A 140,690-nucleotide genomic window follows, 5' to 3' on the forward strand; every position below is an offset into this window, starting at 1 on the left:
ATAATATTATTATGCCATTTTATTTTATCAATTTATATCTCTAATATTAACAAACTAATATGATAAACTATTAAAATAAAAAGGAACAGTTTTAATTACTTGAAGATTCTTATATTCCTTTTCATTAAAACAGTTAATAAAATTCTGCATATAACTATATTATATAGATATACTAGATATAAGCCCGTTGCGTTGCAACGGGATTTTTGATGTTTTAATTTAATAAAGAACATAAAGTAATAATAATTTTATAAATTTTATGATTGATTTGCATATGTTGTGTGAGATTTATTTTATAATTAAAAGTTTTACATAAGTTCAAGTTAAAATTTTATTTTATAATCATGATACATAGATGAATTTTATTTATTTATTTAATAGATAGTTTTTTATTCATGATTTTTTATTAAATAATATTATATTGTTGAAATTATAATTTAGTTTTGTTTAATAAATATTTTTAAGTTTCTTGGTTCTTCAAAGTTGATAATTAATATGATGGCAATTATCTATTTAAAAATGTTACTTGTTCTAGTATATCTCATAATTAAAAGAATATATACTAAGATAATAACCACAATTTTTTTTTAGAAATTAATTATTAATATTATTTAATAGTAATTTTCCATTCTGAAACCCTACCAAAATATAAAAGATTATTTGATAATATTTGTTTTCTATATTTTTGATGAAATTTCATATTTATTGTCAAAGATTTCAAAAGAAAGGACTACAAAGATGATTGTAAAGTATAACGAAACGAAATCAGAATAGAGAAGATTTAAGGTGAAACTTCAAACCATGGTGTGAGGAGCCCTCTGAGCTGTAATATTGTGACATGTCAAATATGTAATGATTAAAAATATATGTACCATGAAAAAAATAAACGAAGTTTGAAACAACTAATTTTTAAAAATTATTTAATGTTAAAAAAACAATTTTAAAATTATTTAATAGAACTTGAAGAAATTTTCCTTTTTCAATTAACAGAAAAAACAGATTTGAAAAATAATTTATTTAATACTAATTTTATTTTTCTAAAATTTCAATGAAATTTTATCATAAAATACTATATTGAGCCTGTTTTTTTCAAAATTAATAGGTAACATGATTGTGACACATGACAATTATATATTTGAAAATGTGATATGAGTTAAACTATCTCATAAATAAGTAAATATATACTAAGATATATTTACTAAGATAAAAATATATATTATATATATATATATATACTAAGATAACAAAATGCTTTCTGTTAATAATTTATCATAAATATTATTTAATAGTAATTTCTGTTTTTAAAATTTTAAACAAAATATAATTGCAAAATAATATTTGATGATATTTTTATTTTAAATATTGTGAATTTTTTCAGAATATTTTATGATTAAAAATATATATACTACGAACCTATAAATTAATTTCTAAAAAATATTTAAAATTATTAAATATTATATTTAAATTTTAAATATTTAGTAGTAATTTTAAGATAAATTCTATTTTAACAAATACTTTAGAAAAATATCTTTAAAATATTTTATTTACTAATAAATTATTTTCTTAATTAAAATATTACTTTCTATTTACTATAGTTTTAATGCACATTTTTATCCTAAATTTTGTTAGAGAAATATCATTTACTAAATTATCTTTTTCTCTATCTTCTTTTATTTCGTAATTTTCATCTCTTTTGAACACATTTTTTCTATTACATGTTATTAACATAAAACTAAAACTATCAAATATTCATGTTGTTGATATAAGATTTTTATAGAGCAGTGAATACATCATAATGTAAGGTTTCCAGTTTCTAAAGTAAATAAAAAATTGTCAAAATACTACATTCATATTATTACTTTTCATGTTTACACTAACAACTATTATATTTTCACTTTTAAAAAGAAAAAAAACATTTATAATCCTAGAATTAACATCGAAAAAAAAATTAAGGTTTACTAATCTAAACTTAGGATTTAGAGTTGAGAGATGGGGTAATGTTAAGGGTTTATGTTTAATATTTTTACATATATAAAATTATATATGAAGTCTTTAAGATAATAATAATTATTTTAAGAAACAACATTTGCATTAATAAACAAATATTTTTATAGAGTGATAAGTATTACTGTACAAATGCCTAATCATTACTGTGGCAATAATTTAATAGGCAGCATGACAATAATGACAAAAGAAATCAACATGAGTTTGTAAGAAGAAAAGAATATGCGAAGATAAGATATAGAACCGTACTTTGTATTTTTCTTGAATTAATAATTATACTTGGTGATCAAATATGAGGGATTTTAGTTCTATATATAAGATGTGAATAATTGTAATTCTTTTTGGTTTATGATCTTTTTAATTAGAATTTGAAATAAAAATTAACATTATATAGTCTTTCACATTTTTTGGTCTAAGATTTTTTAAAAAGGATAACTACTATCAAATATTTCTTGACAGTTTTTTTATTTCTTTAAAATTATCATTTTTTCATGATTTGAATAAAGGAAAATTAACATTAAGCAATATTTTTGGTTTCAGATTTTTAAAAAGGATAACTACGATTAAATATTTTTTACATTTATTTTTTCTTTATGATTTTAGAAAAGGAAAATTAGTGTTAAATATTGTACAAACTGATTTTAGTTTAAAACATATATCACAATCTTAAACTTTTAATTGTCATGTGTCGCGATCATGTTAATTAATAACTTTGGAAAACAAAGTTTCATTGGTCTAAGATTTTTTCAAGTAATATAATTACTATCAAATATTTATTGACCGTGTGTTTTAAACAAAAATCAGTTTGTACAATATTATCTTTTGTTTAGAATTTTAAAAATGGAAAACTACTATTAATAATATTTATAATAAGGTTTTTAATTATGAGATAGATTAACACATGTCACAATCTTAAAGAAAGAAAAATTCTGAAAAATAATATTAAATAAGTTTTAACTATTAAAATATATTTACAATTAGATTATTCAAAATTTGTTTTTATTATATAAGTACATCTATTTTTAATCATTATATATGAAAGACATGTAAAAATATTAGAAGGAAAATTACTATTAAATAATCTTTTACAATTATCTTTTGTTTAGAATTTTAAAAATGGAAAATTACTATTGATAATATTTATAATAAGGTTTTTAATTATGAGATAGATTAACACATGTCACAATCTTAAATCTTTTGTTTAGAATTTAAAAAATGGAAAGTTACTATTAATAATATTTATAATAAGATTTTTAATTATGAGATATTTAAATACATGTCGCAATCTTAAAAAATTTAATGACACATGTCGCGATCGTATTAATTAGTAACTTTAAAGAACCAAGCTTTATATAATAAGATATATATATATATATATATATATATATCACTAAAACAATTAACATTTTTAAAACAGTTAATAAAATGCTGCATATAACTACAAATATATAAAATCATATTAAACATTAAAAAATATTGGTAAGAATAAAAAATATATACCAATACTATATATGAAATTTTTTTTAACAGTATAAAATTTTAAAGTCAACACCGGTGCAGACGCACAGTCAGTATCTAGTTTATTCCTTTAAATGTATAAATGTAATAAAAAATCATGCAATAAAAATTAGTAATACCAATGGTATTGTATGCAATAAATCCAGTATATAAAGGATAGCTATATATGAAAACTGAGAAAGCATGTGAGAATGACAAGTATGCATAATGGCAACATTATAATATATTTACTCTTTTAAGATTATTCTTTTTTCGCTTTTTGATTAATAATAAGGGGATAGTTCGTTTGGACCCAATCACATTATGGGCTGAAATTATGGTGAGTTTTTTATTTTAGCGTCGTTTTTCTTATTAAGCCACATGGGCAGAAAGTCCCAGAGTATTACAACACTATAAATTGTAATCACCACACTATAAAATTATATAAAGGAAATTTGCTAAAATAAACAAAATCATCTAGTATTGTTTAAATGCAGAGAGAATATGATAACCTCTCTTGTTTACATTACAAGTACGGAAACATGTTTTGTTGCTTTACTCGTGCTGTTGAGACATGTTTTTTTGTTATATTGTTGTTTAGAAACCGTGAGACCATTGTGTCAATATAAATTGTGCCAATATAAGAACCATAAAACCACTCGTATGAGTTCATCACGTGCACGACAATTCTGCAAATATGCTAATAGCTTTCTTTTGAGTACTTTGCGTACTAAATTTTACAAAGATGTTATAACTGTTTCGTTTAAACATAGATGTGCATCTTGTTATGGTAGATAGACAATAGACAAAGAACTACGAAAAGAATGAAAAGATCCATGATTTTGGCAACAAAGTTAAAAAGGAAGGGGATTTTTTTTGGTCAAGAAAAAAGAAAGGGAATATCTTCTTACTGTTTTACCTAGATTTTCGGATATCAGTTACATATATAGTAGAAATCACATTCTACAATAGTTAGAAAATAATTGAAAAAAGTAGAAAAAGTATAGTACAGAATTAGATGAAAAACCTTCGAGAAGAATATATATGTTCTGTAAGAAAAATATGTTTGATATTTAAATATTATCATCTTCTCAAAATGTAGAACACTGACGGAATGGAAGATTGGTTATCCTGCCTTTGTATACGGCTATGCATTTGGTATATTACATATTTTATGTCCGTCAGATGATTGTCTTCGGTGGCCAATTCTAAGTCGATGTAGATGGTAGATCGTATTTACTAACATTTTAGTCCATTTTTGAAATTAGTATTTCACAAATATTTCCAAAACAAAAATATTTTTCATAAATGCGTATAATTGTTAATATCATGTTTTATACTTTTTGTTATTTATTTGCATTGTAAATATATTTATATGAATTTTTAAATACAAAATGGGCACTTGGTATCTAGAAATGACAAAAGTTGATTTTGTTCTAAGGGGACAATATAATTTTGTTCCTTTTTGGCAAATTTCTCATTATATATATATGTATTATATTTCAGTAGTTAACCACCACCATACACACATAATTACATATATAGAATTATAGGTAAGAAACATAAAATAAGGTAAAAGAAGAGGATAATGTTTTTAATCAAAATCCTCCATCACAGCGTCGTCTTTAATATTAGAATTCATAACTTTAATGTAACTTGATATTTATAATTATACCGAAAGACACATAGGTCATATAACAATTAATATTCTTAGACTTTGAACCTGTTCACTTGTCCAACGTGTCCATTGGTCGACCAAGGGTCGGGTGAAACCGGGGTGATCAGCTTTCAAGTGATTCTTAAGCTGAGAATATGTCCCTGAGAAGTTGCAATTCTCAAAAGCGCAAGACCTCGATTTAGCATTTAGAGCTCTCCTTCCACCCGAGTGCAACTTCATCGCCTCATAAACCTCTCCTCTGCAGTAAGGACAGTTCATGACCTTCGTTACGCGGTTCATGTTATTCTTGCAGTACTGCTTGAAACAGTTGGAGTGACGAACACTTGTGTCACACATGTAAGCACGGCATCCATTAGTGGATGAAAAGCACCGCAAGAGGATGGCATTGTGTGGCGCTTCCTGACAGATTACACACTGGACATCCTCCCATTGGCTTGGGCCTTGTGCCTCAATAGGTTCTTTCTGAGTCCTTGTAGAGCGAAGCGGGTATGGTGACACTCTTGTCCTGTTGCTTGGCACCGGTATCTCCTTCGGCATTTCTCCTGGTGAAATGATGTCAACATTTACCAGAAATATTTCCATGTCAACAGAAACAACACTCAATCATGAAAATCAAATTCAAAATATTTTCTTAGTCTAAATCTCAAGGCTCAAATCAGTTTTCCACACAACACTAAAGATTGTTTTATATTAGAGAGGTAACAGACACTACTATTACAAAAGAAAGAAAAAGTGCATAGAGATCCATAAAACAAATATCATAAGCAAGAGAACAAACTGCATGACACATGGACGACAGATGATCAAAAATCCAAAATGGTTGGTGAATTAAATTAAAGTATACACCACATATCAAAAACAATTAGATAATTTTGATGATAATCTCTCATTAAAGATTTTACTCGGATCTCTCATCATGGTTCAAAACGAGAGTTCTAGCCAATATGGATTACAGTCTAATGAAAGAAACTGAAAAAAACAGACACGAGTGGGAAAGGTAGATTACCTTCTCGTTTTTCAGTTTGGTTTGAAGAGGTGAAGATGGGATTATGCCTCTTTGTGTCAAGTCTTGTGGCCTTTATAAGCTATTTTTATGTCTATTTTACCATTGTACCACTCTCTTTGTAGAATGAAAGGGAAATTATATTTTCTTTTTACATTTATAGATTTTCCCTTCAATGACATAAAAAAGTCAAATAAATCACATTTCCATTGTTTGTAAGGAACTTAAAAGGTATGTATTTCCAGAAATCTTATATCATGCAGACTGACAAAAGAAAATGAACTATTAAAATCTCATTTTTGTAACAAAAAAATGAGATTTAAATACTGTAGACGTCTATAATAGTTTCTTTTAACATCTGATTAATTATACTGTAAACATGAATTCTCATAAGATGGTAGAATTGTCGGCTATAAAATCTTCTATGTGATATTCTTATCTTGTAATAGTTATTTATGTTTTAATTGAAAGTTTTTAGTCAAAAAAAATACACGAATAATACAAACTATGATAAGGCCTGCACATTGCACATGATGTAACATTGAGAAAAATATTTACTTTTATTTGGATGAAAAACATAATTTACAGAATATCAGTTTGTTTAAACATAATCACTTTAATTTTTAATATAAGTTCAGACTTTTGTATAAATTTATTTTAATTGAATGACCAATCAATAGAAGAAAAGGGAATCATAGTTAAATTTTGTATATATAAGTACAGGCTATAACTTCATTTATACTTATATGTACATAAATTTTAAGTTTTCCTTAGTTTTGAACATATACCCTCATCGTTAAATATGAATCAATGAATGAAGAGACGAAAATATAAATGAATTTACACTCATTAATTTCTATAGTTGATGATAATACGGTGTATAAAAGGTAAATATCTTTTGATATGGTTCACATAATATACACTTTGATTTGCTTCTATAGTTGAGGATATTAGATAAATGTGTTGCAATGAATAAAAAATTGCGAGAAATAGTTTTGGAAAAATAACTTGAAATAAAATAAGTTTCTTCGAATTTAAATAGAATGTATAAAAACATATATTTCTCATTTAATACCCTTCTAGAGGTAATTTTAAGAACTTGATAATAATATTTTTTTCTATGACAGGAAATAAAACAACATGTTACCGCTAGAATTTTACCAAAAAACGTTACCAACCTGGAAAATGGAATGAAAACAAAGCCGCCAAAAAGTAATATTCATGAATTAATATATCATATGTTGTTAACACTATGTTGGGTTTATGTAATATAATCTGTTGCATAATAATACATTATATATTGTAGATTTATTTGATTAAAACATGTAATTCATACAATAAGTTTTCAATAGGTTTAATAATCTAAAATATATTCTTTATAAACCCATTTTAAACTATTACAATCTGGGCTTCAATCATGTTGCATGTTAAGATAAACAAAAATAAGAAGTAAAGAGCTCACATTATAAATGAATCATTATATTAAGTTTTTTTTTTCACTGTTCCAAACAAAAAGAGCAAACACAGTTTCGAGATATTTCGATATTTCCGAACAAACAAACTCGAAAGGGGATTATGGTTAAAGGAATCGTATAACTGACTAAATCAAAATCTTCATTTGTCAATTAACCGATGCCAGGCAAATAATCTTCTTCCTTTATTTGTTTTCTTTGGTTTATGATTTTTACAGAGGAAGGACACATTATATTCCTCTTCTATTTCGAATTTCTTCAATCGTTTATTTATAAGCTTTTGCTCTTGCTCTATTTTTTTGGTTAGATTATCATTGTAAGAGTTCAAGAAGGAATTGAGTACATTTAACAAAAAAAAGAGGAGAAATAATCGAAGGAAGTCAAGGATTGAAGTACAAAGCAATAATGCAGGTTAGACATTCGATATGCTTGCAATCCAGACTCAGAAATATTACTTTTGTATTCAAAGTTTTCTTCAACCTGTAACTATGGTTTTGTGGATTTTTTTAAGTATTGGCTAGATATGAAGTTTCTATAGATAATTCCACAAAAATGTATGAAGAGAGAGGAGTTATTATAAGTTGACTATGGTGGTCTGTGAGTCTGTGAGATGAGATCTCTGTAATTCACGGTTGTAGATCCCAACTGGCAGAATCTGGTCACCAACCTCTTCAAGCACTTGTTTCATAGGTAATAATGCAACTTACACACAAATCATATGTACTTGAATCATCATCCAAATATAGTTAGTTAATCGCTCTAGTAAAAATAACTATTGGCAGGTACAATAATAAGAATACATTTAAGATAAATATCACATTTTTCTTTATAAAATATAATACTAGAAAGACAAATAAATGAGTGAAAAAAAATTCTAATAATATTCAAGAATAAGCTAAGGGTAAACAAAGTCGTTTGCAAGATAATATTAAACTATTTTGTTTCTTAATTAAAGAGTAAACATTTGCAAGATAATATTAAAGGCAATTATTTTGGATATAAATTGCATCTTAAATATAAAATTTTCATATTTGCCTTTCTTTTCTACCTCAAAGTAATTATATTGGATATATAAGCATAGAGTATTAGTTAATAGTATTAAATTCTTTATTTTAAAAAAGAAATTATCATTTATACGCAACTTTTGATATGCCCAGCGAATATAGTCTCGAATTTTTTATATATTATTTGAAAAGCATTTTTTAAGTTGTAACACTTGTATCAATGATGATGTGTCAACACCACAACCTTTCTCACCTTACATATTTGATGATTTTTTGGTTACTAGAAAAATTACAAAATATGTAATTCATTAATCTTGGTCCGACGTGCATTAAATAATCTTTGTATTACAAAAGCTTCTACTTATACTTAAAATAACAAACTCTCTCAATATGATTCTCCCCCATGTCGCAAACGATTCACGATAGTTACAAGAAATATATTATCAACATTTACACAGATCAAACTCATTTTTGATTCAGATAGTAAAGTTTTTTTTTGCTAAAAGACTCAGATAGTCAAGTTTAACCCAATATTTTATTGTCTGGATGAAATGAAGAAAATCACTTATGGTCGAGTGTTGTCTCACGAGAATGAGATTGAATAGACACCTACAAAAAGAAAACAATTAGATCAAATGAAGATGATATATTGCCTAGCTATGATCAAATACCAAAAAAATTTGATCTACGAATCACGATGATACAAAACAAAATATATTACCTATGGAACCTTTTCTATTAGAATTGCTTTTGAAAGTTACATGATTTCAAAAGCATTACAAAAGTTGAATTAGAAAAAAAAGTAAATCAAATTTACAAAAACTCGATTTAAATTGGTAAAGCTTGAACCAAAATTTTATTGACAAAATCAAATTCCAATTGACCTTCATCATAAGACGTTACAATGATTAAATTTCTTTTTTTGACATGCTATACAAGTTTGTTTCCTTATAAATGAACTAGATTCTTTGTCTATGCTACGCGCGGATAGTATATTTTAACCATGTTTAAATCATAAATTTTCATGTTATAATTTTATAATAAATAATAAATATTTATGATATTGATATGATTTATCAGAGTTTAACCACTTTTAAGATATAATTTGTTTCTTCTTTTTATTTAATTGTAAGAAAATCTCTTAAATGTTCTTTTTTTTAGGTTTTCTTTAAGTAGTCTCAAAATTTTAAATTGACCAAAATAAGTTTCAATAAAAGATAATATGACAACTATAATGTCAAGTATAATTTAAATTAATTATTTAAAATATATAAAACGATAATATTAAAAATGGAAAATAATAAAAGCAAAAGAAATCACAAAAAATTGTCAAATTTTTATTTATTTTTCAAAATTTTGAAAGCCAAAAATTCAACAAAAAAATAATTAGGAAATATTTCTGGAATACCTTCCTCAACATGAATTTGTAAAAAAAAATGTGGATTCATAAATGTCTTCACAAATGTGTAAATACACTTCTTGAATGTATTTATATGTATATTTATTTTTTCTTAAATGTGTATATTATTTGAAAACTTGCGAAGATGATTTTAAATTTACATATCAAATTCAGGATAGTCTTTTGAAAACTTTAGGAATATGTTATACATATTCAAGAGCATCTTACTTAATATACGTACTAGGTGATTTTCCCGTGCTCATGCACGGATATAAATATTTACAAAACAAATATATTATTAGAAATAGTTAATATGTATTTTAATTTTTAATTATTATGTAATTTGTATGTATGATTATTTATAAATAATAATATGTTACTTTAATTAGGCATGTGATTTTGGATATATAATATTTAATCAGGTTGATAATTATTTAGGTATATTATATTGAATATAATTTTCTAAAATCAACAATAACCTTTTTATTTTTATCAGAATAAAATTTTGATTAATTTAATTAGTTGCATCTAGTTGATTAATTTTTAGATTTCGAAATATATTTTAATAAGTTTATGTAAATTCATATAAGAAAACAGCTTAATATACAAGACAATATTTTTATTAGTTTTAAAATATATATAATATGTCTCATATTTCTGCTTATGTAATAAATTGTATTTTCTTGTGTTGTATACGATTCTTTAACTCTATTTGTACTTCAGTATATCAATAAAACTTGTTCAAACAATACATATGTATATAAAATTATTTAAGAATATTTTTAAAGTAAATATATAATTTTGATATCAACATTTTTTTTGGGAACTTTTATTTTAAATTATAATATGTATATTATATATTTTTGTTTATAAAATTTATCATTGTTCATTCAATTAATATTTCATTTCATGGTACATATATGTTAGTTAGAAATAATATAGAAACGAAACAAAAATTAAAAACAATTAAAAAAATTTGATAGTAAGAGTTAGATATAATATTTTAATTTATTAAGTTTATCTATGTAATTAATCATCATAAAAATTAAAATAAGGGATACACGTAGAAAAATGACTTCTATAATATACACTTCAAATTATTGTTCCAAACTAATTTATATTAAATATATGTTAGTTTCTTATAGATAGTTTTATCTATGTGATTTAAAAAATATATAAAGAAAGTCTAAATCAAATTTAAAATTAAAAAAAAAATATTTTGAAAATATAAATAAAAAATCTCTGTACTATTAATTCTAAAATATTTTTAGCTCATTAAAAATAGGGCAATTCTCTCAAAAGCACTTTTAAAGTTTTCACAAAATAGCAATCAAAAAATAAAATAACCAAAATAGCATATTTTTGTTTTGAAAAATTTAATATTTACTTTTTGTTTTTAAATATTTCAACACATTCCTAAAACTCAACCCCTTAACTTTAAACCCTAAGTCTTAGATTAATTAACCCAAGAGTTATAAATACATATTTACCCTTCAATAAAACTTCATTTGGTCATTTTACTTTTTGTGATGCTATTTTGTGATAAAACTTGGTTTGGTGCTATCTTGATCTTTTAATCATATGAGAAAATAGGTTGATAAAGAAAATAATTATATAACTTAATATACATATTATGTTATTTAAGATTATATTTTAAAAGAAAGAAATTATTTTTAATCCAATATTATTTTTTTGGGAAATTTTCCATTTTATGAATACATAATATTAATTTTCGTTTCTAAAATAATAAATGTTTCTTTGATAAATATTTTCTTTTATTATATGTTTTTGGAAATAATATTAAAAAAATAGAAAAGTTGATAATGGAAATTGGATTTAATATTTTTAATTCATTAATGGTATCTATGTAATTATCCATAGTGAGAGTTAACGTGAACGCTACACACAGAAAAACTAATTTCTCAAATAACATTATAGAGATTTTATAACAAAAATTTATTAGTACTGTAGATTTTATTTTTTAACCATTATTTAAAAATAAATTTGATTTAATTAAATATAAAATTAAGAGATAAAAACAATTTTTTAAAATCATATTTAAAATACATGTATATATTTAAAATTATAATATTAGATAAATTTTAATCTATTTATTTGGTTAAATATATTAAATCAACTTATATATAATTAATAAAATTGATATAAAATTAATAATTATAAAAATTAAAACTAAACAATATTTATAAAATTTGTAGAAATATAAGAAACTAATAGTTTTATATTTAAGTTTTTATAATTTTTTAAAAATTGTAGAAAAATTATGAAATTTTAGATAATAAAAAATTTATAGTTATAAAATATAATTAAATAAGATTTCGAAATTAGTAATTTTCATGTTTTATATATTTATTTTAATGAGGATCTATGCGTTATTACCATACTCTAAAAGTTTACCAAAAATATAAATCAACATAAATGTAATGTATGAGTTATTATTATATTCTAAAAAATTTACCAAAATGTAAATTAATATTAAATGTAGTTGTCCATGTCATATTTTACCATATGCCATGTCATCAAATTTAGTAGCCATGTCACAATTTTTTGGTGAAATTGAATCTGAAGAAGACATGTGGCAAAATCACTTCTCAAATATAGACTAGGGGATATTTCGAATTCATTAAGGTATTCATAAATAATTTTTCATGAATATCTCTTTTAATACACAATAAAGAATGTATTTTTAAATATATATTTATGATGTTTTCTTAAATTTTATAACATATATATCAATATCTTCATAAATTTTAGGAATATGTTATACTTATTTAAAAATCTCATTCTAAATTAAAAACATAAAAATATCATACACATTGGGGAAAAGAATTCGTAAAGATTGATAATTGTTTTTTTTTGTTTTTTTGTGCGTTTCCATTAGGTATAGCCTATAAATAATATATTTTCGTTTGATATTAGTTCTTTTTTACATCAATTTTGTGAATTTCGTTGAAAATTGTGAGTCCCTTAATAAACTTTCTAGTCTCTTTCCAAATATCCATTACATAGAACTTGCCCTCAAGAATTTTATATCGGCTGATGCAACCTGTACCATCCAAAATTAAATTATATCACCAAATCAAAATGTTGATCATATGAATTGCAAAAATACTAATGTCTGAGACAGAATTAACTATATATACATCATGAGTGCTAACTTAGCATGGGATGTTTGTGAATCCCCAAGCCTCTCCATTACTCGTGTGATACTTTCTTCTGTTGATAAAATACTTGGTCATATGTTAACACAAAATATCCCTAAAATGTGCATTTCAGATGCTTGTTGTGGACAGACAATGGCAATGTGAGGTAAAGTAAATTTGAGAATAATAATAATGTATTACATGAGTAGCTTTTTTACGTGGTCTCTTATCTTTGCTGAGTTTAGATGTTGCTAATACTCCTGATGCAGTAAGCGTTTTCAACAAAGATGGGTCAGTGTGAAGCTGAAAGCCTGATCCAGACCCAACAACATAATCCGTAAAGACGCAAGCCAACTTTATTGTAACGAAAAATTCTGAGACTTCTTTCAATCTACTGAGACGTACTTGCAGTGAACAAATAACTGTTCTTTTAGCAGAGGTTTCAGCAATGGCAGTTGCGGGTCATCTTCTTCCTTTGGTTAACCAGTCTATACCGAATTTGCTGTTTTGGATATATGAAACAACATTCAAACTTGCTGTTAGCCACAAAATACTTCCTTAGATGTCTTACTGAAATGGAAAATAATAGTCTCAACTCAAGTCTCTTAGATTATTACCTACTAAAATTGAGGATGATAGTGTCTTCCTCAAATCTCCTTAGATTCGATACCAAAAGCACAACATGAAAGCAAGTGTGCGTCATCTGCATCGTGAAGGTCGTTCTTGTTCATGAACAGCTCCAATGACATCAAATTCCCTCTCTAGCTCAAGCATCTCCTCGAATTATATCTTCTTCTACCTCTCCCCCCTCCCTCTTCTCCATAAACGTTTTCATCTCTTTCTCTTGAAACTCTATGAAGCTAGAGAACTCCTAAGCCCTGAAGAATTTACTTCCTTTGCGTTTCTTTTCTCGTGTATGGCTTTGTAAAACCTGTCATGTGATCCATCATCAAACCACTAACGGTTTTTTGTCAAAATTAAGAAAGTTTATCAGTAGACAGTTTAATACATATTGTGTATTTTTCCAGACAAAAAACGCACCTCTTATTTGGCGTGCTTGTTCTGTTTTGACAGCTTCTTTCTAAACAGCGTGTATAGCTACCGATCATCATCAGTGATTTCCCTCAGCTCCTTCACTTCCTGGTACAATTTCACCCAGCACTGCATTTGCCTAACGAATCATACAAAAATATATGAAATACATTCACACGGACTACCAAAACTCTAAATCAAAAACTTTAAATATCACAGAAAGTTGACAAAAAAAAAACATATATAATCGAATTGTAAAGGAGAGACAATGTTGATTGAAGCATGAAGAAGGTATATATAGAGTGCTGTGATGTGATGAGGGAAAAGCAACAGTTTCAAAGCTTTGGATTGAGGCAGTAATATTGGAGATTAAAGATAATTAAAAGTGGGAGACTGACGTTATACATGATGAGCAGAGGAGGTGAAATTGCCAAGATGAATTATTAGCAGGCCACACAAAAGGCCCAATATTTTTTTTCAGCCGACATAAGAAAGTGTGACATGGCAGAATAGAAGGCTGTGATAAGTAGATTATTTTAATGATGACGTGGACACTTTCCCCTTTTGAAGATTAAGGGCTTTTAGTATAGTACTGATATTCCTTATAAGGTGCAATAAAGATATGAATATCTTTAAACTTATATTTCAGAATCATATTCATAACATTGCAATCAAGCATATAACGATACAACACATACGGGTGGGCAAAAAAGAAAGAAAAACAAACCGAACCAACCAAACTAAAACCGATCTAAACCAAACCAAAGTCTATTATCAAATAGTTTGGTTTAAGATTTTTCCAATCCAAACCAATCGAATCGAAACCAATCCAAATCATACCGAGCTAAATATAAATCAATGTATTTTTATTATTATTTGAATTAAATATACTATCAATATACAATATACTAAAATCATAAGACTAAAATCACTGTTAAAGGTGTTGGTTTTTTTAATTTTCTATTTACTTTAGTTAATTTTAGTTTGATGTGTTCTTATAAACTTTTTGTGGTTTTTTAAGGTTTTTGTTTTAGTTTTATATTTGATTTAACTTACATAGTCTATCTTTAAGAGATATTATTCACGATGTTTTTCTTAATTTTCTATTTATTTTAATTAACTTTGATTTGATTGTGTTCTTATAAACTTTTTTTAATGTTTATATTTCAGTTTCATATTTAATTTACTTTACATAATTTTTTGCATAGTCAGCAACATGATGATTTTATGATCGTTCGTTTATGTTTAAAAACATTATTTTCGTAAAAAAACTAAACTAGAGGAACCTGATTGAATTGAACCGACACACAAATCAAGCCGAATTAACCAAACTGATTATGGTTTATTTCAGTTAGAAAAATTCTAGAACCGAATTAACCAAACTGAACCGATAAAATAATTTAAGTACCCATCCCTTAACATGAAATAATTTATAACACCATATAATTAGATTATGAAAAGATAAATTATATTAGCATAATATGATTTTTCAAAAATTTATAATACAAAATTTACATATATATATTCACTCCGTGCATGTGTGCGGATCCCAACCTAGTTTAGTTTATTAATATATACTTCTTATCATATACTTTTATGTTTGAGTTAATACAAGTTTCTTTGATTTTGGACTTACACATTATTAAATTGTTAGTTATGTTGCCATGTAAGATCAATTGACATTCTAACTAAATGACACCTAAGTAAGACTCATTTTTAATTAATACAAACTTAAAGTTACAATTTTTAAATGTTTCTCAGTTAATATATTGGGGATACGTATGTTTATTTTGCCTACAACACCCGGCTGGTGAAAAAAAAGCTTGAGATTAATATTTAGGGCCTAACTGGTCTTCCCGCTACCAGCCGCAAACGAAAAAACTGAGTTTGCGGCTGGTAGCGGTTACAAATCATTTCAAACCGCTCTGAACCACTTAAAATCAAAAGCTGGTTCCAGTTAGCGTTTGTGGTTGCGGACGATTACAGGTGGATAAAAAGATATACAATTATTTTTAAAAAATATTTTAAAATAAAAAGTTGAAAATGTAAATATTATAAATAAAAATGTATACACAGTTTATATATTAGTTTAAATTCACAAACAATATAATAATTTGTTTTATAAAAACTTTTAATTAGCTAGTCATTGGAATTTTTTAAAAAATGTATATAAAGATATACACATATATAAAATGAAACAAAATATTCTTTTAAGAGTTTTAATATAAATCTTCAAAAAAATAAAATTATAATTTTCAACTAATTAAAAATAATAAATAAATAAACATATATTATTATTAATCATACTATATGAATAATGATTACATTTTATCACAATAGTATGTTTTTTTATATTTTTATATGTTATAATATGTTTATATTGATAATTTATTGTTATACCGCTGCAATATCTCATAATCAACTAGTTACAAATATTTCGTTAACGCAACAATTTTTAAACGTTATACTAGTCATACAAAACGCTTGAAACCGCAACCATCTGCTTTGCATGCAAACCCCCGGATCCGCAACCGGAACCGATGCATTTGAACAAGTCATGCCTATAATTTATATTTTAAAACAAAATAATCTTATAGCTAATCCAATAGATATCACAATGAATCACTCTAAAGAAATGAATGATGATGATGTCAAACTTCCTAACAAAATTTAATACCGTAGGATATATTACCCACAGAAAGGTATCTAATATACGATTTATTTCCTCAAAACAAATCATATACCTTCTATGTATAGGAAAGAAGCAATTGGTGTAAACGTATACCATTTTGGTGCAACCATGCTCTCTTGTTGATTACGTGTCTATCCTTTGCAACGAAAAACCGATTCAAACTTCAATCTCGTTATCTCTAATCCTCTTCGCTAAGCCTCAAGTTTTCGAAAACACTCTCTTCTAATCCATTATATAATCTACCTTATCCTACAAATCTTTCTTCACGGCTCAACAACGTTTCTCTTAGATTTCTCCTCTTGGTCATTGTATCCCAATCTTCAGTTCATACCCGTTTGTGTGTGTAGCTGTGACCTGAGTGACACCACTAAACAGAAAATAATCAGAAACAGCGAATTTTAGAGCGAACATGGCTTTTTGCTTGTGTTTCGGACTGAGACCAAAACGTACTAATAAGGTGGTTCAGAAACCGAAGATGAAACCCGTTTCTGTTCAGGAACCCATATGTGACCAACCATCATCGTCTTCTGGTTACATCTCACTTCCTATGTTCCTTTTTCATTCGTTGTTATTCACAAACCTAGTTACAGTCTTACGTCACAAACTCACATCTGAATGATATTATAAACATCGAACCAGAGTTGTGTTTCTAGGTCAAAACATTGTTTATTTGGTTTTATCGAAGTGTCTTTAATTCACTTGTTCCTAATGTAACATGTGATACATACTCTTATCATGTGCGTGTGTAGCCAATCCAGCAATGGTCTCATCAGATCCTGAAGCACTGCTACCTCCAAATCGGGCAATCGAAAATTTCAAATACCTACAACTCGCCAACGCAACAAACAACTTCAGCCTGGATTCTAGGATAGGACAAGGTGGATTCGGCGATGTATACAAAGGGAAGTTAGAGATTAACGGACAGGTAACTGTAAAAATATGTAGTCTTTGGATCAATCAAATTAAAAACAATCTCTTGATGCTCTTGTTGTTGTGAAAAAAACTATACGATGTTTCTAATGAGCGGATAATCTTTTTGTGTGTGGCTGTGTTGTTGGTATAAAGTTAAAGGATGTGGCTATTAAGATGCTTGATCCGAGTGGTAAACAAGGAACCAAAGAGTTCCTTGCGGAAGTCCTAATGCTCTCGATTTTTCGCAACAAAAACCTCGTGAAACTGTGTGGTTATTGCTGTCAAGGAGATCAAAGAAGCATCGTCTATGAATATATGCCTCTTGGATCTGTTGAAGATCAAATCCACAGTAAAAAACAAAACTATACTTCATTTTGATTAACTTATAAAACTGTCAAATATTTAATACAGTTTTTTTTGTTTTTCAGATTTCAAATCTGTACAAGAGGCTTTAGATTTGAGCACAAGGATGAAGATAGCTTTAGGAACAGCTAAAGGGTTAGCGTATCTTCACGATGAAGCACAAGTGATCTATAGAGATATGAAAACTGCAAACATATTGCTAGACCATGAGTTTGAACCGAAGCTCTCTGACTTTGGGCTTGCAAAGCTTGGTCCCGGGGAAGGCATGTCTCATGTCACTACTAGAGTTATGGGAACTCTTGGGTATTGTGCACCCGAGTACGCGGCTACTGGGAAACTGACGATGAAGTCTGATATTTATAGCTTTGGAGTTGTGCTGTTGGAGCTTATCACTGGACGCAAACCTTTTGGGGACTCAACCATGGGTGCACAACGTTTACTTGTGCAATGGGTAATGCTCTAACTATGATTTTACCTAAGAAAATACTAACCCTAAACTCCGAAGAAAGATATGGTTATGACTAGGACCGGTTGTGGGCATAGCCATGTGAAACATTAATTTTAAATTCTCAAAATTTTAAGATTCAATATATATATATATATATTTTTTTTTTTGAAAAAGGTCTATATATGTAAACATAGCTAGCCTACAACTTTTTTTTAGAAAAGCTTTTTATGAAAGTTATTGTCTATGGTCCTTAAAATTTTAGGACCGGTGCCGGTTTTGATCAAGAACGTTTTATCGATGTTGCTTCTTTCATACACAGCCAAATGATCTTATGATGACTCTTTGCTGGTCCTTGACAGGCACTGCCATATTATAGGAACCTAAACATAAGGCAGATTACAGATCCAAAGTTATTAATACAAGGTCATCCGTACTTGGAAGAAGCTGCGAGAAGAGCCGTTCAGTTAGCCTATATGTGTCTAAGAGAAAACGCAAAAGCTAGGCCAACAATAAGAGAAGTAGTCAAGGCTCTAGAGGTCATAGTTGGGGACATAGTGAGGAAACATAAAGGCAAGAACATTCAATATAAGCGAGGAGTAGATAAAGGGAAGAAAATTGAAGGGTCAACTGTTAGTGAAGAGGATGAAGATTTAGAGAGACAAAGAGATCTTGCTGATGCTAAGAGATGGGCTAAGGGTTTAAGAAATGAAAAGAGAAAAAGAGCAACGAGCTACCAAACCTGACTCGTTAAAAGGTTTTGACAATGAACAAATGTTTTTAATTATGTATTTCCTTGCTTAGCTTTTTTTTTGTTTGTTTGTAAACTGCTATATATATATATACTTATACCGAATTTTGGTTGGTACAAATGTTATTTTTTTCTTGGCTTACCAATATGTAAAAACTCAATGCTTATTAACACTTTGGTTCTTTGATTATTTGAAAACTGGGAATCGGCTTGATTAGTTTTGTTGATGATGATAATTGTTGGTGTTTGACAATAACAACAAGAAACACTGCTTGTCCATTATTTTGTAACATTTCAAACTTAGCAAAAATGAAAAACTGACTTTTTCTAGTATTTATAGTTGCGGATAGTTAAATAACTTTTTCTGAAGATATTAAAAAGAAACTTCATTACAAATAAAAAATAAAGATTTTATAAAATTCAAAAGATATTATATATTCCTCAAACGCATATTTTTAATTACAGCTGCTGTATTTGAACTTTGAACCTATGAGTCTAAGAAATTGAATACTTGTGTCTTTTATACCAACGATGTTTTTGAAAACTCAAAACGATGAGCTATTTTAGTATTTGAACTTTTTTTTTACCAAAAGTAAATTTACAAATGTCATCGAAGTCCAATGCCCAAAATGGTGTATAAACTATAAAATGAAGCTTAGAAAAGGAAAGATATCGACAAAAAATCTTTTCAAAAAAAAAAAAAGATATCGACAAAATCACGTAAAACCCTATAAGTACTTCAACGGTGTTTATGGAAAATAGGCTAATCGATAATCTCTGCTGGTTGGAAGCATCATATCTTTGAATTCCACTTCGATTACTCCTAGTGGCGGACATAGTAAGAGCCGTACAGGGACACATGCCCCCATCTAATTTTTCAATTTCACTGAGTAATTAAGCTTAATCAATGCCAGTGCCCATTACTAAATTATAAAATATAGTGAAAATGTTATGCGCCCCGATTAAATCCAGTTCTGGATTTTCCCCTCATTACTTCTTTCTCTCTCAAATTACATGTACATTTGTATTATTGACACTCCTATTTATATATCGTCAAACAGTAAAATATAGTGGATGATTGGTTGGGCGGTAACAAGTGATTTTATCTTTACTATTTATTTACAATCATAAAAATCACCGATCATGATTTATGTAGTTTTTAAATCTAAAACTAAAATTTTTTAAAAAATGATGTAGAAGCCTTATTTTCTAAAACAAAAATTTATTGATGTAAAAATCTCTTCCTTTTTAAAAATCTCTTCCTTTTTTATTTTTTTCTCACTAGATTTATACAGGTAACATCGGAAAATTATACAAATTAAATTCTACAATAAAATTTCAGTCACAGTCAAGAGTCCAACAAATCATCTTTAGTTTTGTATGTTTTATTTATTTTTTTAAATACTAGTAAGTTTAAATTTTATAATGGACATAGTGTTAGGCCCACTTGGGGGAGTATAATTCAGATTTCAAAGCTCAAACAAATTGTTAATGTTTGTGAAGAAGGTGAGTCCATCATAACCAATACGCATATGCATAGGTTGGCTGTCATCATTTTTACATTTTCCACTTTTTTTCTCTCGAGATTTTCAAAGTAAAAAAAAACTTTTTCTTTTTTTTTTCACTTAATATAGTAATATATCTTATTATCAAATCGAACAAAAGTAATTTTTTTTCGTAAAAAAAGTGTTCCCGGACTTTTTCGCTACTGGCCCCCACATAACCGTATTATTATAAATCGACAACCCAATGATATAATGACACTTAAGTTTGTAGTATATATATATTATTTTATTTTCTTAGACAAGTATATTTATAAATAAAAACAAAAAAAAAAGAAATAAAAAAAAAGTGTGGGGGAGAGGGGAAGGGAAAGGAACCCACCATTAGACTTGGAGGAGGAGGAGGAGCCCAAAAAGGAGCTTCTTTTATCGCTGGCTTACTCGTGACTCTTGTCGGCTTGACTTCGCCGGGAATCTAAAGAATCAATTCGCCGGAGACAACCTTCCTTCCTTTCCCCTCTTTTGTTATTACTAGAGATAAAATTGAGAAGAGAGAGAGAGAGAGATGTATGTAGTGCCGCCGCCTCCTCGATCCGATTCGGGATCCAACTCTGATTTACGGGTTTACCAAACCTGGAAAGGCTCCAATGTTAGTCACAAACTCCTTTTCATTCTTCTTCTTAAGCCTTTTTTGGATTTTTTTATTTTTATTTTTTGTCATTTCGTAGTTTGATAATTCTATCTGTTACTACTGGGACTCGGATTTAGCTATGTGCCCTAGTATCAACCTAACAATCAAATTTGGAACTTGGTTTTATTATTCGTGTTGTTTGTTACTCTTTAAAGGGTGGATTCAAACAAGTGTTTTTCATCCTAGGTTTCGATGTCTCGTTTTCTTTTGGTGGCGATAAGCCTTAGGAGCTTTTGTTTTGTGATTACCCTTCGAATGGTTTTTAAAGCTAACGCTAAAATGCCAAAAGTCAACACATTTTTGAGTTGTAACACTAAGAAAAGTTTGAAGCTTTTTGATGTAATAGCCATTTTTAGCTTAATTTGATTAGTGTTATCTTCACTGTTTGGAAATTTGTGAGATTATATAGCTGATGTCTATTTATAGCAATCTCACTGAAATCACTTTCTCTTTTTGCTGCTTCACTGAATGCCTTGAGTCTTTGACAACCTTATTTCATTTTCTATATCAGAAACATACCAAACACTTGTTATCCATCCCTGCCTTCTTCTTTTGTTATTATAGATAGTAAACACTACCTCTAGTTGTTATTGGGAGATAGCTCTCACTGGGGCATGCTTCCTCCAGTATTGGTTGAACTTTTACATTTTGTTTTTCTTTCAGAAATTCTTTCTTCAGGGGAGATTTGTATTTGGACCAGACGTAAGATCACTAGCGCTGACAATATGCCTCATCGCTGTCCCTGTCACAATCTTCTGCATCTTTGTCGCAAGGAAGCTAATGGATGACTTCTCTGATAACTGGGGAGTATCTATAGTCTATGTCGCCGTCGTCTTCACCGTTTATGTAAGTATTCACTTCTCCTCTTTCCACTGCAAGTAGATGTTTCTAATGATAAAACATCTTTTTTTCCTTCAGGATTTAATTCTTCTGCTGCTTACATCCGGAAGAGATCCAGGAATCATCCCTAGAAACGCTCATCCCCCTGAGCCTGAACCCCTCGACAGCAACGTGGATGCAGGAGGAGCTGGCCAGACTCCTCAGCTGAGACTGCCTCGCATTAAGGAAGTAGAGGTTAATGGGATTACGTTTAAGGTCAAGTACTGTGACACTTGCATGCTCTATAGGCCTCCTCGCTGTTCTCACTGCTCCATCTGCAACAACTGCGTTGAAAAGTTTGACCATCACTGCCCTTGGGTTGGCCAATGTATTGGGAGGGTAAGTAATTCACAATCCAAACTTAAAAACTATTCTCATAAAAAAAACTATATAAATGTTTCTGGTGGGTGGTTTGTTGCAGAGGAACTACAGATTCTTCTTCATGTTTGTCTTCTCAACGACCCTTCTCTGTATATATGTGTTTGCCTTCTGCTGGGTCTATATAAGGAAGATCACTGAATCAGAGCATACAACCATTTGGAAAGCAATGCTCAAAACTCCTGCCTCTATTGTTCTTATAATCTACACATTCATATCCATGTGGTTTGTTGGTGGCTTAACAGCTTTCCATCTCTATCTCATCAGCACAAACCAGGTAACATTGCTCTACCAAATTCAATCCTCTTGTTATAGATCACTGAGTCGTTGTAACCTTTTTGTCCTTGCAGACTACGTATGAGAATTTCAGATACAGATATGATCGGAGAAGCAACCCACACAACAAGGGAGTGGTTAACAACTTCAAAGAAACGTTTTGCTCTGCAATCCCTCCTTCAAAGAACGACTTCAGAGCCATGGTCCATCGTGAACCTCCGTTGCCTCCTAGGTCTGTGGCAGGGGGTTTCATGAGTCCAAACATGGGTAAAGCCAGTGATGACATCGAGATAGGGAGGAAGGCTGTTTGGGCTGACATGGGCTCAGCAATGTCAGAACATGGTGATGGCAAACATGGTAACAACGAGAGGTTACATGTTAAGGACGGTGAGTTAGGAGAGCTTTCACCAGACGTCAGGACGACGGTTGACGAACAGAGTGATAGGCCGAGTGTGCACCCGAGACGCTCAAGCTGGGGAAGGAAAAGCGGGAGCTGGGATATGTCGCCAGAAGTTATGGCCTTAGCAGCTAGAGTGGGAGGAGAACAAAACCAGAACGGTGGTGGAAGCAGCAGTGGAACTGGTTTAGTGACTGAGAACAGGCCTACGTAAGTCAGCTAACACGATTTAGCACGTACGGAAGGAAGACAGAACAGAGCTGAGCATTTATTCAGCTTAAAATCAGTTTACGCAGGCTTGTGGTTTGTTTGAGGCAAAAGAACTAGCAATGTTCTTAATGTGGAAAGTGTTTTTTTTGTGTTTGCTTTGTTGTCTTAAGCAAAGAGGTTGAATTGGTGTGTTTGTGTTACTTGTGTGTATGAGTGAGAGCTTCTTGTGGATTGTTCAGACTGTTCTTATTTTAGCTGTGTTTATACATTTAACCAGAGACAAATGTTTTACGGTAAAACTTTACGAACAAAACCAGTTTCTCTCTTATCTTATAATCAAGAAGCTGCAACTGAATTATCAAGACATGTGGACCAGAAGACAGACCATTTCTATAGTTCATTTGAAGCATAGCTCTGCAATTAATGCTTGAGAACCCTAATGCAGTAATGCTCCTCCTAACTATAAGGTTACAGAAGAAGAGTGTGTTAAAGGTCTCTGCTGACTGCTGAGTCAAAGATAGTCAAGAAAAAGTCCAAATCGATACTAATTAAACCCTTGAATCATGGAGATTTAACTAACTTCATGAAAATGAAAAAAATCTAAGCTTTTACAGGTATATCAGATCATAAATGCAGGATCTTTCAAGAGAGTCAATAAGATTTTCCTCAGTATTACACACAGAGACATATATGTACCATATACATATAAAATAACATGGACCATAGTTCTACTGAAATGTCACTATTATCATTTAGTAGCCTCTGCTCCTCTTTATTATGAGCCTTACTAACCACCATGTGACCGTGACGCAGACTCTAAAACCTCTGAAACGATTCTTTAAATTTTTTTAAAAATCTCTCTGTCCTCTAAATTCTACTTTAAACATCAGAGGCGTTAAAGCTTTTTCTCATTCAAACACTCATCAAACCATAAAACCTCCAATGGCAATTTAACAAGTTTGTTCATTTACAAACTCTTCTCAGCAACCTCTCAGTGCAATATGTACAAGAATCAGTTGCAAGAGCTAGCACAGAGAAGCTGTTTCAGCCTCCCATCATATACTTGCACAAGAGAAGGACCAGATCATGCTCCAAGATTCAAAGCTTCTGTGAACTTCAACGGCGAAATATTTGAAAGCCCAACTTATTGTTCCACTCTCAGACAAGCTGAGCATTCAGCTGCCGAAGTTGCTCTCAGTGCTCTCTCTTCAAAGGGTCCTTCTAAGTCTCTAACTGCTAGAGTTCTTGTAAGCCTTTCCTCACTTCACCATCTTTTTTTTTTTTTTTTTTTTTTGCAAAGTCTCATGATGTTTTTGGTTTGTTCTCAAAGGATGAGACTGGGATCTACAAGAATCTGCTTCAAGAGACAGCACATAGAGCTGGTCTTGACCTACCGGTTTATACAAGTGTGAGATCAGGACCTGGTCACATCCCAACGTTCTCTTGCACTGTGGAGCTTGCTGGATTAAGATTTAGTGGAGAATCAGCAAAGACTAAGAAGCAAGCTGAGAAGAATGCTGCTATTTCAGCTTGGTTCTCCTTGAGAAAAAGTGAGCTAATATTACCTCTCAATTTTTTTTTAACTTTTTAAATCCATTTGATAACACTTGTTAATATATACACTTTTGTTACACAGTGCCAACAAGCTTGGACTCTCAAAGAGGTGAAGAGAAAGAACGAGAAGTAGTTGCAAGAGTCCTCTCAAGATTTAGACCCAAAGAAGTGAGAAGAAGAGAACAACATCACTCAAGAAGAAGAGCAATCCGACAAGACACAACAACCACAAGAGATTTCTTGTGTGAAAAGCTCAGGTTGATTAGTCCATATACCGAAGAAGCTTCATCATCATCATCATCAGCAAAACACAACCAAACACTACCACCGAGATTCTGGTCTTCAACAACAGATCTCCAACAACAACAAGAATGCAAAGTCAAATCATTGCTAGAGAAGTCTAAAGAACATGCAGGGCTAAAACAGAGGAGCCCAGATGATGATGCAAAGCCAGAGATGATAGTAAAGTCGTTTCCTTTGTCTTTTAATCCACCATCGTCGTCATCAATGGAGAGAAGAAGCTGTTACAGTAAACTTCTTCCTTTTCCGGAGATGTTTGCTGGAGGTTTAGGGTTAAACCATCAGAAACTCGCTCCAGCTGTTCATATGAGATCAGTGATTCCAGTTTGTTCAGCTCCTCCACCTAAACCACCATCGATGCAGTTCAATGAACCCAACACATCTTCTTGTTCTGCTCCAAGCTCGTTGGGAATCAAAGGGCAAGAGAAGAAGTCTCTGAGATGGGAGATGATCGAATCAAAAATCAGTTCCAACCCATGATTAAAGGTTGTGTCTTTAGATAAACCCATGTTAGGGATTTGATCATAAATTAGTTATGGGTTTTGTGTATGTTCGTCGTGTTCCTTTGACTTTTTTTTGAAATATTTACGGCCTGACATGAATTCAATGCTCTGGATTGTATTGCACGTAGAACAAAAGGAAAGAGATTTTCAAAAAAATAAAAACAAAAAGAAAGAGAGGGTCAGAGAGGAGCAATAAATGTAGGAGAAGATGAAAGAAGAAAACAATTAATGGCATTTTGTTTTCGCCATTAATGCGCCGATTGCTCTGCTTCTCCTTCCTCTCTCTCTCTCTCTCTCTCTCTCTGACTCTCTCATTCATGCCTCTGTTTTAACTTGGTTTGTTTTTGTCTTTTTAAAAATACTGTTAAACGGCTACGTAGCCGTAACTATAGTAATAACTTTTTTTTGTTGACTGGTTTGGTTCTTCATTATACTTCCCGGTTTATACCAAGATGTACTACTGCTCCTGCTTTTTTTTTTGTCGATCATCTTTTAAAATCAAATGGTAATCGGTTTTGAGTCGTTCCGAGGAAATGCTCTGTTCGGTTGGGTCTAATCTATGTGGGAAAACATAACTTCACTACTCCTCGCCTCTTTAGCGAGAGAATCTGCATGCGAGTTTCTATTCCTCGATATATGAGCAATACTGAAATCCGAAAAATCATCTTATATAAGTTAGAAGGAGACTAGCTCAGGGTTAAAAGCCGCTCAGTCACTAGAGTTAACAATCATGTCCACGAGATCGGAATAGTCCGTCTCCATATGAATCACTGTCTCCATATGAATCACGTTGCAGGATAACTCTTTTAAACAAGACATCGTTCATATAAACCCTTCCATCTCTGCATAAAGAGAAGATAAGCCTTTGCGGCATCTTTTTACTGCTCTGTTTTTAATTATCTGAATCATTTGATTCAATTAGCTGCTTTATATATTAATTATCCGAATCAGACTTTTTAGTAAGCCTCAGACTTAATATCTGAAATCTATTATTCGATCAGGATTCACTCTGATTTGATCAAAAATGCTGTAAGGTTTAAATCCAGATCCGAATAATGATTTTATGAATCCGGCAGATCAAGAGATGGATCTAGATAGAAAATTTCCAAATTCGGAACCTATTATATATATATATATATATATATTATATATATATATATATATTTTAAAAAATATAAGTATATGTATATATGTATACTATATATAATTTTAATAGCATATAACTAAAATTTCAGTTTTATTAAATTTCAATAATTTTTTAATTTTAAAAAATCTATTCTTAAATAACTATTTAGATGGTTAATTAGCTAGTTTTGAATTTAATTTTAAATTTTAATTTTTTTTTAAAATAAAAATCGGATCCAGACATCCACGATCTGGATATTCGGATTGGATTTTATTTTTGGATATCCTAACCTCAGATATTCGGAAAATCCGAATTAATATCTGAATAGCAATTTTATGGATTATGCGAATCCGGATATCCTAAAATACCTCGGAGATCCGAGCCGTCCTACTTCTACTTTTTAGGAATTTGGAGTAGCAAAAAATGATGATATATGTTAATTTTAATCTAAAATAAAATAACAATGTTTTGATAATTAACAAATGTTTATTGTTAATTAACTTTGAATTTAGGATGTTTTGTTCTAGCATTTAAGAGATGAGTTTATCTTTCCTTGTTTCATAATACGAATGAAAATATCATAAATATTCCCAATACGAAACCTTTCAAGAGGATATAAACAACATCTATGTTACGTGGAAACGAAATCGGGTATGTGGAAGCGGAAGCGTATGGAAACGCAGAAACGAGATTTAAAAAAAAAATTAGGAAACAAGTACAAGTTGGAAGGGTATATCTATACTTACATATATATATATATATTCATTTATTCATTAATAATAATTTTGAAATGGTTTCATATTAAAACTGTGAAAATACACATAAATTAAGTTTAAAAATAGTTATATTAATTATTTTTAATATTTCATAAACAATTGACAAAATCTATTTGAATATATGTTATATCTTTAATAAAAATCTCAATGCATAAAGATAATTTATAATATTATTTTAAATATTTGTATACTTCTATTCTCTTTGTTTCATTACTATAAAAATTAGGATTTTTTATAAATTAAAAACTACGATTTATATTTTTATTGATTTATGACATTGTTTTTTTTTTTAAAACGGAACCGATCTCAAGGAATTTAGTCATTCCCTAGCTCTTTGATAGGGAATGACTAAATTCCTTGAGATCTCGAATCCTGATGTAGTATAGAAGATGAAGAATTGACGGCCATGCATGAACTTTAGAGAATCTTCAACCCTATTTTAATTTTTATTTCAAACTTCATTCTTGAGTGAATTTTTTTCCGATTATATTTCATTTTAGAGTTGAATTTTTTATTTATGAAATTGTTCTTATCTTAAATATTTTTATTTTATATTTAAATGATAGAAAATAAAAAAAATACACAAAAATTATCGAATAATTTTACATAAAAGATACACAAATTCATAAAATCAAAACTAAACATAAATAATTTAAAATAAATATAATATAAAATTGATTTAATAATTCGATAAATTAATTTCGGAATTACCAGGATACGTTAAGTAATTTTCAAACTGAATAGATGAGTTTGTTTATCTTGTGGGTCAACATTTCAATTCGATAACATTTGTAACTTGATATATGCACAAAAATTTGGGTTATGTACGAACTTCAAATTACAAAACAAAATTTTGTTTTTATTGTATTTTTAATAATAGATATAATTTAAATAAAATATATCTATGGAAGTTTTGTAAGTATAAAATAGTTGGTTTAGTTGTTAAGTTTTTATAAGTTGAAAGTATTACTAACAACTATTTACTAAATAAAGGAAATCATTTGAGAATATTTTATTTTTGAATAAAATTAAAATAATAAATTCGAATAATACCCAACTTCATTTTTGAATTTCACCATTTTGAAATAAGAAATAGAATAATACATTAGAGATGTTCTTAGAAACAAGTATAGGATTTCTAAGGTGAAAAATCTAAAATTCTTCAGTTCGATATTATATAGCCTCAGTTTTGAATCCAGTTTTTTTTTAACCATCTCTTTTTTTTCCCTTTTTTGAACACATTTAATCATCACTTACATTTAAATTAGAAACCAATACTCTAGAACCACCATCTCCAGTTAGCTCAATAAGAAGACCAAGAGAATAAGGAGACCAAATTCCGGCAGTCATGCCACAATAAATCTCACATAGAACAAATGGTCTTGCCACTGACCTAAGTTTACAAAAAAAAAAAAATTCAAATCCAACTTCCAGGAGTACTTTAGAGTCCAAAAATTCTTAACTCCTGATGGAATCACCACTGAAACCCAAAAAAAAAAACAGATGTCGTGAAGAGTAACCAAATAAGTTTAGGTCCAAGCACTTTGTTCCAGGGACTGAGTCAGATCAAGTCCTCCACACTCAGGGGCGAATCTAGACGAAATATTTAGTGGGTGCATTATTGGAATAAAAACTAAAAATGTATGAAAAGGATTTGAACTCAAGATATTATGGGTGCATAGACTGAATTTAACCATCTGATTCACCAAATTTTCAATGCAATTTTCAATGCTTTTGCCTATAAAATTGTGAATATCAATATAATTATGGGTGCACATGCCACCACTTACCATAAGGTGGCTTCGCCCCTGTCCACACTCCTTAGAAGTGCAAACTAAATCCCATGAGACTTTAGCTCCCTTGGCACTCATAAGAAAATAGGAATTCAATACATATTTGCTCCAGTTTCGTCAGACATCTGTTCGGCAGTAGAAAGATGAAGCCCATAATAGGAATTCGATACACATTTGCTCCAGTCTCGTCAAACAAGGCAAGTGGCAGATTCACTGATATGGATACGTAATTGTCGGAATTGTTGGAGGAGATAGCTCTCTGTGCGAACGATAAAAATGTTGTAGAGAAAAATATTAAGTGGAGGAAGCTATGGATCAACAAAATATATTGTATAATGTTTATTAACAGAGACTATATAGTCTCTATAAAAACAAAAACAAAAACAGAGATTATAGCTGGCTGGTTGCATGAACGGGTGAGGAAGAAAACATAAACGTGTTGGTTTAATATTGGGTTTGATTTCATTTAATATTTTTTTGGTCTAGCTGGTTAATATTATTTGATTATTAATAAACCAGTTAAAACCATGATTTATAGGTAATTAAGTTTCAAACTATCGATTCAGGAAAAAATAAGATTATATCTTTAAGTTCGAGGAGATTTTGAATAAGGTTATAGTTCGGTGGATATCTAGTGCTATATGATAATTTTTGTGGGGAAATATGACGTCCACCTTTTTGCGTTCAGTCTATGAATTTAACTGGCTGTTAAGTACTTTCCTGAATTAAGATGAATTTTTTGTGTTCTGGCCAACAGTTTTTATGTAGAGTTTAATAAACTCGGGATATTTAATAATCCAATTAGATACTACTACTTCCTAGTCTGATTCAAAAAAGACAAATAATAATTACTTGTCAAAAAAAGACAATAGATGTTTGACCCATCCACTGGCAGTCAAACCCAAATAATGAAAATCCCTTTCTTTCCCTGTCATCAATCTTTGACTTTTGACTCTTTCTTCCCACTACCTCTTTTTATCCGTTACGATCTCGCCACGTGTCGTTCCCTCTCTCTCATACAACTTCACAACGAGAGATATCCGCCGTTGGATCCTTCACTTTTGCTGTTATCTGGGTTTCGTCTCTTCTCTCCTTCGATCTGTTTCTCTTTTTTTCTTCGATTAAACTGAAGATAAATTTCGAAAATTAGTTTTAGAGCTCAAGTGTGTGGGTGGTGGTGTGATACGATGAAAGCTTCGATTGGGATGTTGAGGAGATTAACGTCGCACAAAGTCGACGCGAAGGAGAAAGGAGAGGTCGTCGCTACAGCCCAGATTGACGAACTCGATCGCGCCGGGAAGGTATAATAATAATAATAACAATCTCCCGCCGCTTTTATAGTTTCGCAATCTACGGTGAAGATTTTAGTAGGGTTTAATGGTAGTTAATTATTCGATCCCGAGTAGTATCTGATGTTAGATTCTGGTTTTAAAAGTGAAGAGAGCAGATCTAGGAAGAATCTGATCAATTAGGTTAGATTTGGGGGTTTTACAAACCCTAATATTATGTAACAATTGAATATAACACTGTTTATAGCTGATTGGTTAAATGTTTCAGGATATGCAAGACATGAGAGAGTGCTATGATAGACTACTCGCTGCAGCTGCTGCCACGGCCAATAGTGCTTATGGTAATAAAGAAAGAAAGATCATATGTTTCTGATCAACAATGGGAATGATCTTTATACACACTCTTGTGGTTTATTCTTTTTTTCAGAGTTCTCTGAGTCATTGGGAGAGATGGGTTCTTGTTTGGAGCAAATCGCGCCTCATAACGACGAAGAAAGCAGTAAGCTTTTTATATATAGTTTTATTACTTGCCTTTTTGTACTATAGGATAAAGCTGTAATGTGTGTAACATTTGTTTTTTTTTTTTCTGTAGGTAGGATCTTGTTTATGTGCGGTAAAGTTCAGTTTGAGATTCAAAAACTTCTTGACACATATGTAAGTAGAGAGTTGTTTGGTGGAAACACGAAGGATGCAAAACAAAAGAGAAAACTTAACTTTGAAACTGTTTTCTTTTACTTTGCAGCGTAGTCATATATTCAAGACCATTACGTCCCCATCAGAAGCGCTTCTCAAGGACCTTAGAACTGTTGAGGTATATATACCATTATTTGCTACTCATGTATTGAAGATACTCTCTTCTCCTTCTTCTTTTTTAACTCTTCTTTCTCTTTACAATTGAGCAGGATATGAAGCAACAATGCGACGAGAAGAGGTATGCTTATTTCCAATAGTATGAAGTTTTAGTTTGGTAAACTCTTTGTCTTTTAAACTACCTAACTTGTAATACACATCTCAGGAATGTGTTTGAGATGGCGCTTGTGAAAGATAAAGGAAGGTCTAAAGGCGGTAAAGGAGAGAGACATATTCCTCATGACTCTCGACCTGCTTACAATGAGTTTCATGAAGAAGCAACCATGTGCATTTTTCGATTGAAGTCTCTCAAGGAAGGACAAGCTCGTAGTCTCCTCACACAAGCAGTACGTCACCACACTGCTCAGGTAAAAGATTACACTCACTTACTAGTTATAATGATTCATTTCTTATGGAAATTTTGTGTTCTCTTATGCGTTCTTGACTTTTTTTTTTGTCTTATGATTTTCTTAGATGCGTCTGTTTTACACTGGAATGAAATCGCTTGAGGCAGTAGAGCGTCATGTAAGAGTTACTTCGGAGAAACAACATATTGACTGTGATCTCTCTGTTCATGAGAATGAAGTGGAAGCTAGTGAGGAGGATGATGATGATGACGATGGCGGTGGCCAAGACATTAATAGAGAAGGAGAACTCGGTTTTGCTTACAGAGCAAATGAGCAGAGGGTAGAAGCTGCTTCTCTCTCAACCCGTGATCACAGAACGACCAGCCATTCAGCTCCCTTGTTCCCGGAGAAGAAACCTGATTTATCAGAAAGGCTGAGACAGACGAACCCATCTTCCAACGCTTACGTCTTACCGACACCAAGCGATTTAAGGCACTCAAAACAAGCTTCAAACCCGAAGCCAGCAAACCAAAGCGCTGGAAACATATGGCACTCATCTCCTTTAGAACAACCCATAAAAAGCGGGAAAGACGCGGAAAACAACAGCCTCTACTCCCGTCTCCCTCGCCCTTCTACAACAGACACGCATCAGCATCATCAGCAGCAAGCAAGACATGCATTTTCTGGACCGATCAAAGCCTCCTCCTCGTCAAAACCAGTCACCATCACCGTCACCGACGTTTCCTCAGGCGTGTTTCGTACTCTACCAACTCCTCCTCCATTACCCCAACCTCATCTTCATATACCAGTCTCCCCTACCTCTTCGCCTCCTCCTGCTTATTCTTCTTCTTCCCCGAGGCCTAACGAGCTTCACGAGCTCCCGAGACCACCAGGCCACTTTGCACCACCGCCAAGACGAGCCAAATCCCCTAGTCTCGTTGGTCACTCGGCGCCTCTAACCGGATGGAATCAAGAAAGACACAGCACTGTTAACTTTACTCCTCCGTCATCAGCCACAAACATTGTGGCCTCGCCTCTTCCGGTTCCTCCATTGGTCGTTCCTCGAAGCTACTCTATACCTTCGAGAAACCATATAACCGTTACTCAACGAGCTGTCGATGCATCCCCACCGTTAACACCATCGAGCCTCTCTCGGCCACTCGAGTCCAGGGGAGTTGCTCAGACCAGTCAAATTAGAGGTAAAACGATTGTTTAAACCGCCAATTATGTGTTTTCATGAAAATATATATTTTTTAAAGTTTACATTGTTTGAACTGAATAAATTGATATTTCATAAGTGTAGAGTACCTTGCTGGGGGATTTATTGAGACCACTATAGGTTATTAAATTATCTTATTGCAGGAGTAGGAGAGCTGATCGAACGGTGAAGCTGCCGCAACGCCGGTTGTAGAGAATCAGAGATCGCCATAAGTGAATACCGTAGAGTCAGTATATGCAATTATTCTTTAGTTGCTTACTCTTGTTATCTTTCTTTCTTTCCATTGTAAATCTGAAGAATTTTATCCCCGTTTTCATTTCTAATCCCTTCAATTTTTCTCTTTAATTGGCAACAATGATACCATAAAAAAGTATAATTAAGAAACTAACCTTGAAAACCTAATGGCTACAGTATAGTGTGCATGTAGGTTTTTTTTTTTTTTTGAATAAATGTAAAATTTTATTCATCCAAAAAAAACGTTTGTACATCAAGTGTAACAGGAAGCTTAATGAAAAATAAAAACTACAACGTAAATTTTATCTAGTTCCAAACCACACTTGTAATCCCTTCTCCATTTTCTTGTCTCCTTGACGCTGAATAGTAGACAGTCTATTTCTCACATTCTTGTCAATCACTTTAGCCAACAGCATATGCGGAATCTGTTTATCACCATGTCTTCTATAATTCCTCTCTCGCCAGATCGAATGAATTGCTGCCTGAAATGCATATCTTATCAGGAAAAGCTTAACCCGGTCCTGTCTAAGATCAAGCATTATCTCAATAATATCCTCCCAACGCTCCGTGTATCTTGTACCAAGCAACCCTCCAATCAACTTCTGCCATATGTAACTTGAATAAGCACAAGAGAAGAACAAGTAGTTTCTTGTCTCCCCTTCCTGCTTGCACAAGACGCATATAGGATCAATGGCTTGATTCCACTTCAGCATACGATCACATGTTGATAGTCTATCAAGCATCGCTGTCCAGGCATGAAAAGAATACTTAGGCGTGGCATGCTTAAACCAAACACACTTACTCCATCGTTGCAATATGTGTTCCTTTCAAACAAGCAGCCAAGTACTCTTTGATGAGAAATTTGGTTTGTATCTCTCTTCTCTGTTTTTCCATACTGCAACATCCATACACTTCAACCTTCTAGATTTCAGTTTCTCAATTTCTTCCTCCACTAAATTCAAAATTACCACACGATGCCTTCTCCTCCTATGCTTCTGTATTACTTCTGCTACTGTCCAAGTTTCTGGTATACCCATATCAATATAACTTCTTTCTCCCAACAAGTCTTTTAAGCGCCCCATTGTACACCAATGATCATACCAGAAGGAGGTAGACTCTCCATTTTTAACTTCTACACGATGAAACTCCTTAGCAGCATCTCTTGTCTTAAGTATTTTCTTCCACATCCAAGAACCTATTGTTGAGTTCTCCTTAACAGACCAGAAAGAACCTTTGCGGATCAAATTCTTCTGAATCCATTGCACCCATAATGAATTCTGTCCAGATAGAATTCTCCATATCAATTTGAGACAGGATACTTCATTTACTTCCTTCAAATCCCTTAACCCCAAACCACCTTCTTCCTTCTTCTTACATACTTCCTTCCAGCTAACTTTAGATTTTCTCGTATTCAACTCAGGCCCTGACCATAAGAATGCTGCACATAATTTCTCAATCCCATTTATGCATTGCCGAGGAAGTCTAAACGCTGAAAACCAGAAATTCGCCAAACTCATGATGACAGATTTAAGAAGTTGGAGTCTCCCTGCGTATGACAAAAATCTCCCATTCCAATTACACATCCTGGTCTTGATCTTCTCCATCAATGGTAAGTAATCTGAGACTGTCATTTTCCTTGTGAGAAGTGGCAAACCCAGATAGCGGACCGGCAATTGACCTGCTTCAAAAGGGAAGTTCTCAAGAATAGCACTCTGGTTCTCAACAGAAATCCCAGCCATATACAGAGTCGATTTCTCCAAACTGATCTTGAGACCCGAAAGCTTTTCAAAGTCATTAAAAACCTGGAGAATTCCTTCTACTGACCTCTTCTGCCCATCTGTGAAAACCATAATATCATCCGCAAAGCAAAGATGTGTCAAGAGAGCATTCTTGCATCTTGGATGATATCCCACCAGTCTATCAACAGCCGCTTTATCCAACAACTTTGACAGAACATTCATACATATTACGAATAGTGAAGGGGATAGAGCACAACCTTGACGAAGCCCTCTAGCACTATTAAAATAGCCCGCAAGCTCCCCATTCACTTGCACCGAAAAAGACGCTGTTGATATACATAATCTGATCCAGTGTATGTACTTAGCAGGAAACCCCAAAGCTTCTAATGTGGCGAGGAGAAATGGCCACTGGACTGAATCAAACGCTTTAGATATGTCTATCTTCATGGCGCATCTCGGAGATATCTCACTCTTGTGATAGTCTTTAACTAATTCAGTAGCTAACAATAGATTCTCCATCAACAACGGGACATCATCTCCTATACCCACCCAGCTATATCTCTAATCTCCGTAAGACATGAAAACAAAACAAAAATGAAAAGTTAAATAAAAAGCCGAAAATTACATTTAACCCTAGAAAATTTGAAGTATTTACCGGTTGTACCTACCTTAACCGAAGGAATAACCGAATTGAGTTGGACCACGAACCAATCCCTAATTTCGATCCGAAATTAAAACCTAACCGTCCAAAAACCGAATTGTACCAATTTCCTTTCTCCATTTCCCAAACCATCCCCCCGATTCTCCCCCATTTTCCCTTTTCTTCCATTTTCCCTTCGGCGACACAACCGAGGGAGACCACCAGCGACGGCCAATCCCACCAAAGAGGAGACCAGCGACGGCCAATCCCACCGATAGCGACACAACTGAAAGTATGTCTTACTCGTCGGTTCTGTTTCTCCATCGATCAAGTTTACCTCGGATGGAGAAAACGTCATCTTTGTTTAAGGTTGCTTATGGTTTTTTAGATGGCAATCCCATGGCAACACCACCAAATGGTTAATTAAGTAGCTTAGGGTTTTTTAGATTCGGTCCATCGATGGAGTGACGGCTTTGCTTAGCGTATTTGATTGATTGAGTTCATGAATTAGCTCTGTTGATCGAGTTCATGATGCTAGTTTTGGTTATATCGAGTTCATGATGCTTGATTGAGAATTTTATGCTAGCTCAGTCAATGGAGTTCATGATGCTTGATTGAGTTCATTTGGTAGTTTTCGGTTATAGCAAATGGTCAAATAAAACTGAAAATTGAGAATTTTATGCTAGCTCAGTCGATGGAGTTCATGATGCTTGATTGAGTTCATTTGCTAGTTCTCGGTTATAGCAAATGGTCAAATAAAACTGAAAATTGAGAATTTTATGGTAGCTCAGTCGATGGAGTTCATGATGCTTGATTGAGTTCATTTGCTAGTTTTCGGTTATAGCAAATGGTCAAATTAAACTGAAAATTGAGAATTTTATGGTAGCTCATTCGATGGAGTTCATGATGCTTGATTGAGTTCATTTGCTAGTTTTCTTTTATAGCAAATGGTCGAATTAAACTGAAAATGATATAGATTTGGTCTGTGACTTTAGCAAGTTCCTTGACATGCAAAATGATTTGTCTAACTTTGTCTAGCTTTTGTTTCTTGATTGATTTGGTCCGTGATTTGTCTAACTTAGTTGATTTGTCTAACTTTTGTTTCTTGTTTGCAGATGGCGCAACCGCAAGAACTTCATTTCTTCCAACCTTTGCTTCCTGGATTCCAGACTTACTTGGTAAACACACTTTCTCTATTGCCTTTTCTTGATTGCAAGAACCTGATTTCTTCCTTGTTTGTGTAACTTACCTCAAATCTTGATTGCAGACAATACCCATTGTATTTTTTTCTCCAAGCACATCCAAGGGAAGACGAATGGGAACACATGGACACTAACATCCGACGCTACGGATCAAACATGGCAAGTGATACAAGAAGAGAGGCGACTCACCCGAGGTTGGAAGGAGTTCGCTGAGGCACATGACCTTCGAATAGGAGACATTGTCATCTTCAAACTCGAAGGTTCCATGGTCTTTCACGTCACTCCCTTTGGTCCGAGCTGCTGTGACATCCAGTACACATCTATGTTGGTTGTGACTTGATCTTAAGAGCACAATGTCTTGTGCTTTGAACTTATTTTGTGTGTCTTTTATATGTTTGCTTTTGGTACTTTGAACTTGTTATTTTGATTTGATGGTACTTTGAACTTGTTATTTTGGTTTGATGTTGCAAACTTTTAGTTAATCATTTTCATGTCAATTAGTTTCGACTTTAGCAAGTTCGTATATAGAGTTTCGAATTTTAATTAATCAATTTCACGTCCTGAATCATGATATAGATTTGGTCTGTGACTTTTAGTTAATCATTTTCGACTTTTAGTTAATCATTTTCTTGATTTTGGTTTGATGTTGCAAACTTGTTATTTTCGTATAATGTCACAAGACACACGCATAGAGAAGTAAACCACAAAACACATAAACATTAGATAGATAGTTTAGGTCATAAGACACACACATAGAGAAAGAAAGTAGCAACATAGATCAAAGTACCATCATACGACGTAGAACAACAACAACAACATCCCCAAGAACAACTTAGAACAACAACAACTTAGAGCAACAAGATGGGATCATGGACGGTGAAGTTGGTAAAGCTGAGACTTGAGGCGATCAATCTCCTCAGCCATCTCTTCGACACGGTGTACTAACTTTGTAACTTCGTCCTGAATCGCGAACACCCACGGCGTACGAAAGTGGAGACCATTATTCTGCACAAGTTTTATCACAAGTTATACAAGTTTCTCAGGTTTTCCAGTTTAACAAGTTTTACAAGTTTTACCAGTTTTCCAGTTTTCCAGTTTTCCAGTTTTCCAGTTTTCCAGTTTTCCAGTTTTCCAGTTTTCCAGTTTTCCAGTTTTCCTAGTTTTCCTAGTTTTCCTAGTTATACAAGCTTTACCAGTTTTGCACGACATGAAAATTACCTCAAAGTTTTTGCAGGTGAAGTACCTCCTTCCAGGTTGCGTATCAAAATCATTGGGAAACTTGTTACAGGGAGATACCTCAGGAATGATACCTCCACCACACGGGCACTTGGTCGGGACGCCGTACTCCGCATCAGCCACGAAACCAAGCATGTCGTTGTGTCTCTTCAAGGCCTTCATGTGACTGTACTCCTCTTCGGGATGAGTCATGCTTCAGTTCTTACTGTCAGAGAGAAATGGGAGAAACCGAAAGAGATCGAGAGAGAGGAATGAGGGATGGAGTGGGGGAGTGGAGAGAGAGAGATGGATCGATGGGATCAATAAAGAGATGGAGTGGAGACAGAGAGATGGGACGTGACATAGAGAAAAATAATGAAAATAGTTAAAATAATTAAAATAATTATTTTCCCTCATATGTTTTGGCGCCAATGTAATTTCATTTCCCTCCCCGAAATTTGTTCTTAGTTTTACATAAGATACTAGTTTTACGAGATTTGCTCATAGTTGTACTTTCTGTGGTTTATAATTTATTCAGTGTTACCAATGCTTTCAGTTTGGTTTTCTTGTTTTACTTTCGATTTTAGTACTTGAACATGATATTTATCTTGTTTACTGCACAAATATTTGGGAAACAAACATTATCTGATAATCTCTTTTGTGACATGTTCTTCATTCACAAAGTGTGAGTGAAACTATAAGGCTTATTATGGAGATAGTAAGAGTTTTCATAATTTTTGAAAAACGTTTTGAAAAAAATATGTTTAATTGAATTATTAGTTAGACTAGAGTAATCATAATAGTAAATGTCATAATAATAATAATGTCACACTCGAAACACAATGCAGTTTTACAAAGAAGATAAAATAGTTTTCCAGAGTTTTCCAAAAACATACAAATAACCATTTCCAAATAACAGCCAATTGAAACCAATCGTGGTTAGGCCGTGTTCTGCTCTGAAGTGCTTGAACCATTTCCAAATAACAGCCAATTGAAACCAAAATTTTGCCTAGGCCGCTTTTTGTTTTGTGTCCTCCTACGGCGTTCTCCACCAGATGGAAGTCTATTAACTCTTTTCCTTCCCTTACGCTTGATAGGATCCGGAGGTATGATCTTCAGCTCCCTGATGTGATCCGGGACTTCCCATACAGACATGTCTGGCACAGCATAAATTGTCCTCCAATACGCCAATGACCACAGTTCCGTCCAATAGTATTTTGAGCACAACTCATGATATACTATGTTGATATCACGGCTCCTACCACCCCCACTATCCACCTGATTAGTGTAATAGATGTAAGCAGCCAGTCCGTGCAGACAAGGAATCTTTTCATAATCCCACACCTTGCAAGTACAAGTTTTGGCAATCAAGTTCGTCAAAAACATCTTCCCATTACTATCCTTTACCTCGTACTCTAGCTCATAACTATTAAGCTCCCGCACAGGTAGCGTTCGCGCAAGAACCCATAGATCGTGCAAGTAGTTCTCAACCAGAGGCACTAGCTTGGTACCCAATGATTGTGAAACAGCATCCTTCCGACGTTGATTAAACCAATCAGAGAATGTCCTAATGATACAATCCAGCATTGGTATCAAGGCCCACCTCCTTGCCTCTCTAAACACTTTGTTCATTGATTCCACGCTGTTGCTTGTGTCCAAGTTGTACCTGTCACGGGGGAAAAAAACCCTTGCCCATTTGTCTTTTTCAGTTTTCTCCTCCACATACGTGTAAGCTGAAGGGAACCTTAGCTTAAATTTTTCGTAAGCAGCATTGAAATCAGCCATTGTATACATCTTTCCCAGCTCCATGAATCTATGCCCGACTACATCTTTGTTGACGTTAGAAGCATGCCCTTTAACATTTTCCTTCAAATGCCATAAACAATGACCATGGTGAGCCTGAGGGTACACGTTTGCTATGGCAAATATCAGACTTGCATTTCTATCACTCATGAAAACCAGTTCAGAAGAGTCTGGTATAACGCTTCTAAGCATCTCAAAAAACCAGGTCCAACTAGCATGATTCTCTCCATCAAGTACAGCAAACGCAAGTGGATAGCAATGACGGTTAGGATCTTGAGCTTTGGCAAAAATTAGAACACCCCCATATCCGTTCTTCAGCCATGTTGCATCGACAACAATCACTTTTCTCATAACTGCAAACCCTTCAATGCAAGCTCCCAACGCTATGAAGAGGTACTTGAATTTACCTGAGTCATCCAATTTCACACTAGTTTTTGTTCCCGTGTTCATTTGCTCTAACATGTACAAATAGCTATACATCATCCTGTAGCTATCTTCCGGACTACCACGTGTATCACAAGAAGCCAAATTCTTTCCACGCAATGCTGTGGAGTAGGATATCATGACACCAAGTTTGGACTTAACCAGAGCCTTAATATCTTTTGGAGTTGGAGTTTGCACATCTCCTGGGAATTCCTCATTCAAAAAACTTGCCACTACTTCTGCTGACGCTCTTCTCTTGTCGTTGCTGTCACTTTGTTGTGTCCGCGAGCATGTATGCATCTTCGTGTAGCTTTTTATTGAGAAAATTTCCGTCCCACCAATCCCTGAAGCTCGTATTACCCATTTGCAGTCAGCTTGCGAACATGTTATCACCAATCGATTTCGATCAGACTTTTTAGTGACATAACGATAACATTCACTATATGCAGCTCTATCCACCATCTCCTGAATTGCCTTCTTACTTGGAAATTCGTCATGTTTATTGAGACTCAAACCATCGGCCCATTCCTCTATACAACTACTCCGTACTATTGCAGGTGGCTCTTCAACATACTTATCGGCGGTTGGATGTACGGTTTCATTCTCCGCAGCCGTATCAGTCTCCGCAGCCGTATCAGTCTCCGCAGCCGTTTCATTCTCCGCAGCCGTATCAGTCTCCGCAGCCGTATCAGTCTCCGCAGCCGTATCAGTCTCCGCAGCCGTTTCATTCTCTGCAGCCGTATCATTCTCCATACCAGTATCAGTCTCCGCAGCCGTATTAGTCTCCATACCAGTGTCAGTCTCCTTACCAGTACCAGTCTCCATAGCACGCACCTCGTTATTCTCTTGGTTCTCACCAACGTACAATGTAATTGCATTAGGTCCAACTTCATGTTCCAATAGCTGCAAATCGTTGTAGTTCATACCAACAGAACGTTTACCCGCTATCGAAAGTCTATCTTGTGGTCTCGGTCCCGACCTTTCACTACTCTCCACAACCAAAAGACATCTTTGGTTCTCTTTATCGACACTTCCGAGGTAAACATAAAGATCGTCATCATCAGCAATAGTTACAGCTTTCTGGCAACGTCTCACCATCGGAATGTAGCTCAATTTCAGTTTTTCCTTACTTTCATCCAACCCAAGCTTCTTATACATCTTTTCTTGTAACATTGACAACGTCACATCCTCCACTGATGCCTTCACAGATATACCATACATGCAGTCTTCATATGTAAAATGTACGAATACGTTATTGGTCATTGTATCCTGCCAAAAATATCGCACAAGATCAACACAGTTATACCAGTTGTTCGAGTTTTCCTAGTTATTCCACTTTTCCCAGTTTTCCAACAATAATCCAAAACACTAAGGTTTCGAATCGCATCTATCAACGTTTAATTCAACCACATTAATGCATTTTATACCAAATCGCTATACTAATTGACCCATCAACTAAACAATGCCGTTGTGCATTGCTCCTAGCTCGATTCCAAATACATGCATTTCTCAAGAGAAGTTGGGGGTCCTGAGTTTACCTGCAATACCCAACTCTATTTGCGCCGATGGAATGCTAGACCTCCGGAAACACTTTGAAAATGGAGGAGGAGGAGAGAAACTGCGGCGACAGAGCCGGATGGAGCCCCGATGGGGGAGCTGCGGGGAGGTAGAGGAGACGGGAGACCCACCACGGAGCTTCGGTTTTTTTTTAATTTAGCTTTTCTCAATTAATTTTTTTTTTTATAAAACCATTAACCAAACTTCCCAAACCAACGATTTCCAATCACAAACCCAACCCAATCACATTACAATTTTCGGTTTTCATTCAACAAACCAAGGTCAGTTTAGTCTTTCCACAATTCATTAAAGAGGTATGGGTATAGATGATTTTAGTGGGTATAGGAGATTGAGTGATGAGGAAGATGGGCAAAGGAGATGATGTCCCATCAACAACCTATCCTTAACGAAAGCTGACTGATTTGAAGAGATGAACTTAGGCATAATCCCTTTGAGGCGATTGGCTAACAGCTTTGATATTATCTTGTATAGCACATTGCAACAAGATATTGGCCTATAGTCTTTCATTTCCTTAGCTATTTTCTTCTTAGGTATCAAAGCTAAGATAGTAGAGTTGATACCTTTAGGAAGAAAACCTTTAATAAAGAATGACTGCACTGCTACCACCACATCATTCCCAAGTATTGGCCAAGCTGCTTTAAAAAATTCTGTAGTATAGCCATCAGGTCCCGGGGATTTATTCGATGGCATCTTGAATACAACTTCTTTTATTTCCTCCGCTGTGACTTCCTTAATAAGATTCTCTTGCTCTACTTCACTACAGCGGAATCCAAGAATCTCCTGAAGATACTCCACCTTAGGCATCTCATAATCATTTGGTTTAAAGGTAAGTAGCTCTGTAAAGAACCGCTCAGCTTCTCTTTTAATATCTTCCTCCTTTGTGGCAATACTCCCATCTGGACAAAGCACCTCTCGAATAGCATTTATCACTTCTCTTATCTTTGCAGCATTATGAAAGAATCTGTTGTTTCCATCCCCCACCTCTAACCAATGCATTTTCGACTTCTGCTTATATACTTCCTCCTCTATATCAGCTAACTTCTGCCACTTCTCCAACGCTTCACATTCCCTTCTCACTGCCTCTGTGGATGGATTTGACAATGTTTCTTTCTGTCTTTCACAAAGACTCTCCAATGAATCCTTTGTCTTCTTATGAAGATGTCCCAACTTATCCTTACTCAAAGACCGCATCACCGGTTTGAGATCTTTAAGTTTCTTCCCAAGTCTGTACATAGCTGAGGTTGAGTGAAAAAGTTTATCAGTCTCTCTCCAGTATCCCTCAACTGTCGGCAGGAACTCCTTCATCGTAGCTATCACATTTGTAAATTTAAAAGGCCTTCTCTTCTTCTGTATCTCTTCATTATCGAATTGGATCCTGCATCTGAGGTGATCAGAGCAACCTCCTGATTCAAATACACTGTATGCTCTTCCCAACCCATGCAGAGCAACATCATTCATCAATACTCGATCCAGCTTTTTACAAATTAATCCATCCTCCCTCTTGTTACACCATGTGAAAACAGGGCCATGAGCTCCCATGTCTGTTAATGAACAATATCTCACAAGCTCCTGAAAATCTCTCATCCCTGCTGTCACAACCGGGTTATTTTCAGACCTTGAGTGCTCCCCTACATCAAGAGTTTCATTAAAATCTCCACAAATCAACCATTTCTTATTTCTGAACATTGAGGAATCTTTATGACTTCTCAAATCTTCCCATAGTATCCTCCTCTCTTCCATAGTATTCAACGCATATACAAAGGTGCAAAAAATTTCCTCTTCTTTCCCTTCCTGAAGAACTGCACAAGTAATCAACTGACTACTCTTAAAAACCGGTGTTACCCGAACTGATGGACCCCAAACCACCCAAATGCGGCCCAGACGGTGATGCTCATAATTACTCATATATGACCAATTCTGAAAAACTGAACGCATAATATCTCCTGCTTTATTTTCTTTAACTCTGGTTTCTATCAAACTCCCAAACTGTAATGACTGACTTCTTATCCAATCGCGGACTACTTGATGTTTAGTGATTTTATTGAAGCCGCGCATGTTCCAGAAGAACCCTGTCATTTGGCATTGCGAGGTTTCTTCTTCTTATTCAGATCACTCGGGCCATCGTCCCTTGCTCTCTGAACAGTCACATCTGAAAGAAACCTGTGGTTATTTTTTGATCCTCTCGGCAAATATCTTCTTAAAGTGATCCCATCTTCATCATCTACAATTGTTGTCTCCTTCTCCAAATCTTCATTATCATCCTCCTTTTCCAATTCATTTCCTCTTTTTTCCTCTTTATTAACTTCTACCACTTCTTCTTTATTTTTCATAATTTCCCCTTCTTCCTCATCTTGGCTCAAGACTGAGAATCTTGAGTTAGACAGAATTGAAACTTGACCAGATTCAAGCTTCTTATTTGTCTGAGGTGTACGACTGACCTTCCCCGGTGAAACTTCCCTCCAGATTTCCTCTCCTGCTTCTTTTATTGTATTCTTAGCACTCTTATTACTCCCCACCGATTTCTCTAGAATATCCATAATATCTTCCTTCTTATTCTCTGTTGTATCTACTGACCCAGTCTCCACTTCTTTAATTTTTTCCTTAGAACCTCCCTCTTCTACACTTCGAACTACTTCTCCACTCTTAGTCTCCAATACTACTTCCTTCTCTTCGTTTCTCCTTCTACAAGCATGCACCAGATGCCCCCATTTGCCACAATGAGTACACTTTGGCGGAAGCCATGGGTAAGTGTACTCCACTAGTGTTTTCTTCCCTTGAGAGGTGAAATTCATTGTTTTTGGTAACTCCTTTGACAAATCAGCCTTCACAAAAACCTTTGCAATCTTCAGATTCACACACTGCTCAGTTTCTGGATGTAGTCTCTCTGGCACCCCAACTGAACTTGTTATGAAGCTTAATCCCTTCCAAGAAAACATATCCATTGGCACATTTTTGAGATGCACCCACAGTGGTATCGAGTGTGTTTCTTGCTCAATGTCTTCAGTCAAAGGGGACCATTTCGCCATCACAACTGGTATCTCTGCTATATTCCACATCGCCCTACGTACAATCCTGTTTCTCGTTGCTGCATTTGTAACTCTGAACTTCATTGTTGTTGAGTTAATCACATATACATCAATCATCTGTGATTTATCACTCAACGCCCAAATCTTGTTAACAATCGCGTGTACCTTCCCAATATGTGGCGCTTTATCCAGAAAACGGCCAATGAGAAAATCTTCCCACAAAGGAGCAGCATCCTTGAAAACTTCATCAGGGACACTCACAGATCCAACACCATCTTCGATTTGAATATCCATCTCATATTTCGTCAACTTTTTCTTCCCTTGAACTGCGTTAACCCACTCTCCCGTTTTCAGATCAGACTTGATCAGATTAGACTGATTATCTTCCAACGCTTCCGTCGAGGTCTCCAATTGTTGTTTCTTCAAACCAGATCCAGAATCCGAAGATCCCCCTTCACCAACCATCGATGTTTTTAGAACTTCTATCACCGTCGAACCATGAATCCCCTCCGTCAGAGGCAGTAGATGATCCGGATCCCCCATCGGAGATCGAGATCCTGCCGTGGAAACTTTGAGAACCGTCGTACCCGAAATCGCCTTTTCTATCGCCAAATCGCCTTCTCTACTAAACGGTTGTGCATGTAGGTTACATATCTCTTTATTTCAATTTTTTTTCTTTCATCTTCCTCTTTAACTTCTACATAGCCATTTTTTTTTTATTCTTACACGTCTATTTTCATGGTTTCTTCTTCTCCCCGAACAATACCATAGCATAGAGAAGTGGCACACAGAGGCAGACTTTGCACCCATTACAGTCTTTCGCAAAGTAGCTTCTTCGTCTGCTGCGCCAAGTTGCAGTCTTTCGCAAAGTCTGCCTCTGTGTGCCACTTCTCATTATTCAGAAAGTGATGGAGGCATCTCCTCTTCCATTGCAGAATTTGATAGAAAACATCATTGGAGCCTCTAGAGTTCACTGATGATCCCCGTACCTTCCATGGCACTCATGGATCCACTAGCTATGCTGCTGATAAGGTTAGCTCGAGTCTAGCTGGAGCTAGAAGGATAGTTGGTTTTGCATCAAGCGAAACTAGCTCACTGGACAACAAACAAACCATTGTTGCTGCTGCTGATCACACTTTATCATCCACTTTTGGTGTTACAGGAGTAGATACTGGTGGAGCTTTGATCAGAAAAAGAGTACTCTCCCCACTGAATACACTCTTCCCTGTAAAATTCAGAGGTGACCTGCTTGATATCAGCTATGGTAACCACCAACGAATCAGTTATTCTGGTCTTTCTAATGCATTCCGTGATTCTCTCGCACAAGATCACAAAAAGTTTAACCTCGCTGGTAGGTTGCATCTCTCTACCACCTCCGCTTCAAGCAGTAGCAGACTCTCTTCAATGGTCTACACTGATGGTCCTTTGCTCGACTCTGTAGACCTCCACCGACCCACAAAAGGTGATGTTGACTTCTGCTGTCTCTTCTTTTGTACAGAAGATTGATGGTTTTCTTGCCGTTCTTAGTATTGCTGGGGAAAGCATATCTCCAAAATCACAGAAGCTTTCATTCTCAGTAACCAGTGCTGGTGATGATTGCTTATTGCTATATTATTCCTCCATAGATCTTACTGGAGGATCTAAATCTAATAAAATCTGGAGCCAGAAATTGAGAACAAGTCCAATCATCAGCTTAGATGGTCAGAGCTCCAAGAACCAACTGCGGATCCCCATGAAGGCTCGGATTCAACTGGTACCTTCTTTCTCTTTGTTTTGCTCTATTATTCTAGTATAGAGATACTATTGGTCTATAAAGGTGTGAAGAGGTTTAACAGCTGCAGCTCTCCCTGTATTCTAAAAAACAAGCTCTGAATGTTCGCTCTGATATGAACTGCTTGGATATAGAGTTTGAAAAGCTCTGATATGAACTGCTCTTGTGCAGGTTCTTAGTAATCCTGAGAAAACACCTCTTCACACCTTCCTCTGTAATTATGACTTAACTGATATGCCAGCCGGAACAAAGGTAACATAGAACATAAAAGATTACAAAAAAAAAAAAGAAGATCACACATTTTAGCTTAGCCTTTCAAAGCAAGCACTACGTTCTTTTTTCAGTTTCAGATAAGAAGTGTTTGTTTGTGTTGAAGAAAAAAAAATCATTAGGAATTGAGATAATGTCCTTGCTATAGCCAGAAGAGTAATAGTATAGCTTCCCTTCTAGGAAAGCATAAGGCCTTTTGAACTCATAGTTGCATGTTTGTGTTGTATCAAGACGTTGAAGTTTAACCATTAGTATTCTTTTGTTGAACAGACTTTCTTGCGCCAAAAGGTTACTCTGGGATCATCTAATTCAACTAATGAAGCAACGTAAGAGAAGACCAGAGAGCCAAAGGAAGTGAAAAGGAGAAGTCTACTAAACATGGGAAGAAACAAAAAAAAACTGAAGGATCTGATTTTGTAAATTCAGTGGAAGGAGAAAGTGGGGGGGAAGCTGTATAAAACCTTCCAAAGAATGCAACGGAGGTTCTGGGGCTCTACGGTACGCTCTTCATCTGAGGTTTATTTAGTCGCTTAGCTCACTTAAGAATGAAGAGCGTCCTAAAGAGTTCCATGGTTCATGAACAAAACAAAAAAAAAAAATCTTAAATAAATACCATTATTGGAACCTGTAATAATGTCTCCACAGTATAATGTAATTATGTAAATAATGGAATCGATAATCATTTCAGAGATCAAACGTGGGAATTTCAGAAGAGAAACCATGGGAGGCCTGATACATCATCCTTGGCAACAAGTGTCTGTAAGGATCACTCTCTCTTTTCATCTTCAAATAGGCAATGCATTGTTCAACCTCAGACTTGACTTTCAAGTAAAACTCTTGAGCCTTGTCTTTGTCTTTTAGCTCTTGCTCGTTGCCTGCCACACGAACATAAAGTGTTCAGATCAGTGATGATCTGAAGTAGAGATCAACGTCTAGAGTAATAAAGCATATATGAACCTGCTGTTTCAATTGGTTTCCCAAAGTAGAAGTAGAACCGCCCAGGAATCTTAGGTATAACTCCTGGGAGATAGCATATCTGGTTTCCAAGTTCGGTCTCATCTCCTTCCCTAACAGTTTTCTCGTTCAAAATCAGTTTTCATTAACTTGAATAGTATATAGAATGAGAAAACATAAAATGAAGAACCTTAAGTTTCCAGCTTGCTTTGTTGCCTCTTCCATGAAATCCCTTAGGATTGGGATGTTCCTTTGATCATCGGAATCGAGGACAAGCTGAGAATATTCATCCATTGTACCAAACCAAGTTAAAAGTAGAGTTTCCCAGAGCAGAGAGAGAGAGAGAGAGACGTTAATGCTAACACGTTAAACGAACATATCTAAAAAAATCGTTACATGACAGATGTCGTCTTCTCCAACAACACCAAATGGGACAATCTTGGCTCCAAACTTAGATGCAACCCTCACGAACTCTTGTTGCTCTGGCCAGAACAACTTGTATTCTTCACCCTGCAAACTCTCTTTCTACATGTTTAGACAAGTCTAGGAACTCTAACGTTTTTTTTTTTTTTTTAACTCCAAGAGAGGGAAAGAAAAGCACCTTTCTATGGAAAGATTCACGGATACCACCAGGATACAAAAGCGCATGAGACTTTGATTGCAGTAGTTTGTAGATACTGAAGTTGGAGACAGGAACCGCACCAATTAACTTATATTTGTCCAACATCTGTGGGTCCCCTAACCTATCATCTTGGATGTTCCACAAAAGCATTGGATGTGCCAAACCGCGCATGTGAATGTTTCTCTCTTTCAAGAATTGAGTTATCATTGGAACTATCTCTAGTCCCAATAACACGTGATAGCCAACGTATAGTACAGGCCCTTCTGAAGGTATACCTTCAAGGCCCCTCACAAGTTTACCGTTTGCTAATGTTGATAGATATACAGGTGAAGTAGCATCTAGTAAGAGTCTGCACAACAGAGAAAAAAATAGGCATCAGTGTTCGCTATAACCCTGTACACTTGATAGAGTAGTTTGTTTTGTATAGCATTTTTTACTTCTGGTCGTTTAGTAGTTGCTTTAACTCATATTTGGTAAGCTTAATGTAATCTGAAAGGTAATCATGAGACTTCCCACTGCGGTAGAAACTAGTGCATTTGATGATAGTAACCAGGTCTACATTGTCCTCCTAACATGATATATACTTGTGGTTAGTATCAATATTTTGACTCAAAGGATCATCTTCATCTTCCTTTATGTATTGAATGAAGAGAGATATCACTTACAAAAAAGAGAAAGTGTCCATTGTCTTTAAGCTTACGGACAATACAGTTTGGTAATGTGCGTGAGAATCTGTCAATGTCTGCTTCATTCACCAGCCATTGATCACGTCCACTGAAATAGTCATAGCAACATATTCACATTACTACACCTAGACATCTCTTTGCAAGTCAAAGAATTTTCAGAATACTTTTTTGGGGGGAACATTTGAAAAAAGAGAAAACTTAATAGACCTGAGAAGTATCAGTGTTTCAGCTCTGACCGCGTGTATGTGAGTATTCGCAGACGCAACAGCAGACTTAAGCAGTTCAATCTTCCAAAGAAGTGTGTCCTTAGGGAAGATCCTACTCAAAGTCTGAAAATAATATGTTTTAATGATGTTGTCAGAGATATTTTACTGAAAAAACAAACGCATTGATCAATGAGTTTCTAAGGTGTTTGTACCGGAAGATTAGCTGAAACTGCAAAGAGATCTCTTAGAATCCCTCCACCTAACACTGCAGTCAATGGATCGCCTGTGTTATACCAGAGGAAACAATATAAAACTCAGCTCGTGTGTTATGACTCACTTGTAAACACTTTATCAACAGAACGAAGTGATCAAGACAGAAAATGAGAAGAGAACGAAAGTGTACATTGCTTAAAACCAAAAATTTCTCCCAGTAGTGTAGGAACACCATCTGGTAAAACATTCAGCATTCCTGCCAGAGGTTGTGACATGAGGTTGTTGACTTGTGTGGCTGCAACAAACAATGTCTACGATGATGTACATGATGAATGACATGTTAATTACCGACAATATAAGACCGAATTTTGTACCTGGATTAGCCAATATCAAAGCAAGATCGATATTAGGATTCCTAGCTGCAACATCTAACGCAAGACACGCTCCAATGGATTCTCCAACTAGATATATAGGTCTATTTGGGAAACGATAGCTCTCTGACTTAACTATCCTCTCAATAAGTTGGACCATGTCTGAAACACACAAACAAAAGGCTTTATACGCAACAGGGCTATCTTCTCAGTTAACAAAGGAAGGAGCAAGAGAAGGAACCTTTAGCAGGACTTCGGTCCCTGACCGGAATATGAAGGCACCATACATCAAAAACCCTATCTCAAAAGACGACATTAACATCAGAAATGTCAAAATGAGGTCATATCAAGATACAGAGATACCATGTTCTTTTTCAAGCTACTAAAAAAGTGAAGAATTTGAAGTTACGCACTCCCCAAGTTTCTTGTGGTGTCGAATGAGCCCAAGCCCAGTACCATCAATACCTACAAGGTTTTTTAAGTTTATTTTTAGCCTTTCAGTGTTCATGCAGACGAGATTGTCTAAAATCATAGAAACTAATTATAATTCATCCAGAACTGATAATGCAACGTTTAAAGTTTGTCAAAGTAATGTGGCCTTATAGTTATAGTCGTAACTAAATCTATACACAGTAGTAACTGTATAAATTAATACTCGATAAATTCATAAACATGTTATTAATAATTTTTTTCGGTTAAGAGTTTGATTAGTTCAGAATATGACACAGATCGATTAAATTATAATATAATATTTTTTGTAAAATCTTGTATAAATATATAGTTCCAACAAAATCATAAATTAATAATTTATATATAAGGTTTATATAAGTACAAACAAAACATTATATTATTTGTTTTATATTCATAATGAAATTTATCTCTATTTTTCTTAACACTTAAATTTATATTGATAATAGTTAGTAAAATTATATTTAAAAATACATTTAATTTCTATGAAACATATTTTGTATACATCAAATAGTATAACAAAACTGTTAAAAGTAGAATTTTAAAATGTAATATATATATAAATCAATACTTTTTCTTATTTTATAAAAAATATTTGAAAATATAAAATCTAAAAAGGAAACTATTTCCAAATTAATAATCTATAAATTAATAAAATTTTGTAGTTCCAACATTATTAGTTTGTAGAGTTTATACTCTATTGCATTTTTTTCTTCTCATGAAAATTGGCATGAAATTTTATGACACATGTCCTTACATATATTTTTTCATATATTTTAGATCATATTTTAGAGTACTTCCATTTGGCTCAATACTTTTTAATTGTGCACTTTTCTTCATTAGTCCCACAATTTTTAATTGTAACTCTAACCCCTAATGCACACAAAAATGATTCCTAATACAACTCAGAACACTAAAATGATTAACACTATGAGGCGTCACATGCAACATCCCATCTTTCTCTATCTCTAGATAAAAAATTCTATGATCAAAGCCCTTTTTCAAAAAAAAAAGAAAAGAAATTCTACGATCATTCCATAAATCTCAGTGATCACCAATTTTTCTAAAGAGAAAAAGTATAAAAATTATCTAAATAGATGCATCTTTATTTTTCTATTTGATTAATGAATTCAAATTGAATTTATCATCATCGAATCCATTATAAATGAAAAAAAGTCACAACTCTATAGGTAGAGAAAAAATACTTGAAAAATCTACTAATCTTTTGGTGACAAAAAAATGTATCAAATCAACTAAAAATATTAAGATCCACAACTCTATAAGTAGAGAGAAAATAGAAAATATTTGAGAAAGAAACTAACTTTATGGTGAAGAAAATGTTTTCTTTTCTTCCATTACAGATAGCAAACAAAAATCGAGGTGTCAGTATACAATAAAAAGTTGGTCAAGTTATAGTGTCCAAATGGCAGCATGCAGACCAACAAAAATCTCACAGCCTACAATATCTTGAGAAAGAACCCCATAACAAAGAAACTTATAAACCTGAACTACAACAAATATCAGATAATTTCACTGGAGAAAAAGACTAGAAAGAACAAAAATATGGAGATGAATCTTTTTCTGGTGATGATGAAATGCCTGTTCATCGGAAAAGTAAACGAAATACAAAAAGAGGGCAGAAATATCTTAAAATAATAGTATTTAAAATTTTGAAAAATATAATACAATTTTGACGTTGAAACTATTTATTTTAAAATCAACAAATGTCCAAACACAAAGTTATTGAAATTCAATATGATTTACATCAGAAGCTAACTGCACCACTAACAAGCACTACTATACACACAACACCATATTATTGAAAAAACAAATACGTAATATATTAACTTGTCATCTATTACTATATAACACAATAAAAACACCAAATAGTACTCTTAACAAATAAACACTCTGATTTTCTCATTAGACGCTAGGTTCAACCCAATTGTCTTCCTAGCGCCTAAAGAGTTCTCGAACAGGCTATATCATTAATTTTACAATCTTCTGAATATAAAAATAAATAATTTTATAAACATATAAAATGTCATCTAATTTGGAACAAATATAATTTTGTAAAACATGATTAAAATTAGATAAGGTGGTAGAAGATTTAGAGGAACGAACCAGGTATGAAAAGGAGAAGAGGAGAGCCTTGAGCCTGAGAGCTACACTCCAACGGGGAGAACCAACGAGGTGGACCATCATCATCTCCCACGAAATCTCTTGCTTCCTCCAAGAAGTCCGACAAGCTCTTACGCAGATCGGGACTCGCCGTCTCCGCTTCCCAATACGGATTCTTCTCCACGACCTTCGCGATCGTCGCCGCCTTGACTCTATGCGTTTGTCGTAGCGGGTTTGACTTCGAACTGCTGAAAACCGCGTTGGAGAGTCTTTCTGATGAGACGGGAGAGAAAGCAGAGAAGGAGGCAAGTAGTGTAACCTCCATTGGTGAGAAACTCGAGATAACCATGAGATGGTTTTACGCAAAAGAGTTCTTTTGCGTTTCTCTATTTGTTGAAAGCGAGAGTGAGAAGGGAAAACGGGTTGATGCTAAGAAGAGCCAAGGACATGAGAAACGACATGTTGTGTGTTTTCTGAAAACTGTAGTACTCCCTCAGTTTAGTTTAATTGTTGTTTTAGTCTTAATTTTTGTTACAAATGAAATGTCGTTCACGTTTTTCAATTTGATTCATACAAGTAATACCTATTATAACCTCAATATAGAATAACAAAACATTTTAAATTAAACTAATTATATTTTCGTTTAACATCACTCAACAGCTATTTTCTACAATTAAATATTTTTTAATCTTTTCTAATGTGGTTAACATATATGTTAAAGTGCTCTTGTGTAACTATGCCAGCCGGAACAAAGATTAAAAGTAATACTAGATTCTGACCCGCCCTTACATATGTTAAAGGTTAAAGGGCGGGTATATTTGTTGTTTTATTTTTTTTCAATCTTTTGTATTTTTTTGTAATCGTTCATATTTTTTGTAATCATATTTGTGTATAACTTTTAATCAAAATCTATTATACAAAATGATAACAATTTAAAAATTGATTCGACATACACCCGTTTCTTCGTAAGCATATGCATATATACCCGTTTCTTCGTAATCATATGCCATTTTCTCGTTTCTTTGTAAAATTTTCAGTAATTTTTCTTGTATTTTGAAGAAATTTAATTGCTCGAAAAAGTTAAAAGAATTTAATTTATATGTTAAATTTGTGTTCGTGATTTATTTTATTTTTTTTAGATAGACTGAAAAATATTTTTATAATACACACTACATTCATATTTTTTAATTTCCTTTTGTAATTTAAATAAGAAATAATTAATTATAAGTTTTGTGCATTCTATTATAGTCATTAATTTACAGTATAGGTCATAGTATATATAAATATATATTTAATTAACGTTAGATTTAATGATTATGCAACATTTTTCAAAATAAAATGTGGCAGCTGATATTACATTCCCTCAATTCCCTCTGCATTTCAAGTTTTCAACCCTAGAGTTAATACTCTAGTGCAACATTTTCAGCTTAAGAACTAAACTCAGTATGTCTTTTAATTTAATTCACAGGAGATAAATCTAAACATGTATAATAATTACCTATCAAAATTCTTCAAATAGCATTTTTCAAAAAAATATATTCAAATAGCTTATAAAATTGTTACCGAAAGTTTTAGAAACAAAAAAAGAGATGCATCTATCATATCTTAACTGTCACACGTTAGTTAACATATGTAGGTAAGAAAATATGGGTCCCACCACTATTAGAATTCTTACGAAAAATAAAAGGAATACGGTTATAGTTACTTTATATGCAGTTATTATATTTTTAAATTGGATCGTTGTGGAGTTGACTCGAATTTTTTTATATTTGTGTGTTGTATGATTAAGTGAAACTTTGATTAATGATTTTATGATTATACCAATGCAATTATGTTTCCTATGTTCATTTCTCATACGATCATGTAAACATAAACTTGATTTTGTGCCATAGAGAGTTGTCAAATTTAACAAGATCAGTTTTAGCGATAAAGCTATAATAACACATAGTATTTCTTATATGATTGCTATAGATGGAATTTTAATAATTCCGATTAAATCATAATTAACATATCAATAATATTAAACTACAGTCTTATTACCTCCATGACTTGTAAAATTCAAAAGTTTAGAATTTACAATCATATTACTCAGTTTACCTATCGTAGTTATACCAATAAAGAAAACAAGTTTCACTTAGTCATACAACACACAAATATAAAAAAATTCGAGCCAACTCCACAACGATCCCATGCGATAATCAAAAGCGAGATCCTCATTTCAGAGATCAAACGTGGGAATTTCAGAAGAGCCGCCATGTGAGGCCTGATACATCATCCTTGGCAACAAGTGTCTGTAGGGATCACTCTCTCTTTTCATTTTCAAATACTCAATGCATTGTTCAACCTCAGACTTGACTTGCAAGTAAAACTCTTGAGCCTTGTCTTTATCTTTTAGCTCTTTTCCCTTGCCTGCCACGAAAATTAAAAACAAAGTCATTGCTAGTATATTCAGGCTTCAAGAGAGAGTGATCAGGTTTAAGGGTAAGCAAATATATATATATGAACCTGCTGTTTCAATTGGTTTCCCAAAGTAAAAGTATAACCGCCCAGGAATCTTAGGTAAAATTACTGGGAGATAGCATTTCTGGTTTCCCAGTTCGGTCTCATCTCCTTCCCTAACAGTTTTGACAGTTCAAAATCAGTTCTCATATGAGTTTTTACTTGAATGGAACACAATGAGAAATATGATAATGAAGGCACCTTACGTTTCCAGCTTGCCTTGTTGCCTCTTCCATAAAATCCTTTAGGAATGGGATGTTTCTTTGATCATCGGAATCGAGGACAAACTGAGAATATCATCCAATGTACCATCAAAGTTAAAAGTAGAGTTCAGCAGTGCAGAGAGAGAGAGAGACACTGTAAACGAAACATATCTAAAACGTTTTGTAGAAGCTGAGTAGAGAAATCTTACATGGCAGATATCGTCTTCTCCAACGACACCAAATGGGACAATCTTGGCTCCAAATTTAGATGCAACTCTCACAAACTCTGGTTGCTCTGGCCAGAACAACTTGTATTCTTCACCCTGCAAAGTCTCTTACTACATGTTTTAGACAAGTCTAGGAACACAAACGTTTGTCTTTTTAATTTTTTAAAACTCGGTGAGAGAAAGAAAAACACCTTTTTATGAAAAGCTTCACGGATACCACCAGGATACAAAAGCACATGAGACTTTGAGCTTAGAAGTTTGTAGATACTGAACTTGGAGACAGGAACTCCACCAATTAACTTAAATTTGTCAAAGATCTGTGGGTCGACACACACGTCTTGGCCGTCTAGAAAAAGCATTGGATGTGCCAAACCGCGCAAGTGAATATTTCTCTCTTTCAAGATTTGACTTATCATTGGAATTAGCTCAAGTCCCAATAACATGTGATATCCAACGAACAAAACAGGTCCTTCTGAGGGTATACCTTCAAGTCCCCTCACAATTTTACCATCTTCTAGTGTTGACAGATATACAGGTGAAGTAGTAGCACCTATCTGCAATCTGCAGCGCAGAAAAAATATCATTCAGTATAACAATGTACTTTGATAAGAGTAATTTGTTTTGTTGAGCATTTTTTACTTGTGGTTGTCTAGTTGTTGCTTTAGCTCATATCTGGTAGGCATAATGTAATCTGAAAGGTGATCATGAGACTTCCCACGGCGATAGAAACAAGTACACTTGATGATAGTGACCAAGTCTACACCCTCCTCCTAACATATAAAGTGTAGTTAGTATCAAGACTTGACTCAAGAGTATCATCTTAAGTGGATAAAGAGAGATCACTTACGAAAAAGAGAAAGTGTCCATTGCCTTTAAGCTTACGGACAATACATTTTGGCAATGTGCGTGAGTATCTGTTAATGTCTTCCTCGTTCAGCAGCCACTGATCACGTCCACTGCAATAGTCATAGCCAGAGATATTCACATTACACATAAGATCTAAGGTAGGATGCATGTACTTGCAAATCAAAGAGATTAAAGAACACTTGAAGAAGAAAAACTTATTGGACCTCAGAAGTATCAGTGTTTCAGCTCTGACCGCGTATATGTGAGAATTCGCAGATGCAACAGCAGACTTAAGCAGTTCCAGCTTCCAAAGAAGTGTGTCCTTAGGGAAGATCCTACTCAAAGTCTAAAAAATATATGTTTGTAAGGGATCTTTTACAGAAATGTGTATAGATCAATGAGTTTTCTAAGAAGGTATTCTTACAGGAAGATTAGCTGAAACTGCAAAAAGATCTCTTAGCATCCCTCCACTAACTCCACTCATCTGATGGACTGCTAACTCATTTGTCAAAGCGTCTAACCTTGCAGTCAATGAATCGCCTGTGTAATTAAGAAAGTCCCAGGAACAGATTAAAAAACATGGTTTAATGATGTTGTATAACATTCTACAGCTTTCTAACTATAATCAAGAAGACTCCTTCCAATAGTGTATGAACTCCGTTTGGTAAAACAATGTCTACGATGATGTACATGATGTACATGAATCATGACATTGTACTGAAAATATAAGACCGAACTTTGGTACCTGGATTAGCTAATATCAAAGCAAGATCGATGTTGGGATTCCTAGCTGCAACATCTAACGCAAGACACGCTCCAATAGATTCTCCAACTAAATATATAGGTCTGTTTGGGAAACGATGGTTCTCCGACCTAACTGTCCTCTCAATAATATTCACCAAGTCTGAAACACACAAACAAAAGGTCTTTAATCAGTAATAAACTATCTTCTTGGCGAACAAAGGTAAGGAGCAAGATAAGGCACCTTTAGCAGGAGTACGGTCACTGTCTGGAATGTGAAGGCACCATACATCAAACACCCTACTCAAAGCCAATAACAACAAAGTGAGCAATATCAAGAAACAGAGAAACCATGTATCAAGAAACAAAGGCAGGAACGCTGCGAAAATGAGAAAAAGGCTAATGCAAATTTTTAAACTTCTAAAGAAGTGAAAATTTTGAAATTACGCACTCCCCAAGTTTCTTGTGGTGACGAACGAGCCCAAGCCCAGTACCATCAATACCTACAAGTTTTTTAATCTTGTTAGCCTTTCAGTGTTCATGGAAATTTAATGAGATTATGTCTAAAATATAATAGAAATGTTGTGAATATATTATGTGATCGACCCATTTCTGTCCAAACCGGACAGACCGGACCAAACCATTTCTGGACGAACCGGACGAACCGAACCGAACCGAACCAGACCGGACTAGACAAGTCTATGTCATACCAGACATGACCAGGCCCGACTCAAGCCCAGCCCAAGGAGATAAGAAGCTGGCGGCCCAGTGGAAAAGAAGATAGAGACAAGTCCAAGAAGATAAACATCAAGAAGATTCAAGTTTATCCATATGTAATTAGTGATTATCATAATCATAGATAGATTAAGATTTATATTCCCTTATGTTTTGGGATTTAGATTTATCTCATTTTATAACTTGTATAAATATGGACCTTCGGTCCTGATGATTAATAACATGAAATCACTTCCATTTACAACACGTTATCAGCACGAGCTAACCTAAAACTCGAGCTAAACCTAAAACTCTAGAAAACCCTAGTTTATCCGCCGACTTCAAACAGCTCGAACTCCCTAACCACGAGGAACCAGAAGACGAGCTACCTACCGATTTGAAGATCTTGGAGAGAAGAATCCAACGCCAAAGATCTTGACGCAATCCGAGATCGGACGAGCCCGCAATCGTCGTTACAAGTCAATCGGACAGGGAAACCCTAATCTGCCTGATTTCTCTCTCTAAAAGACTCACCTCAAATCGATCGTTCTCCCAAACCATAACGATCCAGACGACGTGCGACATATCCATTTGAAGCTATTGACGAGAAGAATCCAACGCCGCAGACCTCACCTCAATCTGTGATCAGACGCGTTCTCTACGACAGCTACAAGCCGCGCCGTCAACATCAAAAATAAACCTAAGGCTGCAAACTTTTCTCTCTAGTTTGTTTATAGCTGATTGTTTTTGATCTTACTAACTTTTCTTTGATCAATTTGTTCTAAGGAAAACAAAGTCAGATCCATTGAGGTTAAGCTCTCAAAGAGAAGTCAAGGAGCAAATCGATCGAGTTTAAGGTAAGTTATCAAACTCCAAACTTCCTTTGAGAACTTGATAGAACTTGGTTAATACTTTGAGACCTAGAAACCGATTGCTAAGCTTGATCTAGAGGTTTACGATTTGAACTTGAAACCACCATTGATATTGCTTGTTAAAATCGGATCATTAGGTTGCTAGTATTAAGATATTGAATCAAGCAAAAGAATTTTGGAAAACCTAAAATATTTTCCTAATCCAAATTAGTTTTGGTTATCGATTTTTAATCCAACCTTGAAAAGGAAATTTTATAATTTGAAATCAGAAACCAAAAAAGGAAATTTATAAAGAATTATAAACCATCTTAACCTTATGGTAAACCGGGTTTGTGACTGACCCCAATCGAACCTATCCGACCCTGGTTTAACCATCGACCTATGCGACTTATAAAACCCTAAAACCCTTCGGTTATTTATTTTTGATTCCTGTGTGTTTCTTGCTCGCATCCTGGTCGATTTAGTTATTGTATTGAAATGATTTGCTTGTTTAATGTTATTGCATTTCATAATATGGCCGAGTAGCCTTGATCAAAATGTGACCGAATGGTCTTGATTTTATTTGATGACCGGATGGTCTTGGCAGCCTAAATGGGCGCATGACATTGTTTCCTTATATAGCCAGATGGCATGAGAAACTAACTGATCATTGTTTGTGATGAATTCAGATGTCGATAAACTCAGATTACAGTGTCCTAAATCTCTCCGGAGACAATTACATTGAGTGGACCATGAACACTTCAGGAAGATTAAAGTTAAGAGGACTTTGGAAGTGTACCAAGTTCAACAATGATACCACTGCGAGTGAGAGGTCTTATGCCCTCAAGATCATGAAGAATAAACTCTGTGATGATCTAAAAATGATGTACAGCTACATCAATGATCCACATTATCACTGGTATACATTGAACAACAGATACTCAGAACTATTTTTGCATAAAGCAGAAAAGGAATGGCGAGAAATAAAGTTCCAGGATTATGAATCAGTGGACGACTACGACTCTGACCTTATGAGAATCGCCTACGCTCTCAATCTATTTGGAGAGTCGACAACCAACAGGGATAAGCTCACCAAGACTCGTGAGACTATCCATCCGAGTGATGCGATATCATTATATCACGCCAGTAAGTGTACTACTTACTTTGATCTACTCGACAAACTGTTGGCAATCGAGAAAAAGAAGAAAACAAAAGGCAGAGAACATCAAGCAATTTGATGATATCTTACACATACATAAACTGAGACAAGACTTTGATTTGAGTATTCCTGAAGCTGGTGAAGAAGAACAAACCAAGTGGACTCATGTCGATAATGAGCTTGATCTATTCATTGAATAAGAATCAATGTAAGCCATGTCCAAAGTGCTAAAAAAGGAATGGCCGGTTTTGTTTTATTTTTATTTTGACATCCTGAATTTTTATTTATGATTTGGTTTTCATTTTATTTTATCTTGTCATCTCTGGAAAGCATTAATAAATTTTTATCTTAATTGATTTGATTACAATCTTTGATTGAAAAATGACAAGAAAATTTCGAAAACCAGTATGTCTAGAAGAGACAAATCCTATGGCATTACCCTAAGGAGGGACGGTTTTATTCACTCAAAATGAAAGCCCCATTAATTTATTTTGAATGGTTTCGAATGGGCTAAGGACATAAATGTTCTTTCTAATTATATGAAAAATAAAATTGCCAAAGGTATAAATGATCAAGAATAAATTCTCCATGTTGATCTAGACTATGCCAAATGATCAATATGATAAGGAACCATGGCATTTGGTAACCAGTAAGGATAGCCACGAAATTATACTTAATGGTATGACCGGATTAGCCATCCGAATTGAATCTTAAAATCTGATGCAAAGATTTAAAGGCACAAAAGAGTTCTCCCATAAATCTCACGTGTGTAGTATGAACACAAGGGAAACTCATGAGGCTTCATTGGCCAAAAGGTATCATGGAAATGGCACAATAATTTTGTGTTCTTACAGAAATGATTTTTATAACATGTTCCTGATAACCTGGCTGAATAAATTTCGAATTATAACCTATACGGTTTAGACTATAAAAATTTATGAAAAGTCTTGAGCATCCACAGATTCCAGTATGTTCATGAGGGGGAGAGAGGATAACCCTATTATACATGAACACACCATAGTCTTTTGGATATAAGAGCTCAGACACATTGTCCTTTTATAACCACAATAAAAACTCGAACAACCATGGAAATGGAAACCACAATAACCGTGATCGTGGTTCCTACCATGGTCATGGTCGAGACTCAGTCCACAGTAATATTTCTGGTCGGATACTACAAAACTCGACCAAGTATGAACTTATAAGTTCACTGACTCTCCATACAGAGGTCACAATGATATCTGGTTAAGGACATGGATTAATTCCCAAGATTTTTAACAGATTATAGTATGTCCATGAAATGGAAGTGAGGACAAATCCACACATGTCCATACTATAAATCTACTCGGACAGAATTCTTTTATGAATCTAAATGAGCCATTGGCCATAGATCCGAGCCTTGGGACAGAATAGAAATTCGAAATTATAGTCCAAGGGACAGAGTAAGAATTCGAAATTATATAGTCCAAGACATGGGACATAAACAAATTATTCATACAAGTTGAAGTATTAAGCATCAGGCCATTAAGCAAAGCATAGATATTCCCATCTCAAAATGATTACGGATCATGATCCAGACACCATCCTAAGATATAAAATAAATAGAACACCACAAACATATGTGCTGTCTAGGATGAAACCTCATAAGGAAATGAGATAAGATTGGGAATATATGTTGGATAAGTGATATGTTTTTCCCCTACGATTTTTAAATAAACCATGAGCCAAATATGAGTGACTAGATTGTGGCCAAAGTACATTGATTTATACAAGATAAATCCGTCTATCCAACATTCATTAAAATGAGAAAACAATAAGCTGGAAAGAATAAGAGAAATGGATTGGTATGAACCACCATTGTCTTGGCAAGATCCTCGGACCATAGAATATAATCTTGGACGTCCATACAAAGAAAGAAATCATACAAGATGATAGCCAGACAGAACAGACCCGATGACTATGTCATAACCAGCTTAGCACCACGAAAAATAAAATGTCATAGTAGAGACATATTCAAGTTGCTATAAGAGAGTCTATAAAGATAGATCAATACGTTCCATAAAATAAAGAACCTCGGAAATGAATGTAAAGGTGCATAGAAATGATATATCCGAGTTCACTAAAGAAACCAGACCAGACATAGAGAAAAATGCTGGCCAGCTGAACATCTAAGGTACCAAGCCATGTAAATTGGATTAGCCGAGATACAATGGTAAAGGTCCTGGATAATATAATCTCTAATCGATTAGAACATGTCTGGAACGCGATGAAACGCAATGGAACAAGTATATAAGTGTCGACACATACACATACATAAGTGATAGAAATGCATATGAGAAAGCACTTGAGAATAAGAAATAAAAGAGGATCTCGAACCCACACATGAGAGTACTCGTAAAATAAATATAGAAATGAACGTGGGGTTCTAAGTAAAGAGTAAGAGATGCGGAGACCATCTAACCAAGGGACATAAGAGTCTTGTGATGAATGAAACCGTGAGAAAGGACATGACCATGTTGAGGTCGTCCATATCTAGGCATGGAGCATTCTATGAATGGCTTTACTACACAAGGTTATCCACAGAGACTAAGGAACAGATTAGGAGGAAATAAAATTCCTATGTGGTGATAGCTACTGCACAATATAATATAATGTCTGGAAACACATAAGAAAATCGCAGTAAGCAATAGATAAATCCCTGGATATATAAAGGTACATATGACCTGAGATTTAAGAGAATTAAAAGATCTAAAAGATGAGAAATGTGAATCTCATAGAACAACATCGTTCCTGCATTGTTCATGGACTATCACAGAAGCAGCTGCCTACGTGTATACACATAAAAATAAAACTAAGAAATGCTTAGTAAGAAAGTTCTATAAGAACATTTCAGATTAGTCCATAAATTATGAAATAAAATCCTTGTGTTTATAACCTAAGAAAGGATGATTAAGTCCAACTGATTTTGGACAGGCTGTAATAGAAATAAAATGATCTAGAATGAAGATCACAGCCGTATAAATATATATTGAGATCCATGATCTTACATACCAAGAACTGGATATGATATGGTCAAAGTAATAAAGTGATGAATCCATCAGATTCACGACCATAAGGATCCATATCCAAGTCTGACCTTAAACCACCTTGGTCCTAGGCAATTCCGACCCGTCCCATAGGTCATGATCCGACCATAAAGTACCAAGTAAGGATGGGACGGCATGTTGACCCAAAGGAAGGCTTCCAGCCGGCCATGAAAGTTTATTGGCGTAAGCTATATATAGAAATTTCATGAAGAACTTTGGTTAACCTCTAAGTACGGAATATGCAATAGTATGATCCAAATCGTGGATATACAAATGATACTCATTGTCGAAATTTTATAAATTCAAATGACCAAGGATGAACAGAAAATATTTAAAGTCAAGATCCATTTCAAGATGGATGAATACTCCCATAGAAAGTCCATATGTTCTGGTCAAGAACCATAGAACATATCTGATCATTTTTATGAAATGGACGAAGTACTAATAAGTACATATACCTCATGATCACTGAAACAAGTTCAGATGAATTATACAGTAATTGAAAGACATTGCACGGAGGTACAATTCAGGGGGAGTGGTACATGTTGTACTCTTTTCCCTTCACCTGGTTTTTGTCCCAATTGGGTTTTACCGGTAAGGTTTTAATGAGGCAACACCAAAACTCTAAGTTTGGTAAAATGTATCCACAAGGTCCGCATGTCTATGACATCTATTCATAAGTTCATGCGTTGTACTCTTTTTCCTTATCTATGGTTTTATCCCACTGGATTTTCCTAGAAAGGTTTTAACGAGGCAACTTAAGAGCATGTTACTGACCCTGAAACGTATGTGTCGATCAAGGGGGAGTGTTGTGAATATATTATGTGATCCACCCATTTCTGTCCAAACCGGACAGACCGGACCAAACCATTTCTGGACGAACCGGACGAACCGAACCGAACCGAAACGGACCGGACCAGACAAGTCTATGTCATACCAGACATGACCAGGCCCGACTCAAGCCCAGCCCAAGGAGATAAGAAGCTGGCGGCCCAATGGAGAAGAAGATAGAGACAAGTCCAAGAAGATAAACATCAAGAAGATTCAAGTTTATCCATATGTAATTAGTGATTATCATAATCATAGATAGATTAGGATTTATATTCCCTTATGTTTTGGGATTTAGATTTATCTCATTTTGTAACTTGTATAAATATGGACCTTCGGTCCTGATGATTAATAACACGAAATCACTTCCTTTACAACAAGAAACTTATATTTTATACAAAAACGGAATCTTCGGTATCATCAGCCATGGTCAATGCTGTTCCAAACATTTAGTAGGCTTAAAGTTTGTCTAAGAGCATCTCCAACACATTGCTATTTTCACCTCTATAATAGCATTTAGAGGTGAAATTGCTTCAACCCACCTCTATTTCTTCCTCTATAATAGAGATCTCTATTTTTTCCTCTATTTATAGAGGAAGAAATAGCATTCCTCTATTTTTTACTCTATAAGATAGAGATTACTATTTTAGAAAAATACATTGGAGCATATTCCACTTCTATTATAGAGTTTCTCTATTTTAGAGATGAAAATAGCAAAATACATTGGAGATGGTCTAAGTAATGTGGCCTTATAGTTGTAATTAAAATTGGCAATGAAACAAAATATTATAAAATGTGTGTGGTCTAGTTCGAACCAGGTACAAAGATGACTAACCACTCTATAAAAGCTACATATATTATTTTTAAAGTGGCCTAAATATAATTTACATGTTTTATCTTTGGCCAGTGTTCCAAAAAAAAATTTAGCCAATGAACGACGGTCCTGGCCATAATCAACAATCAAGCTGCATTCATGTTGGATGTTGCCATTATAAAGATATGGCTTGTCTGTTGAGGATCAACCGTGTGGGTCAACTTCACAAATCAAATCTGACCATAGTGCTGTCCAGTGGCGGAGCCAGCACTATGGGACGTGGGTCATTTGACCCATATGGATCTCATGTAAAAAAGATTATTTGGTTTAACTAAAAAATAAAACTGGAAAAATATTTCAAATTTAAGCTTATTGACCCTTATGATTTATGTTAATTAGTAAATTGACCCTCCTAAATTTTTTCTCTACCTCTGCCACTGATGCTGTCTAGAGGAAAAGATAGATGTTATGTCCGGTTTGGTCACATACAGTGTCGGTGCTTAGTTTAGGTTCTGGTCTGGAGTCTATCGGTTATCAAAATAAATATTTTTTCTGTTAGATGATGATTTAAAATTATACTAGATTTCGGAATCAATTTTTATTCAAAATTTTATTTACTTAAAATTAGAAATATACATATGCATTTTTATAGAATAATTGTTTTTAAAGTATAAATACTTAAATTAAAATTTATACGAATTTAGTTTTATAAAAATAAGATAATTCACTACATAATTTTATATGAATACAAACACTATATTAATGTTATTTATTTTTCTGTAAATAAAAAATGAATTAATTTTCGTTTATAATCATATTTAATATTAATTATGAATTTTATTATTTAAAAGTAAATATTAAAAAGAAATGCATATTTACATTTTAAATAAAAATATATTATTAAAATGCAATCTCAGAAAAAAGTTATTTAAGAATATCTTTTAGATACTTAATTCTGAAAATATAAAGTAATAAGAAATACATGGTATATATTTAATAATATCTAATTTAGTTATATATAGGAGAAATAAGAAGTTAAATAAATGTTATGGTCCAACCTTAAGTATTTGTAAGTAAAAAGTATAATCATATTTGAGTATATATAATAATAATTTAGTGTAATATAATTTTATTTTGAGAAATTTAATTTTTATATTTATATTTTTTGTATAATCGTATTTGAGTATACTATTAATTATGTGTAATATAATTTTTTGTAACTATATTAAATATGTCAAGTTTCATAATTATACAGTTGTGTCATATGCATTTTGACAATTATTTTTAAATTTTATACATAAAATAGTTACAAAATTTACAACATATTATATTTTTGAATATTTTTTTTGTATTTCATAAATAAAAACATCATTAACTATTCATCTAACTATAATTCAACGAATAACATTACATTTCTCACAAAATTATATATACTCGTTGAAAAATTTTAAAAATATATAAATTATAACAAAAAAACTTCTTGAGCGTAAATATTTTTTTTTTAAATGAGTATTAGATAGAGTGGAAGCAGAGATAGGGTGGAAGAAGATTTAGAGGGACGAACCAGGTATGAAAAGGAGAAGAGGAGAGCCTTGAGCCTGAGAGCTACACTCCAACGGGGAGAACCAACGAGGTGGACCATCATCATCTCCCACGAAATCTCTTGCTTCCTCCAAGAAGTCCGACAAGCTCTTATGCAGATCGGGACTCGCCGTCTCCACTTTCGAATACGGACTCTCCACCATCTTTGCTACCGCCGCTCCATCTTCATTCTTTCTTATCCGTCGAGCACCTCCATGAGTCTTCAAGTACTCTACGGGGTTAATGGCCGTGACTCTGTATGTTTGTCGTCGTGTGTTTGACTTGAAACTGCTGAAACCAGCATTGCACACTCTTTGTAACGAGAAGGGAGAGAGGCCGTAGACGGAGCCGAGTAGTGTAACCTCCATTCGTGATAAGCTCGAGAGAACAATGAGATGGGTTTAAACAAAAAAAAAAAACAATGAGATGGTTTTTTCCTTTTCTCTATTTGTAGAAAGTGAGATCATCACTCATCAGCAGTGGCAGTAACTGAAGTTTTTCACTATTAAAAATACAATAAAAGAATAAAAAAGGTAAACGTCGGTATAGCTCGGTGAGAGACTGTGTTATTAATATAGTTAGGTGAGAGACATTGTCTGAGTACATTAACTGTTGATAATGCTCTGAGAGTCTGAGACTGAAAACGATAAATCTATGTGGGAGTCAAATATCTTTCTAAAAATTATAATTTCCGGTAGATATCTAGATTTAGATTGGATCTTTAGAATAACTAAAAGTAATATTAAAATATATAAAATATCAACAATAATTTAAAATATAAGTATATATAATATTTTATATTTATATATATGTTTACTATTACAAACTTTTTAATATATATATATTATATTAGTATATAAACTAAAATATAAAAAATAAAAAATTTGTTTATATATATCTTCCTATTTTTCAAATAATTATCAATAAAAATTACCGATTCGGATATCCGGACTAGAAATTAAGATATCTAGATTTAGATTTGGTTTACATGGATCCAACATTTTATCATTCGGATTCAGATCTGGTCCTTCTAGATATCCGGATTCTGATCCGGTCATTCCGGATATCTGGATCGAATTTCGGATAATAAGTATCAAGCCTAATTCTTAAGGATAATTTGCCAACTAACCAAATTATAACTTGAAATTAAGAAAATAGCATTGATTTGACTTTATTAAATATTTCACCTATTTCATTTTACTTGTCGTTTTAAACTTCGACACACAGATTAATAAAATATTTAAGTTTGTATATTTACTAGATAAAACATTATTATTAATACACCTAACCAGATTTCAACCAATAGAAAATAGCTTATAATAAAAAGTCAATAAATTTTGCATTGAAATCATCATAATACTTATTTTGAAACAAAAGTTTTACTATAAAACGACGTTTAATTCGAAATGGAGGGAGTAAGTAACACTTAACCCATATTTTATCCGGTAATACCTTTATCATTAACAAATATCCGGTAAAAAAAGGAGAAAGTGGAAACGTCTTCGTTTGGAGTATTGGACATGAGTGAGTCACGTCTATTTACAGTTATCTTACGTCAAACCCGTCATGTTAGACTCTTATTTACTACTCCCTCCGTTTTTTAAAGAGTGTCATTGTGACATTTTTCACACAGATTAAGAAAGTTGTTGAAATATATGTAAGCTGTAATTAATTATATCTTTTTGACCAATAGTATTTTAGATAAATAAAATTATTTATAAAATCAATGCAGTTTGCAATTAATTTTCAGTTGAAAGTTAGTATAATTTACATTGGAATTGTAAAGTGACACTCTTTGTGTAACAAGAAAATGAGCTCAGAGTGACACTTATTATAAAACAAAAGGAGTAATATATATACACTATATATAATAAAATAAATTGATAAAATAGAAAACTTTATATATATTCTATATCGTCGAAATAATATAGGATTCTGACAATACACACAACCACACCCTAAATCCTAAATACTTATGAGTTAAATAACCATAAACCAAATTTCAACCACATCATAGATTTTAAATACTAAACTCTAAATTCTAATCAATAAATATAAACACAAATATAAACTCTAAATTCATATATAAAACATAAACCCAAATAGAATGAAACAAAATAAATAGTATAATCCATGTTAGTGAAATTGTGAAATGATTATATTGCATGAAAGAAGGTAATGCTGACTCAAACCTCAACCCCCACATTCCAAATACTAAACTCTAAATTCCAATCACTAAATTCTAAACCCAAATATAAATATTAAATTAAAATTTAATTTTTAAACCCAATTAAAATGGAATAAAATAAATAGAATAATATATATTGGTGAAGTTTTGAAATGTATGTGTTAATAAACCGAAGTATTATAGGACGCAAACCACAATCCCTAAATACTAAATATTACCCAAATCCCAACTCCTGCATACTAATCCATAAATTCTAATCATCAAACATTAAACTCAAATATAAACTATAATATTATTTGTAATATTTTAAATAAAAATAAAATTCGAAAATACATAAAATTATGTTATTGTGTAGAAAACATAGCACCCTCTCTAAATAGTACCTCTATAAATAGTACGTGACGATGAAGATGCTGTCGATGACATTGTTGGATTTTGCTGGTTCTAATATTAGAAGTTCTAATATAAAATAATTTAAGATTTAGTTTAGTCATTTTTAATATCAAATTTAAAATATTTATGAAAATAGTTATATTTTAAATATAAATTTGATTACGACATCAAATTTGTAGTAAAATTAGAATTTCTTATTAAAACAGAAAATAAAACAGTTATTAACAAAATATTTATGTTAGCAAAATTAAAAGAAAATATTTGATGGAATAGTAATTAAAAGTTGTAAAAACTGAAAATACAGGAATGCAACATACTGATTCGAACTAGGTACTGGGTGGGGCACAGTAAGATTTAAATACCGATCAGCTACACTATCTTTATGCATTGTTAGTTACATAAAATGATGATTTCAAGTTGTATGTGGCACGTGCCACAGACACTCACTACGTGGATCCGCTCCTTATTAGAACCTATAGTAATGTCTACGTCCAACTGCTGGATTTTCAACTGCTGGGGCATCATATCTCTATCATGTAATAACTGCTGGATTTTGCTGATCACGGACCTCCTGCCTATCAACATCGTCACTTAGTATATCAACCAACCAATTATTAACTTAGGAAATATTCAACTGCTGGATTTTGCTGGTTGTTATAGTAATGTCTACTTATAACCCATAGTACAATGTAATTCTGTAAATAATCGAAGCAAGAATCATTTCAGAGATCAAACGTCGGAATTTCAGACGCGAACCCATGTGAAGCCTGATACATCATCCTTGGCAACAAGTCTCTGTAGGGATCACTCTCTCTCTTCATTTTTAAATAGTCAATGCATTGTTCAACCTCAGACTTGACTTGCAAGTAGAACTCTTGAGCATTGTCTTTGTCTTTTAGCTCTTGTTCCTTGCCTGCCACGAAAACAAAACAAAGCAAATGCTAGTGTTCAGATAGGTGGTTTGAAGTAGAGACCAACGTTTAGATTAAGCACATATAGATAGATACCTGCAGTTTCTATTGGTTTCCCAAAGTAGAAGTAGAACCGCCCAGGAATCTTAGGTAGAAGTCCTGGGAGATAGCAGTCCTGCTTTCCCAGTTCAGTCTCATCTCCTTCCCTAACCATTTTTTGACGTTCAAATTCAGTTTTCATATTAGTTCTTACTTGAAGGTTATAAAATGAGAAAACATCTATATATTGTGTATATATATATATATTTTTGGGTCAAAACATCTATATATTATATATGATGATGATGAAGCACCTTAAGTTTCCAGCCTGCTTTGTTGCTTCTTCCATAAATTGCTTTAGGATAGGGATGTTCCTTTGATCATCGCCATCAAGGACAAGCTGAGAATATCATCCAATGTACCAACCAAGTGAAGATAGAGTTTAGTAGAGGAGAGAGAGAGAGAGAGAGAGAGAGATAGAGAGAGAGAGAGAGAGAGAGAGAGAGAGAGAGAGAGAGAGAGAGAGAATGCTTCTTGCTAACGCGTTAAACGAAAAATATCTAAAACGTTTTAGCATCTAAGTAATGTAAATTTCTGAATAACTGAGTAGAGAAATCTTACATGGCAGATGTCGTCTTCTCCAACAACACCAAAAGGGACAATCTTAGCTCCAAATTTAGATGCAACTCTCACAAACTCTTGTTGCTCTGGCCAGAACAACTTGTATTCTTCACCCTGCAAAGTCTCTCTCTCTCTCTACAGGTTTAGACCAGAACAAACTTAAAAGAAAAAAACTCCATGAGAGAAAGAAAAGCACCTTTCTATGCAAAGCTTCACGGATACCTCCAGGGTACAAAAGCACATGAGACTTTGATTGTAGTAGTTTGTAGATACTGAAGTTGGAGACAGGAACTCCACCCAACATTCTGTATTTGTCAAGTATCTGTGTGTCCACAAACGTAGCGTCGCTGTTTATAAAAAGCATTGGATGTGCCATACCCCGCAAGTGAATATTTCTCTCTTTCAAGACATGAGTTATCATTGGACCTAGCTCAACTCCTAATAACATGTGATAGCCAACGTACAATACAGGTCCTTCTGAAGGTAAACCTTCAAGTCCCCTCACAAGTTTGCCGTTTGCTAATGTTGACAGATATACAGGGGAAGTAGCATCTATTAGAAGTCTGCACCAACAAAAAAATATATCATTCAGTATTATTGGCTATAACATTGTACTTGATAGACTGATTTGTTTTGTACTTGTGGTCGTCTAGCTGTTTCTTTAGCTCACATCTGGTAGGCATAATGTAATCTGAAGTGTGATCATGAGACTTCCCACGGCGATAAAAACAAGTACACTTGATGATAGAAACCAGATCTACACCTTCCTCCTAACATGTCATATAGTTGAAGTGTAGTTAGTATCAAGACTTGACCCAAAAGTACCATCTTTAGTGGATGAAGAGAGATCACTTACAAAAAGGAGAAAGTGCCCATTGTCTTTAAGCTTACGGACAATACATTTTCGCAATGTGCTTGAGTACCTATTAATGTCATCCTCGTTCAGAAGCCATTGATCACGTCCACTGCAATAGTCATAGCAAGATATTCATATTATAGCTCAACTCTAAGAATAGGGTATCTCTTTGCAAAATCAAAGAAACAGAGAAACTTAATAGACCTGAGAAGTATCATTGTTTCAGCTCTGACCGCGTGTATGTGAGTATTGGCAGATGCAACGGCAGACTTAAGCAACTCCACCTTCCAAAGAAGTGTGTCCTTTGGGAAGATCCTACTCAAAGTCTGAAAAAGATATGTTTGTAAGGGATCTTTTACTGAAATGTGTATAGATCAATGAGTTTTCTAAGAAGGTATTCTTACAGGAAGATGAGCAGAAACTTCAAAGAGATCTTTTAGTATCCCTCCACCAACTCCACTCATTTGATGAACAGCAAGTTCATTCGTTAAAGCGTCTAACATTGTAGTCAATGGATCACATGTGTAATAAAGCCCCGGGAACAGAAGAAACACATGTTTTAATGATGTTTATAACGTTCTAAGTAAAATCGAGAACAATCTTGAGAATCTCAACTAGTGTGTTATGATTCACTTGGAGACACTTAATCAAAAACATGAAGTCAAGATAGAAAATGAGGAGATAACAAATGTGTACTGATATGTCATGGATTTTACCCATTTTACCCATAATTTATATATGTTCTCATAGTCTTTTATATATGTTTGGAGCTTTTTTAGAGGTTTTTACAGGTTCAGGTACTCATTGGACATAATTCGAGTTTTTTGATCATCTTGAAGCTTTTATGAAAGCTGAGCTGGAAACACAAGACGGGGTCAATTATTGAAGCAAAATATCGATCAACGGTTCACTATCAACATCAATCGACTGATCACTATCAGTGTCGATGGACGGCGAAGAGTCCGAAAATTTAATGATGATTCAAGGAAATTACGAGTTTTACCCAGAAGTTCCAAGAAATTGCACTATGAACTCCTGGCTGCATGTTATGCTGCATCTCTCTCTCCCTTGTTTTCTTATTTTACTTTGTTTGCTTTACACTCTTATTTAATTTAAAGTATCATTCAGACCATCATAACCATGTTTCTTATGAATATGTCTGAGTATTTCTATTGTTAAATTTAGGGTTGTTCAAAGGATGATTTATGTATTGCTAATATGAATTGTTGCTAGACTGTTTTAAATAGTTCTTCATCTACTTGTGCTTATTGCTAAGTCTGAGATTGATCATCTTAAATTTAGATCATAGGATTGATTGGCGCAAGCGGAAACTTGGTTTATCACTTGAAACTGAACTAGAATGATCTAATTAACTAGATACACACGGAAGTTGGTTTAGGATATTAGAGAGCACATCAAACATATTCGGTAAAGCTTGCTAGAAGAAACATCGATCGATGTGCCGATAGGTATATCGATCGACGTTTTGAAAGGTATATCGATTGATATTCATTTACAAACATCGATCGACACTTTCTTAAGATTAACAAACGGAAGTTGAAATCTTAGATCTAGACATTAGATAATCTAAACAAACGAAAATTGATAGATTATAACCTAAATTTAAGTTCGAGAACAATAAACATTTATAAACTTCTAATAACTAAATAAGATAGCATACCTTTCACACCTGAGAATATACTTGAATTTAGTTTATTCCTATACATTTGAAAACCTAAATTTAACCATCTGAACAACTACTTTGTTCATCTTGCTATTTATTGTTCAAAACCAATTAATATAGTTATAATTCGAAAACAACAAATCTATTGTGTAATCCTAAAGTTTTCATAGATTTGATCCCTGAGTACTGCAATTAAACATCTTATTTAAGAGAATAAATTATTTTTAGAATAATTTGAGTGATATCATGTACCTTGCATAAAACCAAATATTTCTTCCAGTAGTGTAGGAACTCCATCTGGTAAAACATTCAGCATTCCCACTAGAGGTTGCGATATGAAGTAGTTGACATGTGTGGCTGCAACAAAACATTGTCTTTTATATATTTTTTTTGTAAAATAAACAAAACATTGTCTATTATGACCAAACATGTACACGATTTATGCCATTTTACCGACAATATAAGAACCGAACTTTGTACCTGGATTAGCCAATACCAGAAGAAGATCGATGTCGGGATTCCTAGCTGCGACATCTAACGCAAGACACGCTCCGAAAGATTCTCCAACTAAATATATAGGTCTGTTTGGGAAACGATAGTTCTCTGACCTAACTGTCCTCTCAATAAGTTTCACCAATTCTAGAACAGACAAAAAATTTTTTTTAAGCAATATGCTTAATCTTCTCGGTTAAAAAAAACAGGTTCTTGTAGACAAAGGACTGAGCAAGAGAAGGGACCTTTAGCAGGAGTACGATCCCTGACTGGAATGTGTAGGCACCATACATCAAAAATCCTATCTCAAAAGACAACAACATCAGTAATGAGAAAATTTCAAGAAACAGAGAAAACCTTGTTCTTGATTTCAGTTTAGGTTTCTCTTTTTCTTCAACTGATATTTATCTAGAAACAGGGGCAAGAATGTTGCAATAACGAAAAAGGCTAATGCAAGCTTCTAAAGAAGTGAAGAATTTGAAGTTACGCACTCCCCAAGTTTCTTGTGGTGTCGAATGAGCCCAAGTCCAGTGCCATCAATACCTACAAAGGTTTTTAGTTTCTCAGATCTTGTTAGCCTTTCAGTGTTCAGGCAAATCAGATTGTCTAAAACGTATTTCCTCCGTTCTAGAAACAAGATTTTTTTAGGTTTTTAGATTTTTTTTGTTTCAAAAAATAGATACTAGTTTTTAAGGTATTTTATTAATATATGTTATTAGTGAATCGTATACTTTTAAAAGAATATATTAATTGAGAATATTTAAACTGATAAAATTTTATTGGTTGATAGTTTTTAGAAAAATGTATAATAGAAATAAATAATATAATTAATAATATAATTAATCATAAATATTAGTTATATTTCTAATAAGCATGAAAACTTTTTAAAAAATCACTTTCCGAAACTGAGGGAGTAATAGAATCTGGTTACAATTCAACAAAAACGGAATCTTTGTTATCATCCATCAGTCGTAATCAGTGTCGTCCCAAACATTTAGTACGTTTAAAGCGTGTCAAAGAAATGTGGCACTTATTGTTGTAGTTAAACTTGCCAAGTACAAAGATGACCAACTTATCTTGCTTAAAAGCTACATTTTTTTAAATGTGACAAGTATATCTTTTTTTTTCAAAAAAAGTATATCTTATTTTCATATTTTATGGTTTAGTGCCAATGGTTCATCAGCTTTAAAGAAGGGCGGCGTGACCATAATTAGAGATGAACAAAATATCCGTAAATTTGATTCAATCTATTATTCGTTTCAATTCGATTCGAAAAATCCGGATATCCGTAACTCTACAAATCGAAGCAAATACTAAAATTCAATATCCGTCAAATGAGAAGCAAATCAAAATACTTATTTTCTTAAAACCGAATATCCGATCCGATCCGTAATATATATATGCATATATGTATATATATAATTATATATAATATAATATATCAATATAGATTTTTAATTATTTTTTCCACTAAATTAATTATTTGGTCATTAATTTTTTAAAAAATACTTACTTTTTAAATATTTTGTAGTGAAATATTATTATTTTATAATAAAAATTTCCTTTTCTTTTAGTTTATTTGAAAATTGAATTTTTATTATTTTTAACAGATCGACGGATCGAATCAGATATCCGATATTTTCCGGATATCCGTAATACTGAATATCCAAAATATCACGGATCAAATCAGATAAAAAAATCGATTATTCACACAGAATGGATCAGATCACGGATATCCTTAAAACTCCGATATCTGCTCCGTCCCAACCCCTAACCATAATAATGCTTCCTTCATGTTGCCATTATAACGATATGGCTCGTCTAGTGAGGATCTATAACCATAGTCTATCATTGGCATTTGGAGATCTTCTTAGATAATGTAAATGTTTAAAAAGGTAAAGCACCGTTCTAATAAAAAAACATTTAACACATACCTAAACGCTAACCTTTTAAAATCGTATATTCGTTATCTTCTAAAATGCTTTGAAATTATAATAAGATAATAATATATAGTTTATTATTTATAAATTCTAGTGATATAGTATAAAATCTTATATATAAGTTTTATTATTAATAAATTACGATATTTAATATATACTAATTATTATATATATTTAGCTTAATTTTGTAAAACGTTCTAGCCAGTTATAACTATTAGAACACCCCTAATTAATACTAGTATCTACCATTTTAGGATTCTTAAAATTATATCTATGTATATAACATTTTGGATTAAAATTACTGTAAAAACCACAACTAAATATTAATATATATATATATATATATATGTTAAGAGCCCCAATGGTAGATACTACACCAGTTGGGGCTGCTCTTAAGTGTTCGGTTCAGGCTTTCTTGAATATTGGTTTAAAATGAAAAAAAAAAGTTTACGGACAGTAACAGAGATTAGTTTGTGTTCTGGTCGGAGATCAACACGGTAATAAGAAAAAAACTTGATAATGCCAAAGAAGATTTAGAGGACGAATTAACCAGGTATGAAAAGAAGTAGAGGAGAGCCTTTAGCATGAGCTGCACACTCCAACGGAGAGAACCAACGAGGTGGACCATCATCATCTCCCACGAAATCTCTTGCTTCCTCCAAGAAGTCCGACAAGCTCTTACGCAGATCGGGACTCGCCGTTTCTGCTTTCAAATACGGATTCTTCTCCACCACCTTTGCGATCGTCGCTGCTCCGCTTTCATACTTTAGTATCCGTTGAACACCTACGTGAGTCTTTGGTACGGAGTCAATGGCCCTCACTCGATGCGAACGTAGCCGTGTGGCCGTGACCCTTTCTGACGAGATGGGAGAGAGACCGAAGACGGAGCTAAGTAGTGTAACCTCCATCGGAGAGAAGCCTGGGAGTTCAATGAGATTTCTGTTTCTCTAGTTCTTGAAAGCGCGAGTGTGAAGTATAAACTCATCCATGCTAAAAGCCAAGAAAGTGCGCGGAAAGTAAACTTTATTATTTCTCTTTTTTTTTTTCTGAAACTAATAATTATTTTGGAAATAGTACACGAGAAAAGGACATGTTGTTCTTTTTTACATTAAAGATGTAAAAAGTTTGTTGAATCTAACAAGTAGTAAAAGGGGAATATAAGCCTCAGTTAGACTGTCCATGTCAGATTGGAAAATCGGCCAATCAGAAACCTTCTTTTTGCCATGTCACACCGATGTTGCGCTGGTCTTTTTTATTGATCCGTAAATCTAAGTTTTGGGCCAAGAAGCCCAATCCAAAAGAAACCAAAACCTAAAACGCTGAACGCTGAGACTGAATCGATGAATCATTTCAACAGTCTCCATCTTCGTCGTTACGACTTTCATTAACTCGCAATCAATGAAACCTTTTCCGTTCTAAAAGGTTGTGAATCAATAAGGAGATAAGTTTATGTGAAATTCATCAGTTTCTCACTCTCAATCATTATAATTCTTTGATCATGCTCCAACGAAAGCTCACCAAAATTGTAAAGAAAGAAGAGAGAGAGATATAGAATCTTCTTCACGCCACAGAGTGACCCAAATTATCAGTTTCTTCAATCAAAGGAATTCACTCCGCCAGAGAGATCGAAACGACTCCAATAACTTCACATTACCTTATCTTCGATGGGGTCAGCAGAGATTCTTTAGAGGGGTCAAGCTATCGTCAGAGATCTCCCTAGGTCGCTGAAGGAGGAGAGCCTAATGGTCTTGGAACGGCAAGCTGCGGCTGGATCTTGTGTGCGATGGGAAACCGTTGCAGGAGCTCCGCCTTGGAATCTTGGCGTTAAGAGATGGAGATTCACAGAAACTGAAATTCTCTGTCTCTTTGTTGAGGGAAGATATCGAAAAATACTAAATCTGGATGTATTCTATTTGATTGGATACAATAGCTTTGATTTTAAAAGTTGTAATTTCTTTGCGTTGTTGAAGTACAAGTACTCTTTCTTTTCCTCACTATAGTGGATTCGGGGTTGATATTCTCCAAAGATATCTCTATTATGGTTGTGTGATTATCCAGCGTATTTAGAGAGGATCATGATCATCGGATAAAAATTGGAGGTTGATGCTTCCTAAACTGATGGTGGCATCCGTACCGTAAGCGGCATAGGTTTGTGGCTTCCAAGCTGCTGTTGGTGTTTCGTTGGGAAAAACCTCATTCAAGACCGAAGAAGAGACCAACAACTGTCCAAAATTGAATGAATGTAAGTTCCCAGCTTTCTTTGTTGCTTAACATTTTCATTCTTGGCTTCTGACTCTTTTTCCCCGAATTGTGACTAGCAGGGGAAGTAACAACAGGCTCTTATGAGTAATGACGTCCCTGAGTAGAGGAAGTAACAACATTTTCATTTGAATCTTTTCAGTTGTAATAAGGAAGAACAAATATAGTAAATGAACTATTTTTCTTACATTTTTTAATATTCTTCTCTGTGTTTTTGTAAAAATTTCAAATTGATTTATTATTACCAGAGATAATTGTAATCTCCAACGGTGTTTTTAATCAATAATGCAGTTCTCGGCAACTTTCTAACATCTTTGTTTCTTATTTATTTTCTGGTTGGTTACTATATATGTTGCTACAATTATGCATAATTTTGTTGTGGTATCAAAGTGATGGCGTCTGCGAATGCACGTGGAATGAAAGAGACCTACAACGCTCCATAAATCTCAAACAAGACCCGTTTGTTGGATTCAGAATCACCAAGATAAATAACATATGAAAGTGACACCTCACATAAAAGAGAAAATAATAATAAAACTGCAATTGGATACCATATTCAAAAGTTCTGGCTCTAATAAACCACCGTAATGATCGAGAAAAGATATGAACTCATAAGAGAACTAAAAAGGTTAGAGCATCTTTATCAGTATATTTCAATGCATCTTAGAATATTATATAAAAAGGAAAAAATTGAAAAAGTGATAAGAAATATATATCTAGGGTATTACACAAGAAGTGTTTGGCTAAGTTCTTACACTTATCTCACTACTAATTATTACTAAACTTCACTTTTTATATTATTTTTTTAATTTCTCCCCACCTAAACTATATCCTTCTAGTTATCCCATTAAAGATGCTCTTACAAAGCTTCTTAGTTAAAAAAAGGCGAAACAATTACGCTCAGAGACAGTTTCTGAGTTTATTTTACACTTGGAGGCAGTTTGTGCTACTATAATACTTTTTCTTAACCAAACTCATTTCTTAGTTATAAACTAACTAAAAAAGCTTACGATCTGATTTTTATGGTATTTATTATTTACGATTTTTCATAGCAAACAAAAGAAAGTGGGTCCCATATATCATCTTCTTTATTTTTTTCTTTTGAATTTCTTATTTCTTTTTGTAAACTGAAATATTATTTTTCTGAACGTTTTTAAAAGAAAATATATTTATAATCAGTATCTTTGTTATCCAATCTATCTTTTGAGATATGTCAAGCTATATTTTTGATAGAATAAATCGTTCAACAAATTAGAAACCAAAAAAACCACTTTATTCGAACTTTTAAGATTAAAGCCATGAATTAGGATTGAAAGATATCACATCTGGATAAAAATACATAAAAATAAGTTGAGAATATAAAGAATCATGGAAAATATGCAAGATAGACGAAGATTAGGTTTTTTGTCGACAATGACTAAGGAAGAAGATGAGGTTGTTTTCGTAATTTTGCAACATTAATGAAAAATAAAAATTGTATGTACATTACATTCAAATTGTACATGTGTACACCTAATTTTATATTATACATCGATGTAATTGTGTACACTTTTTTGTTTTTTTGTAAGTTTTCTATCTAAATAACTAAGATTCTACGATTTTATGAACTCAAGATAATGTTAACAAAATGTACACGTGAACATACACATTATTATCCATGTGTACGCCCATGAATGTCCATGAATGTATACATGTCTTATACAAGTCTTATCTCATTATCTACAAAGATAATGAAGAAAACAAATCAAGAAACCAAGGGTAACTTGCTCAAATGATGTATTAAGATTGTTGTTTTCTACAAAATATGGAAGCATGCTTCCATTACTACTAGTTGTACAATACCATATATAATAGTGTACATACACTTTCGGACCCGAAACGAATCTAAAAAAAAATCTTTTGGACCTCAAATTGTAACATCATCTTCCATCACTCCGCTAGCTTCTTCTTCTGCAACCCAGACCCACAAATTCTTATGTCCAAGCCACCTTGAGTCTCAGCCGTCATCAGCTTTCAATCCGTCACGACTTCCTTTCTTTACGGCCATGTCTCCTCTGTTGCTTCGTCATCTGTCTCCTTCTCGTCGCCGTGTTTATCGCATCCTTCTCGTCATCGTCTTCGTCGCTTCCTTTTTTTCATCGTCTTCGTCGCTTGCTTCTCGTCGTCGCCTCTGTCTCGTCGTTAGCATCTCCTCCATCTCGCCGCCTTCGTTGTAAAAACTCGATGAGCAACAATTGCCAGTTTTGACTTTATTGCACATCTGGTCCCTAGACATTTTGGATATATTCATTTCTGACCCATACGTTTCTGATTTGCAAATATACCATTTCAAATTGATTTCATACTTTTTAATTGTACATGCCATATTTTCATAATTACAAAAATGGGTCTTTGAACTTTCTAGGTGTTTCAATTCGGCTCTTAATTTTCAGGGTGTACATGTGTACAAACCCAAATATAATTTGACACATTGTGCACATAGATAAGCATGCAACATAGTACACATGTACACACTTATTTGTGTACAATATTTACATTGTGCACCTCTACTATTATCACTTTCCATTATATGTACACAAACCAAAATCAATTCTCAATACAAAGAGTATTATTTACAAACAAAACTCTCACCTCTGCACACATGTGTACAACCAAATGATGTACCAAATGATGTTCATGTGTACATACAAATATTATTATCATGTACAATGATTCACTTGAATAATTGTGTCCACTTGTACACCGATGCATAGACACTCACATGCAACACCATTTTTTGTTTTTGAGCAATAACGAATGTACCCATGTACACTAACGAATGTACACATGTACACTAACGAATGTACACATATACACTAACGAATGTACACAACTATATACAACTTTACACATTAACATTTATTGTACACATGTACACTAATGAATGTACACAATTTTAGAACATGTTGGGCATCTAACATATATCTCAAAACTATACCTTCACAGATCTCAAAAGATAGATCGAATGATGGAGAAAACGATTTCATAAAAAAAAATTGAAAAAAAAATTTAAGAATCAAATATGAGTTTTCTAAAAAAATAGAGAATGAATGAGGAAGAAGAAGAATGAGAAAAAGAAGGAGAGGAAAGAGATAATGCAAGTTGGAGAGAAGAAAAACGTGGTGATAATTAGGTAGAGAGGAGAGAGATAATGCAAGTTGCAAATTGTAAAACTATTTTGGTCACATGAATTAATTTAGTTAACTATTTTTGGTTTTAGTTAGAAAAAACTACCTCAGTAGTTGAAACTGCCTTATATTGTAATAAAAACATGAAAACTGACTCTTAGTGTTAATAATTCAAAAAAGGCCAACTCTTATGATGAGGATAGGTGGCAGGTGATGATGGTACAGTTGGTTTGGTTCTTGGTTGTTCGATGAGAGACGGAAAGAATGACACGATGCTTTTGGTATACACAACTTTGCTATGTAATCTCTAAAAATTCTTTAATCCAAATTATAATAAAATATATGTTTTATACATGGATAATATCTTGATCATAAAATAAGAAAACATGATGTTCAACCAAAAAAGCAGACATAAAAATATAACAGTAACAAACAATACTAACTTTTATATTGTGTATCTTATTAAGATATTTACTCTATTACATTAAGTCATTTATTTCTTCTTTCACAATATCTAAATGAAATTAAGAAAAATAGTATAACAAAAAAATCAAAGTACCAATTTATTCAAAAATAAATGTATAAGAGTACAAAAATAAATTATGATTTGTGTAGATTCAAAGTATATACATGACCGTTTGCAGTTTTGGTGTGTATAATTATTTGCTTGATGACATATTCTTTGATTGTTTTGGGCAGGAATATAAACCTAACATATTGTTATGTTCCATTTAGTTATGTAATTTATTCTAAGTAAATTATTTGCTATGATAGAGTATAAAACTCAAGTAAAATTCTGCTAGAAATATAATATTATCTTGATTTTCAATTGATTTAGCTTGGAGGTGGGTGTATTATTATCGTGAAAGATTTGGTTATGTAATAATATTAAAATCTGATATTCTTAAAAATAAAAATATTAGTTATTCATACTTTATATTTTTCAACTATATCAAATGCAATACAAAAAATATTAGTCATTAAATTTTTCTTAGTTTTTCAATTTAATAATTTTGAATTTAACAAAAAGATCATAGCGGTATTTTCAACTCAAACTAATAAAATTCAAAAAAAAATAACAGTTTTAGGATAAAAACAGATATCTTTATTATTTTTAGTATAAAGAAAATTTTCAAATGCTTCATAAAATTAAAATATATTTTATTACAAAATAGTATCTATGTAAACTCACCCGTCCGTAGGGCGGAGAAGCCCCTAGTTATTATAAAAATGTGAATCCAGTCATAATAAACATCATTAAAGTACTTGTTGTCAAACAAAAAAAAACATCATTAAAATACAAATCTTCAAATTAATAAGTAAAATAATATTGTAGTTATAGAAAACAAGATAACTATATATGAACTTGGAAAATCTTCTAAAATAGTCATAATTAATAATATCAAAACGTTTTGAAAGTTGGTTCACTAAACTAATGTTTATCAACTGATAAAGTCCTTGAGTGATGGTTAATCAAATTATTATATGGCTACCCAGATTTAGAAAGTCCATAAACTGGTTGATTAGTTAGTCAAAAACTAATTTTGGAAAGTGATGTTTCCATCTTTCTGCATCTAACTTTTTGCACCTCTTATAAATGGGTTTCGAACAAAAGTAAAAAGGAATCAATATACAGTGAAACCTCTATAAATTAATAATGTTGGGACTACAGCAAACCTATATTTTTTTATTAATTTATAGAGATTATTAATTTATCGAGATACTAATTGAACCAAAAACTCAATTTGAGACTATGAAATTATATTAATTTATAGAGATATTAATCTATCCATTATTAATTTAAAGATGTTATACTGTATACTTTTTGATAGAAAACCAATAGACTTCTTAGATTCCTTGTTCTAAATGTACAGAAAAGTAACGTGTAAGGTTCGTCTACTAAATTTTCTACAAACAAAAACTAAAGTTTTATTGATCAAATTCTGGAGCCAGAAATTGCAAACAAATCCAATCAGCTCTGATGGTCAGAGCTCCAAGAACCAACTGCGGATCCCCATGAAGGTTGGATTCAACTGGTATCAACTTTCTCTTTGTTTTTTCTGCTCTATTATTTCTGCATCTAGTCTAGATACTTTCGGTTTATAAAGGTGCGGTTGCAAACTTGCAATTAGGAGTGGGCTTTCGGATAGTCGTTTGGGTTCGGATCAGATATTTTAGATTTTCGGGTATTTCAGTATACGGATATAAAACCCATTCAGATATTTATGTACTTCAGATCCGAGTCGGGTATTTTTAGTTCGGGCTCGGTTATTTCGGATCGGGTTCGGATATTTAGATTTTAAAAAAAAAATATTTTTAAGTTTCTTGTATTTAAAAATATAGATTTCAGTTAACTGATTTTTCTATTTTTTATAAATTGAATGATTATTAGATTTAGATATAACATTTCAAAAAAATATATATATTAATTTACCTATTGTTTTTAAACTTTGGATGTAACTTTTGTTAATACATGAAATAAAAAATTTGATATTCATTATTTTCTCCATATTTATATATGTACTATACAATTATATATATACTATATGATCTTAAAGTATATGTAACATCAATATAAATATTTTAAATAAAATAAGAGATGTAAACTAGAAATATAATGGTAAGTATACATATGTTCGGTTATCTTCGGACATCCATTCGGGTTCGGGTATTATCCGTTCCAGTTCGGATATCCAATCTGTCCCAACTTAATACTCGTTCAAGTTTTTTGCTACTTCAGTTCAGATTTCGGTTTGGATTTCTGGGGTTGGGTTCGGGTGCGGCTTCGGTATCGGGTAAAGTGCCCACCCCTTCTTGCAATAGAGGTTTAACAGCTGCAACTTCCATTCAATTCCAAATGACCAAGTGCTTATGAAGATTTTCAGCATTTATAGATGATTATTTTGATTTCTCAGAGGGAAATTTAGTTAGTCTTCCAATTGTCATCTGAACAATTGTAGTTGTAATCAACATATTTAAACTGTTCCTCAGTGTTGTGAATACAGAGTCTTGAAAAGTTCTGAATGTTCACTCATGACATGAACTGAACTTGTGCAGGTTCTTAGTAATCCTGAGAAAACACCTCTTCACACTTTCCTCTGTAACTATGACTTAACTGATATGCCAGCCGGAACAAAGGTAATATAGAATAATAGAACATAAGTAGCTTTTCAAAAACGAATACTATGTTCTTTTTAGTTTCAGGCTTTCAGCAAAGAAAATGAGTTTTTTCTGGCGTTGAAGAACAAAAATTCACTATGAGTTAAGATAATGTACCTGCTTGTAGCTACCAGAATAATAGTATATAGCTTCTAGGAAACCGTAAGGCCTAAGACAACTAGTTGCGTAATTAGACTCTGTTGTATCGAGAAGTTGAAGTTTAAACATTAGTTTCCTTTTATTGAACTGTTTTTTTGGGGTATTGTACAGACTTTCTTATTGTTATTACTGGAACCTGTAGTAATGTCTACGTACAACAACATAACCCATAGTATAAAAGTTATTATGTAAATAATCTAAGCAAGAATCATTTCAAAGATCAAATGACGGAATTTCAGAAGAGAAACCATGTGAGGCCTGATACAACATTCTTGGCAACAATTGTCTGTATGGATCTCTCTCTCTTTTCATTTTCAAATAGGAAATGCATTGTTCAACCTCAGACTTGACTTGCAAGTAAAACTCTTGAGCCTTGTCTTTGTCCTTTAGCTCTTGTTCCCTGCCTGCGACGACAATAAATACAAAAAGCCATTTCTAGTATTCAGTCAGTGACTTGGAGTGGAGTTCAACGTTTAGAGTAAGCATATATACCTGCCGTTTCTATTGGTTTTCCAAAGTAGTAGTAGAGCCTCCCAGGAATCTTAGGTACAAGTCCTGGGAGATAGCATATCTGGTTTCCCAGTTCGGTCTCATCTCCTTCCCTAACATATAACATGAGAAACATATAAAAATTATAATTTCAAACATATAATTTCAAAATCAGATTTCGTATGAGTTTTACTTGAAACATATAACATGAGAAAACGTAATTTCCGTTCCACAAACATAGTAGTTTTAGGATTTTATTTGTTTCGCAAAGATAGTAATTTTCTGTTTTTAATGTAAACTTTATTGCCTTTTACCCATTTTATCCATATTATTTAAGACAATTATTAGATATAATAAATAAATTTTTGTTTCGTAAATTATGTATTAAAATTAAGGTTATTTGGTATTTTAACTTTATTCTTAAAGTATGTGAAACTATAAAACTACAATCTTGTGCAACGAAGAGATGTATATAAAATGAAGCACCTTAAGTTTCCAGCTTTCTTTGTTGCTTCTTCCATAAAATCCTTTAAGATAGGGATGTTTCTTTGATCATTGGCATCAAGGACAAGCTGAGAATATAATCCAATGTACCAACCAAGTTAAAGTAGAGTTTAGCAGAGCAGAGAGAGACAATGATTCTTGCTAACACGTTAAACAAACATATCTAAAACGTTTTAGAAGCTGAAAAGATATATCTTACATCGCAGATGTCGTCTTCCCCAACAACACCAAATGGGACAATCTTGGCTCCAAATCTAGATGCAACTCTCACAAACTCTGGTTGCTCTGGCCAGAATAACTTGTATTCTTCACCCTGAAAAGTCTCTCTCTCTCTACATGTGAGTCTCCTACCATATAACCTCCAAGAACGTGAAAAAAGGTGACAAACTATTATATTTCCATCACCTTGTTATGCAAAGCTTCACGGACACCACCAGGATACAAAAGCACATGAGACTTTGAGCGTAGTAGTTTGAAGATATTGAAGTTAGAGACAGGAACTCCACCCATTATCTTATATTTATCAAACATCTGTGTGTCCACTAACGCATCTTTGCCGTTTACAAAAAGCATTGGATGTGCCAAGCCGCGCAAGTGGATGTTTCTCTCTTTCAAGAACTGAGTTACCATTGGACCTAGCTCAAGTCCAAGTAACATGTGATAGCCAACGTATAGTACAGGTCCTTCTGAAGGTATACCTTCAAGGCCCCTCACAAGTTTACCGTTTGCAAGTGTTGACAGATATACAGGGGAAGTAGCATCTATTAGGAGTCTGCACAACAGAAAGATTATTATTAAGTATTGGCTATAATATTGTACTTTGATGAGAGTGATTTGTTTTGTTGAGCATTTTGTACTTGTGGTCGTCTAGTTGTTGCTTTAGCTCATATCTGGTAGGCATAATGTAATCTGAAAGGTGATCATGAGACTTCCCACGGCGATAAAAACAAGTACACTTGATGATAGAAACCAGGTCTACTCCGTCCTCCTAACATGATATATTGTAGTAAGTATCAAAACTTGACTCAAAAGTATCATTCATAGTGGATGAAGAGAGATCACTTACAAAAAAGAGAAAGTGCCCATTGTCTTTAAGCTTACGGACAATACATTTTGACAGTGTATGAGAGTATCTGTCAATGTCTTCTTCATTCAGCAGCCATTGATCACGTCCACTGCAAGTCATATACAGATAGGCACATGACACTTTAAACTCTAAGCTATGACATCTCTTTGCAAATCAAAGAAGCAGATAAACTTATTAGACCTGAGAAGTATCAGTGTTTCAGCTCTGACCGCGTATATGTGAGAATTTGCAGATGCAACAGCAGACTTAAGCAGTTCCAGCTTCCAGAGAAGTGTGTCCTTAGGGAAGATCCTACTCAAGGTCTGAAAATATATATATTTGTAAGAGATCTTCTACTGGAAAAAGCATAGATTCTAAGAAGGTGTTCGTACAGGAAGATTAGCTGAAACTGCAAAGAGATCTCTTAGTATCCCTCCACCAACTCCACTCATTTGATGGACTGCAAACTCATTCGTCAAAGCGTCTAACATTGCAGCAAATGGATCGCCTTTGTAATAAAGCCCCATGAACAGAGGATCACACATGTTTTAATGATTTTGTATAACATTATATAGCCATCTAAGTAATATCAAGAAGACATTCTAAAATAAAACTAGTATCATGATTCACTTGGATAAAATGAGGAGATAATAAAAATGTACCTTGTTTAAAACCAAATATTTCTTCCAGTAGTGTGGGCACACCATATGGTAAAACATTTAGCATTCCCACTAGAGGTTGTGACATGAGGTTGTTGACTTGTGTGGCTGCAACAAACAATGTCTACCATGACCAAATATGTACATGAATCATGACATTGTACCAGACAATATAAGAACCAAAGTTTCTACCTGGATTAGCCAAGATCAGAGCAAGGTCGATGTTGGGATTCCTAGCTGCAACATCTAACGCAAGACACGCTCCAATAGACTCTCCAACCAAATATATAGGTCTGTTTGGGAAACGGTAGCTCTCCGACTTAACTGTCCTCTCAATAAGCTTCACCAAGTCTGGAAACACACAAGAAAAAAGGCTTTATCAGAAATAAGCTAATCTTCTCAGTTAACAAAGGAAGGAGAGTAAGAGAAGGGACCTTTAGCAGGAGTACGATCCCTGACTGGAATGTGAAGGCACCATACATCAAAAACCCTATTTCAAAAGACAACAAAAATCACAAATGAGGAATATCAAGAAACCATGTTCTTGATTTTAGTTTAGGTTTCTTTAACTGATATAGATCAAGAAACAGAGTCATGCATGAGTGTTAAAAAAATTGAGAAAAAAGCTACGCACTCTCCAAGTTTCTTGTGGTGCCGAATGAGGCCAAGTCCAGTACCATCTATACCTACAAATTAAAGGTTTATAGTTTCTCAACCTTGTTAGCCTTTCAGTGTTCCATGAAAATGAGATTTTTAGTCTACAAATAATAGAAACTGGTTAAAATTTAACCAAAACGGTATCATCATCAGTCATAAAATCAGTGCTGTCCTAACCCTTTACTAGGCTTAAAGTTTGTTTATGTAAAATGTGGTCTGTCCTTATAGTTGTAATAAAACTTGCCAATGAAACAACGTCTATAAAAAATGTGTGTTGTCTAGTTCGAACCAAGTATAAAGATGACTAACATCTGTTGGTTTAGATATAAATTTTTGAAAATGTAGATATATATTTTTATTCACATAATTTATGGCTTAAAGTCAATGATTGAAGGTCCTGCCATAATCAATAATAAAAGCTGCATTCATATTGACGTTATAACGACATGGCTGGTCTGGTGAGAACTGAGAATCCACCATGTGGGTCAACTCCAGAAACCAAAACCAACCATAGTCTATCATTCGAGATCTCCTTAGATAATGCAGATGTCTTAAATAATGACCAAAGTAAACCGGTTTTCTTACAGACAGTACCGGAGATGAGTCTGTGTTCCCGGTTATCAAAAGCAATGGATAAGGCGGAATAAAGATTTAGAAGGACGAACCAGGTATGAAAAGGAGCAGAGGAGAGCCTTTAGCCTGAGCTGCACACTCCAACGGAGAGAACCAACGAGGCGGACCATCATCATCTCCCACGAAATGATCTCTAGCTTCCTCCAAGAAGTCCGACAAGCTCTTCCGCAGATCGGGACTCGCCATCTCCGCTTCCGAATACGGATTCTCCATGACCTTTGCTACCATCGCTCCGTCTTCATTCTTACGTATATGACGAACACCTCCACGAGTCTTAGATGCAACCGAGTTGATGGCGGTGACTCGATGCGTTTGTCGCCGTGGGTTTGGCTTCGAAGTGAAGACGGGAGAGAGACTGAAGACGGAGCCAAGTAGTGTAACCTCCTCCATTGGAGAGAAAGGTCGAGAGATTGATGAGATGGTAAGAGTTTTTGTGTTTCTCTATTACTTGAGAAAAGAGAATGAGAAAGGACAAACTCATCCATGCGCGGAAAAGAAACTTTATTATTTCCTTTATGAAAAAAATAATTATTTTGGAAATGATCCACGAGAAAATGACATGTTTGTATTTTTTATAATTAAAGAAGTTTATGTTGGTTGAATTATTATGTTTATTATAAGGAAATGAATCCACTGACATCATGTTTAAAGTAGAATAGAAATCTTAAAATATAGAAAATAATTTTGTAGTCATAGAAAAAAGATAATTACGAACAAGTAATCTGATCTATAAAAACAGAATTATGGCTTTTATGTGTGATTTTTTTATTTGGACTTTTCTTTATATAATTTATAGAAATGTATATATTATTTACTTCATCATATTTTGACAATACATTCTTATTTAACATAAATAATTTTTATTTAAAATATTAAATTAACTAAATGTAACAAGATTATTAGCTATAAGATTTAAAAATGAATAAATACTAAATTTCTTAGAACTAAACAAAAATTTAGGTCTATGGTTTAATGTATATATAATTTAAAAAATAACTTTTAATAAATGTATTTTTAGCAAAAGATAAATATGTCTTTTTAACGTACATATCAAAATTAACACTGTATATAAAAATTTAAAATGATAAATTTGACCAATAAAAATAAAAGAAACATCTATACAGATCAAAGTCTATCTAGAATTATAAATAAAAAACTTTTTGAAAATTAGTTCACTAAACTAATGTTGAAAAGTCATTAATTGAGGGTTCATAAGGTATTATATCTTTACTCAGATTTATAAATCTTTACACTGATTGGTTAGTTAGTCTTAGTCATGAAGTTATTTTGGAAAGTGTTATTTCCATCTTTCTGCATCTAGAAGTCCAATTTCTCCAACTTCTATATCTAAAAGAGTTTAGAACCAAAAAAGCACACCTTTTTTGTATAAAAGCAACACCAGAAACTTTTTCAACTTTGTTATTATTTGCATAAAGTAAGTTTAATGGAACTTTCAATTGGCGGGCTGAGCCAAGAGTTCACATGTGTATGTATTTGCATAGGTGTTTAATTTGGTGAAAATGTTTTAATATGTTTTTGATAAAAAAGATATTTAAGATTCTTTCTTTCTATACAATTATATATTTAGATAGATATAAATAAGCCGGGTCAGCCTTAATCTAGTGGCTAAGTGGCATCCAAGGCACCGGGGTTCGACTCCACCTTCAGGGGTTCCTGGGTGTGAGATTTTCCCAAGTGATAAAAAAAAAAAAAAAAAAAAAAAAGATAGATATAAATAAATCTATATTTAATTTTTGAACAAGTAGTTAAAGATGGGTATGGGCCGGTAGGAAATAGGCATGAGACACAGTTAAAAATGAGTTGACACAATTTAAAATGGGTATGGGTCAGAACTTGGCATAAGACACAATTAAACACCGGTATAGGCCTCGGAACGTGGTATCAGACAATTAAAAATGGATAGGTGCCGCTCGGTATGTGTATGTAACGGCAAAAAATGGACTTTAATTAGTGGGCTGAGCAGATCACTTGCTAGTTTGCTACTATGGCTGAAAAATTGTTCGGTTTTCGTTTCAATTAGAAACGAATTTTCCGAATATCCCTAACTTTAGAAACAAAATAAATATTAATATACAATATCTATAAAAACGAAATAATTTACAAGCACTAACAATTTTAGAAATTGATATTTGATCTCATCTGTTATAGGACGTATATATAATCATATAAATATTATATTTTATAAAATAATTACAATATTTTTATTTAATAAATTTATTATATGTAGTTATTTGAATTTTGTAAAATTAAATATTTTTATTTTGTATAAGATATTATTTTATATTATTAGAGATTTTTTTATTTTTATTAGTTTATATTTTATGTGTTTGGATTGAATCAGTTATTCGGTTAAAATTTTAAATTTTCTGGATATCTAGAAAACCTAATATATGGATGATTGGTATTTTGGACAAACGAGTCAGATTGCGAATTATTCCAAAAATCTGGATATTCAATTTGTGGCCATTCCTATAATATAAGGCAATGCATAGAAAACTCTCGAAATCCCAGATAGCAAATTATATAAATGGTTAACCTTTAGAAGTATAGCTAAAATAGCAGAGACCAATGACTCATATACCATATATTAAATTGACAATAACAGATTCTACACTTGATCTTAGCCAAAAGGCCAAGAAAGGTATGACTTGGTAGGAGACGCGATCTTCGTATTTATCCACTAACTTTCAGACATTGCAACTTCTAATTTAGCAAGTTAGAAGAAAACAATTGAAAGGAAAATTCCATCCACTTAAATGTAGTTTTTTGTCAACTTTGGGTTCATTAAAACCATGCCCAGTGGACCAATTACAAGAAGTATCAGGTTTTACAAATTTAAAATTCAAAGAGATACTAAAATTATAGCCCATGATTATAAAGAAAAATCGAGAATTTCCACCTCCACATGTTCATCCTTCGCTACACGAACTTGAAGCGGCTCGACACGTGTTTCACATGCAGTAAGCGATTTTTCGGTCGTCGCTTTCCACTTCACCACCAAAAAACATTCTGTATTACTTCTTGAATTTCTTGCCCATCCGCCGTAGTATCTCCTCAAGATTAGAGCAAGTAAAAATGACAATCTCAGCACACGCCTTGCTCAATCACCGTGATAGCTCAAGGAGATTTTACTCAGAAATTTCTCTGTCTCCTAACTTGTAAAAACGCCGATACCAAAACATCTTTCACTAGAACCTCAACCACTTGATTGAAGAGGTCATAATTAATTGTTAATAAACTGGGGGAAGCTTCAGTCGATTGAATATTTATTTTTTTGTTGGACCGTTGTCAAACGCCAACTCTACTAAATTCTCTTCAGAAAGATTTTAGAGACCCATAAAACTCAATCATCCTTCAACAAAGAAGCTTTACCTTTTAAACAATATGAAGATCGGGATAGATATGACAGAGGAAGATAAGAATGGAGAGCATTTATGTGATTGAACCTTCACACATCATCATCGCCATGCGAAGAGAAGATCTGCTACTGGAACGAAGATAAATCGCCTAAAGCGAAAAAGTTTGAAAACCGGAAAACATAATTGATCTAAAGATCGGAATTTATTTTACAGACCAAAAAGGGGTTCAAATCATCCTTCTGAAAGATGGAAGTGATGTAAGGAGGATAGACTTTGGCTAAGCAAAAATAAGCCCAGAATATTATAGAATTTGGGTACAAAAAGAAAAGAAAAATAAAGCATTTTACATAAAATCCACTCTTGTACATTGAAATGACTGCATTTTTATATTATCAATGATGTTTTTGGACAATGTATATTGTTTTGTTTTTACCAGTTCAGTAACGCTGTTATACAGTTTTTTTTCTTTGATAAGCGTAATTTTTTAAAAAACTTTCAGTTTTCTATGTTGTCCAAAGACTAATTCCACGAAACTTTGAATCAAGATACATAACTAATCCATCAATATGACATGGATAATTAGTCAAAAAAAATATGACATGGATAAATAATCAAAAATAATATCATGGCAGAAGCTCCAGCTGAAGTATATTTACCGATAGACCAAAGCCACTTGACTCTGTTCTACAGTCTATGTTTGTTATCTTATATTCTGCAAACTTATCCAAGGCGTGCCAGTGAATAATATGTGTGATAACTTATTGAAACGACAGAATAATGACATTCGAACCAAATCAAATCTCAACAATGGGTAATGAAAAAGATATGGTTGGATAATAGAAAAGAGAATCGTGTACTTTAGCAAATGAATGGTATTCTGACTCTTTAATTTAAAAGGTATTCTAATTCTTTAGCGGTCAAACCTTTTTTTTATATCCAAAAGAAGTGAAACAGATAGATGTAATGTATCGTGAAAATTTTCTTATTATGGATTTTAAAGGAAAATAAACAGAACTTTAAAAATTTGTAAGGTTTTTATTTGACAAAAAAGAATTGTAATTTAGAAAACAAGTCAAGAACAATTTGCCCATCCCAGAAGGCAGAAGCATCAATTCAAAGGACCATAGTTTTGAAACAATTCTCTAAGATAGGCTGAGAGACCACATGAATTCATTTTTTTTTAAGAAAGGCTTTCAAATTCATGCATATACAAAATATATTTTTTTGTGCCACTATATGTGCAATTAAAAAGAAAACTACAACGCTGCCAATATATGTATTAATTAAAAAGAATATTTTGCTGGAAAATAAAGTGCCCACTGATGATGAAACATTTCTTATGGCAATTATTTTCAGGATGTATAGCGGTAAAAAAGAATCTAAAGGCACGAGGGCTGAAGGGAGATATCATTTGTGATATGTATGGGGCACCCGAAGAATCGATAAATCATGTGTTCTTCGAGTGTCCACCCGCAATTCAGATATGGGTGTTGTCGAAAATCCCAACAAACCCGGCCTGTTTTCCAACACATGCATTGTTTACAAATATGGATTATTTATTTTAGAGGGTTCAACCGGCAATGGAAGTTCATCAGTTTGCATGGATTCTTTGGTACATATGGAAAGCACGAAATAATAAAGTGTTTAGTAATATGGACATTGACCTACTGGATACCCTTAAATTGGCGGAAACGGAGTCATTATTATGGGCTAAGGCACAAATTACTCCTACTCAGGGTACAGATCGACAAACTTCACGATCTCAGATGACAATTCCAACAATACCAGGTAGATGGTGTTTCACAGATGGATCATGGAAAGGGAAAGATAGTTTTCGGGCCAAGGGTGGTATAGCACCTTGGAATGATTTGACGGACTTATGGGAGCAAGGAATACAAGAGCGACTAGTTCGCCATTACATTCGGAAATGGAGGCGCTGATTTGGGTGATGGAATGCATGAGGAATTTAAGACAGTTCTCAGTCACGTTTGCAACGGATTGTTCTCAGTTGGTGAAGATGGTTTCGGAACCAGAAGAGTGGCCAGCCTTTGCAAGTTATTTAGAAGATATTAGAGTCTTTGAGAAGAAGTTTCACCAGTTCAGAGCTCGTTCATATACCTCGGACAGCCTAGCACGTAGTGCAAGAAAGCAAACATCTTTTGTCGTCCACATGGATGCGGAGCTACCAGTTTGATTTACAGAGTCTATATAAGTATGTGTTTGCTGACAAAAAAAAAAAATACCACAACGCCCCCTCTTATTCTACTTTGAAATTCATAAGAGTTTCCATGAAATATCATTCTCAAAAAAAAAACATTTCCATGAAATATATATGGAAAATGTTCTTGTCAGCACACCTGGGTGATTTTTTTCCTCTAACAAAATGATTGCTAAATATTTTTAAATCAGAAAATTATACAAAAAACCTTAAAATAGCATCGACTGATATTTTAAATCTTGAAGTTTTTTCGACTATCACTTTAAACTTTCAAAATGACATTTGTATCATAAAAACCTTTAATCTCGTTCATTTTTTCATCAATTAAAAAATTGATCAATTGTATAGGTAAATGTGATGATATGTTGGTTTTTTTTTGAAAAAAATAATTATTTACTTAATAAAATAAATAAAATTGGATATAAATCAGAAAATTAAATAAAATCAGAAATAAATTAAAATCATAAAATTAAATAAAAAATCAGAAAACTAAATAAAAATCAGAAAATTAAATAAAATTTCAATAATATATTAAATTAAATAAAAATTCAAAAATACAAGATTAAATTAAAATACAGAAAATTAAATAAAATTCAGAAATTTTAAGAAAATAATAAAAATAGTTTTTTTTTTCTAAATTACAAGATTTTTTTTTTAAAAGAAAACAAACATATCATCATTGACAATAACAATTTCAAACATATCACTGATAAAGACGGTGGTTTCTCACATAACCATTAACAATGACGTTTTCGCTTTAACGATAATTTCCTACATCTTTGTTAAAAATAATGGTAGATATGTCAATAACGATGTTTTCGACAACCAACGTTCAAAACGGTAGATATGTCAATGATAATATACATAATGCATGTGTTAAACTAATTTTTAGACAATGAAATGTCATTTTGATGGTCGTCAAAAACATTGATATTTGTCAAAACATTTTATTGACATATCTAATGTTTTAAACAATGGTTGTCGATAATATCGTTATTGACATATATATTGTCACTTTTAACAATGGTGTTGAAACTGTTAATTTCAACGATGATATTTAGTTTTATTTTTTTAATTATCTTTTAACTAAAATTTTTTTTTGAATTTTCTATTTTCTTTTTTGAATTTTGTGATTTTCCTTTATTTTTTAAATTTTCTGAATTTATTTAATTTTCTGCATTTTAATTTAGTCTTATTTTTATTTAATTTTCGAAATTTTTATTTTATTTTTGAATCTCTATTTAATTTTCTGTATTTTTACTTAGTTTTCCGATTTTTTTATGTAATTTTTATCTATTTTATTATTTAAATAATTATTTCTTTGAAAAAAAAGCTGACATAATCATATTAATCTGTACAACTAATCGTTTTTACTTGATGAACAAGTAAATCAAGTTGAAATTTTTTTATGATACAAATGTCGTTTTGAAAGTTAAAAATGTTAGTAAAAAAACTTCAAAGTTTAAAGCGTGAGTAGATATCATTTTCTAGGTTTTTAAAGCGATTTTCCTTATTTAAATCTACTCGTTAGCTTGTATCATGGTGGGAAAACATTTTGACATCACATAATGACATATATTTTCAACCCATATCTAAAAATATTTATACAAATTTATAAAACTTGCTTCTTTAATGATGAGAAGAAATATATTTATTTGACGCTATTTCATTCATGATTCCATTTCCTCCAAGTATATTATAGCTTATTGGACTATGGAGTTGTCATATGATTTAATCATGATCATCATACACAGACGCACATATATATTGCATAATCTTTAGTCTGCAGTAACACACACATTTTTGGATTAAAGAAAACATTGTTTATATCGTATGCTGACCAATGTAGTTAAGATATGCTAACAAGTGAAAATACCCTATTTATTTTAAATAAATTATTTATTTTTCTTACCTTTCAAGACATAATGCCATGCTTTGACGTTATTGTTCCTAACTTGGAAAGATAATGCAATTTTTTTTGCTAATTGGTTCTTCTGAAACTCCACATCAAAAATCTGGGAAGCAGAGGCATGCCAATCTTGTGGATTGGCAACAATTCGAACTAGATATGTGACGAGTTTGCAATTAAATATGAGCAATATGAACTATATATGTCTTATAGCAAATTCTGCATCGCTCAATAATAGGCTCTCTAATTCAAAAGTAAGCGAATACGAATTTAACTTCCCCCCTCCAAAAAAAATATCTAGCGTATCGTCTTGGAACTCTAAAACCCAGACGACTGATCATTCCATTCTCCAAGTCCACATACAGTACATTTGAAACCATTTGCTGTTAATGATACGGTTCTATGCATTATCGTATTTCAAAGTTAGTGCTATTTAAAATCAATCATATTCAAACAAAAAGACAGTTATTTCAAGCCAGCCACACCTACATTCACTTGAATTCCATCGAACTAAACATAAATCAAAGTCGTGCAAATTAAAGTTGTGAATGAACTGAACAAAAACGAATGTTATCTTAATGACCCCAAAATGGTCCATTAAAAGGAACATATTCCGGTGATGGAGAATACAAAGTTGACCATACTTAGCCCATGCAAAAGAGAAGAGCTAATTTAAGAAATCAATATGCATATATTCGTTCTCGGTTATAAAAAGACAGTAGATGCATGTGAGGAGGGAGTACAAACATACAGAGAGTAGTGAAGTGTATAATAAGGAAGAGATGTCTAACATGGCGAACAAAGTCATGTTTAGTAGCCAAGGATGACTTGCCTGCTCTTTTTCACCTCCATGATTCAATTTTATGTTGGGTTTTGGATTATTATGCTTGTAAAGAGTATAGTAATTCAAAAATCTTGAATCTTTGTGGGTTAGGTTTCAGGCAGTCTCCTTGGCTATCTTGACATGCTTTGTCATCCATGTTATACCCTTTTCCTTTATATTTTTGGAATCCATGCCATATAATATTTTTCTATAAATTTACTACAAAGAAAACGTTTGAACAATCTCATAAAGTATGTTATTCGAAAACTATCACGTTTTGCATTTGTTAACAAACGCATGTACGTGGTGAATGTATGCATTGTTCAGAAGGAGATGTCAAAGATGAATAGAAGAATCATATTTGGTAGCCAAGGATGACTTGCCTATTTCTTTGAGAAGTAAAATGGTTATGGTGTCATGTGTAAAAGTGAATGTAGGTAATTTTTCAATTCGTGACCATTTTGCTTACAAAAAGATATTAGGCAGTCTCCTTGGCTATCCTTATATGTTCTTCTCTCTCATCTCAGACATTTACCTTCATCCACATAAGAGAAAGTGAGAGACACAAATGAAACATGTAATTTGATGACTTTGAGCTTTTTTTATTTTATTTTGAGCTTTCTTTGTGTGTATATATAGATGTGTAACTCACCATGTTTACCACATATTATATATTATATACAGTCTACACTATAATGTATATCCAAAAGGTTACTGGATTTGCAAGACATTGACTTTGTTTATTAGGTCAATATCATATCTGACAACTACATAATTTGACACTAGAGTTGACTTTGTTCTAAAAACAACTTATAGTTACCACAAATATCGTGCACATGTCTTCTTTGAGATAAACTTGTGAAATAGTTTTCAATCGGTTTTTCTTGAAGTACTTATCAACATCAGATCTTGTATGATTGTTGGTTTGAAACGTTTTACATTGTATTTAAGATCAAAAGAAAACATGTTTTGATGAGTTGTGGTTTCTCTATTTGCTGTAATAAGTTGCTTCCACAACATTGTAAAATCTTCTTTTAAAAATGGTATAAATCTTAACGTTTTACCAAAAAAAACATGTTTGCCATATTTAACATATATATATATGTTACACCATAAATAGCAAGATTCGTCTAGTGCTTTATATGTTTTTGTTTTCCACGCACATATGTTTTGTTAAGTATTTACTTTCTCATATGTTTGTCTTTGTTTCTGAATCGAACTCTTAACGGTGGAGATATTTTCCTGAAAGAGGTAAAGTTACAAATATTATGGATCTGTGATATATAAAATGAACATGCAGGTCTGCATGAAATGACCACGTCGCACGTTCGATCCATGAACTAACAAGAAACTTATAATCAAATCGTTAACGTAAATGCAATTACTACTAAATCATTTTTGGCAATATTTTATTCATATGTTTTTGTCCATTTCGTATATATAAAGGACAAGAAGCTCCCGTGACTAAGTGAGTGACCATCGGTGAGTCGAAAAAAGAAGATGGAGATGGGAATGAGGAAGCTCTCTTCGGTGTCGGCTCTTGTATTCCTTGCATTGATATCGGCTTCAACGACAACCTTGGAATCAGAGGTCCCTTTCATGGTGGTTCACAAGAAGGCGTCTCTCTCTAGCATCAAATCAGGAGTACAACGCGTCTTTGTCACCATCGACATCCACAATCAAGGATCCTCGTAAGTCTCATTTCCAGTTTCTTGCTTAGATTCTCGTATAGCTGTATAAGGCTCACAAAACTTGTTTGTATGCTCTGCCCCATCGATATTTTGAGCAGTATTTGAATCTTGACTTTTTTTTCTCACGTTATTTAGGGAATTACATACGATATATATGTGTGTTGCTCAAATATTCAGTGGACACCTCGAAAGATCGTCAATCATGTCCATAGTTGGTATTTGAATCGAATTTGGATTTTTTAATGATATCTGATGTTTTTTACGACAATGATATCTGATGTCTGATGACTATGATTGTTTAAAAGAAAGTTCCTGGTTTATAATTTTATAACAAACATTATACAAAAAGTATTATAAAAATACGTTTTCTTTTTTTTTTTTTGAAAAAAAAAGATAAAAATACGTTTCCTCGTTGTATATGCAGATCAGCCTATGATGTAAATCTGGTAGATGATACCTGGAATTCAAATCTCTTTGGGATTGTTAGTGGCAACACTTCAAATTCATGGGAAAAGCTTGATGTGTAAGAAGAGTCTCTCATTAATTTCCAAGACAACCAGAAAATTTACTAACATTGTCTTTGGTTTCTTGGTGTGTAGTGGTCAAGTTCTGTCACATTCATTTGAGTTGAAGAGTAAAACAAAGGGTCTCTTCTATGGTTCACCAGCTGTTGTTACTCTCCGTGTCCCATCTAAGGGTGTTATTCAGGTTTTTTTTATATTTTTTGTGCTTCTGGTTTTTGTTGTTATGATTCTTCACAATAAAACCAAAAGGATCATGTTGTGTTTATAATTTTTTTTTTGTGTGTGTTTCTACCTTAAAAATTAGGCGTATTCAACTCCAATATTGCCGCTAGATGTACTAGCAGAGACTATCCCTGAAAAGAAGCTTGATTTGGTAATGCGTCTTTCCGTTAAAAAAGTTACTTGATTCATCCACATTCTTGGCTTGTCTTCTGTAACAAACTAACTTATTCTATGTTTCTCATGGAATCCATCTTGAACGCGGCTAAAAATCAGGCAAAGGTGTGTAAAAATACTGTATCTCTTCTCTCATTCTTTAACGTAGTTTATAAACAGCGGGTGAAACTTGCAATAAAACCCTTATGAATATATATGTTACCACTTACCAAACATTCATCAAATGTTACACGATCATGACCCTTTACGAAGAGTTTAAGCATCATACATTCATACTTGTGTTAATCTTCTGGTCTGATGATGATTGTGTTTTTTTTAATTTGCAGAGATTGGTGGGTAGATTTGGATCTCAAGTCTCAGTGATTTCGATTATTGTGACGTTTGTATATTTGATGGTAACTCCATCAAATGGAAGCAAGAAAAAACGTTGAGATTAATCTTCTTGATCTCACCATTTCTCACCTTTTAATTTCATGTTAGCAAAAAAGATCTCTCTCTTTTTTGGAACCTTTCTCATTTGTAGTTGACCTTTTTATTAATTTCCGTGTCTTTCGAATCAGACCAATATCACAGCCCTTTACCCAAAGAAGTCCGACCAATAACAAGTGCACTTTAATTTTCATATAATAAAATAAAGAGAAATTATACAAAAGAAAAACACAGAAGGTTCAGTTTTAATATAAAACTGAACAAGAAACTGATGATAATCATATAGGGTTCTCAAATGCAATTGATGTAAGGGCTGTTGGTCTGTGTATTCATGTGTTCTACTCAAATTTTGCAGCCAACTTCGTTTGTGTAGTCATATATTGTATCCAAATGTTGCTTGTTTTCAGTTTTAGTTTCTGTATTAGATATTATATTTAGATGCACACTTTTAATTAAATAATCGCCTGATGGTGGTGAAGCAGTATTAGGAGTACTTTACCAGAGGCTTTCCTCCTCTAGTTCTTCCTCCTCCACCTCCTCCTGGGCCGCATGAGTACTACGACCGCTGCCATCATGATCCTCATTACTACCAAAATTCAAATTCTGGCTGCACTTCTTTCCTTCGTGGCTGGTTTGTTCTTCCTCTTCTTTTAGGTCCACCATGATTTTTTTCAGATCATTGTTTTGTTACTTACTACGTCTTTCTAGGAGTGGTACTGATTTTTGCGATTTCTCGTGTAGAATACATTGCCGGCCCTCACAATTTAGAGGTTTTAGACAATTCAGTAAAGATTTCACTAAACTTTTTTTTTTATAAATTTGAAAATTTATTTTTATATAATTTTCTTCAAAAGTTTTGGAGGGCACAGACCAATGATTGACTGGTCTATGTACGGACCGGCTTGGTCAAATACTATCGAGTCTAAAATATTAACTATTGAGATATGGCTTTGCTCTTGTGTATTTCAATAAGAGATCCGTTGACAGTGTCGGACTTAGACAATGTAAGAAAAATACAATGTGAAGTGTTGAGTTTCTGACATCATCTTCGTCTTTATACTAACTCAATACAAATACAAATCTTATATCCTTTTTGTTGTTCTGTGTTTAAGCATTACGTATGATATTCAATGTATATCTCTCTCTTTTTCTCACGCTCTTAATGTGTGGCTAAGGATGACTACACTTGGGTGTTGGAATGAGTCTGCAAAGCCATGGTTCTGAAACCATAGGTTAAGGGCATTCTTGGAAATATATAAGTGGATGTCATATGCAGAGCCGGCCTTTGGTAGAAGCGAATGAAGCACATGCTTCCGGCCCTTGCTTTTATCAACACAATTCGGCCACAAAATATCAGGATTCTCCTTTTGTGTAGTGGTAGAGTTTCATTTGCTGAAGCTTAGTGTCAGGAACCTGTGTTCGATTCTTCAATATAATTTTTACTTTTGTATTTTTTTCTATGTTTTTATTTAAAAGTAGCCAACTTTTAAAAATTTGCTTCTAGCCTTACAATTTGTAGGACCGGCTCTGGTCATATGCGTATGTCTTGCACTAAAACTTGTAAAACTTTGCATTCCAGAAGTTAATTTAAACACAGTGGTAATGAACTGATGGTCAACTTGTCAAGAGGAATAGTAGTTTAATAAAATAGCATAATAACTAACTTCTTTGTACGTTGCGTAATCATGAAACACCGAATAGACTAGTGATTTCATTCTTTACATTATACTTGGAAATCATCTTTCAGAAACAGCAAATTGTGCTAATTCAATGGCACATCATCATCTTGTTATCACTACACTCTTCTTTATTCAGAACCACAATTACTTGTTCAATATTATATACAAATTTTTTCTTTATTTGTATGTAACCTAGAAAGGTAAAAACTAGTGTAATTACTAAATTTAACAAACTAATCAAAAATCAAGCAGTAGCATTCGTAAAAAACAATAAACCACCAGGGGAAAGTCAAAAGAGGAAAGAAAAACCAGAAAGGCTTTCACAAAAGAATCAGTTTTCTGTCTTAAATAAAACATTAAAAGTACACCTAATTTCGGAAAGGACCACGAACGCAAGCCGACCAATCAGAATCTCAGAAGCATCGAACTAGTTCCATGTTTGGTCGGAACCAAGAAAAAAAAACTAGAGAATCCACACAAATGGCGGCGCATCAACCCTTGTCCCAACCACGGTCCGGTACAGATACATTTTATCCACCTTCTGTCTTCCCTCGTATCCATTTTCCTCCATCCGGTTATTATCGTTCTCGTTTATGATCTCTACATTGAGCCATGGCGCTTTCTGTGCAAGCCTTTTGCATCCCCCAAGAGTGACTTCACATGAAGACATCCAAAGGGATCGCATTGTTACATACTTGTTCACATCAGCGAGAAGCGCCGTGTCCCCAAACGGACTATCCCTAATCTCTAGCTTCCTCATCTTTTTGCAACCGTTCAACACATACAACATGCCTTTATCCGTATCGCCAGCAAAAGCTATGGAGAGCATCTCAAGCTGAGTTGCAAACATGCCGATGTAGAGAAAGACTTGGTCTGTAAGGAGACCAGAGACTGAAAGCCGTTTCAAGTTCTTGCATGCTTGCACGATTGCTCCAAAGCCTTCGTCTAGAGGCTGAGATGTGACGTGGTCGGGTTTGTGTGGCTCGAGGATGCAGAGTCTGAACCGGATGAAATTTGGACAGTTCTTGGCAACGGTTATGAGCGCTGCGTTTGTCATCTGCTGGCAGAAGTAGAGAATAGAGTGAAGCTTAGGGCAACCTGCGGAGATGGCAACTAGACCATCTTCTGTCACAGCTGTGTTGCCTCCACCCTGTAAATCAGTTGGAAAAACCCTGAGCTCTTGTAACTCTTTACATGTAGAAGCTACCACTTCAAGACCTTTGTCACCTATACTATCCAATATCTGCAAGACAACCATAAAAAGACATTAATATTAAATTTATTCTAAAAATCGGTCTAGACAGCTCTAAAACTTTTCACAACTTTTTTTTATGAAAAATCGATCTAAGAGCCAACCTGAACTAGTATTTAAAAGATCCACTACAGAGCGAATAAGTTTTTCAAATGATTCATATCATCAAATATATACGTATTCCAAATTTCATCCCAATCAAATGATCGACATGATTGGGATATTATCAACAGCTGCTAATATATCTTGTGGTACCAAGTACATATTGTTCTAAGGTATATTAAAATTTAGTCTATGGTTAATATTTCCGCAACTAATCCTTCATAATTCACAACTTGCCAATGAAAATTTTATCAGATCGATATTAAGAGTGGATACTACCCTTGAAAGATAAACCAATTCCTTGCTCTCTGGCTATAATTCATAAAACAAATTTCTCTTCAGACTAATCCTCTATAAAGCGTCTAATTATCGCCTATCCGCTTTTTTTTAACATTGACAAAAATCATTCATAATTTAAAGAAACCAAGATTAGCTTACCCATAAACGTTGGAGCTTCTTGCAATGCTCAATAAGCCTAATCAAGTGGCTGCCATTGATCTCAGCTGCATAACTAAGATTCAAATAGGTGAGATTATGACATACTGGGTGGAACGCTGAGAGGCAATGAGGAGCAGCCTCAAGAAAGCCAGACAAACTTCTTAACGATGTGCATTTCCTTATAGCAGCCTGGAGTTTCAGACAAGACTCTGAATCTTGCTCATCCTCATAAGACCCTACTCCCAAGTCAACTATCTGCGGCGCACAAGCCATTAACCTCGCCAGTGCATCGAGCGGCACTGCACGGTTTAGCTTCAGACTCCTTAGATTTGGAGACCTTGCAACTAACCTCTCCAAAGCCACAAGATTGGTTTCACCTTCTAAACACGCAAAGTTCAACGTGACAAGAGATGTGTAAGCCTCTGGGAAACAGCTTAGCCACTGACCTCTGTGATCATCAATTTCATTCTCTTGCAAGTCAAGATCTCGTAGATGCCTACACAGAGCCCCAAAACTTGTTAAAAAAAAAAAAAACAGAACCAAACTCAAACAGTTTAACGTCATCACAACAAAACTTTACCTGCAGTTAGATGCAATGGAGGCTAAACCATCAGTGCTAAACCCTTCACAGCTAACAAGCACCAAAGACTTAAAATTCACAAAGGAACGCGAAAGCAGCTCCAAGCTCTCATCAGTCACAACCATCCGCTTCAACCTCAGCTCCTCTAGCCCCACGCGGCTTCTCGCCAAAGCCTCGATCCAAGGCTGCACGAAGCCTCCCCATCCGTGAGGAACCAAGTTGAAGTCAGCGAAGTGAGGCTTGCCTTTCAAGGTTAAGGACTTGAAACAAGGAAACCTCCTTAGTAACCTCTCCGGGTTTATCGAGTAACAGTTGCCGATGAACACGTTCTGTCTGCTGTATCTCTCGATCTTGAACCAAGATTTGCAAACCAGAGATATTGAGTTCCTGTCTTTATGAGATGTGACGAAGTCGAAGACGTGCTCTACCACTTCATCGGGGAAGTAGTTCATATCTTATTTATAGCAGCGAGAACCCTAATTCAAGATTTGACTTAGAGCGAGATCAAATCAGATCTGAGCTTGAAGGATGGAGATAATATAAATCTACACAACTTCACGTGTCGATATCAAAAAAGAAAAACATGATGATTACAAAGAGGAAGAAGACGTTGACAATGAACGAGAATCATTAATACATCTATAGAAGAATCTCTCTCAGCACAAAACTATAAATAGAAACTTCCCTCTGAAACAAAGAAAGAAAGAAAAAAAAAAACAATGATGAAGGGATGATCAGAAGATTGATGAGAGAGAAAGAGAGAGAGATCAAGACGCAAGCAAATCAAAGCAAAAGCCCAGAAACTAACTCTCTCTCTCTTCTCTTCTCTCTGTCTTCTGTGTCTCTCGGTGACTTGGTAATGGAAAAGAAGTCTTTAACCAACGAAGAAGCACATCTCACAGTCATTAGGGGTCCCCACCTGGCTGTCCGAAACAAAACCGTGGTTTACTGATGATCCAACGGTGAGAGATGGTTCGAGGTAGAGATCTTGACCGTTGATGTGAAATGGCATGCATGTGTCCTTATCACTGCTTACGAGGCCATTCACCAAAGAGAAAAGGCTAGGGTGATGTAGTAGTGTCAGACTTAAGGAACATTTTTAAAATACCCTCGTTTTGTGTATTTAATTACGGAGAAATGCCACAATAGTCTTGTAATAATAATAATAGTGAGTTATTATAATGATCAATTATTCAACTAATGTGTGATTAAAGATTTGATTAGCGATTATTTTTATCTGATGTACATACCATACCTATATGTTGGGCCATTTATTTTGTCAAAAAACGCCAAGTCTTATAAAGTTCATTTTTAAGCTTTTTTCTAGAGATAACATAGCTATTTGATAAATTACATGATATTTTATCTAATAATGATGTTTGTATAGTATTGGGTTATTTGTATTTCCTATCCAAATTTTGTTTTTTTTTTGTTCATTTTGTTTTCCTTTCTTTTTAAAGATTAGGAAACCAAATTGATTGATCAACTACCATCAACTTTATTGAACCTAATTAACTGACGAATTAAAAAAAGTTTATTAACACGTTTTAAAAGCATAAATCTCAGAATTAGGTTAGTTTATTTGGGATATAAAAAAAGAAAAAAAAGAAAAGCAAGGCTGGCTGAATTTGTCCGGTATGAGGACATACAGCACCCGTGGAGATACGTAGTCAGTCAGTAGGTGATGACATTGGCAAATTTAGTATTAAATTCCTTCTTCTCTTTTTTTTTCTTACCAAATAAATCCAAACACCACTCCAAATAAAAATCTACAAAAGATTTAAATTTAAGTTAGAAAATGGTATCAGCGATTGGGGAAGAGTATGTTTGATGTAAAAATACAATGTACCCAATGTACCTTGGTTGAAAGTTGAAACGGTGGGTTGGAATATTAAATGGTGCATGAAAAAAACATGGAGGTATTATACAACTTGTACTTAATTTTTTAGCGATTTAGAAAATCTAAGAACCAATTATTTAAGAGATGAATCACTAATATCGTTTCCTTATTCACACCAACGTCGAACAAAAAAACACATAACATAGAAAACAAACAATTTTGAATTAGCTACTAGTTTAATGTATACTAGATCTTGATATGTGCGGTTTGCGCGGATGTTTTTTTACTTTTTGCAAATAAATATTTGCTTGTACAAATGATGGTATATATTTTGATTTTAATTCATATTAAATAATGATCTAATATGATATTTTCAAACACAATAATTTTATAAATTTTTTTTAATAATTTTTTTTTGTTTTTTAAATCATCAGTTGTATCATCCATATTTCTTATCATATATGTATTGTATTGAATTTACATAGGGTTATTATTTATATGAAATATGTGGAAATCATATATTGACAGATTAATTTATAATTAATTTATATATTATATAAATTGACTATTTATATTATAAAATTTAACGAATATAACTTCATATTTATATTTTGGTCATAATTTTGGCCTGGTATTTTTACCTTTTTAAGAGCTTAAAGTGGGAATATATTTATCTTGTTCATGGTGTTTTACTTGTATATTTTTTTGTTGTTTTGATCCGGATGTGTAAAAATGTAAAATTATAACAGTATATACTAAATCAATGCTAAATTAATCAGTTATAGAATTTCATTTATATAAGCTAAATTATAGGAAGTATTTATGTATGCCTCTTTTCAAAAAAAAAATGAGCATGATTTTTTTAACAACTGATTCAATTTTTAATAATAGAGAATATTCTTACAGATTATGTGTATTCAAAAATTAATAGTGTGTTAAATTATATTGTGATTTAAATAACAATAAAATCGTTTTAATGATTTATATATACGTGGGGATGGGGTCACCAAATATTAAAGAGGTTTAAGTTATTATGCTTGTATAATATATGAAAATGTGGATGATAGAAATGGTGTTTATCAAAAATATGTGAACACTTAATTATACAATAAATCCCCCAAAATAGAGTAAAACACAAAAATGAATTCTTTACATTAAATTCAAGGGAAAATTTCTTATAACTGTACGGACTGATTTTTATTTGCTAATAAAGTACATAAATTATTTTGGATCTTCGTTCAATAAATGAACTAATTTTCGTTGTTTATTAAATACACAAACTTTTGAAATTTGTAGATTTTACACAAAATTTTAGACGTTATTAGCTATATCTAATAGAAGTGATGAAGACATTAATGTTTAATTAAACATATGTTTAAATTTTGAAAAAATATCCTTAAAATACATGAATTAATTTACATTTGCTAATAAAATACACGAACTGTTTTGGATACCCGTTTAACACAAGAACTAATTTTTGTTTTTCATTGAATAAACAAACTTTTGCAATTTGCAGATTTCACACATCGATTTAGACGATGTTAACTATGTTTAACATGATTTAAACGATGTCAACTATATTTAACAGAAATGAAAACAATATTAATATTTAATTAAACATGTAGTTAAACTGTGAAGGAAAAACTTTTTAAAAATCTTTCTGATAGATTATATTGTTAACTTCTTTCTCCGCTATGTTTCCATTGTAAATTTGGAAAAGACAATAATTGTTTAAAATTGGGATTGTTTAATATTTCAGTGGTATTCCTTTGTAAATAAGTTGCAAAATTTTTGAGTATTTCTCATTTGTACTTATGTTTTAATTAAAATTTAATAAGATAGGTAGTTATAGTTATTGTCGAAAAAAGGAACAAACTTTTTACTAAAAAAAAGAACAAACATCTTAATTTTTGGAGATATTATACTTTAAAGTGATATATATACGGGTGATTTTGCTCTATATTCATAGCAGAGAAAAAAATAAAATTATAGCCATGCTACAGTTAGAAGTAGCAGATGAAACAATTTGTACACAAATATGACCAAACTCTCCTTTATGGCGCGTAAGCATGATATTGATATTCTAATACGAAAACTGTGATACTATACTATACACGACATAATATAGTCAGTCTTGCAAAATAAGTTAACTAGTTATGAGATTGGGTTTCATCAATTACGTGACTATGCTATACATATTATGGTATGGAATACTCAACACATCTAAACTCTAAACTCAAGTCCTAGTTCCCTATACCCAAACCCTAAACCCTAAACAAAAACCATATACCCTAAACCCAAACTTTAAACCCAAAATTCTAATTCCCTAAACCCAAATCATATACCCTAAACAAAAGTCATTATATCCTAAACTAAATATCATATAATATAGGCAAAAACAAACAAATAAACACAAATCTATATACTCTAAACTAAATTTTAAACTCTAAACCCAAATTCTAAACCCTAAACCCAAATTCTAAATCCTAAACCCAAACCCTAAACCCAAACCATATACCCTAAACCCAAACCATATACCCTAAACCCAAACTATAAACCCTAAACCCAAACTCTAAACCCAAATCCTAAATCTTAAACCCTAAACCCAAACCATATACCATAAACCCAAATCCTAAACCCTAAACCCAAATTCTAAACCCTAAACCCAAACCCTAAACCCAAACTATATACCCTAAACCCAAACTCTAAATCCAAATCCTAAATCCTAAATCCTAAACCCAAACCTTAAACCCTAAACCCAAACCATATACCATAAACTCAAATCCTAAAGTCTAAATTCAATTCAGTGCAAATTGAAGTAGTTATTTATACTATACTATATATAGTAAATAAATAGTATGGACAACTTAATATATAGAAACATCACGATGTAAATCGGTTATAGATTAAGAAAAAATGACAGTGATGCCTTGCCACGACAAATGAGAAGGAGAGGGAGGGGCACTGCAAAAGAGGGGAAGGAGGAGAAAACATTAAAAAATTGTTTCTATTCTATGTTATCAAATAGAATAGTACAACACAATCTATTTACACCACTAATACATCACAAGGAAGAAAAATAAGAGAAAGAGAAAGAAAAAGAAGAAAGAAATTAAAAAGAAGATGAAGAAAAGAAAAATGATGAACCGAACGAAAGATATATAAAGTACACATGCATCTTTCCTCTGTACTAAACATAATTCTTATGTGTTTAACGTATTATGCATAACTAACATATTATACTATACTATATCTATAAATAATATAGAGAACTTGATACATAGAAACATCACAATGTAAATCATTTATTGGTTAAGAAAGTGTGATAGTGATGCTTTGCCGCGATAAAGGAGGAGGACAGGAGGGGAGAAGGAGGGGAGGAGGAGGGGTAGGGGAGAGGAGGAGAGGTAGGGGAGGGGGATGGGGAAGAGGAAGAGGATGTCTACACCATTCTTAGATAATAAAATAGATAGTATAGTATTCACAAGCAGTGTTTCAAATTTTTGTACATATTCTTCATTGAAATATAGTGTTCATGAAAAAAATGTTTACATTAGATATAAAGTTTTGACACATAAAACTTTATACTGAAGCACCATCAACTAAACAAACACACTATCAAATTCATATTTTCTTGAAACAGTAAAAAACCATGTCTATTCTATGTTTATAAAATAGAATAGTACAAAGTACCTTACACTGTTTATCTTCTCTAACAGTTCGACATATTCTCTGAATCGTAATCCACATATACAAAAAATTAGCAAAATCATAAAACCAAAAAAAATATGAATAAAAGTGATAAGCCCATCAATTATTGGATTTGATGATGGTTATACAGTGTCCGAAGAATTCATTTTCTAAAAACTTCATAAAATCTGCAAATAATCATGGAATAAAACAGAAAATTTGGTAAATAAAAAATAGTCTCAGAAGAAGGAGATCAAAGATGAAAGTAAAAGTGAGAATGAACAGGGAATAAAGATAATTTTTGTCATTATACATATTATACAAAGAATAACATAACCAAAATGTTGTTATGATTATAAACTTGATTTTTAGTGTTCATATATGGAATCCAATTTCCATATATATATGGTTGTAACTAAAATAAATACGGCTTTATAACCAAACTCAATTATAGACCCACTTGCATATAATTACAAAAGGGAACACACAAAACAAAAGTATACTTATTGGTTGAAAGAGAAAAGTCACTTCCTTGCCGTTTACCACCAAACGTTTGTTTAGTTGTATTTAGAGTGAAATTCGGTTGAAGACCTCCTATTTATTTGAGCTATCATCACTACCTAAAATTTGAATTAACCCGCCAATGGAGTGTAATATCTAATTGTTTCAAATTCCTATAAGTTGAATTAATACACAAGGTAGTTTTCAGAAATACACAGTATTGGCATGTTTTAATGTATAACAAAAAAATTTACCCGTGTTTTGAAATTGCATAATTATTTTTATGGATTAAATAATGATACCAATGTTTTTTCTTTTAATATTTAGTAGATTTAAAAAATAATACTTAAACTTTATATAGATTATTAATTTATAATGTATTTATTTAATTAAAATAAAATAAATATATAAGATTTTATTACAATTAAAAAAATAAAATGTTTATAATTGATTTTAAGAGATATTATAAGCTATTAAACTTTAGAAATTAATAATAATAATAATAATTTTGTTTTATTTGTACTTGTAATAAATATCTAAGCATTCAAATATCTCTAGTAACACCAATAATTACAACACAACACTAAAGATTAATTCCATATGGTAATTATGTTTTTAAAAAATATTATATAAACATAAAACATCTTCAAATGACTCACATTGTAAGTATTTGTTTTTTCTTTTTTCAAAAAAAAAGACACATTGATTATTATCTGGATCTATACAATCTAACCCTTGCATTTGTAGTATATAATTTAAATCTCACATCTAATATACAAACAAATTTCATCGATGAAAATCTCTTTATATCTATTACGCAAGCCTAACTAATTGAATACCATGAATACATGTTCTTATGTATTTATAGACGTGTTGACAAACAAAAAAGACGTATCGCTTCTATTTGCTCAACTACAAAAATGATAAAATGATAGTAATATGTGTTTTCTTATTATAAATTCATTATTGTGGAAAACTTTCAGTGAATAATGAAAATAAATTCACCATTCTTCCGTTTTATACTGATATTTACATTAACATTTCTGAAGAGTTTAAGCTAAAACATGTATAATTTTGTCAAGACATATTTTAGTTCAAACTCTTCAGAAATCTTTTTCAAAAAAAAAAAACTCTTCAGAAATGTTAATGTAAATATGGGTATAAAACGGAAGAGTGGTGGTTGTGCATTGTTGTTTTGGTGGATAGGTCCACTTATCTCTTGTATCTCATCATATTCTAAAAAATGGCTGCCATGTGAAGACCACCATTTCATTACTCTCTCTGTTCCCTTGATATAATCATATGTCAAGATTTTAATTATTACCCCAAATTACCCATAATTACAGTTTTTAAAATGATTATCTAGCCGTTGATTGCTGGTTTCTTTCTATTGGCTGAAAACAGTTATTAATGTATTTATTATACTAAAGAAATTAAAACACATTTTTTATAGGATAGGTATTCTATGGTGTAGCCTTTGGTTCAGTGAACCGTTTAATCAAACTTCTCTTCCAACCCGAAACAACCGAAACATAATTTTTATTCTCCTTACCCTCTTTCTGTTTTAGCAATGATTTTGCTAGGTCATTTGAAAGCAAAGTCTAAGCCCAAAAAGGCCCAAAGCATGCTCTTATCTATATATAACTGGTAGTCCTCCATAAACGCCTCCTTGGTACATAAAGGATAGAACACTCACTGCCTTTAGAACACTCACTGTTCATACATATTACACACAAGCATATTGAGTATTGACAACATTGTGTCTGATTTGTCTTTCCGGGTGGTCCTCCCTACCATTTTTGTCGATCACTCTTATGAAGTTTCACTGCCTATGAAACATGATTATTTCCCCAATAGTAGTAGCGACCTATAGAGTATGGATATTGGAATTCACCGTTTTTAATGTATTTGTGTGTTTATATATAGCAAAATGAAAGTAATCTCGTTTATAACTTATCTATCAAAAAATACAGCACAAAAGCAAACGAAAATGCAATGTTTGGATTTGGTGTTAGTCTGCTAATATTTTCAAATTTATCGGATTTATTTGATTAAATTGGAAGTATTTCAAATTTATGGAATGGTCCAAATTAATTCTCAAGTGGAGGTGAGCTCTTATTTAATTCATAGATACATTATCTCTCAATATTCAAATGATACTTAAAACATAATTTCATATTTATGTGGCCACGAGGTGAAGTATATTAAGGTGCCTACAAACCCATATTGCTTAGCTTTCCAAAATCCGCATACCAGTAGGCACCACATTGTGTTCAAATTTATTTGATTTTAAACTATATCTATTTACATGTTGTTAGTAAGAACTAGATGTTTGTCTTGCTAAGTTAGATATATTTTTCTTGGCAAAAAGTTAGATATATTTTCGACTACTTTTTAGAGGTACCAAATTTATATGCATAGAAAAGTTTTATCTGGTGTCAAATTAATGTATTTAAGGAATAAATTTAAGGTGGTTGAAAATCAGGAACTGAATTTTTGTTTTATATCATCTTTGCGATTAGATTAGAAGCTTAGGGGTTTGAATCAAACCGGCACCATAGAACCTATAAAGAAGAAACAACATACTGATCTCTAGTTCTTTGAGTCAGCCGATCATGTGATAAATGAGAAAAACAAAATTATTCAAAAACTACAAAAAAAGTTGGCCACTCATGTGAAAGGTGGTGGTTTGCATGAAATTCGAACAGTCTCTTTGGAGAAACTAGGGGTGTAGCCCCGCGCAAGCGCGGAGTGTTGACAAATACTTTCATTATTGTAGTTGAAAATTGAAGTTTCATGTATTGTTGATGAAGGCAAAACCCTGATTCGTGTTAAAATCGTGTGTCGGTCATGTAGAAGCGTAGATTGTATTATGAGGAAAAGATGAGATTGAGTAATTAAATGGGTTGAATGGTTAAGTTTGTATATATTTAATTCAGATTGATGGTCATGTGTAATGTTTTTTAAATCAATTATCCAAGAATGCATTTGAAGAGAGCTGACACAAACGTGTATTATCGCGATAGTGTATTGTCAGAGTACCAGAGACTGGATATTTTTTGTTGTAATCATATCTCTCTACTACCAAAATTATTATTATTTTTTCAAACATATAATATATTAGAGAATTAAGAGTCCCCCCCATACGTAAGGAGTCTTCTCTAAGTTTGATTGTTGTATGCATAAAATAAGTGGATGAATTAACTGCTTATTTGAAAGTTTTAAAAATAAAGTCAACATCAGCTTTACACAAATCTAGTCGACGTGAAACCAAAGAAAAGAAAAATCTAACTGTATTATATACAAGATATTACATGAGACAATGACGCTCAAAATGTACACTCAAAGATCATTATTCCACAAGATTAAAAAAAAAACGGAAGCAAACGATCATTCTTACTTGTTGGGTTATAACTTGGTTGTGATGTTTTGAACAGTTTCTGGAGATGTCTGAAAGGCTTGAGCCAAGATGCTGTCAGGAACAGGAGGTGTAGAGCCGAGCAAAGTAGCACCAAGAGACTAAGTTCCAAGAAGCTGGCTATTGAAAGCAGCGATGACCGGAAGCAGGGATACTGCCATTGTTCTTCTGGAAATGCACGAGTCCTTTGGGGAAAGCAAAGACGTCACCTTTCTTGAGAGATTGAGAGAAGAGCTTGTTGGCCGTCCTGAGAAACCCAAAGTCGAGTGTTCCTTCGAGGACGTAGACGACTTTGGTGGCACGGGGGTGCGAGTGAGGGAGACACCTAGTATGTCGAGACCTGGGACGTTCATCAAGTTAGCTCATGTGACCAAGGATCCGAATGTGTTGTTGGTAAGAACTGGATTCGCTATTCCAGGTGAGAAGAAATCGAGTGATGTGACGGTAGCTGCGTCTTTGCAAGGGAAACCATTGACTTTGATTTCTGAAAGTTCGATAAAAAAATCAAAAAGCTTCGTTTTTTTAGAAAATATGAAAAAGATGCGATGAGTCGATGAGAGATGTTATATCAAGTTTCATTTACCGGAGGAGAGATCAGCGACACAGAGGTCTGGATGAAGGATGCAGGCGTAGAGATTAGCAGTGCGTCCACATCTCTAATTACTTCACCTTAGAGAACATGTTCATGTACCTGCAGGTTTCCTCTTCATCTTCAGTTTTTCTGTGTGATCGTTTTGAAGTATAAGCAAAAACAATCAAGTAACCGAAATCAACTAACTTTTGAGTAGCCAATAACTATATGCATACCTAAGACAGGCCTTGCCAATAAGAAACAACCAGTTGATAGCAATGTTCTTTAACTGTAAACTTCTTTCAAAATTTCCACTTCTAGGGTTGATGAATAACCTCTCAGCCGATTCAATCATAGCTTATGTTATGGTTTCAATTAAAGCAGCTTCGTCTTCTGGACCTTAAAAGATTTTAAGAGTGTCAGTATGATTCAATAAAGCAATAACAGCCCTTCCATATACAAATATGATTCAACGAAAACAACTTCATAACATTTTATAAATGAAGAATATTAAATTTGAAATTCTCATGTCACCTATAGAGTAGAAACAATGTTTAGCTAAAAAACCTACCAGTAGTGGAGTCAAATGCAGATATGGCTCCACCAGAAGCATCTTGAGAATGCCATCTGTGAAGTCAAATTCAAGAAAACATCAGAATATACCCAATCATATGTATTCCATGTAATTAAAGACTACAAAGAACTCTCCATAGAAAGGATAAAAAACTCACCAAAGAAGTAGCAACTGTGGAATCCAGAGATCATCTGAAACACAGATTCTCGCAGATCTTTTCATAACTCCGAATCAGACCTCAACCATACACTGAGAAAAAAAGCTACGATTCCAGCAAAGTAAACAACGGCAGAAGACTCAGAACCAACCTCTTTACCCAATCTTTCACCAACAAACGGCTTGCACATTTCCAAACAATCATCATCAACACCACCTAACTACTCTCTTCTACTTCTTTATCCACAACCCAAACTCGACCCAATCAGCAGAACTAAACCCAGAAACCATCAACAAATCATCTTCACCGCGTCCTCTTTGTTCATCTCAACCATCTCTTATTTATAGATTTGACGGCCAAGAAACGAAACGAAACGAAACGAAACGAAAAGGTCGAAATTGTTACAGAGTTTAATGTGAATGACACTAACTGTCGAATTTAATGAGAAGAGAACTTTGCAGACTAAGGAAAACGAAGCGAGTTCAACTCTGGAAGAAAGGTAACGATGAAGCCCTACGATTGAAACACAAAAAGGAGCGTTTTATTATTCACTTTATTATTTGTCCAAACACTGAGGCCCAAACCAAATTATCAGACCAAACACGAAGGCCCAGACCAAACTATTATTTTCTTAAGAGAGGAATCAGACCAAACCACAGAACACTCGACCAAACAAAACCGGAAATCATGTGGGACCCACATGCATTAAAAAGAAGCTGACGTGGCTGCTCTTAGAAGAGAGAAAACTCAGGCATTATATATATGATTTAATGGATATCTTCAATAAATTTTCCATAGTAAATATACATTGATGCTTTCATGCTCCAATCCACCCAGCATTTTCCTTTCGATTCTGCATCGATCTTGAGATTGTCATAAGGATGTCAAGGACTTGGTGTGTTGCTTCTCTTAATTTCTTTAGTCTCTGGCTCTCATACTATTGCGAACATCATTAAGAATATCTGTAGATTAAACATACTCCCTCCGTTCCTGAAACTAAGATTTTCTAAAGTTTTCACGTTTATTAAAATTATAATAAATATTTGCAATTTAGTTTACTATTTATCTTTTTTCTACAATTTCCAATAACTATCTACCAATAAAATTTAAGCAGTTCAAATATTCACAATTAATGATCCTCAAAAGTATACAAAAATACCTTAAAAATATAGAAAATCTATATTTATGAAACAAGAATAAAATTCAGAAAATCTTATTTTCAGGAACGGAGGGAGTAATATTCTTATCTATATATTAAAATTGAAATATACCTTTTGAAACTAAGCCTTACTTCACTTTAAACAATTTATGTCAATGCATTTAATGATTATTAATTAAGTAACTAAATAAATCATTTATTTTGTTAGATTATTCTCTAACCAAACACAACCAAACTTATCCTTATTCCCTAACCCGAAATATTTTCTACTGAATGTTTAAAATAAAATTAAGCAGATTTATTTAAAATGTGGTATACAAACTTTAAATATTAAATATTCATATATATTATTATATTATTTCACATACAATATATAAACTATAAATGTTTTATCGAAACATATAAAGTATATTTTCAAATATATGTTAAATAATTTGATGATTAATATTATTCACATATATATTTAAATTATAAGAATAATATAATTAAATTAATTTAATATTTTCTTCAAACAAAACATAGACGAAAAATTATTTAGGTTATAAAAAAATTAGAGACATATATATCTATTTTATTAAAACATAAATAATTTAATTTGACATAAAAATATTTTATTTTGGAAAGATAAATTTATTAATATACATAAACATACCTCAAAATGGTTAATGTAATTAAAAATTGTTTATGTGCAATATATAACATATTATTTTGATTGGTTTAGTATTCAACTACAATATGAGTAACCAATAAATTACAGATAATTAAAAATCGTCAACGATCTATCATAAATGTTATATATTATACATAAAAACAAACATACTTATGGATGCATGTATGTGCAATCATTGTTATATTCTTGTGCTATTAAATAACCACTCATACAGATGCACATATCAAATTCTAATTTCTCTTTATTTTGAAGGTGTGAGGGAGTTTTTATTTTAGATTAACCTTCATTTTTCATGTCGCAGCAACCTGCAAATGCAACCTTTGATCAAAATGTTGTTTGTGTCGATATTGGAGGTTCATGCGATTTGCGACATGTGACTAAGTGTTATTTATTTTCGGATAGCATAAATTTTAAATTTTATTCATTATATATTCAGTGATTTGAAATTTTGATTTGCAACTAATCACAGTCACTCGAGATAATAAAACTAACAACAACATGTGATTTGTGACATATTGTTTCATTGTGCAACCCATTGTATATCGCAAATTGATCGTCCAGGGAAACTAAATGAACAGGTCGTTATCAACTTTATTAGGTTATTGATTGATCTGTGATGTTCAAGGTAGATAACTATAATCCTTCATTTTATGATTAATTTAATATATATTTTTGAGTTGATAACACAAGATATAAAAATGAAATTTGAAATGTTTGGGTCATATTTTATTCTTCGGAAATAAAATTCATGGTATAATTAGTGTACTAAATGAATTTGAGTGATGAGAATCACTGGTTAATTTCATTGACAAAATGTAAATTTAGTAAAATTTTGTGACTACTATAATCAAGGTGAGTCTTATATATATGTAGATTATAGAATAATAAAGTTTCTTTTTAAACACAAGTTCTGAAAAAGTACAAGGTGTTGCTTTACTTTTGACACATGATTTTAAAATATTTATAATTGATTTACTCATTTATTTTATATATTATTAATTCATTTTAGAATTATAAATTTCTTTTTACTATATTATATTATATGTTTTATTACTGTGTATTACCAAAGATTATAAATTTTTAGATCTCTCATCTTCCATTGTAATGGTAAGATTTTATAAAACACAAATGCAGCCACATATCAACTAACTTTTTTAACATTTGTATTTTTAATTTTTAAGATTCTTCTAGTTCAAACTACTGATGTTATATTTATCATCTGTATGAGTATCTTGAATATTTAATTATCTAATATTTTAATTTTACTATTTTTTTTTCTTTCTTCAAGTTTTTATAAATAAAATTCCTTTGTAAATTATATGCTTTTATTTATATTTTTAAATTATTTTCTATAGTTTTAATTTTGGCTTTTTTATAAACTATAAATTTAGATCATGTAAATTTTGCTTTCTTATAAAATTTAAAATTTTGACGTTATATGTCTTTTACATTATGAAATTCTGATGGAATTTGCATGCCATTATTATGTTAATTAATAATTTTGAGTCATAAAATCTCTTTAATAAGATTTTAAGCTTTTGACAAAATAGTTTCAATAATTTCAATTCATTTTGATATTTCAAAACGACAATAAACTATTAGCTTTAAACTGATTTTTAAAGAAAAAAACAAACTGAATATTTAAGTTTTATTGTTTTGATTGAATATCAAATTTATTGATTAAGCTGGCTCATTTACAAATATGTGATATAGGCTATAATCTACTAAATACAAATGAATGAATTGAAAAATACTTTCGCAAAATCTTAAGTAATCTCCAGTCATCTTCTCATTAATCCCTTCAGCGGATGATCCCAAGTAGGACTGGGCAAAAGAACGGAATCTGAAGAACCCAACCAAATTCGATCCGAAAAAATAGTATCAAATTCGAACTGAAACTAATTAAATATCCGAATGGATTCAAATTTTTGGTATTTAAAAAAACGAAATCGAACCCGTTCTGAACCGAAATATTTCGGGTACCCGAATATATCCGAACTAGATTAATATACCTATATATTTTAACTATTTTTAGATTTAACGTACATTAAAAAGCATCTAAAACATATATATATATAATACTTTTAAATTGTCCAAAATACTTGAAAACATATATAAGTCAAAAGTTCATGTCTAAATATTTAAAATATACTTAAAACACCAAAAATACATAAAATATTTATTGATTATCTATTCAAATATTCAAATCAAACCAATTTATATGTTAAGTTTTGATATTTTGACACATGTTATTCAAATTATATGTAATATATTATTTTATTTATAGATTCTGTGAAGTCTAAAGTATATAATGAATTTTAAAATAATTTAAATGGATTATCCAAACTCGAACCGAACTCGCAAGGATTGGGATTAGGACCGAACCCGAACCGAGATTTAGAAATATTCGAATGGAGCTGAAATCTTTAAACTTGAAAACCCAACTCGAATAGGCCCGAACCAAAACCCGAATAGATTCCCGAACGCCCACCTCTAATCCCAAGCATAGCAAAGAGATGTTATCCGGTTCCTATTTTGCTTGTCAACACTTCAAGAGAGCTTTTCCGTTGTGACCGACACACCACCATGTCTTCGTGAATTCCGTTCTTTCCAGATAGAATATAGGGTCGTCTGAAACACCATCATCCTTAGCACCGCGTCAATCCGACTTCTAGTAAAAGGGTGGTTTATGATATGAATGGAACTAGTAAAAAACACAAATTGACAAACTAATTTAATTATAAATTTCAAAGTGCGTAAATTAAATGAAGGAAAGAAGGACACTATTATTAAAATTAAAGGTTGGGCATGCATGGTTGCCACTTGTCCATGCATTTTCTTCTGATTAGAACACAAAATACGTACTTCTTCCCTCACCTACTCAATAATATCTCACAGAATATCTGTATGTATTATGCAGTCAAAACCCCACAAAAAAATCTTACAGTCATATGTATTTAAATTAATATCGGACATATTAATTTGAGTAGTGTATTTACATTTTTCTTGTATCTGTGTATATATACTTGCTTGTATTTGTCCAGAATTGCTTGTAAATTAAGAATCAAATTTGGTCCGAATTGGTAAAATGGGATCAAGTAAGGATTTAATCTTTCTGTTTCTCAATAATTATCACTTTGACATTTTTAATACAAATTAATAAAATAACGAAAATATATATAAGTGGTTATTAATTACATCTCTCCGATCAATAGTATTTGAGATAAATTTAATTATTTATAAAATCAAAGGAGTTTACAATTAATTTTTATCTAAAAATAAGTATGATTTATATTAAAATTGTAAAATAACACTTTTTATGTAGTAAGAAAAAAAAATAAGGTTTATTATGAAATAGAGGAAAGGAAGTATGATATGATCCTCTCTTCCTAAGCAACCATAGTCACAGCCACCTGTATTGCTCGTCTTTGTAATTGTATATACATGCTCACTTTTTTATTTTCTGAAATAGATTTTATACGCATACAAATATAAGTTACTTCATGTTGACCACTAAGTCATGAGAGTAATTACAATGTTGACTTAACTATAATTTTCAGTTCTAGAGAGAGAAAGAAGAAGAGGAGAGAGAAGGGGAGAAAGAAGACGCCATTGAATTATGGAAAAGAGGGATGAACAGAACTTTTGCAACACCTGTTCAACATTCACCTTCCACTCGTCTCCTCCTTCTTGGTTCCATCTTTTAACTTAACCTCTCTTGAAACTATGGTTAAGTTTTGCTATAGCCAACGTTCATTTAGTGTCACAAGATCTCGCTTCGAACTTTGCTATCATCATAATCTTTTTCACAATCCTTTTAAATCCCCTCCTCCAAAACCCTAGATCATGAATGTGAGTTATACAAATGTCACCCCTTACCATAAATAGTAGTTAAAAGAAAAAAAAATAAACAAAAGCTTCTTGTTTAGACAAACCAAATCTCTGATTGCCCAGCGTCCATTATAAGCCACTGTTTTGATCTGCACAATACGCACCCCCCTCTCTCTCTCTCTCTCTCTCTTCTCTTTCTCTCTATCTCTATCACTGAAACCCAAAGCCATCCACCATTTGTTCTTTTTTCCTTCACACACTGTTTCCACACTTCCTTTTTACTAGGCAACCAATTGAGTTAAAGATGATGATGGATGAAGCTCATGATGTGGAAACCAAAGCATCTGCTTTATTGGCAAGTGTCCATCATCGTCCAGGGTTTGGATCCGAGTCTGGCCATGTTCATGGGTTATCGGCGTCTGTGCCTCTTCTGGGTGTTAACTGGAAGAGGAGAAGGATGCCAAGACAGAGACGATCTTCTTCTTCCTTTAACCGTCTCTCTTTTCCTATTTTGCCTCCTTCTTCCTCCCACGTGCCAGCTCCTCTTCCCGCACGTGTAAGTCCCTCCTCTCTCTTGTTTTTTTTTTCAGTTTTATTATCCCCTCAATTTTATTTATAAGTTTAAAAATAAATAAAGCCTTTAATGATTCTCTTTAAATCTGTGTGGATCCAAATGAAAATATTTAATATTGTGTATATGATCTATGTATTTTTCCATTTGACTGATTCTGAAAAAGATTCAATGTATCATGTATGTTATAATGTAAATATTGTGATGATGTAAAAAAAATGATGTCAGAAAATAGACAGAAGAAGGCTAAGATTTCTCTTCCAGAAGGAACTGAAGAATAGTGACGTCAGTTCCCTCCGCCGAATGATACTCCCTAAGGTACCATCTCTGATTTGTATGATCATGATAGATGATAGATGATAGACGATGATGATGACGATGATGATGTTGGTTGAATCAGAAAGCTGCGGAGGCTCACTTGCCGGCGTTGGAATCCAAGGAAGGGATGCCTATAAAAATGGAAGATTTGGATGGTCGTCACGTTTGGACCTTCAAGTACAGGTATGCACTTAATTATAATTTCATAATACCTTCATAATCTATTTATAGCTAATTTGTGCAATGTCATTATTGTATAATCGGATCAACTATATATTCAATTTCATAAGTTAGAAATTGGTTATAGTTTGGATATTTATTGATATTCTTGGTTAATTGATAGTTAGAAAGTATATTCACTTATCCATTTTTTTGTATGAAAAAAAAAATTATGACTGACCCATGTTGCTCCTAATATCTTTGTTTTGTTAGCTATGCAAGTCTCTATATATAGTTTCTAAATAGTGTACTGCTGTCACTAATTCACAATATATGAGCTTGCAAATTGTCCCTGTGATGGCATATATATCATCTCATTTAATTAGAATCGACCTTAATAAGATCTTAATAAGTGGATCTTGAGTCTTGGACTAATGTTGTGATCTTTAGGTACTGGCCAAACAACAATAGCAGAATGTACGTGCTAGAAAACACAGGTAAACTTACTTGTAACCCACAATAATAATTAGATGTAATTCTCTTGCTAATTGTATCATGAATCAACGACTAAATCATTGTTAAAATACTCAATTTGAGTAGTTTGAGTAATAGAATAACTGTTTGTCGTAAAAAAAAACACTCAATTTAAGCTGGGTTTTGTTTCCAGGGGACTTTGTGAATGCTCATGGTTTGCAGCAAGGTGACTTCATCATGGTCTACCAAAACCTCTACCGTAAAAATTACGTACGTAACACGTCACAAAAGTCCAAAATCTTTTGTCGTATATATTACTCAACTTTATTTATATTCAATTCAGGTGATACAAGCAAGAAAGGCATCAGAAGAAGAAGAAGAAGAAGAAGAAAACTTAACAAGCGTTGAAGAAGACGACATTTACACAGACTTAAAAAAGATTGAAAACACTGTGGTTAACGATCTTCTCATCCAAGATTATAATCATCACTACAACAGCGACAACGGAAAATGTTCTTTCTGTTATCCCATCATCGACGACATCACCGCCACAGCCACTACCACCTCTTTCGTCTACGACACGACGGCTCTAACCTCCAACGATACGCCTCTCGATTTTTTGGGTGGACTCACGATGAGGACTAATAATTATTACTCCAAGGTTGGATCATTCGAGGGTTTTGGCTCAGTCGAGAATATCTCTCTCGATGACTTCAAATAAATCGGCGCGATCGATGTGCTCTTGATGAATATTCTTGATGGTGATCAACTTTTTCTTTTTACTAGATATATATAAAAATGCGTTTTGTATTTTGAACAAAATGGTGTTTTATATTACAGTTTATATGAAGATCATATAGCTAGATGGGAGTCGTGGAAGTGTTTTGTATTTGATGAATAATTACCTGTCGCGGCTTTAAGTTATCAATCCTTGCCCGACATGAAAAGCAAAACATAGTTTTTCTTTTTGGGAAATTTGTTGTTTCTTTTTGTAAAGCAAAACAATTACGCTATATATATGGTACAACTCGAAATTTGATATTCTCTGTGTTTTGATAGTTTTTTTTTTTTGAAAAATTGTGTGTTTTGATAGTTTGAACTATTATAAGCTTATTTTAGACACATTTAAGCATTTGAAATAGTTTGTATGAATACAATAATTGGAGAGACGATTTTGAAGATTTAAGAGTTATTGAAATTAGTTTCAAAAAAAAAAAAAGAGTTATTGAAATGGAATCAAAGGAGAACGTGAATCAAGGAGGAAAAGCTTCAAGGCTCACATCGGCTTGGAGATAGCCGTAATAGTTTACACACAACTAACGGGTTCACAATAGCCAAGAGCAACTACCAAGTGAAGACCGCTGCACCCTCAACGCTTCATGTGCATCCTGCTGGGAGGTAGTATCGGCTTTACACGTGTGCTGAGTGTGCTTTTGCACTGTCTTTTATTTTCTTTAGTAATTTTCTGTAAAGAACTAAGATCTTATATAGTCCAAAGATCTTAATTTGGGAGTTATAAAAATATATCAGTTTTGGAAGAAAAAGTTTAGGCCATGATTATTGAAGGTCTCTTATTCCGGATCTCTTAGTGAAAGTAAGACACATTCTCTTAGTTTTTAACTAGAAAAAGCTAAGACACGACTCTTTAATCTCTTATTTAAAAAATATTTTTTAACTTTTTCTAATTAAAATCTAAGAAATTGTCTCTTATTTTCGCTAAAAATCCCGGAATAAGAGATCTACAATAATCATGCCCTAGAGCACAAGGCCCATTAGATAAGCCGGCGTATTTAGAGCAGTTCTGTTCAATCGTCGAGTATGTGTTCATGGGTTTCTAAATGAGTTTAATAATAATAATAATAACTAGATGAAAATTTTAGCTTCATCGTGGAATGATTTTTTTTAACTACTATGTATTTAAATAATAGAAAAAATATTCATTTTGTTATCGATAATTTTTTTTGCATTTTATCAAAGATGGGGATTTGGATATCATTTGGTTCGGATTGATTATGTACGTATTGGATATTTGCGGATTCGGTTCGTTCGGTTAGGATCTTTGCGGGTTTGGGTTTTAATAACCCATTTAATTTTTTTTAAAGTTCATATACACTTTTAATTTCTAAAAATCTAAAAATAAAATTAATATGTAACATATAAATTTTAATAATTTATGCCAAAATACTTAAACTTAACATAAAAATTGGTTTAATTTAAATATTTGGATAGAAAATCAATAGAAGTTTTAAGTATTTTTGGTATTTTGAATATCATTTAGCTATTTTAAACATGTATTTGTATATATTTCCAAGTATTTTGAACAACTTAAAACATCTTATATATTTTTCATATAATTTTAGATATTAAATTTTAATATAATTAATATATTTAAGTATACAAATCTGGTTCAAACATACTTGGACATCCGAAATATTTCAGTTCAGATCGGATTCGATTCTGGTTCTCTAAATACCAAAATTTTGAATCTGTTCGGATATCTAACCAATTTTGGTTAAAGTTCAGTACTACTTTTCATATTAGTTTTGGTTCGGTTTTTTGGATTCAGATTTTTCTCAACCCTATAAATTTTATTGTAACAAATTTTTTAATGAAAGTGATGATGGAATTCATATTTATTTTTGGTATGGAACAATTTTTAAACCAAAATCACATTATACTATGTACGTGATCCATTTAATTAATCATTAAAAATTATTTTAGGCTCATTTAAGGAAAACGACGGACTTAAAAATGTTACTATTTCAAATTGTCAAATTCCAAATTATTCTCTACTAGTGTTGTGACGAAGAGAAAAAAATGTTAGGGTTAGAAGAACAATTTTACTGTGCAATCCATGTTCTCGTAGGTGATTTCAATAGTTTTTAAATAATTCTTTCATGTATCGATTTCTTGTAAGATTTTTGAAAAGTATTAATGTATAAGATCTTACACTTCCTAAAGTAATCAATTGTTTCTTAATTAATATATATATATATATATATATATATATATATATATATATATATATATATATATATGGAATTAGAATAATCACATAAATTAAAACAATACCTCTTGTTTATTTACAATATATTTTATGGAAATAAATCAAAATAATTATTTTATTTATTTTATATGGTATATAATTAAATTTAAATGATACTGGATAGATATATAATATATTTCAATATAAATATTTATTATCATATGATTTTATTAACATTTGTATATTTGTTGTAACAAAAAATTTAAATCATTAATCCCAAAATTTTTGATGTGATAATTTTCCAATGCAAATTTCAAATTAACATATTTGTGTAGTTTTATATTGTACATATTTTCATTTAAACGATATTAATATATGCATATATATTTAATGAAAATTTAGATTCATATGATTTTATGATCATTTGTGTCTTGTTATAACGAAAACAAAATTCATTCATTAATCACAAAATTTTCAAAGTGGAATTTTTAACATTTTTTTGTAATTCATAGTCATTTGAAAAAAATACAAAATATAACATATAAGAAAAAAATCTAAATATCTTTATTATATAGTTGATGATATTGTTTATTTTTTTTAATAATATAAAATTAACAAAAATGAGAAGATACAAAAACTTTTATCAGTCTTTATTATTCATAATCATTAATTGTCATATATATTTTAATTATATTAGATAATTTTCTAGTTTTTATTTAAGGAAAGAATTGAGAATATTATTTTATATACTAATAATCAATTTAATAGTTAGTTTAATAAAAAGTATAATATATATTATGATGAACCAACCAATTTTTTAAAGATTTTAAGAATCATTCTGGTGATGACACATGACTACAAAAATGTTCTAATGCTTATGGATTAATATATATGGGACTAATTTTAAACATCAAATAATAATGTAGCTAATTATAAATCAATACATAGGCAAAAGGTATGTTTGATTTTTTTTGTTAATGTTCTGAATACAGAGCCATTCCTTTGTCTGTCTCTTCCTTTTTCAAAATTTTTCACTGTTCTAATAGTTAGATAAAATTTTAAATATCCCCATTAGGATTCCTCTTAGAAGCAATCAAAAGAAAAACATTGACACATAACAGTAATTTCTTGATATAAATGTTTCTAAAAGATTAAAAATGGACTTTTTTGATTTTATAGACTTTTACATAATTTTTTCAAAAAAAATTAATACCTTTTTATTTAAATATTAATATAACTTGTGAGAAATTCTGGTGCTCCACACCAATGCAGATGACTTTAGATTTATTGAATTGATTATGCACATGATCATCATAGGAATCATGAAGAGTAGTGAGTCATTATTTTAAAATTTTGGGTTAGGTAGATTAAAAGTAATTATATATTGATTGATGATGTTTAGGACTTAATTCACATTAATCTTTGCTTATTTGATGTTTTATGTTAGAGTATACCATTTAATCTAGACGTCTATACTTAGAAGTTGTTTGATGAAATATCTGAATAAATTCCATAAATGCTTTTACATTTTTAACTAATAATAATGATTAAAATATTTAGTGCAGAAGCTAAAACAAAATTAATTTGTTAGAAACAAAATAAAAATAAAAATCAAAATCCCGTTTATTTTAATATCACTGAGTCACTCTATCCGTGTAGGTTTTGAGCCGTGGAGGCATTTCTGTGCCGTGTAGTATATAATATATTTGCAGAAAGCGTTGTTAGAATATGGCTTGCTACCATCGTTCTTGGCAATATTTACTCCAAACTTCTGTTTTTCTTTGAAGAAAGCGTCGGTTGCCGTGTATGTTCTTCCAAGTCATTTGTGGTAGCTCCGGCTGTGAAAAGTGAAAGAAGTACGGTAAATCCTTGTTGAAAAATTGTGTGATTCTTCAAACAGGGTAATGTTAGAAAATTTTAGAATCCTTGTTTGTTTAGGCATATGACATAATGAAAGTTAACCATTATTCTTTAAATTGAATTCGATAATCTTTGACAATGTAAAATGAAAAACTGCAGAGTATATTAATAAATATTGGAAAATTGAGGAAGCGGGAGGTAGGGCTGGAGAAGGTATGAGTGGATTAGGTGGTATCTGTTGAGAACACAGAGAGAGTTCCATGAGAAGACATCTGTCTTGCAGTCTTGGTGACATATCTGTTCAACAAAGTTGTTAGGTTTTTTGTCTTATTCATGTGGAGAAGACAAGAAGGAGAACATAGTTTTTTTTACTCCGAACATTTTCTAAATCAAGATTTCTCTAATCTCATTCTTAAATATCAAGAATTCATTCTTAATGTTTGCTTGCAACTATAAAAATCAACGAACAAAAAAAAAAGAAAAAAAAACACACACAAAGATCAAACTCAATGAATATTTTTTCCCCTTAGTTTCCAAACAAACATTAATAAGAAGAGGCCGTGGCATGGCATGTCATCTGCATAACCTTTGTTCTTGAACTTACCGATTCATCATTGTATACATATGAAAACTTTTGGTAACCAGTAAAAAATATATTTTTTTCAAACTACAACAATCTAAGATGAGCAGTATCATTCATTCGTTTGATCTGCCACCCATTTCTCCAAGAATGCTGTAACACCGTCACCGAAGAGTCCTCCACACAGATCTTATGAGTCATTACAGGACTGCACCCGAGGACTCCGGTCAGAAGACACTTTATAGGCAACGAATGCGTGAAAACCCCAACGCAACTCGACACCATGTCGATGTGATTTTGATTAACGTCTTCCCTTGGGGACACTCCATCTTCAAGCTCGTGATTGGTCATCACCTGAAGCCTGCTTTTGCCCGATTTCTTCCTCGTAAGACTTGGACGATGCTTGTGAAGCAAGTCCCAGCTGGTCGAGGGAAGTAACGAACCACCATCACAACGCTCATGTGCGGTGGATGAAAAATCTGACCTGAGCTTCTCTGCAAGCCCTCCTGAGACTGTCCCGTTTAGAAACTGAACCATCCGGAACTCCACTTGTCTGAGTGATTCTCCAGAAGGAGCTGAGAAATCAGGCTGGCATCTTTCGATCAAGCTCAGAGTCTCGGGACTGTAAATCTCTGATTGGTTGCAACCTTCCCAATCTCCTAGACTCATCTCTATAATTGCGTCTGAGGATTGTATGTGCTCCTCTGGATAACTCATTTCCTGCAATCATTTAAAAAAAAAAAATTTGGTGAAGGCAAAAAGTTTGAGTCTTTAATCTTATGTTAAAGATAAAGTAAGCTCCTTTAAGCAAGTAACCATGAACAAGACAAGCTCACATCATTACCAAAAGTATTATTACTTTGAAACAAACTAACACAAAAGGAGATGTAATAAGACTATTGGTTTAGACAATAAAAGCCAAGTAGACTCTCGGACAAATATTGATTCCAATTAAGACAGCAAAATTCAAGTTATCTTTCAGACCAATGTAGGTTCCCAATCTCAGAATCTTGTCTGAACAAGACAAGCTCACATCATTACCAATAGTATTACTTTGAAAAACAAACTACAACTAAGGAGCTGCAAAAAGACTATGAACCGTGTCGGATAAGATAGTAATCTCTCAGACCAATGTTGGTTCCAATCTCGGACAGCCTATAGAGAGATCTTGTCCGAACATGAGACTTGGAAGAATTACCTGGCAAACCGAAACAGCCATGGATCTAGCTCGATCCAGAGGCGAAGAGTAAACCGAAGTAAACCGTACACCCTGAGATTTGAAGAAAACAGCAAGAGCCCTAGCTTGGCGTTCACCGTTAGCTGTGAGTGCGGCGACGTGGCATCTCCCACCGACGAGATCAGGCCTAAGATTGAGATCGCACTCGCCGTGGCTGACGAGATAAACCTCGGTAACGGCAGCACGGTGATGATCTTCGTCTCCTCGGGGGAAGATAGGCGGAGGAGGATGAGGAGCGAGGACGTTGTAAGGATCCCAGACTTTGATGGAAGGGCCGATCCGTGGAGTTCCGAGAGATGAGAGCTGTGGAGAAAGCGGGGAGGCTGAAGCGTGGCATGGTAGCATCTCGGGCTCTTGCTCGAGGACTCTCTTTACTAGAAGGTTGTCTAGCTCTCTTGGATTCGATCTGCTGTTATCCTCTTCTTCTTCTTCAGCATCTGTTTGCTCTTCTTCTTCTTCTTCATCGTCTCCTACTTGTGTAGATTGTTGCGAGCCCATCTTTTTTTTTGTTATAGAGTTGAAGATTTGCAAGAAGTGAAGCTTTTTTTTTGTTTTAGCTTAAAGCGAGCGATCACATCACTTGTCTTGTCTCTACAACTAAAACTACTTTCAGATCTAGCAGCTCAAAGCAAGTACTGTCCACGTAAGGCAGCGTTGTAAATTTTGGATCCGGCCCAATCCTTTAAGAACTCTTAACCGGGTAGGCGAAGGGTGTTCAGTTTGGTTTGTTTTACTTTACACTTCCAATGCGGCTCAGTTTGTATTTGGGTTCTAAACATGGTGCATTCGGTTTTCAGTCATGTGGTTTTAGAGATTTAGAACCGTTTGGTTATATACAAACCCAGATCGGTTTCAATTTGGTTATTTCAATTTTTGTTTCGGTTCATGTAGCAAAGTTGAAAGCAGACTAATATCTATTTTAAAAACTCGGGTACTAGTTTGGTTTTGATTTTTGTGGTAATCCAAATTGCACGAACTTGAATCTCGGTTTTCGGTAAATCTAACCTAACCAAACCGGAATTTCATTTTACTGTCATCACAAGCCTATCGCAAACCATTATTGTCTTAGGCTTAGTTTATTCTTTTTTTTTTAAAAAAAAACTTAATTTATTCTTACTTTATTTATTCATATCGTTACAACTTACAAACCAAACTATCATGAATCAGAGGGAAAAGGAAAACCAGCGATTTTGAAAGCAGTCATGCCGCCGTCGACGACTAAGTTATGCCCTGTAACATATTTACCGTCGTCGGATGCCAAATACAGAGCAGCTTTAGCCACGTCAGCCTCTTCGCACTCAGCTCCTTTTAACTCACCCATCCCTTTTATTGTTTCCCGGAGCTTTTCCTCCGTCGCCGTGGGGAACACTTTCCGAAGGTAATGGAGAGTGAGCGGGGTCGCCACCGAACTCGGTGAGATACAGTTGATACGAACGCCGTGTTCGCAGAGCTCGCTCGCTGCCGATTTCACTATTCCGGGAATTGTGAACTTGGATATTGTGTATGAATGTGGGGCCAACCCTCCAATCACGCCTGCATTATTTGATTTGATGTGTAATAAAAGTCAACAATCTTGAGTCTTGACCAGATATTGAGAGGAAAATACCATAAGAAACTTAGTTTAATTCGAGAATCTTTTCATAGCGAGAAAGGATTATCATTCATGCGGTTATCTTATTTGCAATGAAACTATGAGATTGAGATTATGAATAAAGTGTTGTAAACGTGAAAAAGACATGTCAACAAAAGAAATAAATTATGTGGAGTTCACCGTCACTATGCACGCACAGTAACTTTTCCTTTTTACTCTCTATATAAACGAACGAATTCCGTTCGATTGTAAACACACCTCTCTTCCTCTTTTCTATAAGAAACTCTCTCACATTTATTTATCATATATCAGTGTTATCTTTTTCCTGCGGGTATAAAATTTCTTTCTATAAAATTTCCGATACATATAAAATTTATAAGTCTTTTTATAACACGTTATCAGCATGATCACTTTGCAATTCAGTAAAGTTTATATGTATCATATTTACCCTGTTATAATGGCCGGTATACCGCCTATATTATTGTTTATTATTTTATAGTGTTTGTTTTAATTCACTATTATTTATATATATTAATGCGGGCGGTACGTCACCTCGTTAATAAACCTTGATTGTTAATTACACCATAATTATTTGGCTTGGCTGTGCCGCCACAAAATTTATTTAATACTAATATGGAAATTTATTTATCACCATAATGCGATTGATATTTATCTGTTTATTATATCGTGATGTTTGCTCACCTATATAAATATATTGTGAAATTTACTGAAATTGATTGACTGATTATTACGATATTTTCAGACTGATTTTCGATTCAACGATTTAACCCCGACGGTCACAAAGAAAAAAAAATCAAATTTTTACCTTTTTCAAACGGCTATGAACAGTATTTTTACATCTATAAATACACTCATACTTCACTCATTTTTTTCATCAAAAATTATTCATCTTCTCCCAAATATTTTCAAATAATTTTCTCTCATTTTTCTCTCTCAAGAAAGATGATCCGCGCGTTTTTGATTTTAGTTGCAATTCTAATTTGTGTTTCTATTTACGGTCTATTCGTTGGAGAATTTGCTCCGGGAGAATTTACAATGAATATCGGTTTACTTTTCTATGCATTGTTTCTCTTTGTAATTGCTTGCATGATTAATATAAACGGTTCATTCTAAATATTATGAAATTCTAATAAAATTTATTATACTTGTTTTTAGAAATGCAAATGGCAAGAATCGAGCATCTTCAGTTTCCGGCTCTCAAAATAACTGGCGAAAACTATGTCGGATGGGTCACAAACGTGAAACCCTATCTGATTATGAAAAAGTTAACCGAGACGATTGTAATCGGTAACAAATCGCCGCCTGAGCATAAGACTGAAGCGATAATTTTCCTGAAAAAACACCTCGATGAGAATGTTACGCATGACTATGCGAGCATAGAAGACCCAGCTGAACTGTGGCAAGCTTTAAAAGAAAGGTTCGATAACCAAAAGGAAGTCAACCTACCTCACGCTCTAGAAGAGTGGAAAAATCTGAGGTTTCAGGATTTCCAAAAGGTTGAAGAATACAATTCCGCTGTCCTGAGGATAGTTTCACTTCTGAAGTATTGCGGTAACCCTGTCTCTGAAGCAGAAATGATGAATAAGACATACAACACTTTCCACAAACAGCTTCACTTCCTACCCGAAATTTACAGAAAATGCGGGTACACGAGATTTTCTGAATTGATGGTTGCGCTCATGTTGGCTGAAAAGAACAATGAGCTTCTGATCAAAAACCACAATTCCCGACCTACGGGAGCCAAAGCATTCCCTGAAGTGAATGCTACGGTGATAGAAAACTCAGAGAGAAGAACCCAAACCAGTCGTGGTCGTGGTCGCCATTTCAACAGCAAACGTGGAAAAACTTACAATCCCAAATGGAAGGGATCTAACAAATGGATTAGATCCGAACAAGGTCCTAAGGGCAAAGAAACTCAAGAAGATACCACCCAGAAGCGTGAGAATGTATGTTACAGATGTGGATGTAAGGGACATTGGTCTCGTACCTGTCGTACTCCTCCACATCTCTGTAAGTTATATCAAGAGTCCACGAAAGGCAAAGCTAAGGAGGTGAATCTCACAGAAAATTTTGAGGGGACATCGTACCTCGATGCCTCTGATTTCGCAAATGAGCTGGACTAGATTCCTCCTGAAGAGAACTGAAGTGCTTATAATAAGACTACTAAATAATCTTCAGTACTGTCATGTATAATTATCACATTTCCTGTCTTAAACGAATAATGATGGTTTAACGTCACTTTAATGTATAATTATTGTATGTTTTCTGATATGATTATTATATGAATGAATTTCGTGTTTCTCTTTTTATTGATGTTTATGACTATTACAGAAATGGATCAGAATGCCAGTGGAACAAAATCCAAGAAAAAGATTCGAGAAATATGTATACCAGATAGTGGAACAACACACACTATTTTGAAACAAAAGAGATATTTCTCTGATTTAAAATCGACAAAAATTATTGTCAATACAATATCAGGTCCTGCAGACTTGATTGAAGGTGCTGGTAAAACTAACTTTACATTGGCAAATGGAACAAGATTATCCATAAAAAATGCCTTATACTCTCCGAGTTCTAAAAGGAATTTGTTGAGTTTCAAAGATATCTATCGTCATGGATATGATACTCAGTCTGCAACTGAGGATGGAAGGAAGTACATGTATATAACTTCTGAGAAATATGGCAAAAGACATATATTGGAAAAGTTTCCCGAACTCCCTTCGGGATTGCATCATACCTACATAGATGCAATCGAATCCAATCTTGTAATAAAAGAAAATCCAGAAGATTTCACATTATGGCATGATCGGCTCGGCCACCCAGGCACCTCAATGATGCGTAGAATCATAGAGAGCTCACATGGTCACTCACTGAAAATCCAGGAGATTTCTCAAGGGAATAAAATGACATGTGTTGCATGTTCCCTTGGTAAATTGATCGTAAGACCGTCGCCAACCAAAATTAATACAGAATCACCAAAGTTCCTTGAAAGAATTCAAGGAGATATATGTGGACCCATACATCCATCTTGTGGACCATTCCACTATTTTATGGTATTAATTGACGCATCCAGTAGATGGTCACATGTCTGTCTATTATCATCTCGAAATGTGGCATTTGCAAGATTTCTAACTCAGATAATCAAACTGCGAGCACAGTTTCCCGATTACACTATTAAAAGAGTTAGATTAGACAACGCTGGTGAATTCACATCCCAAGCATTCAATGATTACTGTATGGTAACGGGGATTGAAGTTGAACATTCTGTGGCTCATGTTCATACTCAAAATGGTTTGGCCGAGTCTTTGATTAAACGCCTGCAATTGATTGCAAGACCATTGATCATGAGATCAAAACTTCCAACATCTGTATGGGGACATGCTATTTTGCATGCAGAAGCACTTATTCGGATCAGACCAAGTGCATACCATAAGTATTCTCCATTACAGTTAGCATTTGGTCGAGAACCAAACATTTCCCATTTTAGAGTTTTTGGTTGTGCGGTATATGTGCATGTAGCACCACCACAACGTACAAAGATGGGACCACAAAGAAGGCTGGAAATATATGTTGGTTGTGATTCTCCATCAATTATACGATACCTAGAACCACAGACTGGTGATGTCTTTACGGCATGTTTTGCCGATTGTCATTTTGATGAGAAAGTATTCCCAGTTCTAGGGGGAGAAAACAAAAATGTAGAAAATGATATCAAATGGAGTGTACCTTCGTTGTTATATCTTGATCCTCCTACTAAGGAGTCAGAACTAGAAGTTCGACGAATCATGCATTTACAGAGTATAGCAAATCAACTACCTGATGCATTTGCGGATACCAAGACGATAACTAAATCTCATATACCAGCTGCAAATGCTCCTGCTTGTATCAAAGTACCAAATGATCAAGGAAAAGAAAATGATACACGTGAGTCTAAAACACGCTTGAAGCGAGGTAGACCTGCTGGTTCTAAGAATAAAAATCTTAGAAAACAAAAGGATATCGAGGTGACTGATACACCCAAAATAGCAGAAAGTATTTTGGAAGAAACAAACGATGAGAATACTGAAAAAGTAGAGCATCGTGAGTCAGAAAGAAATCATGAGATTTCTATCAACTACATCCATAATAAGAAGATATAGAACAGAAATGAAAAAGATGATGTTGATGATGCTTTCTCATATATTGTGTCAAGTGAAATAAATGAAGAAATCGAAGATCCAGAACCAAAATCTGTTTATGAATGTCAAAAGAGATATGATTGGAAACAATGGAAAGATGCAATACAAACCGAACTTGATTCGCTTAATAAACGAGAAGTATTTGGATCTATTGTACTCACACCTGTAGATGTGAGACCCGTTGGGTACAAATGGGTTTTCGTTCGAAAACGAAATGAGAAAAATGAGATCACGAGATACAAAGCTCGTCTTGTCGCCCAAGGTTTTTCTCAAAGACCGGGAATAGATAATGAGGAAACATATTCCCATGTTATGGATGCAATCACCTTTAGATTCCTGATGAGTCTAGCTGCTGATAAGAATCTTGAGATGCGTCTTATGGATGTTGTTACAGCCTATCTATACGGGTCATTAGATACTGATATCTACATGAAAGTTCCTGATGGATTTAAAATGCCAGAAGCATTAAGTTCCAAACCGAAAGAGTTATGTGCAATAAAATTGCAAAGATCATTATATGGTTTAAAACAATCTGGACGTATGTGGTATAATCGTCTCAGTGAGCATTTAACAAAAGAAGGATATGTAAATGATCCCATATGTCCATGTGTTTTTATCAAGAAAACAAAATCCGGATTTGTGATAATCGCGGTATATGTTGATGATCTAAATATTATTGGAACTCATAAGGAAATACAAAAGGCATCAGACTATCTCAAAGGAGAATTTGAGATGAAAGATCTCGGACAGACACAGTATTGTCTTGGCCTACAAATAAAGCATTATCAAAATGGTATATTTGTGCACCAATCCACATACACTAGAAGAGTGTTGAAACGCTTTAACATGGATAAATCAACTCCTCTTAGCACTCCAATGGTTGTTAGGTCACTTAATATTGAAAGTGATCCATTCCGACCATCTCAGGAAAATGAAGAGATACTTGGTCAAGAAGTACCATATCTAAGTGCAATCGGGGCACTGATGTATCTTGCAAATTGTACACGGCCTGATATATCATTCGCTGTTAATCTTTTGGCAAGATTCAGCTCATCTCCCACAAGGAGACATTGGAATGGAATTAAACATATCTTTCGTTACCTTCAAGGGACCATTGATTTGGGCTTATTTTACTCTAAAGATTCAAAAGGTCCAATGGTTGGTTTTGCAGATGCAGGATATCTTTCAGATCCACACAAAGCCCGATCACAAACAGGATACGTTTTCACGATCGGAGGCACTACTATATCTTGGCGTTCTCAGAAACAAACGCTTGTAGCCACTTCTTCAAATCATGCTGAGATCATCGCACTCCATGAAGCAAGTAGAGAATGTGTATGGCTAAGATCAATAAGTCGACATATCTGTTCAAGCAGCGGAATTGACGAAAATACAGAGCCAACTATTCTATACGAAGATAATGCGGCATGTGTTGCTCAAACGAAGGAAGGATATATCAAAAGCGATAGAACGAAACATATACACCCAAAGTTCTTTTCATACACCCAAGAGCTCGAGAAGAAGAAAGAGATTGAAGTAAGATACGTTCGATCATGCGACAATGCAGCTGACCTCTTCACTAAATCACTTCCTACCTCGGTATTCAGAAAACATGTTCATAATATTGGAATGCGTCATCAGAAGGATCTATGACTGCTCATTCGAGGGGGAGCTTACGTGGTTGTACTCTTTTTACCTTACTATGGTTTTTCCCATTGGGTTTTCCTAGAAAGGTTTTTAACGAGGCAACATAGACGTTGAGCAAAAGATGATAGTGACACTGGTCTCCAAGAGGGAGTGTTGTAAACGTGAAAAAGAGATGTCAACAAAAGAAGCACCGATCATTGAAAATGATCGTGTGAAGTAAATTATGTGGAGCCCACCGTCACTATGCACGCACAGTAACTTTTCCTTTTTACTCTCTATATAAACGAACGAATTCGTTCGATTGTAAACACACCTCTCTTCCTCTTTTCTATAAGAAACTCTCTTTCATTTATTTATCATATATCAGTGTTATCTTTCTCCTGCGGGTATAAAATTTCTTTCTATAAAATTTCCGATACATATAAAATTTATAAGTCTTTTTATAACATAAAGACATTAAATGACTAGAACATAAATCGATAATATTTTGCATAAGTAACCAATACGAACCGAGTTTTGTAACATCACGTTATACTAGTGCTGCCGGCCATATTATAAACTTGATTCAGACTCAGAAACATGTGCTAGTTGTCCAGTGTAAACCATATATAGTTTATATAGGTACAAAAATGTATTATTTATTTTATATTCACAATAGAATTCATCTATATTTTTCTTAACATTTCAATAAATTTTGATAAATATTTAATAAAATTATATCTAAAATAACATTTAAATTCTATAAAAAAATATTTATATGCACCAAATAATATAAGAAATAATGTAAAATTTGATTTTAAAAAATAATAATTAATATATATATAGTAAAAAATTAAAAAAAATCTGTAAATTAATAATTCTATAAATTAATAAAATAATATCCTCCCAAGTAATTTATAGAGATTTTATTGTATTAGGTTTAGACTTAGTAGTTGACAAAAAAAAGGTTTAGACTTAGTAAATAAAACTATCAATGTCTTTGCTTTAATTTAAGTGAATAACATTATACGATATCCAAATAACGCAGAGTTTTGATTATACCTGCTACGCTTGAAGTGCACAAAATACATCCGGATCCAGCCGGAATCATAACCTTGGCTGCGTGCTTAATGCCGGAGACAACGCCAGTAACGTTAATCCTCATCACATTCTCGAACTCCCTCATATCAAGCTCCGATATGCTCGCCGGAGTCATGGGTCCCACGATCCCGGCATTGTTATACATCACGTCAAGCTTTCCATGCCGCTCCACCGTCGTTTCAACGGCTCTGGCTATATCCGTCTCCACCGTGACGTCGCAGCGCATAAACTCAGCCGCCGCCCCTAGCTCCTTGGCGGCTTTAGTACCGCTCTCCTCATCCGAATCGACGATCACGACTCGGGCACCGTGTCGGATAAACTCGCTAGCGGTGGCTTTTCCAAGCCCGCTTGCACCGCCGGTTATGAGAGCTACTTTACCTCCTAGCTTCTCACTGCATAAACTCTAATGCTATTAAATAATTAATATAGCCGTGAAGGATTTGAGTTTGTTGCCTTGCATGATTACATCATATCTTGGATTCAACAAAACGGAAAAAAACATAATATATCCAGTTAAGTTGACTTGGTAGTTACTATATGAAGACCAATTTAGTTTTAACTTTTTTTGTTAAATTTCTCTTATCTTCCAATTAAATGTGAAATTAAATTAAAAATTATAGATCGATTTGGTCCAAAGGAAAACCATGATCGAGAAACACAAGGAACTTGCCTCGTACAAGTACAGCCTCTGCCACCACTTGTGGAGTAAGTGGCTGATGCTGTGGCGGCTGGCCGTTTAGAGTGTCTGGCAAAAGAAAGAAACTAAAAGTTAAGCATTCTTAAAACCTTTAATTAAACTAAAGCTGATGTAATAAAACGATTGAAACAACTTAGTAATTAGTAACTGAGAGATGAGACTAGTTCTAATTACCTAACGATGGATCTGATCAGTAAGGCCGCCATGGATGACTGCTTCTTTTGAGATCTTTAAGATATTATGAATGAGTTTCCAGTTTTGGTATTATTGACTCGATGACGTAACTGATGATCATATAAAAAGACAGAAGAGCCTTGCTAGGTGGTGGCCTTTTGAGCAGCGAAACTCACCTCTAACGTCACTAGTACATGATATTAATAGGGAGAATTGTCAAAATATCCCTAAGTCAGGTCCATATTACAGAAATGCCCATGATTGTACATAACTCAAAAAGAAATAACATTTTGGTATTGTGCGGACGGAAATGCCCCTCATTTATTGAATACAGGTCAGACTGCAGAAAATATGTGTGTCAGACCGCAGAGAAGACGTGTGTCAGACTGTAGAGATGGACGGCGGGACAGACGATGAACTGTTGGATAAAGCAGCGAAGATCAAATCGAGATTACGCTATCGATAAAATATTCTATAACAGCTAATATGTTGTGTTATATATCAAATATATATATATTAACGGTTAACAAATAATGTATCCGATAACAACTTATTAATCAACACCATGTATCAATCCATTTGTCAGTTAACAAATTAAATATAAAAAATCTACAAAAGCTCACGAGTTATTTATTCTATCATTTATCATCTACACAAATTATGTATCAATGAACATCAAGTCTCTTTTAATATCATACAAACCAATTATCAATTATTTGGTATCATATATAATGTATCAGTTAACAATATATGTACCAAGTAACAAATCCGTTAACGGATAACAACCAACTTATCATGTAATTTATTAATTCACAGACATGTATCAATCCGTTTGTGAGCTAATAAACCAAGTATCAGCTAAACAAATCATGTACCAGTTAACGTAAAGACTTTTGTAACATCATATTAAACAGTTATGAATTCGGTATCAAACTATGTGTCAGATACTAAAACATGTAAGAAATTATTTATCATATAAAAATTGTATCAGATAAAAAATATGATAGTTATGAATGCTTCGGTATCAAACTATGTGTCAGATAAAACAATTATAAATTCTTCAGTATCAAACTATGTGTCAGATACCAAAACATGTAAGAAATCATTTATCATACAAAATTTGTATCAGGTAACAAATAATATATCTGATAACAACTTATTAATCAAGACCATGTATCAATTCATTTGTCAGCTAATAAACTAAATATAAAAATGTACAAGTTCACAAGTTATTTATTCAATTATTTATCATCTACACAAACTATGTATCAATGACATCAAGTCTCTTGTAATATCGTACAAACCAATTATCAATTATTTGGTATCATATAATGTATCAGCTAAATACATATACCAAGTAACAAATCGGTTAACGGATAACAACCAACTTATCATGTAACTTATTAGTTCACAGACATGTATCAAATCTGTTTGTGAGCTAATAAACCAAATATCAGCTAAACAAATCATGTATTAGTTAACGTGAAGATTTTTATAACATCATGTTAAACAGTTATGAATTCTTTTGGTATCAAACTATGTGTCAGATAACCAACTATGAATCTGACTATTAAGGTTGTTACAAATTTTGTTAGCGAGTTAACAGATTGTGTTACTTGTTACGCATTATGTTAACGTTGAATACTACTTATTAACATGTAACAAGTTATGTTATCGAGATAATCAAATATAATTGACCGAAGTTAGTAAAATAGATGAAAAAGTTGATAATCAGAAGTAGTCAAATATTTGAAACCATGAATCTAGTTAGTAAGTGATGAGAGATGAAAGAAAGAAAAGGAAAGAAGATGGAGGAAAATAAAGAAAGAAGATGAAAAATAAAAATAAAAGACAAAAGAGAACTAAAAGAGAATGAACATTATCCAACAGATATAATAATGAATCTGACACACGACAGAGCACTGCAGCCCTAAAAGAGTAGCCTGCAAGGCTACTAGACGTAGGCTGACGCGTGGCAGAAAGGTAAAATCGTCCAACGAAAAAGGTTTATGAGATTAAGGGTAGATTGTATATTAGGGGTTGGTTTAGGTGCATTTTTACTAATTTCTCATATTATATTAATATTCTATATTAGGATAGAATAAAAGACTATATCATTTTGGAAGTGACTACTGACTACACAAAGTAGTACCAACCGTTATTTTTATTTTTCCCAACTAGTCACGACTTTCTTTCATAGTGGTACAACTATTGTAGTTGCTGTTATGAGGCCCAACAAACACTGGTGCTAAGCAATCAAGATATAAAAGCTTTGACATGCTTCTTTTGATCTTTGACATGAATACATGATAGTCAATGACTTTCTGGTTTTGCTATATCCCCTATATATTAAAGGAGAAGCATTTTTAAGGCTTTCCTTAAACGATTTTGGTGAGAATGCATGAGAAGGCTCGGATCCACGTGTCACTCTGTGAGGGAGTTTAAGAAAAACGGATCATTTAATTCTTTGCTTTGTTTCCTTATTTGGTTCCATAAGAAGAAACGTAACCAATTTTTTTTTTCATTCATGCGAAACACTTTGAAGCATTACCTCTTGACGATTCAAGGATCCGAGTCATTGTTCTCTCCCTGAGAGTCTTGCCGTCTTCTGTCGCGTCGTCTTGACTTCGAAATCGATGAGGCAGCCCTTAGCGTAGACGAGGATGACAACAGTTAGGGAGAACATACAACTGGCTTGAACTTCAGTTGCGAAGGCGAAATCGGATGAGTTTGCCGTTTGTAAACAGGGAGAGCTAAGGGACGAGCAAACAAGTTGAGCTAAGGGAGAGATAAGGGACCAGCAAACATCAATT

General features: G+C 33.1%; 18 protein-coding genes, 2 long non-coding RNA genes, 1 other non-coding gene and 2 pseudogenes across 26 annotated transcripts; 11 read left to right on the forward strand and 12 right to left on the reverse strand.

The window, feature by feature from the left end:
* Nucleotides 1-5,191: 5,191 nt before the first annotated feature.
* LOC130495614 (uncharacterized) lies at nt 5,192-5,716 on the reverse strand. Its single transcript, XM_056987030.1, has one exon. It carries the CDS (start codon nt 5,714-5,716, stop codon nt 5,192-5,194), a length of 525 nt encoding a protein of 174 aa, XP_056843010.1.
* A 2,527-nt stretch (nt 5,717-8,243) lies between these two features.
* LOC130496516 (uncharacterized) lies at nt 8,244-13,699 on the forward strand. Its single transcript, XR_008935670.1, has 3 exons — nt 8,244-8,344; nt 13,352-13,384; nt 13,488-13,699. It is a non-coding gene; the product is annotated as an uncharacterized LOC130496516 (long non-coding RNA).
* Nucleotides 13,700-17,604: 3,905 nt separating this feature from the next.
* Nucleotides 17,605-19,408, forward strand: LOC108811135 (serine/threonine-protein kinase CDG1-like). The gene is made up of 4 exons (XM_018583185.2): nt 17,605-17,867; nt 18,008-18,203; nt 18,283-18,668; nt 19,025-19,408. Exons 1-4 carry the CDS (start codon nt 17,703-17,705, stop codon nt 19,406-19,408), a joined length of 1,131 nt encoding a protein of 376 aa, XP_018438687.2. The 5' UTR covers nt 17,605-17,702.
* A 1,819-nt stretch (nt 19,409-21,227) lies between these two features.
* On the forward strand, nt 21,228-24,045 carry LOC108813281 (probable protein S-acyltransferase 7). The gene is made up of 5 exons (XM_018585799.2): nt 21,228-21,564; nt 22,270-22,452; nt 22,525-22,824; nt 22,907-23,140; nt 23,214-24,045. Exons 1-5 carry the CDS (start codon nt 21,481-21,483, stop codon nt 23,748-23,750), a joined length of 1,338 nt encoding a protein of 445 aa, XP_018441301.1. The 5' UTR covers nt 21,228-21,480; the 3' UTR covers nt 23,751-24,045.
* A 506-nt stretch (nt 24,046-24,551) lies between these two features.
* Nucleotides 24,552-26,515, forward strand: LOC130496533 (double-stranded RNA-binding protein 3-like). Its single transcript, XM_056988651.1, has 3 exons — nt 24,552-24,993; nt 25,077-25,296; nt 25,383-26,515. Exons 1-3 carry the CDS (start codon nt 24,748-24,750, stop codon nt 26,078-26,080), a joined length of 1,164 nt encoding a protein of 387 aa, XP_056844631.1. The 5' UTR covers nt 24,552-24,747; the 3' UTR covers nt 26,081-26,515.
* Nucleotides 26,516-30,874: 4,359 nt separating this feature from the next.
* Nucleotides 30,875-33,842, forward strand: LOC108813804 (uncharacterized protein At2g33490). 3 transcript variants are annotated; one of them, XM_018586462.2, is made up of 9 exons: nt 30,875-31,099; nt 31,356-31,428; nt 31,515-31,586; nt 31,680-31,741; nt 31,830-31,898; nt 31,990-32,018; nt 32,103-32,304; nt 32,411-33,482; nt 33,587-33,842. In XM_018586462.2, exons 1-9 carry the CDS (start codon nt 30,986-30,988, stop codon nt 33,628-33,630), a joined length of 1,737 nt encoding a protein of 578 aa, XP_018441964.2. In that variant the 5' UTR covers nt 30,875-30,985; the 3' UTR covers nt 33,631-33,842. The 3 variants fall into 3 exon arrangements, with proteins under 3 accessions (XP_018441964.2, XP_018441966.2, XP_018441965.2); XM_018586464.2 differs by having other exon boundaries at nt 33,623-33,842; XM_018586463.2 differs by having other exon boundaries at nt 30,877-31,099; nt 33,646-33,842.
* A 196-nt stretch (nt 33,843-34,038) lies between these two features.
* On the reverse strand, nt 34,039-36,473 carry LOC130495615 (uncharacterized). Its single transcript, XM_056987031.1, has 4 exons — nt 36,240-36,473; nt 34,705-36,036; nt 34,539-34,631; nt 34,039-34,440 (listed from the first exon to the last, which is right to left on the reverse strand). Exons 1-4 carry the CDS (start codon nt 36,471-36,473, stop codon nt 34,039-34,041), a joined length of 2,061 nt encoding a protein of 686 aa, XP_056843011.1.
* Nucleotides 36,474-36,920: 447 nt separating this feature from the next.
* On the forward strand, nt 36,921-37,826 carry LOC130496416 (B3 domain-containing protein REM7-like). The gene is made up of 2 exons (XM_056988472.1): nt 36,921-37,293; nt 37,383-37,826. Exons 1-2 carry the CDS (start codon nt 37,131-37,133, stop codon nt 37,655-37,657), a joined length of 438 nt encoding a protein of 145 aa, XP_056844452.1. The 5' UTR covers nt 36,921-37,130; the 3' UTR covers nt 37,658-37,826.
* A 239-nt stretch (nt 37,827-38,065) lies between these two features.
* Nucleotides 38,066-42,702, reverse strand: LOC130496415 (uncharacterized). Its single transcript, XM_056988471.1, has 2 exons — nt 38,536-42,702; nt 38,066-38,322 (listed from the first exon to the last, which is right to left on the reverse strand). The coding sequence occupies exon 1, from the start codon at nt 42,019-42,021 to the stop codon at nt 39,472-39,474; it is 2,550 nt and encodes an 849-aa protein (XP_056844451.1). The 5' UTR covers nt 42,022-42,702; the 3' UTR covers nt 38,066-38,322; nt 38,536-39,471.
* Nucleotides 42,703-46,062: 3,360 nt separating this feature from the next.
* Nucleotides 46,063-48,252, forward strand: LOC108807955 (uncharacterized; annotated as a pseudogene).
* LOC108807226 (phytyl ester synthase 2, chloroplastic-like) lies at nt 48,001-53,455 on the reverse strand. The gene is made up of 14 exons (XM_018579482.2): nt 53,048-53,455; nt 50,869-50,920; nt 50,697-50,752; nt 50,459-50,617; nt 50,275-50,379; nt 50,084-50,154; nt 49,873-49,994; nt 49,645-49,753; nt 49,417-49,547; nt 48,959-49,328; nt 48,754-48,867; nt 48,548-48,633; nt 48,361-48,470; nt 48,001-48,278 (listed from the first exon to the last, which is right to left on the reverse strand). Exons 1-14 carry the CDS (start codon nt 53,391-53,393, stop codon nt 48,088-48,090), a joined length of 2,022 nt encoding a protein of 673 aa, XP_018434984.1. The 5' UTR covers nt 53,394-53,455; the 3' UTR covers nt 48,001-48,087.
* Nucleotides 53,456-55,059: 1,604 nt separating this feature from the next.
* Nucleotides 55,060-67,084, reverse strand: LOC108807399 (phytyl ester synthase 2, chloroplastic). Of its 3 annotated transcripts, none has more exons than XM_056987585.1 (13): nt 66,577-67,084; nt 58,012-58,063; nt 57,805-57,860; nt 57,565-57,723; nt 57,244-57,359; nt 57,044-57,141; nt 56,821-56,929; nt 56,613-56,743; nt 56,165-56,534; nt 55,956-56,069; nt 55,745-55,830; nt 55,550-55,659; nt 55,060-55,453 (listed from the first exon to the last, which is right to left on the reverse strand). In XM_056987585.1, exons 1-13 carry the CDS (start codon nt 66,959-66,961, stop codon nt 55,263-55,265), a joined length of 1,977 nt encoding a protein of 658 aa, XP_056843565.1. In that variant the 5' UTR covers nt 66,962-67,084; the 3' UTR covers nt 55,060-55,262. The 3 variants fall into 3 exon arrangements, 2 of the variants coding, with proteins under 2 accessions (XP_056843565.1, XP_018435182.1); XM_018579680.2 differs by having other exon boundaries at nt 57,044-57,165; nt 66,577-67,083; XR_008934983.1 differs by having other exon boundaries at nt 55,317-55,453; nt 55,750-55,830; nt 57,044-57,165.
* Nucleotides 67,085-69,392: 2,308 nt separating this feature from the next.
* Nucleotides 69,393-76,717, reverse strand: LOC108809507 (phytyl ester synthase 2, chloroplastic). Its single transcript, XM_018581646.2, is given in 15 exon segments — nt 69,393-70,087; nt 70,182-70,291; nt 70,439-70,524; nt 70,746-70,859; nt 70,942-71,308; nt 71,385-71,515; nt 71,602-71,710; nt 71,806-71,927; nt 72,006-72,097; nt 73,538-73,642; nt 73,766-73,924; nt 74,023-74,078; nt 74,269-74,320; nt 76,268-76,636; nt 76,639-76,717. Coding segments are annotated over 15 exon segments (2,127 nt in total). The 5' UTR covers nt 76,703-76,717; the 3' UTR covers nt 69,393-69,896.
* Nucleotides 76,718-76,873: 156 nt separating this feature from the next.
* Nucleotides 76,874-78,166, forward strand: LOC108809401 (uncharacterized). The gene is made up of 2 exons (XR_001942829.2): nt 76,874-77,959; nt 78,039-78,166. It is a non-coding gene; the product is annotated as an uncharacterized LOC108809401 (long non-coding RNA).
* A 6,398-nt stretch (nt 78,167-84,564) lies between these two features.
* On the reverse strand, nt 84,565-88,958 carry LOC108806642 (phytyl ester synthase 2, chloroplastic). Its single transcript, XM_018578807.2, has 14 exons — nt 88,502-88,958; nt 87,814-87,865; nt 87,614-87,669; nt 87,372-87,530; nt 87,183-87,287; nt 86,913-87,028; nt 86,722-86,843; nt 86,521-86,629; nt 86,312-86,442; nt 85,860-86,226; nt 85,654-85,767; nt 85,437-85,522; nt 84,954-85,063; nt 84,565-84,865 (listed from the first exon to the last, which is right to left on the reverse strand). Exons 1-14 carry the CDS (start codon nt 88,857-88,859, stop codon nt 84,675-84,677), a joined length of 2,076 nt encoding a protein of 691 aa, XP_018434309.1. The 5' UTR covers nt 88,860-88,958; the 3' UTR covers nt 84,565-84,674.
* A 1,986-nt stretch (nt 88,959-90,944) lies between these two features.
* Nucleotides 90,945-91,135, reverse strand: LOC130497368 (U2 spliceosomal RNA). The gene has a single exon (XR_008936359.1). It is a non-coding gene; the product is annotated as a U2 spliceosomal RNA (small nuclear RNA).
* Nucleotides 91,136-98,203: 7,068 nt separating this feature from the next.
* On the forward strand, nt 98,204-99,975 carry LOC108811793 (uncharacterized). 2 transcript variants are annotated; one of them, XR_008935818.1, is made up of 5 exons: nt 98,206-98,490; nt 98,915-99,013; nt 99,090-99,198; nt 99,319-99,515; nt 99,737-99,975. XR_008935818.1 is itself a non-coding variant. In XM_056988891.1 (4 exons), exons 1-4 carry the CDS (start codon nt 98,300-98,302, stop codon nt 99,418-99,420), a joined length of 501 nt encoding a protein of 166 aa, XP_056844871.1. In that variant the 5' UTR covers nt 98,204-98,299; the 3' UTR covers nt 99,421-99,975. The 2 variants fall into 2 exon arrangements, 1 of the variants encoding a protein (XP_056844871.1); XM_056988891.1 differs by having other exon boundaries at nt 98,204-98,490; nt 99,319-99,975.
* A 1,741-nt stretch (nt 99,976-101,716) lies between these two features.
* LOC108813211 (protein AUXIN SIGNALING F-BOX 2) lies at nt 101,717-104,877 on the reverse strand. Its single transcript, XM_018585700.2, has 3 exons — nt 103,891-104,877; nt 103,311-103,806; nt 101,717-102,761 (listed from the first exon to the last, which is right to left on the reverse strand). Exons 1-3 carry the CDS (start codon nt 104,340-104,342, stop codon nt 101,982-101,984), a joined length of 1,728 nt encoding a protein of 575 aa, XP_018441202.1. The 5' UTR covers nt 104,343-104,877; the 3' UTR covers nt 101,717-101,981.
* An 8,299-nt stretch (nt 104,878-113,176) lies between these two features.
* Nucleotides 113,177-114,831, reverse strand: LOC108807956 (germin-like protein subfamily 2 member 1; annotated as a pseudogene).
* A 5,774-nt stretch (nt 114,832-120,605) lies between these two features.
* LOC108810895 (B3 domain-containing transcription factor FUS3) lies at nt 120,606-122,794 on the forward strand. Its single transcript, XM_056988065.1, has 6 exons — nt 120,606-120,857; nt 121,101-121,190; nt 121,273-121,373; nt 121,800-121,846; nt 122,017-122,093; nt 122,167-122,794. The coding sequence occupies exons 1-6, from the start codon at nt 120,606-120,608 to the stop codon at nt 122,542-122,544; spliced, it is 945 nt and encodes a 314-aa protein (XP_056844045.1). The 3' UTR covers nt 122,545-122,794.
* Nucleotides 122,795-127,167: 4,373 nt separating this feature from the next.
* LOC108813506 (uncharacterized) lies at nt 127,168-129,086 on the reverse strand. Its single transcript, XM_018586081.2, has 2 exons — nt 128,448-129,086; nt 127,168-127,969 (listed from the first exon to the last, which is right to left on the reverse strand). Exons 1-2 carry the CDS (start codon nt 128,982-128,984, stop codon nt 127,337-127,339), a joined length of 1,170 nt encoding a protein of 389 aa, XP_018441583.1. The 5' UTR covers nt 128,985-129,086; the 3' UTR covers nt 127,168-127,336.
* A 502-nt stretch (nt 129,087-129,588) lies between these two features.
* Nucleotides 129,589-138,039, reverse strand: LOC108836399 (zerumbone synthase). The gene is made up of 4 exons (XM_056988715.1): nt 137,878-138,039; nt 137,677-137,751; nt 136,968-137,398; nt 129,589-130,019 (listed from the first exon to the last, which is right to left on the reverse strand). Exons 1-4 carry the CDS (start codon nt 137,907-137,909, stop codon nt 129,643-129,645), a joined length of 915 nt encoding a protein of 304 aa, XP_056844695.1. The 5' UTR covers nt 137,910-138,039; the 3' UTR covers nt 129,589-129,642.
* On the forward strand, nt 131,229-132,455 carry LOC108809608 (uncharacterized). Its single transcript, XM_056988714.1, has one exon. The coding sequence runs from the start codon at nt 131,256-131,258 to the stop codon at nt 132,219-132,221; it is 966 nt and encodes a 321-aa protein (XP_056844694.1). The 5' UTR covers nt 131,229-131,255; the 3' UTR covers nt 132,222-132,455.
* Nucleotides 138,040-140,690: the final 2,651 nt, after the last annotated feature.

The sequence above is a fragment of the Raphanus sativus genome, chromosome 6 (genome assembly GCF_000801105.2).
Source record: "Raphanus sativus cultivar WK10039 chromosome 6, ASM80110v3, whole genome shotgun sequence".
In the NCBI taxonomy this organism is placed as follows: Eukaryota; Viridiplantae; Streptophyta; class Magnoliopsida; order Brassicales; family Brassicaceae; genus Raphanus; species Raphanus sativus.

What these genes read in the sequence shown, in the direction of transcription:
- LOC130495614 (XM_056987030.1), bottom strand. Translation starts at nt 5,716, where the DNA reads ATGCCGAAGGAGATACCGGTGCCAAGCAACAGGACAAGAGTGTCACCA.
- LOC108811135 (XM_018583185.2), top strand. Translation starts at nt 17,703, where the DNA reads ATGGTCTCATCAGATCCTGAAGCACTGCTACCTCCAAATCGGGCAATC. An exon ending in AGTTAGAGATTAACGGACAG is followed by an intron (nt 17,868 to 18,007) that starts GTAACTGTAAAA and finishes GTTGGTATAAAG; the next exon opens with TTAAAGGATGTGGCTATTAA. An exon ending in TGTTGAAGATCAAATCCACA is followed by an intron (nt 18,204 to 18,282) that starts GTAAAAAACAAA and finishes TTTGTTTTTCAG; the next exon opens with ATTTCAAATCTGTACAAGAG.
- LOC108813281 (XM_018585799.2), top strand. Translation starts at nt 21,481, where the DNA reads ATGTATGTAGTGCCGCCGCCTCCTCGATCCGATTCGGGATCCAACTCT. An exon ending in CCGTCGTCTTCACCGTTTAT is followed by an intron (nt 22,453 to 22,524) that starts GTAAGTATTCAC and finishes TTTTTCCTTCAG; the next exon opens with GATTTAATTCTTCTGCTGCT. An exon ending in TTGGCCAATGTATTGGGAGG is followed by an intron (nt 22,825 to 22,906) that starts GTAAGTAATTCA and finishes GGTTTGTTGCAG; the next exon opens with AGGAACTACAGATTCTTCTT.
- LOC130496533 (XM_056988651.1), top strand. Translation starts at nt 24,748, where the DNA reads ATGTACAAGAATCAGTTGCAAGAGCTAGCACAGAGAAGCTGTTTCAGC. An exon ending in CTCTAACTGCTAGAGTTCTT is followed by an intron (nt 24,994 to 25,076) that starts GTAAGCCTTTCC and finishes TTGTTCTCAAAG; the next exon opens with GATGAGACTGGGATCTACAA. An exon ending in TTGGTTCTCCTTGAGAAAAA is followed by an intron (nt 25,297 to 25,382) that starts GTGAGCTAATAT and finishes TTTGTTACACAG; the next exon opens with TGCCAACAAGCTTGGACTCT.
- LOC108813804 (XM_018586462.2), top strand. Translation starts at nt 30,986, where the DNA reads ATGAAAGCTTCGATTGGGATGTTGAGGAGATTAACGTCGCACAAAGTC. An exon ending in CAACAATGCGACGAGAAGAG is followed by an intron (nt 32,019 to 32,102) that starts GTATGCTTATTT and finishes TACACATCTCAG; the next exon opens with GAATGTGTTTGAGATGGCGC. An exon ending in TCAGACCAGTCAAATTAGAG is followed by an intron (nt 33,483 to 33,586) that starts GTAAAACGATTG and finishes TCATAAGTGTAG; the next exon opens with AGTACCTTGCTGGGGGATTT.
- LOC130495615 (XM_056987031.1), bottom strand. Translation starts at nt 36,473, where the DNA reads ATGACGTTTTCTCCATCCGAGGTAAACTTGATCGATGGAGAAACAGAA. An exon ending in GGAGGAGAAGGCATCGTGTG is followed by an intron (nt 34,632 to 34,704) that starts GTAATTTTGAAT and finishes TGGATGTTGCAG; the next exon opens with TATGGAAAAACAGAGAAGAG. An exon ending in ACACATATTGCAACGATGGA is followed by an intron (nt 34,441 to 34,538) that starts GTAAGTGTGTTT and finishes CGTATGCTGAAG; the next exon opens with TGGAATCAAGCCATTGATCC.
- LOC130496416 (XM_056988472.1), top strand. Translation starts at nt 37,131, where the DNA reads ATGATTTGTCTAACTTTGTCTAGCTTTTGTTTCTTGATTGATTTGGTC. An exon ending in CTGGATTCCAGACTTACTTG is followed by an intron (nt 37,294 to 37,382) that starts GTAAACACACTT and finishes TCTTGATTGCAG; the next exon opens with ACAATACCCATTGTATTTTT.
- LOC130496415 (XM_056988471.1), bottom strand. Translation starts at nt 42,021, where the DNA reads ATGACCAATAACGTATTCGTACATTTTACATATGAAGACTGCATGTAT.
- LOC108807226 (XM_018579482.2), bottom strand. Translation starts at nt 53,393, where the DNA reads ATGGTTATCTCGAGTTTCTCACCAATGGAGGTTACACTACTTGCCTCC. An exon ending in GGACCGAAGTCCTGCTAAAG is followed by an intron (nt 50,618 to 50,696) that starts GTTCCTTCTCTT and finishes TGTGTGTTTCAG; the next exon opens with ACATGGTCCAACTTATTGAG. An exon ending in CAACTACTAAACGACCAGAA is followed by an intron (nt 49,329 to 49,416) that starts GTAAAAAATGCT and finishes TCTGTTGTGCAG; the next exon opens with ACTCTTACTAGATGCTACTT.
- LOC108807399 (XM_018579680.2), bottom strand. Translation starts at nt 66,961, where the DNA reads ATGGAGGTTACACTACTCGGCTCCGTCTACGGCCTCTCTCCCTTCTCG. An exon ending in AGGCAAGCTGGAAACGTAAG is followed by an intron (nt 55,660 to 55,744) that starts GTGCCTTCATTA and finishes CAAAACTGTTAG; the next exon opens with GGAAGGAGATGAGACCGAAC. An exon ending in GAAACCAATTGAAACAGCAG is followed by an intron (nt 55,454 to 55,549) that starts GTTCATATATAT and finishes TTTTCGTGGCAG; the next exon opens with GCAAGGGAAAAGAGCTAAAA.
- LOC108806642 (XM_018578807.2), bottom strand. Translation starts at nt 88,859, where the DNA reads ATGGAGGAGGTTACACTACTTGGCTCCGTCTTCAGTCTCTCTCCCGTC. An exon ending in GAAACACTGATACTTCTCAG is followed by an intron (nt 86,630 to 86,721) that starts GTCTAATAAGTT and finishes TATGACTTGCAG; the next exon opens with TGGACGTGATCAATGGCTGC. An exon ending in ATGGGCACTTTCTCTTTTTT is followed by an intron (nt 86,443 to 86,520) that starts GTAAGTGATCTC and finishes ATATCATGTTAG; the next exon opens with GAGGACGGAGTAGACCTGGT.
- LOC108811793 (XM_056988891.1), top strand. Translation starts at nt 98,300, where the DNA reads ATGGAGATGGGAATGAGGAAGCTCTCTTCGGTGTCGGCTCTTGTATTC. An exon ending in ATCCACAATCAAGGATCCTC is followed by an intron (nt 98,491 to 98,914) that starts GTAAGTCTCATT and finishes TTGTATATGCAG; the next exon opens with ATCAGCCTATGATGTAAATC. An exon ending in TCATGGGAAAAGCTTGATGT is followed by an intron (nt 99,014 to 99,089) that starts GTAAGAAGAGTC and finishes CTTGGTGTGTAG; the next exon opens with TGGTCAAGTTCTGTCACATT.
- LOC108813211 (XM_018585700.2), bottom strand. Translation starts at nt 104,342, where the DNA reads ATGAACTACTTCCCCGATGAAGTGGTAGAGCACGTCTTCGACTTCGTC. An exon ending in TCCATTGCATCTAACTGCAG is followed by an intron (nt 103,807 to 103,890) that starts GTAAAGTTTTGT and finishes GGCTCTGTGTAG; the next exon opens with GCATCTACGAGATCTTGACT. An exon ending in AGAAGCTCCAACGTTTATGG is followed by an intron (nt 102,762 to 103,310) that starts GTAAGCTAATCT and finishes GTTGTCTTGCAG; the next exon opens with ATATTGGATAGTATAGGTGA.
- LOC108810895 (XM_056988065.1), top strand. Translation starts at nt 120,606, where the DNA reads ATGATGATGGATGAAGCTCATGATGTGGAAACCAAAGCATCTGCTTTA. An exon ending in GTACGTGCTAGAAAACACAG is followed by an intron (nt 121,847 to 122,016) that starts GTAAACTTACTT and finishes TTTTGTTTCCAG; the next exon opens with GGGACTTTGTGAATGCTCAT. An exon ending in ACCTCTACCGTAAAAATTAC is followed by an intron (nt 122,094 to 122,166) that starts GTACGTAACACG and finishes TATTCAATTCAG; the next exon opens with GTGATACAAGCAAGAAAGGC.
- LOC108813506 (XM_018586081.2), bottom strand. Translation starts at nt 128,984, where the DNA reads ATGGGCTCGCAACAATCTACACAAGTAGGAGACGATGAAGAAGAAGAA. An exon ending in TGGCTGTTTCGGTTTGCCAG is followed by an intron (nt 127,970 to 128,447) that starts GTAATTCTTCCA and finishes AAATGATTGCAG; the next exon opens with GAAATGAGTTATCCAGAGGA.
- LOC108809608 (XM_056988714.1), top strand. Translation starts at nt 131,256, where the DNA reads ATGCAAATGGCAAGAATCGAGCATCTTCAGTTTCCGGCTCTCAAAATA.
- LOC108836399 (XM_056988715.1), bottom strand. Translation starts at nt 137,909, where the DNA reads ATGGCGGCCTTACTGATCAGATCCATCGTTAG. An exon ending in CTGATCAGATCCATCGTTAG is followed by an intron (nt 137,752 to 137,877) that starts GTAATTAGAACT and finishes TTCTTTTGCCAG; the next exon opens with ACACTCTAAACGGCCAGCCG. An exon ending in AGAGGCTGTACTTGTACGAG is followed by an intron (nt 137,399 to 137,676) that starts GCAAGTTCCTTG and finishes GAGTTTATGCAG; the next exon opens with TGAGAAGCTAGGAGGTAAAG.